The sequence below is a fragment of the Cynocephalus volans genome, chromosome 11, assembly GCF_027409185.1.
Source record: "Cynocephalus volans isolate mCynVol1 chromosome 11, mCynVol1.pri, whole genome shotgun sequence".
NCBI lineage: Eukaryota > Metazoa > Chordata > Mammalia > Dermoptera > Cynocephalidae > Cynocephalus > Cynocephalus volans.
In genome coordinates this window covers 126,663,534-126,807,712 of record NC_084470.1, presented here as the reverse complement: position 1 = coordinate 126,807,712, position 144,179 = coordinate 126,663,534, and positions in this window count along the sequence as shown.

The window sequence follows — 144,179 nt, the reverse complement described above, 5'->3', positions numbered from 1 at the left end:
TAAACCATGGCACTCTGTAACAAATTACAACACATTTAACAGCTTAAGAAACACAACATTTATTATCTCTCAGTGCCCATGGATCAGGAGTCCAGGCAAGGCTTAGCTGGATTCCTCGCTCAGTTCACAGGCTGCAATTAAAGTGTTGGCAGGGCTGTGTGTCTAGAGACCCTGCTAGAAAAGAATTTACTAACAAATTCATTCAGGTTGTTTACAGAATCCATTTCCTTGTAACCATGTGATTGAGAAACTGGATTTTAGCTGACTGTCAGCTGCAGGCCACCCTCACGTCCTAGAGGCTTCCCTCGGCTTTAGGGGCATCCCGCAGTTTCCTGCTATGTAGATTCCTTAACATGGCTGCTTACCTCCTCAACCCAGCAAGGAGAGTCTCTCACTCAAGACTAAGACTGAATCTTCTACAACATAGTATAATTACAAGGATGATAACCTATCACCTGGCTACTTTGATTCTATTTATTAGAAGCAAGTCATAGGTCCCTTTTACACTCAAGGGGAGGGGATTCATATGAAAAGCACAGATATGGGAGCCACTAGTGTCTCCTAGGGTCTGTCTGTACTTCATTTACTCACTGTTATCGTTTGTACTATGTCATTGGGAAACAAGTACTTTGGCACATAAGGCACAAGGAGAGAAATTAAAATCTGTCTCCTTTTTCTCTTGAAACCTCTGGAGAGGAAGCTGACATTACAAGAAAAACCTGTTTATTTTCTGAGGTTCAGCTGTCTATGTCGTTCCTGTGCCCCCTCACCACAGGTAAACTGAGTTGACTACATTCAATTTGAAGAAGTTTGCTAAAAGCCATCCCAGCTAGTATGTGCTGTGAGCCACGCCCTTTAAGATATTATTAGGACACTGTACATATCCTCCATAAAAAAGAGAAAATATCCTTATTGGCTAAGGATTTCAGTTTTCTATATTCATCACAAAAATTACCTGGACAGAAACAGACAGACTGTTAGAGTACAACTAGTGAATAGAGAGGTCCAGTCATGTTCCTAAAATGTGCAATTCAAAATGTCAATTAGAAATCAAGAAATTGGGTTGTGTTTCCTTGATCATCAATGATATTATAGAAATTAGCTCAATCTTTAAACATTTGTTTGAAAAGTCCAAGATCAGTCCCATTTTAGAGCTGTTCACGGCTTATAGAAGATAAAGTTTAAAGCATCAAGATGACAGGATAGCCTTGCAGGAACAGCTCCCTCTCTGCTGAGTGTACACGGTTGACTTCCTGCCTAGAACCTGATAGAGAGCAGACCACGGCCAGTGCATGTTAGCCCCCTCCCACTTCCTTCTCCCTTCCTTCATTTATGAAACATTTATTGAGCACATTTTATTCCTGGTGCTATCTAGTAAGAAGTTTCGCACAACGAATATCCTGAGTAAGTACTCTCAGCTGTCCCTCCCATGCCTTTGTGTACTAGTTTCTGTGCTACTCTAAGTTTTCTTATCATAAAAGTTTCATGTCACTAGCAGGTTCTTTACAGCATTTTATTGTTTTGAGATCTGGTTACCAAGTGGCTTTTGGCAGAAAGAAACACCTGCAATCCTAGCTTTCTAGTGGAACATTTGAAATCAAGGTTAACAGTTTTAAGTATGATTGCTGATTGATTAAACATATTCAACTATCTGGTGTAAGTTCAGATGACTTTGTTTGCCAAGCAGTTTTTTAGAGATTAGCACTGTTTATCTCAGTACAAAATTGTGACATGAACAGTGCGATTTCTTCCATTGTTTTATACCCTATAATGTTGTCTCTCTAAGAAGATAATAAAAGCCAGATGTCTATGTAGGTACCAGCCATGTCTTATTCTTATTAGGACAATGCTAGCCTTGTTGGGGCTCAGAAAACAATACCCCAAAGTATGGTGCTTTGGCATGTTGAGTACTTTGAGCTGAAGGAGATTGGAAGGACTCAGAAGCATCTTCAGAAGCAAGTAGTTTCTGACCTCCTTCTGCCCTCTGTCTCTTGCCCCACTTTCTTCCCTGAAGCAAGTCATAGAAATCAGAATTCCTTTTCCCCAAGGTGGTTCATTGAAACTAGAACCTCTTTTCTCCAAAGCAAGCCATAAAATTTAGAAATATTACTCTAACCTTCCCCCTCCTTTTGTGTAGAAGCTGATCATAAAGAAATTCTCTCACCTACATTGTCTGATATTAGGTCATAAGACCCTTGTTCCAAAGCGGTCCTGCCATATTCCTTGGAGGAAGGTATGCTATACAGAGAGGCCGAGAAGAAGTTGAACAGACAGGCCTTGCTGGGTTTCCCCCTCAGCCTGTCACCACTACATCGTACACTTTTGTCCAATCACATTTCTACACCACTGTCCGCTCTTCATAGAATCTAAGCCTAAAAACAGACAGTTTTCCATGAGTCTTCAGGTATCCACTTCTGAAGTTTCCCATGTCACATTAAACTTTGATTTAATAAATTTGTTGTAGGAGTATCAATGGTGATGGTCTTTTTATGATGAGCGAGAAGAGGGATCACAGCTTTCTACCCCTCCACCCCCAATAAATGCATTCATTGATAGAATGAATGTATAACATTTTAGTTCCATTTACTAGTCCCACTTATTTCTTTCTACTCTTAATTGTACAACTAAATCTACACTAACATTGTGAACTCTTTGAACTATATTACATATTTCATTTTATGACAAAGTGATCTCTTTACTGGTAAACTTCAAAGTAGAATAATGAATTACAGTACAAATCTCCTAATCTAGCCTTGCAATTACAGTCTATAATACAGTATTAACACTCCATCATTAGAAAATCCTCAGGCCATAATGTCTAAGGAAGGCATTTCCTGGCACCTAATGATTGGCATGGGGGAGCTTGCTCTTGACACAGAGCCAGCAGCTCCCAGCCCAGCTGGCTATTGCCTAAACCGGACATGCCAGGCCTCCCTCTGACGTCACTGTGCATTTATTTATAAACTGTTAGCATGGTTACAAGAAATGGAAAGATGAAGTAATGTTTTGGTGCTGCTCAGTTGAAAATAACTGTGGGTACATTGGGACATTTTGTGAGCTGTTGTAATTATACGGCCCAGGTTATTCTTCCTCTGTACTGGTGACAGTAGATATATTCAACATTTAGGACTTTGAACATTAAATGAGATCTGCTTTTGAAAGCGTACGGGTGGTATAAAGGAGACAACAATGACAACAATATAGCTGGCACTTACTGGGCATTTACAAGGTGTCAAGTTCTGTTTTAAGCACTTTACATGCATGAATTGATTTAATCCTCATAGTGGATCAACAAAGTAGGTACTGTTAGTGATGACCACCAGGCCGCCACCTGAAGCACACGAGGCTCACAAGCCTGGGGGTTGGGGGGTGGGGTGGGCAGTCAAAGACCTCAGCCACTCTCCCCCAACATCCACATCCAGCCCAGCAACGAATACCAAGCTGCCACCAAAGGCACCCTGGGCTCCCGGGATGGGGGGATGCTGAGGGCCTCAACCACGTTCCCTAGAAGTCCGCAAGCAGCCCAGCTAAGACCAAGCCATCACCAGAAAACCCCTGGTCTCTCCTGCCAGAATGAGGGGGGTGCCATGGCCCTTGATCACGCCCCCCTCCCCTCCCCCTCCCCCCCAACTGCCCTGTAACATCATCTTGGAATGTAAAAAATAATAATAATGATGAATAAATAATTTTCTAAAAAGAAATAAAGAAATAAACCTCCCCACCCTGCCCCACACAAAAAAGTAGGTACTGTTATTGCACAGGAAGAAACTGAAGTAGAGAGAGGAGGAAGCAACTTTCCCCAATTCCATAAGTAGGAAGCAGTAGAGCTCGGATTTAAGGCTGCGGAGTCCACCTCCAAAGCTCTTGATGCTGACTGCTACTTCCTGTTATTACAGCTCCAACAACAGCAAAACAAAGCAAAGATATTTAAGCCATTATTAACCAATTGTGAAAAACTAAAAATCTTCCATGCACTATACTATATTGATTATATATGATAGTCTCAAATTTTTCAATAGAAAAATATTCCGAAGTTATGAAATGTCCTTCAGTTACCTTAGATTACACTCAACAAACAAGACAAAATAAACCTATTTTAAAAAACAAAAACAGCAACAAAAAATTTTTAAAAGCAAATTGTCAGTGAGGCTATTTGCAGAGTCAATGAAAATTCTGAAATTTGTTTTCATTTCACTATGATAACATTGCTAGAAGCTTATAGTTAAAATTTTGTAAGAATGAATAAAGAGGACTGAGACTTAGTGGATAGAGAGGGAGTTTTCCTTTCCGGAATTATTTTTCTTACTGTCTGAAAACTTTCTTTGTCTTTTTTCTTATTACAACATTGTCTACTAATTGGCAATTTACTTGAGTTAAATTTTTATTATTGAAATGCACATGTCCTGGGAGAGTCAAAATAGCTTCATCATTAGTCACTAACAACATGGTAGAAATTATTTCAGTGAGCTTCTCTTAATATCTAGCTTAGTGTCTAGTTCTGGGGGTAATTTGAGTTGTAAAAGATAGTTGGAGTGGACAGTAGGAAGCTAAGTTATTTTAAAACATGAGTTTTAGTAACTATTCCACCACAGGGAATCCTCGAGCGAGATTTGGGAGGTAGATGAAAACCAAGAAACAGAGACTGGAGGGAAGATCTTATCGGATTTGCAAATGCAAACATTGTACCCTCCAAATACATTTAAAGACAAGGGCTTATAACTTCTGCTGACTCTAAAGACTGGTAAACAAGCGACAGCAGTGCCACTGCACTGAGGTCTCCTTCGACGTGGCCTGGTGTTGCTGGAGCAGAGCCGAAGCCCATGTCCATGTATGTTCTCTCCAGCCATTCCACAGTGCCCTCTGCCACCTGCCACCTGCTACAGCCCATCAGGTGTTCTCAGCCGAGCTGCTTCCAAGGTCCAAAGTAGTTGGCAGTTGAGTTCAGTGACTCAGGGACTGTGCTGTCTTTCCTCTGTGCCTGGGGCTTATTTTATTGCAGTTAAAAACAAATTCTTAACAGCTTTACATTGATTTAGAGCAGTCTACAACTATGGCACAGGGAATTTCTTTTTAAACGAATGGGGCATGGGGTATAATGCAAACATACTTGGGTCTCTTTGTTTACTTGTGCATTTTAACACAAAGAAAGGCAAGCCTCAATACATCAATGTTTTAGTTACAGGGTTACTCGTTGGTTCTCAGTCTTCACTCTGGTACCACAGACCTGATGGATGAAGGTCATGTGTACATCACTGTCTTATGGGCATACTGGATTTTAAAATAAACAAAGTGATATGATGTAATCTGACTTGTTTATTTTTGTTTTTTGTTGACTGTGCTTACGGTGCCACATTCAGAAAATTATTGCCAAGACCAAATGTCAAGAAGGTTTTTCCCTATGTTTTCTTCTAGTAGTTTTACCATTTCAAGTCTTATGTTTAAGTCTTTAATTCATTTTGAATTGTTTTTTGTGTATGGTTTGAGATAATGTTGCAATTGAACTTTGTTGCATGTGGATATCCAGATTTCCTGGCACCTCGTGTTGAAGAGACTATTCTTTTTCCAATGCATGTTCTTGGCACCCTTGTTGAACATCAGTTGACTGCAAATATGTAGATTTATTTCTGGGTTCTCTATTCTGTTCTCTTGGTCCATATGTCTGTTTAATGCCAGTACCAGACTGCTTTGAGTACTACGGCTTTGCAATTAATTTAGGATGTATGAAGCTTCCAGCTTTGTTCTTCTTGCTCAAGATTGCTTAGGCTATTTGAAGTCTTTTGTGGTTCCATATGAACTTTACAATTATTTTTTCTACTTTTGTAAAAAAAAAAAAAAATGCCATAGGGATTTTGATTTTTTTTTACAAAAAGCTTCTGCAGAGTAAAGGAAACAGTCAACAAAATGAAAAGGCAATCTATGGAATTGGAAAAAATATTTATATACCATATACCCAAGAAGAGGTTAATATCCAAAATATATAAGGAACAACTCAATACCAAAAATACAAGTAACCCAATAGAAAAATGGACAAAGGACCTAAATAGATACTTTCCAAAAGAAGAAATTCAGATGGCCAATGGCATACAAAAATGTGCTCAACATCTCTGATCATAAGTGAAATGCAGATCAAAACCACAATGAGATATTAACTCACATATGTTAGAATGGCTAGTAACAAAAAGACAAAAGATAACAAGTGTTGGCAAGGATGTGGAGAAAAGGGGGCCCTTTTACAATGTTGACAGGAATATAAATTAGTAGAGCCATTATATAAAGAAGTCTGGAGGTTCCTCAAAAAATTAAAAATAGAACTACGATATGAGCCAGCAATCTCTCTTCTGGGCATATATCTAAATGAATTGCAAACAGGATCACAAAGAAATATCTCCACTCCCAAGTTCATTGCAGCATTAGCCAAAATATGGATACAATCTAAATGTCCTTTGATGGATAAATAGATAAGGTAGTATATATAGACACAGCAAAATAATATTCAGTGTTAAAAGAGGAAGCCATGCCATTTGCAACAACATGGATGGAGCCAAAGAACATCATGCTGAACGAAATAAACAAGGCAAAAAGAGAAATACTGCATGCTGTCACTTATATGTGGAATCTAAAATAGTCAAACTCATAGAAGCAGAGGTAGGATGGTAGTGACCAGGGGCTGGGGAAGGGGGAATGAGATGATGACGGACAAAGGGGATAAAAGTTCAGTTATGCCGGATGGATAAATTCTGGAGATCTAATGTACAAATGTTGACAATAGCTTAAAAAACTGTATCGTATACTTGAAATTTCCTAGGAGGACAGATCTTAAATTAAATCTTCTCACCACACACATACACACATCAACAAATGGTAATGATGTAGAGGTGATATGCATTAATTAGCTAGAATTTGGTGATCATTTCACAAGGAATACAATATATATAATTTTTATACATCAATAAAGCTGTAAGAAATAAACTTTGTTTCTTTATAGTTATCCAGTTTCAGGTGTTCTGCTGTAAGGAACAGAAAACAGACTAATGCACCGACCCTACTGATACTTTGATCTCCGACTTTCAGCCTTCAGAACTGTGAGAAAATAAGTTTCTATTGTTTGCCACGTCTGCGGTACTTGGTTACGGCAGCCCTAGAAAACAGGTACTGTTGCTGAGTCTGAATGACTTACTGTTCCTTACTGTCAGATTTCTTCTCTAGATTCATCACAGCTTACTGGAAAAAAAAAAGTCTGGACTGAGAATCAAATAATGTATGTTTTTATTCATCGTTTTCTTATTGATTACTTTTGGCAAACTAAAAATTTATCTTGGCCTAAATCACTTTTTCCATAAAATTAGGAGCTTAACTAGATTTGGTCTCCCTTTCCTGCTTCAATAGAACAACTCTACTTTCATTAATATTCTGCCTCATGGTCTTATGTAGAATTTCATTTGGAAAAGATGACTTCAACTGCTAAAGACATTTTTCGAATACCACGCAAGTGAAGGAAGCTTATGATCACAGGCAAATTCTGCGATTCCACTTGCCAACCATCTGCTATAATTTCATTGTCATATGATAATAGCCAATAATTCTGAAACACAGAACATACAACTTGTGAGTCTATGATAGTGTTAGTTTAAAGTTATTACTTTAGCTACCTGAGCCCCTTATAGCCACTTAGGTCTTTATTGCTGAGTTGTTCAATAGGTATGCAATTAAACGGACCTTAAATTCTATGAAAATCCTTATCCTCATGACTAATTCAAGATAAACCTGTAGGGCTGCCTCTCTCTTATTACATGCTTTTTATGTTTAAAAAATAATGTGGGGAAGGCAAGCCTTATGGAGACACTTTACATTTATGGAAATTGTTTACTGTGTTGCTTTTCGGATTTAGCGTCCTCCAAGCAAAATACCAAAGTCTGCCCCTCATCCACGTCTCATCAATTTCCTAAAGCTGTAAGTAGTCATGAAATCTAAAAGATGTTGCTAACGGCCTTTGAATCTCATTCAGTAAGTTCAAGTGTAGCTAGCAAAGCTTTTTTTTTTTTTTAATTATTATTTAACACATTTACAGAGTGGTTCTGATGAAATCAGCATGCAGTTTGGCCTTGCGGAACCACTGCATTACACAAAGCGATGATGAGGTGCGGTGCAGAGGGGTCAGGTAGGCAAGATGAGTGAAGGGGCAGAAAATCACTTTATCTTGGGGTGGGGATGGGAACAGTGAGGTATGAAAAGGGAAGTGAGGAGTGAGCAAAATAATATTGGGCAGAAAAAAACCACTAATTATGCAACATCCCAATCTGAGTCATTTTGATTGGAACTATTATCTCAATGTCCTAAATTCCCCAAAGAACAATGAGAACCTAGATTCAAGAGAAAGTACAATGTAGAAATCCCTCCTTGAACACAACTTTCTTAAAATAAACTCCTCCAAAAGGAAGCTGATGTTTACAAGTTTTAAAAGAACTCTTTTGGCCCTGATTCCAGCCATCAAGAATTGCCAAGATGCAGGTATGAAGCATCCTATTAGGCACTCAAAAGATGTTTGTAATAATTAATGATTGCAGGTACAGGATAGGACCCTTCCTGTGTGGCATGGGTGACCTTCCCCCTGCCGTACAGATCAGCACAGTTACTCCTTAACATTCCCCCCACCACCCGTCACGTGGAGTACAAAGACATAAGTGAAAGGAAGGGATGAAGGATTCTTGCCTTCTCTCCACCAGGATTTCAAATCTGGATCCCTGTCAATCACCAGGATATCAAATCTGGATCCCTGTCAATCACAAACATTTCCATCTTCTTTCTTGCCTTTGTTCCTCTTCTTTCACACTTTTGTTTATATTTTTCTCATCCATAATCATAGTCTTCTGTAATCTGGTCTAGAAACCCAACTAATAAGTAAAGTTGCTTCTGGGGAATTCTGTGCTTTTGGATAAGCTCCTTGTTTTGCCTCAGGAGTTGTACCATAAAGCCCATGGTGTGTCCCCGACCACCCTTCTGTGACTCTGAAGAGAAGGGTGAGGATGCTGCTTTCCTCACCCCCAATCCCAAAGTGTGTCTGGTGTGTTCCAGCCCATAGCTTCTGGGTTGATATTAGACACTAAGTCCCTGGAGAGAGGGATCGGGTGCTCTGTGGGAAATTAGTACACAGAGGATCAAAAAATGATAACTCATAATAAATATTACAATATTGATAGCTAGGAAAAACTATTATTATATTCCCATGATGAAAAAGCTATTATTAAAAGAAATTTTTATTTTTTAAGAAAACAATTTTAAGCTTCAGGACAGTCATCTGATGGTTAGGTATACTACGTGCTGCTTCACCTAAATCATGTTGTTTTTACATATCACAGAAAATTCTTGTTAAGTCCTCTCTTTGTCATAAAGTGTTAAGAAGTGGTGCTCCTGCCAGACTCTCAAAGAACTGTGATTGTCTTAACTTGGAACCAGTAGAAATATGAATAGATTGCGATTCACTATTTTCTAGTCATCAGGTTTCATACTTCTTCTAGGTCAGACTCCAGTATCTGTTTGCTCTTTTTAGTTTGGTGTTTAGTCTAGTACTCTTCCTAATCCTGACTTACTGGAAGGTACATTGGGAAAAAAAAAATTGCAGTTGATTATATTATATCTCAGTCAGACCATTTGAAAAGTAATAGAAATCACCTCCAATAGAATACATCCACCATGTGTTTCTTGATAAAATTCTTTAATCACTTAATTCCCTTTTCAAAATAGAAAGCTTGAATTCTCAATTTGTAAAATGATAGCCTTTACAGTTTAATTACAAATTAAACCAATTACTCATTTGTATTTTATTTTATTTATTTATTACAAATATTCATGAGACACAAAGCTGATTGTCCCCGCTCCTGTCCATGATGTGGGGGCCAGATTCATACTGGGGGCATATCCATGACCAGAAATTACTTTTTTACCCATTATCCCCTCCCAATTATCCCTCAACCTCCCTCCCCTTCCCCCTCTCTCTTCAATTTGTAGCCCTAGGAATGTTCCCTCCTTCTGTTGGATTATGGCACTACTGTGGTCTTTCTTTCCTGCCTTCCTTTCTCTCTTAGCTCCCACATATGAGTGAGCACATGTGGTATTTATCCCTCTGTGCTTTGCTTGTTTCACTCAACATAAGTTTCTCCAGTTTCATCCATGTTGTTGCAAATGGGAGTATTTCATTCTTTTTTATGGCAGAGTAGTATTCCATAGTGTATATATACCACAGTTCCCTTATCCAATCATCTACTGATGGACATTTAGGTTTGTTCCATATCTTGGCTATTGTAAACAGAGCTGCAATAAACATGGGAGTGCAGGTATCTCTTCAACATGATGATTTCCATTCCTCTGGATACCCAGAAGAGGGATTGCTGGATCATATGGAAGATCTCTCTGCAGTTGTTTGAGAAACCTCCAAATTGTTTTCCAAAGTGGTTGTACTAATTTACAGTCCCATCAAGAGGGCAGTAGTGTTCCCTTCTCTCCACACCCTCACCAGCATTTGTTATTCACCATCTTTTTGATTATAGCCAGTCTAACTGGAGTGAGGTGGTATCTCAATGTGGTTTTAATTTGCATTTCCCTGATGACTAGTGATGTTGAGCATTTTTTTCTTGTAGCTGTTGGCCATTTGTATGTCTTCCTTTGAAAAATGTCTATTCAGCTCCTTTGCCTATTTTTTAATTGGGTCATTTATTTTTTACTGTATAATTGCTTGAGTTCTATGTATATTCTGGATATCCGTCCCTTGTTGGATGCGTAGTTGGCAAAAATTTTCTCGCACTCTGTAGGTTGTCTTTTCACTCTGTTGACTGCTTCTTTTGCTGTGCAGAAACTTTTTAGTTTGATATAGTCCCATTTGTTTATTTTTTCTTTTGCTGCTTGTGCTTTCAGACTCATGTTCATAAAGCCTGTTCCCAGACCTAAATGCTAAAGTGTTTCACCTATATTTTACAGTTTTGGGTCTTATATCAAGGTCTTTAATCCATTTTGAGTTGATTTTAGTGTATGGTGAGAGATGCATATCTAGATTCAGTCTTGTGCATATGGATATCCAGTTTTCCCGGCACCACTTGTTGAAGAAGCAATCTTTTCCACAATGTAGATTTTTGTTGCCTTTGTCTAATATCAGATGGCTATAAGCGTGAGGAGTGATTTCTGGGTTCTCAATTCTACTCCATTGGTCTAAATGTCTATTTTTATACCAGTACCATGCTGTTTTGGTTACAACAGTTTTGTAGTATAATTTTAAGTCAGGCAGAGTTGTGCCTCCAGCTTTGTTTTTTGTTGTTGTTTTGTTTTGTTTTTTGCTCAGGATTGCTTTGGCTATTCAGGGTCTTTTGGTTTCCATATGACAGGTAAGATTTTTTTTTTCCATTTCTGTGAAGAATGTCATTGGTATTTTGATGGGGCTTGCGTTGAATCTGTAGATCACTTTGGGTAGTATAGACATTTTCACACTGTTAATTCTTCCAATCCAAGAGCATGGAATATCTTTCTATCTTTTCATGTCTTCTTTAATTTCTTTCAGAAGTGGTTTGTAATTCTCATTGCAGAGGTCTTTCACCTCCTTGGTTAAACTGATCCCTAGGTATCATATTTTTTTGGTGACAATTGTAAATGGGCTTACCTTATTTCTCTTTCTGTTAATTCATTATTTGAGTATATACATGCTATGGATTTGGGAGCATTTATTTTGTATCCTGCAAACTATTTCCTTGAGTAGGTTTTCGATACCTTTTCCTTTCTCCTGCCCTTCAGGAATACCCACAATTCGGATGTTAGAGCACTTGAGGTTGTCTGCTATCTCTCATAGGTTTTCCTCATTATTTTTAATTCTTTTTTCCTTTTTTCTTCTGCCTGATTTATTTCAAAAAGACCCTCTTCAAGCTCTGAAATTCTTTTTTCTGCTTGCTCTACCCTGCTGCTCAAGCTCTCAGACATGGTTTTGTTTTTTTTTTTATTATTTCATTGAGAGAGTCTTTCAATTCTAGAAAATCTGCTACACTCTCTTTTATGGTATTAATCTCTTTGTAGATTTCCTCCTTCATATTACACTGAGGTTGGCTGTGGAGTGGCCTTGGTTGCTAATGTGGGGAATGAATTGTCTTTGCTTGACAGTAGGTGTGGTAGTAGTTATGTTAAACCACCTTGGTTCCCATTCTAGACTCTGTGGTCGTAGAATGAGCCCCTAGCATGTGGAGTTCTGGTGGGCCAAACTCAATGGGTCAGAACCATAGGCTAGTGCTTCCTCCTGGATCTCAGGTGGGATGAGGGGCTGCGTGGAGCTGCGTGGTTCTGCTGGCTAGTATAGCTGCCAGCGGCCCCTAGTGGGCCCACCTGTGTGGTGCCAATTCAGGGCACGGGGGTGGGGTCTGGAGCTCCCCCCCTGCCTGGGTCCAAGGCGGTGGGGTGAGGGAGCCATGTGGAGCCACCCAGTTCCACTGTCTCGTGCTGCTGCCAGCCGCTTCCAGTGGGCTCCCCTGCGCAGAGCCAATTCAGGGCGCTGGGGCAGGGCCTGGAGCTCCCCGCTGCCTGGGTTCAAGGCTGTGGGGTGAGGGAGCCATGTGGAGCTGCGGTTCCGCTGGCTGGCACCGGGGGGCTCACCTGTGTGATGCTGGTTCAGCTCATTTCTACTCATCCCCTACTAGACATTATTTACTGGCATATTTTAATCTCAAACTAATTTAGATTCCATTATTTTTTAAATTTATTGTTAGTATTACAACAAATTTAAAAGCTACAGAAGGGTATATTAAGGAAAGATGAGTTGTTCACCTCCCAAGTAGAAAATAAGTTATAAAACCATATATAGCCGTATTCTACCCTCTGTGTCTGTCAACCCATGCCCTAATTCAGTGTCAAAAGTGTTTAAGACACAATTATCTATAAACTCATTTTTCATATATTAATAAAGGCATCACTAACTCAGAACTGTGAACGTTAAAGATAATATATAAAGTATATATAATACTTATAATTTACATACTTATATACTTAAATATAATACTTATATATATTATATTGTACTTACATATGATAATATATTATCATATATATAAATTATATTATATGTTATATATTATATAAAGTATATATTATCTTACTGAATAAAATGTTGAAATTTTTTTTCAAAATTTAATTGTAAAAGTCACAACATGTAATTTGAAGTAATGTTTGCAACCAAAGATTCAATACCCTAAATATTCTCTAAATGTTTTTCTCATGATTTGTGTTGTGTCTTGAATAACATATAATATATATTTGGGAAACAGGAGTTTTAATAACTGATTTCAATTTGCTAGTACACATTTTGGAGTTTATGTTAAGATTATTTAATCTTCTTGTAAATAATAAAATATGCTTCAATAAATATATTCATTAATCCACCCTTATCCCCACAGTCTATTTTGCTAACCTTCTAAATCACTGTAATTTTGTTATAGTTATACTCCGAAAGACATTCACACTTTTACAATATAGTGAGCTTTGAGCTATAGCATTTTGTGTTAAAGTTAATCTTCCAAAAAACATCATGTAGTTTTTAAGCTCCAAAGTCTTTTTTTCTGCTTATTCATTTATCCATCCAACAAATATTTAATAAGTTTCCATTATGTACATTACTCTTTGCTAATTTCTGGAGGTATACACAGAAAAGAAATGGACAGCGATCTCACTCAATGTTCTTGCAATTTGGTAGGTTAGACATGTCCACACTTAACCATAAAATGACTCAGAAAATAACTGTTGTCAATAAAGTTCTGTATGAATTTAGATGAACTCCTAGGTAGCATCTGGGAAGAAAATGAAGAAAAGCTTACCAGAAGAGGTAGTATCTGAAGTGGGACTTCCAGTTTGCACAAGAAGTAGAGATAAGGAAACTGTTTAGGAAAGACTTTAGTGAAGTCAAAAAGAAAGAAAAGCTTGCATCATATAGAAAAAATAATATGTATTTGGCTGTAATTTGTGAAGAAGAAGCATGGAAAATATACATGGAAAGTCTGATCCAACTTAAGGCATTTGACTTTCATGGTTTGTGTGTGACCAGTGAAATAAGATAATAAGATAAACTCTATCCTTGGCTTTCAGTACACCGCAAGACATAGCCTTGATCAACTTTTGTAACAGTGCCTGTGAGTGCTCAATTAATGTCTGTTAATTTGCACTGAAAGCAAATCCTCAGCTGTGCATTCCCACGTTCTCTCCAGCCTAGAGAACTACTTAGCTTTTCCCACACAAAGCCTGAGATCTCTAGCTCTGTGGCTTTGCTCATACAGTTTACTCCATTTGTCTCTTCCTGTCCATTTTACTTCTTAGCATGCTTTATTCCTTCATCCTACAAGGTTCATTCTAGATTCCCCTACTAGACATAAATCCTATCTTCTTTGTACTCTCTTTCATTTTTACTTTTAACATTTGTCATATCCAGAAATACGGTATAGTAATTTGAATGCATTTTTAACTTTTCTATAAGACTATAAATCCTGAAAAAGGAGACGGTTTACAATACTTCCCACTGAATTTCAATGAAATTGCACCCAGAGGTATCAACTGAGCACCTGAGAATATGAGAAAGATTGGGATGTAGCTGATGTAAGATGAACAGAACATTGGTTGGAGCATGGTGTTACCACAACAAGATCGAGGGTTCAGACCCACGTACTGGCCAGCCACCAGAAAAATAAAAAAATAAAAATAATATGCCCAGGACAGAGACCCTGAGTTCCAGAGACTTGCAGTCTAGAGTGGAGAACAAACACCTCCACCCTCCAAATATCAGGCAGACTTGGTATGTGTACAGGGAAAGCTCTCTATTGTGTTATAAACCTTCAAGAGAAATTCAAAACTGCACTGTAAAAACATAAGAATATTATAAAAGAATCCCAAACAATTAGCTATCGCTCCTTCCAGGAGCAGCAAAAGTAATCAAATAAATAGAATGAACAAATTCTCCAATTCTCCAACTTAATCTGATCTAAAGTTGGTGAGTGAATAGTTACTTGCAAGTCTGCTCTATGAACTCCATCTTTCCCAAAATATTTTTCATTGCCTGTGCCAGGAAACTGGGAAAACGTTTAACTTACTACAATGATTGATCCAAAAGTGTGGCAGCGGTCCTGCTATCCAAAAATACCAGGTGAAATCGCAGATTGCCAGAAATGCACAGCTGGATATGTTTTCACCTCTTTTGGGCCATCCAAATTTACCACATGTCAGTTCAGCAATTTAGGGTGGATTGGAGATAATCCAATAGAAAGAAAGGGAAAGTTGTGTCGGTTGCAGTCTGCAGAAGTTCTTCTCCTTGTATTCTTAATTCATCTCTTTCTCAGATGTTTGTGGTTTGTTTGTCTTTTCAGCTGCGGCAGTGGTTAATACTGCTGATGAGAAAATAATTTGTCCAACCTGAGCAGATCTTTTAAAGTTGTAAGTTTACTGAATGTTAATCTGCAGGTGCCCAAATATTAGCTATTTGAAAATCTGCGCCATCATTGCACAAACTTTTAAGATTTGCAATCCATCAATGAGATTTGCCAGGTTTGGGTTTTTTTGTTTTTGTTTTTGTTTTTGTTTTTGTTTTTATCCTTTACTACCCACTCAAAGTGGCTAAATTTAGATGTGTTCCACTGTCTGCTCCACTCATTTAAATAACTGTAATTACACGTTGACCTACAAAATAAAAACTTCAGATATTTATTCAGATCACGCTATCTTAAACTTGTGTGAGAAATATGAGTATTCTAAAGGACTTAACAAGACAAGGGCAAGGCCAAATTTGAAGGACAAGGGGAAATTATTCTGTCTGCTACTGCCCGGGCCTGGATATTGCAAAGGAGGTACACTTGCTCACATTTCCTCTGCAATAATATTAATCTATTCCACTGAGTATTTAGTTTCTTTCTCTGATTGAAACTAACCATCATTTTTTTCCTCCATTACTTTTTAGCACTTACCCTCCCCGCTCAATCTTCTAACATAGCCTCTTTCTCTTCTCTCCATTAGAGTTCTAAGCATCAAATAGTAGTGCTTGTATTTAAACATGTAGCTGAAGACATAAAAGATATAGAAGAAGAGAATAGGGCTATAAAAGAACACTGGGCTAGAAATCTAGTTCTGTTGCTGCCTCGCCGTGAGCCAACTGTATAGACTTGAACAAAACATTTCACCTGCATAGGGTTAAAAAGCTGTCGGGTTGAACCGTTCCCCTCCATTATGCCTGATAACAGGGCTGGAGAGGTGCAGTCCTCTTCCATTTTTGAAGCTTTTGCGTATATAAAAAGTAAAGAAATATCCGAAGAGTTATGAAAATTGTAATGCATTTTGATGATTTTACTTAAATAAACAAAGCTAACACACATATAAAAATGTACTGACTCTTTATATAACTTCACATGGAAATAACACCAAAAGTCTAAAAATGTAGGCTTTTGTGCATGTGAGACTTGAGCATGTGACGACTGAGTCCACTCTTCAGTTTTGGCTTTGTCTCCCATGGTCCCCTTATCTTCCTCTGGGTAACTGACTGTGACTGTACGACCTGATTCTAGCCTTGTCTCCACTCTGGAGCCATCCTTGATGCTGACTCAAACACTGTAATATAAATGTGATTGACACTCCCCAGTTTTGGCCTTACAACTCAACCATGATAAACTACCTACTATCATCTTCAGAATATCTGCTTCTCTAATACATATACCGTTGATTCCTCTCTCTAGATTTTTTTTTCCATCAGATATCTCCTTCTGTTTGAGATTCAAGATATCAGAGGGCTACAGGACACCTTCTCTGACACACTATCCTTAGAAAGGCAAGGCATCTGTCCTCTAAAAGTGGTCCGAAATCACCCATGCACATATAGATCATTATACAGTCATCCCTCGGTATCCTCAGGCAATTGGTTTCAGGGGCCCCTGCACACGCCAAAATCCATGGAAACTCAAGTCCCGAAGTTGGACCTGTGGAACCAGTGTATAGAAAAAGTTAGCTCTCCCTAAATGTGGTTCCACATCCTGAGAATACTGTATTTTTGATCCGTAGTTGGTTAAAAAAAACCTTTGTATAAGTGGACCCATGCAGTTCAAATCTGTTGTTGTTCAAGGGTCAACTGTACTTATCCCCCTAAAGAGTGGTTGACTGGCCAGTTGCTCATCTTCACACTACACTGTAAACTCCTTTAGGAGAGGGATTCTGTCCTCAATCTTTCTAACTCTACAACTTTATTGTCTGTTATGAATGAGGTAATGAGTAAAAGTCTGTTAATGACTTACAGTGATTTTGAGATACCCCAAGAATGTAACTGACTCTCTCCTACTAGCCCTGAAACACCTTTGAGACAAAGAGAGGGATTTGGAAGGTCTCTAGTATAGGATGTAGTTACAGGATAAGTCACGAAATAACCATTTTATTCCTGTTTCTCCTTAGCCAAACCACAAGTCATCTACCATTTTTTATTACTGCGATTTACACTTTAAATGCTACACATAAAATTAAATCTCATTTGTACTTTATTATGTACATTCTATTTAAATCTCTTCTGAGAAAGAATAAAAGCTATCTGAAGACTGATTTTACATATCATCTACCCCACATAATTATGTGTTTCTAATTAGCATATATGTCTTATGTTCCAGAATAAAATGCCTTTGATAAATCTAGCTAGCTAATGATCTTACCAAATTTATATAAAAAAGGATGTGGAATTTCAGTAATCAATTTGCCTACATTTTACTATGTTTAAATCACAACCAATATGTTTTTAATTATTGACATCCGTTAAAATGATTTGGTAGCTTAGGAGAAAAATCGCATGAGATAGATAAACAACACTAGGAGAAAACAGGTGATTATTTATAAATTAAATTATATATCAACAGGAACCTTGCCGAGCCATCTCACTTGCCCAAGTGTGACTTCTTCCTTAACTATAGTAAAGTTCAAACACATCAGAAGCAGATCCTTTCTGAAGATCAGAAATGCATTTCAGGGGCAAGTGAATAAATGATCACAACGAATGTTGGGACAACAATTGTGAGTTCCTCATTTCACATTTCAGTAGGGCTCAATGTCTTAAGCTAAACTGAGTAATCCAGGACTAAAGCACAGCATTTTAAGAATTAAGTAAGCTAAGAAGGAAAAGTGTGTGTGTGTGTGTGTGTGTGTGTGTGTGTGTGTGTGTGTGTGTGTGTCTGCCATTCTCAGCAGCTTAAAATGATGTAATTATTTTTACTTGGCCTATCTGTGTGCAATGCTGGATAAAGGTGGGTTCTCTTCTGACAAACTAGAATTGAATCTCTTTGAGGACCTGGACTAAGTCTCATATTTCCCTTGAAATCTCCAGTGTTGGTTGGCATACAACAAACATCTAATAAAATGATAGCATTAATTAATTAATTAATTAATTAATTATCACTACCTACTGAAACAACATTGATCAGGAAAAAGGTTATATTCCTATGCATCAAAACTTTTTCCAAATTATGAACCTCATTTTTTTTTTTTCTTACACAGAGAAGACTCAAAGGCTGGAGACTGAACTACATGAATTCTCAAGATTTCTTTTTAACTTATCACTATAGCAATAAACTGAAGTAACCCACTGCTGTGATTTGACCATGACTCCCAGCATTGACTCATCTCAGGATCTTCACAAGCATTGCCGGTTTGCAGTGTCAGCAGATCCAGATCCAGTACATTTAATGTTCCCTCAATCAAACGCAGAAAGGATTGACTACCTTGAAGACCCAGGTTTTGATTCCAGCAGCCAAAAATTTCTTTCTGGCTCCACTTTCAAGGAATACCAAAAAGCTAAATTGAGAGAGAGGATGATAGAGATTATAAATATTTTTAAAATATTTATAAGCTATAAGATTGCACTTTGGCAGGACCAATTTTTCTTTTACAATAGTAGGAGATGTTTTGTAGCATTCCAAGTTGGCTGTGTAATGATATATTCTCAGTATTAATGTGTCATTTAGGAATGTCTCAGCTGATGTTTCCCACATTGGTTCTCATGTCATTTACCCATGCTTCCATGCCTGCAACACAGTCTAACATGCACAGGAAAACAGGCAACGGGAACAAAAGTTTCAGATACTATGACCAAAATGAAAGTCTCCTCAGTCTAGGGTAAAAAACAGAAGCAGCCTGGCACTTCTCTAGAATAACTCTGACAAGCACCAGAAGAGAGGGGGATGTTGTCAGTAACAGTAGCCAATAGGGTGCAAGAACTTGAGAGATGGAGGTAAATGCCAGGAAAAATACAAGCTCAGGATACTATTTTGTACTTTATGGAGTCATAAAAGCTTTATTCTGAAAAGTTCAAAGCCCTTGGCAGACATTTCATTAGTCCTCCCTCTTTCCTTTGAGGTACACAGGTGGCAAGTATAATTATTGTCATTTTTATGAATGGAAAAAAAATGAGGCATGGAAGGTTAAGTAACACATTCAAAGTTACATAAAATCACATACACAGAAGACTATACCAACCCCCTCCCTGACGCTTCCTTAAATGCCTTATGACCTTTTTCACTGTGCTGGTCTTAAATCACGCTTTTCCTAAAAGCAACTGCCTTAAAAGACATCTTCTACTCATTAGTATACGCTGTTTCTAAAATTTTTAAAAAGGGGTGGGAGGTTAAAAAAGTACACAGGATCTTGGCTTATCTTCAAACAACCAAATCATTCTTTCAGTGCTACTGATATAACCTCATATATCAAATGTAGTACATATTTAACAAAACTTAGAGTTGATTTTCTCAGTGCCATTACTTCATCTAAAAGCTTCCTCAAATACATATCACTCAGACACATCCTCTGATTCTAAAATCTATATGTTAAAATGAACTCTTGACAACACTGCTAAACATCTCCGAAAAGATGAGTCACGTGAGTGCTTTCAGGGCCAGGACAAGAGAATGGACTCCCCTTCTTCTTTACAACTGGCAGGGAACCACCGAGTGGCGATGTTGGAACCATGTACTGGCACGCCACCTCTATGTCCTGAAAAGACATCTTTGCTTGGCAGCTCTTCCAATTGAAACATAAGAAAAATAAATGGTAATAGCAACCAAATGGAAAAGGCTGGAAATTACTAGAGAAGGGGAAAATTTGAACTTCTAAGAAGATATTAGAAAGTGGAAACTTTACAAAAACTCTTTTTGTCAATGAGGTTGACCAAAAATCAATCAAATTTATTAGAGAATAGTAATAACCAAATTTGTGCATGGATCAGTGATAATGTAAAACTTCACCACATAAGCATTACTAAAGATTTTTTTTTCTATTTCATTCTCCTAGAAAGTAAAGGCTTTAGGACAAGGCTTTCCACTTTGTTTCATTATGTAGTGCCTTGTTGACGTGGTATATTACCTCAAATGTGAATGCAATACAGGTTAATTTTTTATAATGAGATTAAATGAAACATAGCACATTATTTCATGCCTCTTCTTATAAGCACGAGGTGCAATAAATAACCAGTTTGAGTATGGGAAGAGTGTTGAGTTTGAGTTTTAAAGATACCTTTAAAAAGATTATTTGTATCTACCATATGCAGTTTATTTAGGGAAGGAATATTGTGTAGCCAAACCCCTGTCTCTATTAGTGCTAAAATATTAGAGTTGTAAACTAAATACTTGGTTACCTCATGAGGATAATTCGATGGAGTTTACACTGACCAGTTATATGGAGTGCTTTTTCCCCTCTGCCTTTTTGAATGTACAAAATGAAAACCACTACATAAAAAAATTGCTTTAGCTTTATCCCATAGGTTACCAATTGCTCACATATAAATACACATTTTATGTATAAATGCCACATTTCCCCTTTGCCTTTTGGTATACTGAAATAAATTCATATTTTTAAACACTGACTTTGAAGCTGATCTTAAACTATTAGACTGGCTGTCAAATTTGATATTGATTTATTAATAACTCCCATATGGTAAAAAAAAAAAATCCTTTTCAGACCTTTAACATCTTACAACTATTGCAGCTAATTGTTGTGTTGAAATAATTTTCTTGATCATTCTTACCTAATTCCTCTGTATAAGATTGCATTTACCTACGTATTTTACTGCCTAGTAATTCACATTGCTTGGAGTTCAATTTTTTCTGCAAGCAAATACTTTATTCCTGTGGGAGGAAAGTGCATTACTTACATATAATGCAACTGTGAAACAAATGTAATACTGTGTGTTTTATTGTAAAAAGACCTTCTAAATTCTAATTTCCTGGGCTGATAGTGAACAATGCCTGTTTCTATGTTTGATAATCTTTCACAATAATTTCTTTTTTTCAGACAAAAATATCTATCAGTATTGACACATATTATGAAATGCTTAGCATATTATCAGTTTCCAGGACATGATTCATAGTTGTAATAACTTTTGTTGTATTTATATTACCACTGAAACTACTACTACTACTATTTATCATAAAAAAAGGTTTACTTTGTGAATGGCACAACTTAGAAATTTGACTTATAGGTGATTGACAGATAGAAACGCTTGACCATTTCTAACTCAAATACAACATTATGAAGGTAGCATTTTTTTCTTTCTTTCATGCTTCTTGTTTTTCTGACACTCCTAAATAGACAGCCTTGGAAGTCATTACTTTCCTGGCTCCCCAATAGTATCTCTCTTTAGAAGAGATACCATTTTTTATAAGAGCTCTCCTTCATTATATCAGAGGTTCTGTTCAGTTGCTTAACACTTCTCCTGAGTCCCACCCCCGTTATCATCACATTTTTTGTTCATTAGTTCTCAAAATGAATGTTTATCCAGAAATAAATTATCCAAAGGAAGGATGGCAAGTGCATTTTATTCTAACTGCATTTTATTGATGAAGCATCCCTATATAATTTTGTTCAGAAGAATTCTGAGATGATGCAGAAGGTCTGTGGAAAATCCACCATGGGTAGAGGAAAGGGAAGGACCAACTATTCATCACCCTAATCAAGATGTACCTACTTCTTGGTAAAGAAAAACTCTCAGATCTCTGTCCTCAGTGGGAGCTGGATATCAATATATGTTGAATTTCAACCAAATTCAACTTGCCAAGATAAAATTAGTGTCACATTAACATGCCTACTAAACAGTTAGAGTCTTTATATATTTCTGAGGTAAAACTTTAAGCTGCAAATAAGCCATAGAAAAAATATATTGATCACCTACTCTATATAAAGAAATACTAGGATAGAATTTTAATTCAGTTTCTAACCTTTAAATGTTCAGGAACATACATATTTTTGTACTTGATAATGAGTATGTGAAACATCAGCATAGATACTGAAATGTGGACATTTTCTATTATAACTCTAATAAAATACGACCAATTATCTGGTTTACTGGGAAAGAATTCGAAACCTAAAGCCCATCAACTATGATGTTCAAAGTATATTAAGCAGAATTCATTTTCTGACATTCTCTGATGTACTTCATGACTTCACAGAACTGTCTGGTCATTTTATGAACCCTGATTATAAAATATGGTCCTGAAAGTGGACAGAGGCAGTCATTAGGTACTAGAGCCAGACATCCTGTGTTGGTGTCCTTGCTACAACAGTTTTATCAGCTCTGTCCCTCAGCTTCCTCATCTGTAAAATGGGGATGATAATATTACCTACAGTTCTGACAATACACAGCAAGCATTCCATAGTGTCACCCTTAGTGTCATTGCTATGTTATAAAGTATAGACAATTGACCTGAAATGTTGTTTGTAACTGAAAGACAAACATTGAAGTTATGTATGTGCGTGTGTGTTGGCAGTGTAATGTAAGCATATGTATTTCTTTTATTTTGACAAATCCAGATTTTTGCCTGTTTTCTTAGTTTTTCTTATGGCTAAAAAATAGTGCTATCTGCACCAAATATAGATATTTATACTTCCTGATATTTGAGCTGTTCTGCGTCATTTACTGTTTATTTTGGTCTACCATATCTTCATTTGTACTTTCTGAAGGAGACGAATATTTATTAAGTAATGTCATGTCTTTAGCATAAACTCTCCACCATTAAAAAAAAAAAAAATGAGCAGGCAGTTTTGGAATGACATCCACTGATTTTTATAGCGAAAATTTTTTTTAAAATGTAAATCGATCTCCCTTCTTAAATTCTAAATGGCATACTATTTTCAGACCTTATCAAGTGAGGTATTGTTTTATATGTTTTACTTCAAGAGGGGAGAAGTTTTATTTAAAATTTCGTGGTTGAGCAATGACTATGTAAATTGAGTGGAATTTTTACCCTGCTCGGATGCTTTACTGAAGGGTGCTCGGTGCATGCCTAACGAGGAACAGATTTTGAGGTGAAAACAGAATTCTGTATTTGGATATCTTTGATCTAAGATTACTAAAAGGACTAATAATTGTGGTTATAGTCAAGTGTCGACTAGAGATGGGCAAATTAGAACTTAAAAAATAATCACTGACTCCAATATTTAACTTTTTTTTCTCCTGTCAGTGTTTTTTCTCATATCCATCAGTACTGAAAGCCTTAACATGCTATAAAAGTCTCCTTTGTCAGTCTCCAATACGACAGGAAAGAATTCAAGGGACCCTATCCTACTGGTACTAAATTTATAACACTAGATATAAAGGTTTTGATAAGCATTCAAACATTTTGTTGATTAACCACATCAGATCAAAGCTGTGAATTTAGCCTATCACTAATGATTCCAAGGAAACTGGGTGAGATCATTGTACGCAAATCTCCAAGGGTTTAGGGCTTAATCCAGGAATCTTGAAGGTAAAAGGCAACCGCCCCCTTTGGCTGGGACCTCCTTTTAATTTTGTGCAATTATCAAATAGGCCCTGGGAATCTATCCAACAGCCACCCAAAGAAGAGAAACGTATGCATTTCACTTACACTTAGCACTGCAGCTACCTTGGAAGAGAAGAAAGTCAGCAGGTTCATGTTTATGTAAAATGCCTTGAGTCTTTTAAGTCTGAGCCACTCCAATGACCTTTGGCACTGGGAATGTTGAAATGTAGAAGAGCACTCCACCTCCAAGTGCTGGTTTTGGGAATGGCAAAGGAAATTAGTTGATGAGGCAGTGAAGCTCTCAGAAGTGCTTCTCATGGATACTGCATTGATGGGAGAGGGAACTAAATATATCTGAGGGGTGGGAAATGTAGCTCTCCTGCTAGGACTGCTGTAACTCAGCTGCAAGCTATTAGGAGCCTTTCAAACTGAAGGTGCTCAGAATTCCACAATTCCAGGCAGCAGGGAGCTTATAAATGTGCACTCGTCATATGTGTCATGAGTACACACCTTTGTAATCAAGTAATAGGAAATGTTTGTAGGAAAAATAATGGATCATAAGTACAGAGTTCTAATTTGTACTTTAAATGTTTCATGGACAGAATATAAAGGTGGCTCCTCTTGATTTTTAATCCTATTAAAAGCCTGCAAAGATTGGATGGCTATGAATGCAAAGTGATCTCCTCAGGTGCAGAAATATCTGTGCACAGGAGGAAACAGGTCTCATGCTCATTATCCTCGCATTGTGTTTGAAACTGGCTATTAATATTATTCAGATATAATTTCTTAGGATGAACCTGCATTTGATGTGTTAATAAATTACTTTATAAAATATATTTTAAGTTTTTTTTCTGCCACAAATTAAGGAAGAAGTTGATATTTAAGAACTAAAGGTACATAATACAGATCAATGAAGTGATGTGTTAACTTAAAACATTTATGAAGAATTAGTTCTTAATGAATTAAAGATCAAGAACATGAGCGAAGCACATCTGTAGCTTCGTGACTTATTCTGAACCTCAGAAGAAAGGGCTAAAGAATGGCTTTTGTGGATCACAGATTTTCTTTAACCCAGCAGTTTTCAAAAATCCTGGTTTGCTTTAAATAAAGCAACACCCACTGTAAGAGCTTTTTATTCCTCAATTTTTGGAAAAACTTCCATGTTCTCCTACTAAGCAATCCCCAATTCTGAGTTTGCACTCTTCCTGCTAGGACATGAGATTTCTCCTAAAAATATCTGAAAGACATAAATGTTCGGAACTTTTTCAGCAGAAATAAATCCCTGACTGTCATAAAAACATCATGAGCTCAGCCAAACCAGGATCAATAGCAGCTGCCTGGGGGCACATAGATTAATCAAAACCACAAATCCTTCCTCCCACACCTCCAAGAAGTGAGTACCTTCCATTTCTGTATAATTTAAACAATTTGCCTATAACATTGAGGGTATGTGGATGGGATATTCTCAACATTTACAAAAATGGTGTATTTCGTTCCCTTCAAAGATAACCTTTGTTTTGCCCGTTTGCTTCAATATTATTTTAATTCACCTATTGCACTTCTTCGGTTCCATCCTTCAACTAAATTATTTAGTAAATGCATTACTCTGGGGCTTTGCTTGTGCTCTAATGCTTTTTGGATGGGTTTTCCCTCCACAGATGTCTTTTTAAAAGCTGTATTTTGTGTACCTCTTTTAGACAGCTCCCGATAGAACGAGATGCAGCTATTCACCATGTACGGAAAAGAACTCACTTCAGTATTAACTCCTTGCCTTCCCTGCCATTGACTTTAATACTTTAGGGACATGTGACAATGACAACGATGGTGATCCCACTGCTGCTTCTTTCCTTCAATCCTAGTTCCTTCTACTTGATTAATCTGACACAAAGTTGCTCAGGGCAAGACACATTCTATAGTAGTCTGGAGAATATGGGAGACAGCTTTGTATGGCTCTTTCAGCCTCCCAGAGAGTGATAAGGGCCATGATCTACTTCCAGCCATTGCTAGAGTTGTGGACGTGGACAATAACGTTTAAAAGATTAACAGTTATGAAGTAAAATTGGCTATTGTGGTCAAGCTCCTATTCATAGGATTGGGGTAGGTAGTATATCCTTTTCTGCATTTCCTGGTAGGCCAATCATGAACATATATATATATATTTTTTTTGTCTTTTTCGTGACCGGTAAGGGGATCGCCCTGCACCGTGCTCAGCCAGTGAGCGCACCGGCCATCCCTATATAGGATCTGAACCCACGGCGGGAGCACTGCTGCGCTCCCAGCGCCACACTCTCCTGAGTGAGCCATGGGGTCGGCCCTCCAATCAAGCTTTATTAAAGGAAGAAAATCTGCCAGGCTGTGCTCAAAATGGAGGGCAGCCAGGGGCTGCCCTAAAAATAAAGGAAAGCACCAGCTGTGGGGTGGGAGAGGTTATATAGGGTGCCAAGGGCTGCCTGATACAATCAAGGAGGGGCATTGTGCTAATGCAGAAGCTATGTGACCAGGGTGGAGAATTGTGCCCTTGGTTTCTGTTTCTGAGAAATCATGAGGTTCCTTACAAAGGGAGGGGCTGGTGATTATTTTGTGCTTATTGTGTGCAAAATGGTGCTGGTCACGTCCATAATCCATCATATCTAGGATCATTTCTAATGAGAGATCCTTCTGATTTATGTGACTAACTGAAACCCACAAACTATATTTACCCTGGACTTCCCACCTGTGTTTGCCTCTCCTCTGCATGAAGCTGAATGCATGTTTTCTGATTATGTCAACCTTCTCTCGTGTGTTCTTTCTGATTATTCACTTTATTTTTCTCCGGAGATCAGATCTAAAACCCATTCTATGTACATATTCCTTGATTTCAGAGTGCTCTGCTATTTTAATATCTCAACATGGTTCTAATTCTATTCACCTGTGCCCTGGAATCTTATTTTTCAGATTTACGTCTATATGGCTTCTTCCCCATTGATCTTTCCAGTGACTTCACGGCGGTATTTGCTTGCACACATGCCTCCTGCCAGTGTCATTTGGAGACTCACATTTTTAAGTCTCTGGCTACCCAGATTCTGTACCTCAGTGGACACAGATTTTTTTGTAGACAAGTGATAATGATATCACCTTAGAGCTTCCTCTCTAGGAAATCCAAAAAGCCACTTATACTCCGGGATATCCCAGAGTAAATACACTGTTTCCACTAGAACTATCCAAGCGTGTTTGGACAATGCAGTACACATGTCCTTGGCACATATATTACAGATAGGTCACCCAGAGTTATTAACAGCCCATAAGGTCATCCTTCTATGAAAATTATGGCATTTTGTTCTTCTGGGGATAAAGTTATAGCTCTAATGGTTTTCTTCTTTTGTTTGCACGTTGCTTTTACTCCTGCCCAAATCCCCCAAATCTCTGTTTTACAAATGTCTCTTTGCTTGGTAAATAACGACTGCTTTCTAGCTATTCAAAATAATGCTGCTCTAAGGTCTTTGGTATGTCTTTTTAGCCTTGATTTGGTCTTCGTTTTTCCCAGTTTAAGGGACACCTGTTTGCTTTTTAAGCCCTATGTGTATGTGCCTATTTACTCCAGCAGAGTTGAATTGTTGACAGTATTACAGCAAGGTTGGTGGACTGGCTGCATTCCAGGGCTTTGGTGTGGGTGGTTCTGTCTTGTCAATAGCTGTTAACATGACATTAAGATTATATTCTGAAAACTGCTGAAGAAGCAGTGAATGTTATCTACAGCAGATCCAAGTCTCAAGCACTATTTTGTGGAACATGAATTGGATGGCCAACTAATACTATTATCTAATTCCCTGCATACTGGTCCCTATGCTATGGTTTTCAAATTCTTTGTGTTTATTTATTAGTGTTCTTCTAAAGATGTGGATCTGTTACTTTTAGATTCTCCTGTGTGATTGTAGCTGTGAGTATAAGATACTTCTCATAAACTATGCTGTGTTTAAAGTAACACTGGTGTATAGTGTTTGACTATGGGGGAAAAAGAGGAAAGGGGAAGACAGACAATCTACAATTTGTTGTATATTGTCTCCTCTTTTCCTCCAGGGCATAGGAATTAGCATTTAATGGTTTTCCAGTCATGAGACCTTTACGTAACATTACATGCATGCAGAAACAAAAGTACTAAAGAGGCCTGAAGTTTATGGTAGACACATATTTCTGGATGCTCTGTGTTAGCTTAATCATGATTCTACAGAATAACTGAATAAATAAGTAATCATATGATTTTTAGACTCTTTTTCCATTATCCATTTATATGACACTGATTGAGATTTATCTCTAATCCAAGTGTGTGCCAGGTGATGGGAAAATGGAGGAGCTGGGCTGTGGTGGGATAGACTCACCATACTGGATATGAAAGTTTTCATGCACAAAAAGACAACTGAGCTAAATCTTAAAAAATGGGAGAATTGAGGGAGAGAGAGGTGAGGAAAGTAGAGGGACATCTAGTCACAAGAAACAAGTGTAAAAGCACAGAGATCTGATTCAGCATAAAATGTTTGAGGAAATACAAACAGCAACAGTGATTCCATTTATTTATTGCTTACTATATGACATTCTGCTATATTATATTGTCAATATTACTAATTAACTTAAAATTCTTTCTGAAATAAGGTAGACTATTGATTTTTAGAGAGATAGATAAACAGACATTGATAGATAGTGCATTTATATTTAACCCTTACAACATTGATACAATTGGAATGAAATTATCTTTATGTTATAGATAATAAACTAAGAATCAAAGATACTGAGAAACACATCTAGCACATGTTAAAACTGTCTTCAAAGTCCAGGTTCTTTTTCCTATCCCATGCTACACTTCTGTCAAATCATATTTATATGTCAAATCATATTCACAACTAAAGATAAAGCAATTTGTAATTTCTTCAAAGGCTGTAACTATGTCTTATAAACTCTTTCATTTTCATAATGAATACTACAGGACACATTTAATTATAATAATACCTTTGTAAAAAGTGCTTTTCAGCTCTAGGTCAAATACAACGACTTAAAAGTTCCAAGCAAACCTTTCAATTAGAAGTAGTTTTGTGAATCCAATTATCTCCTTCCCCACATACAATACATACACCAAAGTTTAGAGCTTTTGTAGACAGCTAAAATTTGGGAAACAAGGTTAAAAAAATTAGGGACACTAAAAATGCATATATTGGTAATAAATTTAAATATTGCTTCATGTAGTACATTGTAAATTTATAGGGAACAATTATTTCTCTTGAGAATTCATTCTAAAGATACCCCCCATAAAAAAATTAAAGTCCTCTTATTTGTATTAAAATATTATACATAAATCAAATGTTTAACAATGAGTGAACAATTAAACGATGGCTGACCCTCCCTTACAACTTGCCCCTCTTCTAGAGTTTGCTAACTCAGTTTTTACAAAAATAAAATATCTAAAACTTAATAATAAGACAAAGGAAGAGCATCTTGTCTTTTCAATGTCATGTTGAAGTATTATTGAATAGATTCACCCAAGGAGGGGCTTTTGTGCAACTCACATATATTACTTATTGAAGGCTCACATTTTGTTAAAGTACATGTTAACTTAAAGAGTTTTGTCTCACCAAGATGCACATTCAAACAGTGATAGTTCCATGGAGCTGGGGACCAGATACTCCTCACAACCAGGCACACCACCAGTGCCAAGGAGCATGCCAAAAACATCACCTCCATGTGAGTGGCCCACCACAGCCACCACCATAACCATGGCTGCTGTGAAAGCGGCTAGATGGCACAAAGACCATGCAGATGGTCCTCCAGCCACTGGAGTGCATTGACACAAGGAGAGTCACCAGCAGAGATAAAGAAAAGAAGAGGATGTCTCTCTCCACAAAGCCCATTTCAGAATGACAGAAGCATCTGCTCTATGACAATATTGGGGGACCTGAACACACCTCTCGGCATTAGACAGATCATTTAGGCAACAAATCGACAGAGTAACCATTATTCTTCCAGAAAGAGAGAAGAAATCTAGGGTAATTAGAGGAGGGAGGGGGGAGGGAGAGAGAGATGGGGAGAGATTGGACAAGGGGCATAAATAATAATTACGATTTGTAACAATATATATGCTAGTGATATTGATTTGATCAACATATCTCAATGTTGAAGCCAAAAAATATGTATAATCAATTTTGATTCAATAAAAATTAAAAAATAAAACAACCCAGTGATAGTTCTATTGAACCATACGATATTAGTTTGGTATCTAACTTAGCAATCCTATTCCAGCATTTTTTTCCTCAGTCCTACATAATTCGTATTCCTGTAATTCTCCTTTAAAATTTAAAATCCTTTATCCTCTGTGCTAGTTTTTTTCATTCATGGCATTTGTATGACAGTCATGTTTCCAATTTTTTGAAATGAATATTTTGTCATAATAAATGGCACCGATTGTTTAGGCCAAATGTCTTGAGGTCATCCTTAATCTTTTCTCTTTCTCTTATATCTTACAATTAACCCATTAATAAATCCTGTTGTCTTTTCTTTCCGAACTCACTATTTTTCTCTATCTAGCCTAGATTACTACAGTTGCTGACAAGGGCTCTTCCAACATCCCCTCTGGTCTCTGTCTCTATGGCTAACCGTCTACAAAGTACTCAACATGTAGGTTGGGTCTCAAACTTCCAAAGACTCCAACACACCAATAAATACAAAGTCCTTGTACTGTATCCCCAGGCCCAGTCCTATCAATTTGGTCTCTCGATGACACTGACCTCATTTCACACCTCTTTTTCATTGGATCAATACATTCCACTTGGGCTGGCTTGTGGGTTTCTGCAAACTTTAAGCATGATTACACCTCAGGGCTTTTGTACTTTCTTTTCTCTCCCCTTAATCTAATACTTTTCCCCAAGAGATTTTCATGATTCACCCACCCTCTTACATGACTCTCTTTTAATCTCTCCATCTCAGAGAGGTCTTTCTGACCATCTTATATAGAGCAACCTTCCACCCACTGGTTTTCTATACACTTTTCTTGATTCATTTTTTTCTTCTTCAAAACACTAATCATTTATCATCATCTTATCACATGTTTATTTATGTGATAAATAACATCCTCCCCCGCTAGAATGCAAGCTCCATGAGTACACAAGTTTGGACCGTGTATTCTCTGCTGTATGCCCTCTTCCTAGCACGGTGGCTAGGTGAGTACTTAGTAAGTATTTGTTGAATAACTGAATGGTGGGTTTAACCAGATAACAGAATATTATGCAGCCATTAGAACGTTTCAAGATAAGTGAAAATATGTATAATATTTATATCACCTTAAGTGAAAACTTACTAAAAATGTCTAAAGACTATATTGCAAGCAGTTTGAACATTCCATGCCTGCAAAAACAAAAACAAAGAAAAACAGAAAGATGAAAGTTGCTCTGTAAGAATAGCAGAAGTATAGTGATTTCCATTTTCTGATTTCTGAATATTCATTTTTATTATAGTGATTTTCTTTTGCTTCAATGCCTTCAGAAAATTATTATATAATGCCTTTAAAAGAATAAAATGTTTGTATTATAGCTTTGCATTCTTAAGGTTTATTTTGCCTATGTTTTCCTTCTGTTTCTTTGGTGTTGGATGCCTTAGGCTACCTGTGTCTAATACCTAGGAGTGCCCTTGGCAAAATTCCAAAGCAGGGTAAGAGTCTTTACCCTCTTTCTGTCTCTTTCCCAGTGTTAAGCCCCCTGTTTTGATCCTTCCCTGAAGATATTTATCTCTGCTCTTACTAAGGACAGCATTCTGATAATATAAAAAACTTATCATGTTTCCTCATGATATTTTTCCTTAATGGAAAATCCAAATCTTAAAGGTCTGACTTTTAAAAGGTGGCATTTGAGACTTTTTCCTTATCAATTAAAGAGAGAACTTGATCTTTGGATTGAACTTCAAGGATACTGCGCTGCTATCTGCACCCAGGTCCAAGTTTTCTCTGTAGCTGATAGTCAATCTCACCAAACATGTTTGGAATATAAGCATATAACCTACATTGCCTCTTTAGTTTCAAGTTCAGTTGAGAAGGGAGAAAGCCGAGCATTTTTAGTAGCCATGGCTCGTCTCCTATTTTGTGATCCACATGGGACCTACACTTCAGGCATGCAAACACGTCAAAATATTTTATTTTTGACAAGCAATGCTTTCCAGAGAGATGCCGAGTTCTAGCCAGTCAGTGTGGTCTTGAGCTGCAGTGTCATTTCTGGCAAGAACGTTCAAGCCTGCTTAATGTTAACATCAATTGCAATAATGCACTGTGACACTATTTGGGATTTCACACTAGGTAATCTAATCTCTCTCAAGTCAAACTTGAAGCATCCAAGAATACCTTCGAAACTGAAAAGTTCAAGTATAATCTTGAGTCTACTTGACCCATACTTTGACCCTATATATACTATAGTCAGTACAGTGAAAAAAACTTGTGGCTGGAATATTTTCAACCCACAATTTTTTTACTTATATACATATAGGAGAGAGAGAGAGTCATTTATTCCATTGTGTTGCATTTTATAAGTTCTCTTATGTTCTTTTTTGAAGCGAAGTGTTCTTGTTCAAAAGTTATGTATAAACAGTCTATGTGATCATACATATTTTTCTCAGTAAAACAGCTACTGGTTCTAAATACACCTCAAGACACTTACACGAGCAGATGAGATCACTGAAAAATGAAATTTACATGGAAGTTTCTCTTTCCAATGAGACAATTTTGGGAGGAGGAGGGGTGTTAAAATCAATCCGAATAGTTATTTGACTGATTTGCACACTTTCTTTTTATAAAAAATAAGGAAAATGTCCATTTTACTCCGTGTATAGACAGCCTAAAAGCAGCCTAAACAAGCTAATGTTTATTGTGCTAGCTACAACTCTACCTGAATGCAGGAAGACAAATGTTATGGCCTAGAGTTCTTTCCATCTCTATAGATAAATTCTAAAATAAAATGAATATTTTTTTTAGTTTTATTACATTCAACAAAATGGAATGGGACTCTTTTTTGAGAGACTGACTTCTAATATCCATCTTCAACATCTGAGTGAATAAAAACTGCCTCTACACATCTTCCACCCTCACTCCTCTCCCTCTATGCATCTCCCTTCCCACTCCTCTCAATAGAAGGTGGACAGTTTCTAAGCACATGTGTGTGTGGCTGACAGGATGGGGGGAGAAAAGAGTGGTGAGAAACTGCAGAACAACAACCCCAATGCCCACCTAATTTCTGATTGGTATTCAATATGATTCTGCTGAAACACATGGAATTATGTTTGAGATTTAGGGGCTAGTTTTACAGCCCCATCTGGCCTTAATTCTGCTTATACAATTGTACATCATGAATCGGTCTACAATTTTGGTTTATGTCCCTCTGTTCCTGTTTGATCCGAAAATGAAATTTTACTCTACACTAAATGAAGAAGTTGGCTATGAATAGTCTTTATATTATTTTAAAATGAAACAGATAAAATTTTATGTCTTTAAGATTATGTATGAAATAAAAAAAAGATTGCCTTTGGAAGCAATGAATCATATCTTCCAAAGTGTATCTACCACAGGATTTTTTTAAGATCAATTTTTCCTTTTCATTTATTATTAAACTAAGCAGTATTAATATTTATTAAACACCTGTGGGGTGCCAATAACAATTCAGAGCACATAAAAGAGGTGGTCCCTAATGTCAAAAATTTTCAAAAGCTGTTATATGCCATTGTGCCTAATCACATGCTGGCCAAAGAGGAAACATTTTTATCATTACCCGTCAGAGCTGTTGCTTTTGTTTTCTTTGATCAGGAATGTATGTGTGATTCTAGTTAAATTCCACAAAATCTGTAGTAAATGCTTTTGAGGGTACATAACTCCACCCCAACTTTTCTTTTCTTTCTTTTTTTTTTTTTTTTTTTTTGCAAAATTAAATTAAATTTGAAAAAAAGAAAAGGAAGAAAAAAGATGCAAACTCAATAACAACAGCTGGAAAGGACTGTATCACAGGATTGGTGGGACAGACCCTTCCTCCCATGGAAATGACACACAGAATCTAATTAAACTGCACAGAATCATCAGTGTACATAATGTAGGTCACCTTTTTTATATTCAGCGTACCTAGCACAAAGAGCCTTTAAGGAAAGTTAAAGGAAAATAAAGTCAGCACATACATAAGGAAGCACTTTTTCATCCTGCAAGTAATAAATGTTGGGTACGGGCTTCCAGGCAGGGTGTTTGAGGTGAAGGACACTGGGGTTAGTCAACAATTGAATGCCTTGCTGTAGTAAATTCTAATCTGCTACACAGTATTTTTTCTTATGTTGTTATGGCTGTACAGTCAAACAATAATTTTCAGGCCCTAATTAAAACCAAACCAATACAAATGGTGCTCACAAGAAATCATACGGGGCAAACGGCAGGAAATAAAGGGAATTGTAAACTCATGCCTGAAGTCAAACCTGTGTTCTTGAAGTCTCATTTATTCATTAATTTTAAATACCATTAGAGGAATTTCAACTACATTGCCTTTTTATCATTCAATCTATGTCTTTAATACACTTTTTAGATCTTGGTAACTTAGTAATCATACTGATACTAAGGAAATATAGATAGATAGTAGATAGATATCCTTATTAATTGAAACACGTATTTAAAATATACTAAATATATTATACGTACATATAGATAATCCAAATTAAAAACACCACCAAACAGTTTAAATGCCTGTGCCAAAGAAAAGTTAATGAAATAACAGAGTTAGAATAAGTCCACAGAAGTCTTGTTTGTTATTCAGTCCCCCCAACACACACACAGACACACACAGACACATCAGGACTATATTACACAACTTAAATAGTACTTAATTTTTGGTTAAAAATCAAAACAAAAAAGTTGTCATTTCCCATACCTCTGTGTCTTCAAGTTGTCATTGTATGTAATAGCATGTAATCTTTACCCACAGTGCCTTAATGATACATCTTAGCTTCATTTCGTTCTGGAAAGTTCTTCTAGGTCTAGGTAGACAGCTTTTATTTATTTATTCTTCCTTCTTTCCATGGATCCTTAATGAATATTACCAGACTAGACAGGAGATAAAGATGATCAAAACACTGTCATTGATAGTTTAGTTGGCAAGATACACAATAAAACAGTATAGAGAGATAAATAATGAGTGTTAGTACAGCCTGATAAACCTTAAAAGAGATCTACACATGTTGTCATGGGAGCACCAAGGAAGGGCACGTATATCACACTGGGGATTCAGCAAAGAATTGCTATAGCAAAGAAAATGCTTATGCTGAGTCTTGATGGACAAGTAGAAATTAACCGAACAGAGGCAGTCACAAAGGACATTTGAAATAGAGGGAGCAACATGTGAAAGAAATTGCCATGGTGTATTTGGCAAACCATCAGTCATTCAGAATAACAGGTGCAAAGAATCTGCCCAGAACACTGATAGGAGATTGGTCTAGAGAGATGCACAGAATCTAGCAATGAAGGGCATAAAGTGATCGTCTTTGGTCAACTTTTATCCTGGAGATTCAGAGAGTCATCAAAGGACATGCCCAGCTTTGAATTTGTCTGGGATACAGAGGACAGCTTGGCTGAATGTTAGCCTAAGTCAGGGAGGTTCTATCCACAAGCAATAGAGTGAGTTGCTCTGATAGTTTTCAAGGATATAAGTCCTGCTGGCAACAGAGAGGAGCAGATTGAATTGAGAGCTGTTTGAGAACTACAATCTATAAAACCTGGTGACTGACTGATTATGTAGATTACATGCGGGGAAGATCTGGTATCACCCCGAGGTTCCTACATGAGAAATACAGGAAAATGACAAGATTGGGAGAAAGAATTGCAAATTTCCCTTTCATTTAATATTTCTGTGGCATATCTAGAAAGAGATGACCAGTGAGCTAGATAAATGTGAAGCTTGCTAAATATTTGGGAGTCAGTAATAGTTAATACAATAACTTTGGAGAAGTGTTAAAGACTGTGTAAAACAAGATGAACCAAGGGCTGAGGACAGATGGCTATGTGTTAGGTAAAGTATCAGTATAATTAACTATTTCACAATAGTAATATAAATATTTCTACAGAAGTGCATGTCAAAACCAAAGATCACAGGCATGCTAATGTATTTTATAGATACACAGATTACAAGTGGATTCTTTTAGCCTACTCAGATCGACTGCACTGAAAAAGGTTTCTGAAATGTCTAAAATGAAAAAAAAAGTTGCCTGATTGAGGTAAGGTGCACTGAGTCTAACTGTGTTTCTCACTAGATGGAAACTACTCATGGAGCCCTTGGAAGGGGCGAACTTTAAGAGGCTTATACTTCTTAAGGATTAAGGATGCTCGCCAACAACAACTATTTTCTCCTTTTCATATTTCTATGGGATGTTCTAGATCCAGTGCAAGACTTCGGGAGGCCATATCTAGAATATCATTGAAACACCTGTGCTGTCTCTGTAGTAATGGTCTGTTTATGTATTCACTCATTCTACAAATATTTAATGAGCCTCACTAGTGCCAGGCACGGTTGCCAGTGCTGGTGATATAGCAACAGCAAAAACCAACACCGCCCCTGATCTCCTGCAGTTTACATTCTAGGCAAGGGTATGAAGAGAGATTGCAGATTTTTTGAGGGGTGGGGTAGCTTTTCTAGAGACAGTTGTTAAGGATGGTCTCTCCAGCAAGATGCCTTTCAAATTAAATACCTCTCAAATGGGACCGAAATGAAGTGAGAGGGAGAAGCACATGAATACCTGGAGCAAGGGAACAGCAAGTACAGTGGCTCTGAGAAGAGCATTCGTGGTGTGTTTGAGAAATATCAAGAAAGCCAGTGAGACAAAACCAGTGGTCAATGAGGAAGGTGGCAAGAATTCAAACCATGTAGGTCTTCAGGAGACAAGGGGAAGATCTTGGACTTACCAAGCAGGGGGGAGGTCTTTGGAGGGCAGAGTTTAGGAAAACTCTTATGTCGTTATAAACATTTATGTCATTCTGACTGCTGTGTGCAGAATAGACTGCAAGTTGCCAAGAATGGAAGCAAGAAAAATAGTGTGAAATCAATTGTAGTAGTCCAGACGAGAAATAAAACATCCTGAACTTTGGTAGAAGCAGGTGCCATTAGCAAGAAGCAGTGGGGTTCAGGATATATTTTGATGACAGAAGTGACTTTCTAGCTGATGAGTTGGCTATGGGGTGTGAGACAGTGAGTCCAAAAAGATATAAATAGAATTAATTAATTTAAAAATTAAAAATTATGTTGGAGCCTAGAGGAAAAGAGGTGGGTCATGGTATAAAATAAGTCACTAGCATAGCAGACATAAACAATGACCAGTAGTGAGCAAAGGAGGTCAAGGAAAGCAAACACTAGTAATATGGAAATTACTTCCCGAAGAAGCAACTAGAAAAAATTTAAAATATCTGTCTATTGCAAACAGGAGAAGGTAGTAGGGAGATGGAAGAGGGAATAAGGGTTGTAAAGTTTTTCTTTATAAGTCTTTTAGTGCTAGCTCATTTTAAAAATTCATGTATGTATATTTATTTGATGAGAGAAGAGATTATATGCATATAGAATGGGTATAATATATTTATATAAAATGAATACATGATCAGTAGAGGAAGCAGGACTGGAGCTAACATTTTAAGTTTGATAGTGATAAGAAGGAGAAAGATTGGAGGACAATGACATGAAGAAGCCAGGGTGAGCAGAATAGGTGTGTTTGCAATAAATATGAAGTGCTGGGGTTGTAAGAGGGAATAATCATACCCCGTCCTCTTCTGAATTTAGAATGAGCTAATAAATTAACAAAAAATAAAATAGAGTGATGGAGTTCAAACCATCCATGTTATCATTGGTTAAAGCTGGATTAGAAAATGTGTATCAGCCACAATGAGGCCTTTATTGACACTCCACTCATGCCTAAACCTTGAGAAAACGCACCCACTGCCGTGCATCTGCTCGGCTCCATGGAGGAGGTGGGAGGATAGGGCCCTAGACCTGCCTTCAGGAGGAAAGCTTCAGCCCTGATTCTGGCCGGCTTACCATCTGGAAAATGGAGCAGAGGCAAACCCACTGTTTCTGTGGACAGGCCGGCAAGACAATAGCAAACTTAGAAATAGTGAGGGTGGGCATCGTTGTATTCCTTTCCCAATCTTAAGCAACTGTGTGAACAAAGCATCCGAGAGAAGGGCGAAACCTATTTCCAAGAAAGGAAAGAACAAATACAATTCTCTACATAAGGAAATCCCAAGAAAATTTGAAGGAAATTAGATCCCAAAGAGGTGAAGGTAAAGAGAAGAACACTTGAAAATATGATCCTGGAGGATTTTCAAAGTAATCGAATTCAGCATACCATAAAAAGGGTTGCTTTGAGAGAAGAGACGCTTTTCTGCCTGGAGTTTGGAGAAAGGATCAATACAAGAATACGAAAGTGCTGAGATAAAGCCCTGTTAACAACATTTTTTTTCTTTCTCATCATTATTTTCACATTTAGACAAGTGTGAGATAAAAACATAGAAAAAAAGAAAACAAAACCAACAAAACAAGACCAGCAATTTTTGTTTACAAAAATTAAAAAAAAATTACAGAGTAAGGTGAATAATTTTGTGCATTAAGTCAGTTGTTATGGGAATTTGACAGTTCACAAATATTTAAGAAAAATCAAATGTTGAAAGTGCTATTACCTATGCAATTCACTTATTTTTCTAAATTGATGATACAGGAAGTCTACTTTCTTTCCTATATAGGAATTCTACAGCAACTGCCATGTAATCTGTTTATTTCACATGTATTTTAAATTGAAATTTTTTTAATTTACCTTTTCTTTGCATGGCATTTTTTTTTTGCATGGAAATCTAGCCAATAATTATAATAATTACATTTATAAACACATAAAAAGCTTATGTCTATATATAAAAATAAAATAAAAATATTAGCTAAATTATAAGATCTTCTATGATAACAAAGGTTTGACAGGTGGCTTTTTTTAAATGCACCAATGCGTTCGTCAATTAGTCACTTTGCCTTCCCTGTCAGTCCTTATTAATCACAGTTGTTGATTTCTAATTTGAAATCAAAAGAAATGACTTCAGTTCACTTTGCAGGGATTTACATGTGTGAAAACTTGTCCAATTTTTTTTTAAAAAAAAAACATAAGTGATTATACATATTTGTGGGGTACAGAGTTGAATATCAATACCTGTGTACAATACATGATGATCAAATCAGGATAATTAGCATACTCATCTTTACAAAACATAGTCATTCTTGGTGACTCTTAACCAATTTCTTGCTAACCAACCCCTCTTCCCCCCTCTAATAACCACAGTTCTGTTCTCCACTTTTGAAAGTTCACTGTATTACTGTGATTTTTTCCTTTCTTTCTTTTTCTTTCTTCCTTCCATTCTTTCTTCCTTTCTTCCTTCCCTCCTTTTTCTTCCTTTCTTCCTTTCTTTCATTTATTTATTTTTTAGCTCCCCCTGAGGATGTGGTATTTCTCTTTCTATGCCTGGCTTATTTTACTTAACATAATTTTCTCCAAGTTCTCACACGTTGCTGTGAATGGCAGAATTTCATTCTTTTTTATGGCTAAGTAATATTCCATTGTGTATATATACCACATTTTCTTTATCTACTAGTCCATAAATGGGCATTTAGAATGATTCCAGAACTTGACTATTGTTAATAGAGCTGTGGTAAACATGGGAGGGCAGGTATCCCTTTGACATGATGATTTCCATTCCTTTGCGTATCTGTCCAGCAGTGGGATTGCTGGATCATATGGCAGTGCTATCTGTAGTTGTTTGGGGAAGCTTCATACTGTTTTCCATAATGGCTGCACTAATTTACAGTCCCACACCATGTAGGAGGGTCCCCCTTTCTCTGCATCCTCCCCAGTATTTGTTATTCTTCTTTTTGATAATAGCCAGTCTAAATGGGGTGAGATGATATCTTAATGTAGTTGTGATTTACATTTCCCTAATGCTTAGTGATGTTGAGCACTTTTTTCATGTATCTGTTGGGCATTTGTTCTCACATTTCTCTCTAGCTTAGTGTGGAAGGTTTGATGAGGATGGAAGAGAGAGGTTTTAGAGAGACATGTATTTATGAAACATTGCAAACAAGATGTAAATCAATTAGTTTTCTCATTGAATAAAAAATGATGGTGACACATTTTTGCAAAAAAGTATGGATCATAAGACACAACGAAAATTACATACACATCTGAGAAACCATTTAACATTCCCTATGAAAATGAGTATGCCTCTGTGCATATCTTCTCTACCTAATTCTCTCACATGAACCAGGCAAGACAGCTGTTCATACAGAAAAATCAGTTCTCAAAATACATGCATGTTTATGAATAGCTTACATTTCTAAAACATGCCATATGATCCTTTCTAGCTCAGTGAGTGGGCTCATGAGCTTTATAAGGCTTGAAGATTGAATGGCCACATTGCCCCCCCCCGACTCTGTTGTTTAACAAACCTCATTGCCATAAGAATATGAAGGCTATCCTATTTTCTCAGCAGTTGGCTCCATTAGTCCTTTAGAACTGTCTGTACTGATTATGTTAGCTGTGTCCTATGAGCATTATTTTAAATAAAAGAAACTCTTTGCATTTAACTAATTTCACATCATCCAAGTGCTCATTAGAGCTTACTGAGCTAAACATTTATAGGTATAAATTGACCTCAAAGGGAAGCTCTGAAATGTCTTCTCAAAAAGTCCAGGATTTGTGTAATTTCTTTGATATGGAGCTTTGGTTTACTATACAATTAGCTAACGTGTGCTATTATGATAAACATATTAACTAGGTTACACGTTTAGTTGATTAAATAGGTCAAGGAAAATGTGCTGGTTGATGTGCACACACACACCACACACACACACACACACACACCACACACACAAAGGGATCTAAGCAATCAAGATAAGGGATCAACTGGAATAGAACAAATTAGGCAGGGAAGTTTTTCCAGAGACAGAGAATGCTGAGTATTGAAAGAGGACAGAACTGTACTGTCAGCAAGAAAGGAGGAGGGCTGGAAAGTCAGGTAGCAAACTGTGGAAGCTATTCACGTGTGTGTGAATTGCAGACCCATTTATAGTTTGATATAAGAACTGAAATTACTTTCAGAAAAATACATATAATCATCTATATGTAAAAGTTTGCAGGTAGCTCATAATAAGAAATTAGGAATGTCTTATCTAGAACAATGCCTAAAGTATGCATTTTATAGACAAAGCATGGGCCAAAGTTTGTGGGAAACAGAGTAGTGTTTTAAAGGGCATATTCAAGGATGCAGAGATTAAGGGGTGTGTGTGTGTGTGTGTGTGTGTGTGTGTGTGTGTGTGTGTGTGTGTGTGTGTGTGTGTTTTGTTTTGTTTTAACACAAGGGCAAAAGGTAATGAAAAGCACATAGTTTTACTTCCTGAAGAAAAACAAACCTGAATATGATGCTTCTGGACAAGTGCCTACAGGCTAGACAGACTTCCCACCATTTCTAGAAATTGAACAGGTTATTTGGAAAGCTCTGCCAAACCCAATCGCATTTACTTCGCTTTCTCCGCTGCTGCACAGAAGTTCCCTGAGGTAGTAAGAGTCCTGTGGAGGAGCAAGCCTGGTGGAAAGATGTCGCGTGGATGCTTCTAGGCAACTTGAGCAATTTAGGATTTCTACCTAAGTGTGAGTATAAACCCAGAATTACCTATTCCTGGGTTAATGGACAAGCAGGCATAATCAGATAAACACAAGAAATGATCATTTTTATTTTTCAACTGTAAATTTAAGAGCGTTTTATGGTGTTAAACACCTAAGCATTTATAATCTACTTTTTCTTGTGACTCAACATCTTCTATGTAGGATCTAGTAGAAATCGTACTCAATTTATAAAGTCACTCCTCAGTAAATTTATGGGCAACTCGTAAGAAAATCGCATTTTGACTTTTACAGCAAGCTGTAGAACGCTGAGGTAAAGGCAGTCTGTTCAGAAGGCTGGTTGTCAAGGAAACTGCACCTTCAGCCAGTAAAAAACTAAAGGGATCTTCCAAAAACATCTTGGGGAGGAAATATTTAAGCATTTACTGCCCCCATTCATGTTTTCCTCTCATCTATTGATGGTGATATATTAGTGTTTTAATTAGTTACTTCCTACATCAGTAAAAAATGCTTTTCTCCATTTAATCATAAAAAGGAGACAAAATTGAAAGGGGTTACAGGTATGAACACTCACTTCACATTTCATGGACTCTTTAAGAGCAGGGTTACAAGAATTAAACATAAAAAGGATCTAAATCTCTTTTATCTTCCATAGCAAGCATTATGACTATTTGATTTTCTAACCGTTAAAATATAAAACCACAGCACGCTGTTCCCCTACTTTCTTTTCATCTTGACTAGCTCACATAGTTCTGACATGTACAGAGACCAGATGATAGAAGCAACATGGAGTGAAACAATTCTAGAGGAATCCAGAATTAAGTTCCTGAGACAACATTTATTAGCTAGCCCTTCATGTGTCTAAGCCTCCTTCTTCTCATCTGTAAAAGGAAAATAATGAATATTTCATCCAGGTAATTGCAGAAAATCAAGCAAGAGGGCATAATGTGATAGTGTTTCATAGACGATTGGAGACAAAAGGCAATTATGGTGGGAGGTGCATGCAGGGAATGTTACAAGTGGTTCAGAGGGTGTATACAGGAGCCAGAAAGACCTGTGTTATAACCCCGAGTCATCCACTTCTTGACTGTGTAGCCTTAGGAAAATGTTTCTCTATGCCTCAGTGATTTTATCTGTAAAATGGGTATATTCTTGTGTGCAGGTACTTCATAGGAGTGTTGTGACATCTTAAGGAGAAACCATATGTAAACCCATTAACAGTGTCTAAAGGGTCTATTACTATCAGGAAATGAAAGAATACTTAACTTCTTAGATCTAAATAGGTGAAATACCTCTGTGCTTCTAGAAAAAACAATGGCACATCTCGTGAGTAGCAATGAGAAGTGAGTTGGTTCATTTTGAGAGAGGTTGATTCATTTTGAGAGAAAAACCTGAGTCTAAGAAGTGAAAGTTGTTCAAATAGCAGCTTACACCTTGATGGAAAGTATGGTTTTTCCTTATTATTTGGTAGTTTGGAAAAGGCTTTTGGCTTCTTCTCAGCAACAACTACAACATGAAGATATTGCTAAGAGCTATATATGAATTTTAAAAGATAATTTGTGTATTACACTTTTTTTGCATTTTTCTCTGCCACCTCCCAATTTCAAATGCTCCTTATTTTATTTCAGGATTACTGCATTATCTACCTTGTTAGTCTCTCCCTATTAATCGATCCTGCAAATGGTGACAACATTAATATTATTAAAAAGACACTTTTTAATCATAGGATTCCCTGGGAAAGAGAGAGGGTTCCACTATGTGTCCCTTTATAATCGAGAGCCACTACAATCACACCTACACCTGTCTGTATAGCCCTGTCTCCTACTTCATGCAACAAGAACCTCCTACTTCATGCAGGTTCTCAGACCAACCTGACATCAGCATTCTTTGGCGCTCTTAACCTTTTTCCTCATTTATTCAAGTACAACCCATTTTTTTAAATCCCTGCTCAAATTTTACCTTTTGTTAAGTATTTCCCTAACCTCTCTAGCGCTTTCACAATCTCTCTTTCCTCTGACTTCCCATAGCACTTAATATCTCCCTTTTCATCTGGCACTTGATCAGATATATATATATATGTTTTTTTTGGTTTACCTTTTATAATTTTGCCTAATCTGTTCAACTAGAGACGATAAACATTTATTAAATTTTAAAAAATCCTCTCTGCTAGCACAATGCCTGGCACATGATGTGTATTCAAAATATATTTTCAGATATATACAAGGTTTGAAAGCATAATCTTGGCATTGTTTGCTTTCCATCTATAGTGCATTTGCCAGTAAATAGAACTCTCTGTCCACCCACATTAAAATTAACTGATGTATTCTAAATAAGTGTCTGAAGAACAGACACCATGCTTTCAGACTCAGCTGTCAACTCTTATTTTTGAGTAGCTAAATGAGAGATGATCTAACATTTCTACAATTTTGGTACATATCCTACTTTCCCTAGCACAAGGAAGGGTCTGTTAACCTAAAATCCCTCGCTGTGAAATTCCCCTCTTTGCCTATCAGCTCAAGTTTTCCTTAAATGAAATGTTATCTCTCACACATTTAACCTAAGAATAAAATAGCAACATAGAAGCAAGACAAAGAAATAGTATTTTTATTGATGTGGGCAAAAGGTGAACTTAAGATCTATTGCAGGAAGCATGTCTCCTACTTCCGTAGAATCATAGAATTAGAAATTCTTAGTTCTTAAAATAGATCTTGTTTGATCAGTATCTTCTTTCATTTTTTCACATGTAAAATGTTTGCAAACATGATCTTAAATACTATTCCAGTTCCCATTTTTCCCTACTTCTATCAGGTGAATTCTAGCAGGAATAATTATGGGGCTTTCTTTTTACACCCTCTAGAAGATTAGATTTAAAATCAACATTTATTCAGTTTCTATATTGTTCTCTGAGATTTCCGACACAGTATAAAATGTGGGCCTTCAAAGACCTGTCAACTGAAAGGGACACAGATTCAATGAGATTAGGGAATATGTTGGGCTAAAGAGAAAGAAAAATCAAGTTTGTGTGAACCAACACTCTCCTAATATTAGTCTCATATAACATGGGCCTAAAACTTGTGATTTACAGAGCAATTTTATATTTCACATTTTGATCATCATAAAGACCTTGTGAGGTAACCATGGCTGTATTTATATTGTCCCCTCCCCCCAACTCTTTATTTTAAGCATCTGAGGAAAATTGTGGTACAAAAAGGTAAGATTTTCTAGAATCATGGTGTTATTAGTAACTGAGGCAGGACTCCAGCTCTTCAATGGTGATCATTGCTTTTCCCATAACTCGAGTACTTCTCCAGACATAGTTATAGAATCAGACTGACCAAAACCTCTGATACTGTGCCCTCCCAACGTCACTGTCCCTCCTCCAAGAATTTACTGATTAAAAAAGGCCTGATTTATATACAAAGGGCAGATGCCCTCTCACTTTGAACTTCCCAGATGTGGGGAGAAAAACAATCTTCAACATCCTTTCTATGAATTCAATAAAATGTTATGTTCATGTCTAGATAGTTCTAGAAGTTTTATACAACAAGGTTATGATTCTAGAGCAAAAATCCTAGCAATAAGAGAGGTGATGGTGAGATTGGAAGAGTCTTTTTACAGATCTAGTCCCCAGACAGAGAAGAACGTCCTTCTCTCCTCTTTTGACTTCCCTTCCTTATGCTGACAGTGCAGCAGTAGCATAAAAGGTTGCTGGCAACCAACAGTGCCCAAATAAAGAGACTTTACATTCAGAAGAGGAGGAGGATGTCTGAAGAGCATAGAACCTTCAGGGACTTGATGAAACTAAGTCAACTATTGAAAGGTTTGCGTGGCTGCCTTTTAGTAGCATCCAAGAATTAGGTTGCTGGCCTTTGTTTCTGGGTGGAATTGATTTGCATTGCTGGTGAAATTTAGAAGCTTCTCATTTTTTAAAGATTGACACCCCTAAAAAATTCCTCTGCAAGAATGTGAAACTTGCTAAATCAGCATAGCAATGGGAAGGTGATGTTTTAAAGAAGGATATATGTATGGAAGGATAGGAAGGGAAGGATATATATGTTCTTTGCAGGGGGAATTCAGCTGTAGCCACCATGAGCAAGTGATCAACAGCAAACACTGAATCGGGAGCATATCCATGCCCCAGGTGCAGCTCTAATGCAAGTCTTTCTCAGGTGTTAAGTCATCATGTTGTAGTTGCTGCTGAGAAGAAGCAGCCGATAGTCATTTCCAAGAACAGAAGCAGTAAGTAGCAGAGCCAGAATTCAAATCCAGGCAGTTTTTCTCCAAAGACCACGCTTCCTAATCCTGATCGTGTCTTTCATCAGCTAGACTTTAATAGTACCCCTCTCTCTCTCTCTGAAAGTTTTGTTGAGATAGTAGGAGGCTGAGGCAGATAAGAAAAAATAGAACATCTAGTAATAACAATCTCCCATGGATGATTACAGCCTATTTCTGCAATACATACTAAAGACTGGGAAAACGGAGAGGAATTGAACTGATGACTTGGAAAACCAGCTCAGATTAGGAACTGTCAGGTCAATGGGACTTGCTGAAGCATTGGAAATGAAAGCAAATAGGATTCTCCCACACCCCCTTTCATTTTTATTTTTTGTTTTATAAAATGAAAAGAAGGAAAAAATGATGATCTTCAATTTTGTGTAATAAGCCATGCTTTCCTGTATATCGTACAAGTCCTACTCACTCATGTACTCTGCATTGTCTATGCAAAAACTGCAATCCTTACAGAAAGGAAATAAATAGCAAGAAACTCTGAGACTGCAGCTAGTATTTGGCAAAAATATTTGTAACACAGGCACATCAGAGTCACTAATTCATATTTCACTATGCTATGAACCTGAAAATTCTCATTAAAAATAGCATTTCCTGAAATGCCACCAAGATATATTGACTGTCAATGTGGCACTTCCTGATTGTCTACTGAAGCTCAAGAAAAGTATTCGTTATGCTGTTACATTCAAGCCTTTTTTTTTTTTCCTCACAGTATCATGAAAATGCATTTGTCTGCAGTAGCAGCCTTGATTTTTTCCATTATATTTGTTCGTATAATCACTAATCTGCCAAATTTAATAGTTTGCTAGTCACTACAATAATGTATTCTGAATTTAAGTTAGAATAGGGATAAATTGGTTATACATGCTTCAGGAAAATGAATAGATATGGGTATGTGTGCTTATTTCAAGAAGGATTTTGTGATGTTTATGTGTTTTTGCAATTTATTGTGAGAACTTGCTATTTCCAGTATAATATGATATAAAATAACAATAGCTAACTCTTGTCGAGCACTTTCTACATGCCAGTCACTGTTCTAAGTGTTTTATATGTGTTAACTCATTCAGTTCTCTCTCTACCCCTGTGCAGTCAATACTATTGCAACTACCATTTTACAGACATGAGCTGAAGGTGACCCAGTGAGTAAGTGGCCCGTCTAAGATTCAAACACAAGCAGTCTGGCTCTAATTATTAACATTTTGGAACAGATAATTCTTTATTGTGGGGGGCTGTCCTGTACAACGTAGGTTGTTTAGCAGCATCTCTGGACTCTACCCTCTAGTTGCCAGTAGCTCCCTCCTCCTCCTTCCTGCAGCTGTGACAATCAAAAGTGCCTTTAGACATTGTCAGATTTCCCCTGGGGGATAAAAATGCCCCCAGTTGAGAACCATTGCTCTAGAGCATGCATTCTCAAAGAAGGCAATGTTGCCCTCAAGAGGCAAAATTTGGTTCTGGGGGGTGCAAAAAAATCCTACTCTTTAACTGTGAAGCACAGATATATAAGCAGTGCAAAAATAGATATACTACATATTTGTAGTAATAAAATTTCATTGGGGGAGGTTAGGGAAAAGCATCTTAAAAGGCTCCTTCAGAAACAATTTTTTTTAAAAATGTTTGAGAAACATTGGGTTAGAGCTCGTACTCAGTCTCTGTGCCAGATTGCACAGGCCAGATGTGCAAGGCTGAGCTCTGGGATGCACCCTTATTTGATTGACTCCCCAAGATTGATCAAGGAAATATTTTCTCTGACTTCCTCTTGGAATGAAACCATTACCTTCCCCCTCCTGTGGGTGTCTCATCATTGCCTTAGCCCTATGGGTTGGAAAGCTCGGTACTTTGAGGTTCGGGTTCAACAAAACACTTTAAACTATCAAACATCTTCATTCCAGCAAAAACTACAAAACTATATTTGCCAAGAGCAATTTTTCTTAAACTTCTTCATCCTGGGTGTATTTCAAAGAAAACGTATCCATATAGTTCTCATTCATTTACTCTTAATTCATCAAGATGGTGCTTTGTAAAAGCGAGTTGACAAGCAAGGAGCTATATACATTGTCTTTTTAACTTGAACCATGAAGTTGGGCTTTGCTTCAGCTAAATAGAATTTAAAACCCTTTAAATTTTTCAGTACTTGTCTAAATGTAATTTTCTCTCTTTACTAAATTTTAATTTGGAGTCTACCTTTTTGATGTAAAATGTTTTATGGTAGAAGTAGCAAGAGAATGAAAAAATACACTTCACTTAGAGAAAGACATTAAAACCTGAAATATAAAAACAAGGATGTGGCCAGAAAATTGTATGTTTTGCAGAATACATTGCTTCTGTAATCTGACTTACACTAGGTTGTACTTAGTAGTATAAGAATTACATGCTTCTTTTAGAAGGTGGGATTGTAATTGTCAAGTATTTCTCCGTTTGGGATAATACTGTGTATTTATAGGAGACTTGCTGTAAGTTTCTTCCACTTCTTTCTCCATCCCCACCTCCTCCCCAACAATCTGTTATCTTTACAGCACCCTTCCTTCTCTTTGAACATAGCCCCATCATATTCACTGAAAATAAATAGTGTGCTTCATTAAAGCTAAATATGTATGAAAGAAACAGAATAGAAATCAAACATGCATCTTTAAAAGGTGCTTCATACTTTGCATGGAATAAATTCTTCATCTTTCTGACTCTAAAGGTACATTCTAAACTTTGAGACATTTTATAAAAAAAAAAAATTGTTTGGAAAAAATCCTTCAAAACTGAATAACTAAACTCTCTCAGTAACCCTTTTCTGAAGAGAAATGCATTATTATTTCTATATGACAGGAGACAATGAGATCATTTTCCCTTTAGTATTTCCATCACTAATCTAGCTTCTGTGTGTTAGGCAAATGCATTAAAAATAAGTAAAAATAATAAATTTAAGGAATAAATCATAATACATTTATTATATTGTTAATGCGATAGAAAGATGTAGAATTGTACCACTGTAAGATTGGCTTAGAGATATTTATTTCCAAACCATTTTGTCACATACACATTTCTAAGTCAAAAAATAGGTACTCCAAATCTACTGAGTCAAATCTCAATGACAGGGTCCCAGGAATCTGCATTTTATAAGCTTCCAACTAATGTTCATGCACAGTAACATTTGTGAATCACTGATTTAGATCATAGTAATAACTGATCGTTGGGCTAACACAGAAGATTAAATTATCAAATCAGACTTACTTTAGACAGAGATCTTACCCAGTATCAAGCTTTACTAAATCGTTCCAAGGATGCAGACTTTAAAAAAAAAAAAAAAAAACTTAAAAGGACTAGAGAGAGGTCTGAATATTGAGAGTAGCTCCCAGGTCCTTCCTTCTCACGTTGGACATGCCCCTCTGGTCCAGAATAGATGAGGTCTGTAAGCGAAGTCTGGCGGGTTTCTCATACAGTGGGAGCATTTCAACTATAAAACAACTCTGCCTATTGGTCTGTTCTAAAATCCAAAAGACTATGAACGATAAATGCTGGCGAGGCTGCGGAGAAAAAGGAACTCTCATACATTGTTGGTGGGACTGCAAAATGGTGCAGCCTCTATGGAAAATGGTATGGAGGTTCCTCAAACAATTGCAGATAGATCTACCATACAACCCAGCTATCCCACTGTTGGGAATATACCCAGAGGAATGGAAATCATCAAGTCGAAGGTAAGCTTCCCTGGTGGTCTAGTGGTTAGGATTCGGCTCTCTCTCATCAAGTCGAAGGTATACCTGTTCCCCAATGTTCATCGCAGCACTCTTTACAATAGCCAAGAGTTGGAACCAGCCCAAATGCCCATCATCGGATGAGTGGATACGGAAAATGTGGTACATCTACACAATGGAATACTACTCAGCTATAAAAACGAATGAAATACTGCCATTTGCAACAACATGGATGGACCTTGAGAGAATTATATTAAGTGAAACAAGTCAGGCACAGAAAGAGAAATACCACATGTTCTCACTTATTGGAGGGAGCTAAAAATTAATATATAAATTCACACACTCACACTCACACTCACACACACACACACACACACACACACACACACAAACCGGGGGGGTGGAAGAAGATATAACAACCACAATTATTTGAAGTTGATACGACAAGCAAACAGAAAGGACATTGTTGGGGGGGAGGGGGGGAGGGAGAAGGGAGGGAGGTTTTGGTGATGGGGAGCAATAATCAGCCACAATGTATATCGACAAAATAAAATTAAAAAAAAAAAAAAAAAAACTCTGCCTCCAGAGACCTGCAGAGATTACGTGCCATTCTCCAGGAGCCATGACTGGGTGCTGCTTACTCTTTGTAATTCTTAGCCTGGGACATTTCTCTAAGGGCATTTCAGAGACAAGGTCTCATTCTCCTAACAAATATTGTTAGTCTAGTCGCCAAGAGTCCAGTTGAAAAGACTTGGGGGCGTCCCCTGCTAAAAGAAGTGAGTGGATCACAAGCTGGTTGCTTTAACTCCCACCTCACAAATATAAATGTAATGAACATTGCACAGACCTGTGTAATCTGGCTTTACTAATACAGAGACATGGGAACAGACCCACAGAACTCATATGCCAGTTATATTCTGTGATGGGTACTTTCTCCGGATCCTGGGATCGGACCTTCTCTATTATCTTCTCTACCTAGTTTCCATCACCAACACTTATCCAAAGTTTTGTGGACCTACAACTTATGATGTAACTGAGCTCTTCCTCTGATATTATTTCTTTTCTCTTTTTCTTTATCTTTTTTTATTTTACTTTTCAAAACACATTGCAGTTGATTTTCATGCCCCTTTACCTGTTCCGCTCCACCCCCTTCCCTCCCCTCCACCACATCGTATCTGTTCACTTGACTTAAATAGTTCAAGGAATTTTTGGAATTTTTGTGGTTATTGTCTTCTACACCCCCCCCTTTATTTGTGTGTTTATTTATTTATTTATTTATTTTTATCTCCCACAAATAAGTGAGAACATGTGGAATTTCTCTTTCTGTGCCTGACTTGTTTCACTTACTATAATTTTCTCTAAGTCCATCCATGTTGTTGCAAATGGTAGCATTTTGTTCTTTTTTACAGCAGAGTAGTATTCCATCATGTAGATGTACCACAGTTTCCTTATCCATTCATCTGATGATGGACATTTGGGCTGATTCCAGCTCCTGACTATTGTAAATAGAACTGCAATAAATACTGGAGTACAGGTATCCCTTTGGCATGGAGCTTTCCATTCCTCTGGGTATATTCCCAACAGTGGGATAGCTGGGTCATATGGTACATGTATCTGCAATTGTTTGAGGAACCTCCGTACCATTTTCCATAAAGGCTTCACCATTTTGCAGCCCCACCAACAATGTATGAGAGTTTCTTTTTCTGTGCAACCTCTCCAGCACTTTTCATTCACAGTCTTTTGGATTTTAGCCATCCTAACTGGAGTGAGATGGTATCTCAGTGTGGTTTGGACTTGCGTTTCCCAGATGCTGAGTGAGGCTGGGCATTTTTTCATGTGTCTGTTGGCCATTCGTATATCTTCGTTTCAGAAATGCCTATTCAGCTCCTTTGCCCTTTTTTTAATTGGTTTTTTTGTTTGTTTGTTTTTTTGTTTGTTTTGCTGTAAAGTTGTTTGAATTCCTTGTATATTCTGGATATTAATCTTTTGTCAGATGTATATTTTGTAAATATTTTCTCCCACTCTTGGTTTTTTTTTTTTTTTTTTTTTTTTTTTTTTTTTTACTCTGTTGATTGTTTCTTTTGCTATGCAGAAGCTTTTTAGTTTGATATAATCCCATTTGTTTATTTTACCTTTAGTTGCCTGTGCTTTTTGTGTCCTATTCATGAATTCTGTACTCATTCCTACTTCCTTGAGTGTTTCCCCTCTGTTTTCTTTAAGGAGTTTTATTGTTTCAGGATGTATGTTTAATTCTTTAATCCATTTTGAGTTGATTTTGGTATATGGTGAAAGGTACGGGTCTAGTTTCATTCTCCTACATATGAGTCTCCAGTTTTCCCAGCACCACTTGTTGTAAAGGAAGTCTCTTCCCCAGTATGTAGATTTGCTGCCTTCATTAAAGATCAGATGGCTGTAAGTGTATGGATTGATTTCTGGGTTCTCTATTCTATTCCATTGATCTGTATGTCTATTTTTTATGCCAGTAATATGCTGTTTTGGTTATTATAGCTTTGTAATACAGTTTAAAGTCAGTTAGTGTTATGCCTCCTGCTTTATTTTATTTATTTTTTTTTTTTTGCTTAGGATTGTTTTGGCTATACATGGTCTTTTGCTATTCCATATAAATGTCCGGATAGCTTTTTCCATCTCAGAGAAAAATGTCATTTGAATTTTGATGGGGATTGCATTGAATTTGTATATCACTTTGGGTAGTATGGACATTTTCACTATGTTGATTCTTCCAATCCAAGAGCATGGGATATCTTTCCATCTTCTTGTATCCTCTCTAATTTCTCTCAGTAGTGGTTTGTAGTTCTCATTATAGAGATTTTTCACCTCCTTGGTTAACTCAATTCCTAAGTATTTTATTTTTTTTGGTGGCTATTGTAAATGGGCAGGCTTTCTTGATTTCTTTTTCTGCATGTTCACTGTTGGAGTATATAAGTGCTGCTGATGTTTGTGTGTTGATTTTGTATCCTGCTACTTTGCTGAAATCAGTTATCAACTCTAGGAGTTTTTATATAGAAGCTTTAGGCTCTTCAATATATAGGATCATATCATCCACAAAAAGGGAAGCTTGACTTCACCCTTTCCAATCTGGATGCCCTTTATTTCCTTCTCTTCTCTGATTGCTCTGGCTAGTACTTCCAGAACTATGTTGAATACGGGTGGTGAGAGTGGGCATCCTTGTCTAGTTCCTGTTTTTAAGGGAAAAGCTTTTAGCTTTTCCCCATTCAGGATGATATTGGCAGTGGGTTTGGCATATATGGCTTTAATTATGTTGCGATACTTTCTTTTTTTTTTTTTCTTTCTTAATTTTATTTTGTCTATATACAATGTGGTTGATTATTGTGGCCCATTACCGAAACCTCCCTCCCTCCTCCCTCTCCTCCCTCCCACGCAACAATGTCCTTTCTGTTTGCTTGTCATATCAACTTCAAGGAATTGTAGTTGTTATGTCTCCCTCCTGCCCGGTTTTGTGTGTGTGTGTGTGTGTGTGTGTGTGTGTGTGTGTGTGTGTGTGTGTGTGTGTGTGTGTGTGTGTGTGTGTGTGTGAATTTATATATTAATTTTTAGCTCCCACCAATAAGTGAGAACATGTGGTATTTCTCTTTCTGTGCCTGACTTGTTTCACTTAATATAATTCTCTCAAGGTCCATCCATGTTGTTGCAAATGGCAGTATTTCATTCGTTTTTATAGCTGAGTAGTATTCTGTTGTGTAGATATACCACATTTTCCATATCCATTCATCCGATGATGGACATTTGGGCTGGTTCCAACTCTTGGCTATTGTAAAGAGTGCTGCGATGAACATTGGGGAACAGGTATACCTTCGACTTGATGATTTCCATTCCTCTGGGTATATTCCCAACAGTGGGATAGCTGGGTCGTATGGTAGATCTATCTGCAATTGTTTGAGGAACCTCCATTCCATTTTCCATAGAGGCTGCACCATTTTGCAGTCCCACCAACAATGTATGAGAGTTCCTTTTTCTCCGCAACCTCGCCAGCATTTATCATTCAGAGTCTTTTGGATTTTAGCCATCCTAACTGGGGTGAGATGGTATCTCAGTGTGGTTTTGATTTGCATTTCCCTGATGCTGAGTGATGTTGAGCATTTTTTCATATATCTGTTGGCCATTTGTACATCTTCCTTAGAGAAATGTCTATTTAGCTCTTTTGCCCATTTTTTAATTGGGTTGCTTGTTTTTTTCTAGTAAAGTTGTTTGAGTTCCTTATATATTCTGGATATTAATCCTTTGTCAGATGTATATTTTGCAAATATTTTCTCCCACTCTGTTGGTTGTCTTTCAACTCTGTTAATTGTTTCTTTTGCAGTGCAGAAGCTTTTTAGTTTGATATAATCCCATTTGTTTATTTTTCCTTTGGTTGCCCGTGCTTTTGGGGTTGTGTTCATGAAGTCTGTGTCCAGTCCTATTTCCTGAAGTGTTTCTCCTATGTTTTCTTTAAGAAGTTTTATTGTTTCAGGGTGTATATTTAAATCCTTAATCCATTTTGAGTTGATTTCAGTATATGGTGAGAGGTATGGGTCTAGTTTCATTCTCCTGCATATGGATATCCAGTTATCCCAGCACCATTTGCTGAAGAGGCAGTCCCTTCCCCAGTGAATAGGCTTGGTGCCTTTGTCAAAGATCAGATGGAAGTAAGTGTGTGGGTTGATTTCTGGATTCTGTATTCTATTCCATTGATCAGTGTGTCTGTTTTTACATTGAGATACTTTACATCTATGCCTAACTTGGAGAGAGTCTTTATCATGAAAGGATGCTGAATTTTGTCAAATGCTTTATCAGCATCAATAGAGATGATCATGTGGTATTTGTCTTTGCTTTTATTAATATGGTGTATCACATTTATTGATTTGTGTCTGTTAAACCAATCTTGCATCCGTGGGATGAATCCCACTTGATCATGGTGTATAATTTTGTGTATGTGTTCCTGTATTCTGTTAGCTAGTATTTTATTGAGAATTTTTGCATCTATATTCATCAAGGATATTGGCCTGTAGTTTTCTATTTTTGTTGCATCTTTGTCTGGTTTTGGTATCAGGGTGATGTTTGTCTCATAGAATGAGTTTGGGAGAATGGCCTCTGTTTCAATGTTTTGGAACAGTTTGTAGAGAATTGGTATCAGTTCCTCTTTGAGGATTTGGTAGAACTCTGCAGTGAACCTGTCCAGTCCTGGGCTTTTCTTTGTTGGGAGCCTTCTGATAACAGCTTCAAACCCTTTTATTGTTATGGGTCTGTTCAGATATTCTATATCTTCCTGGCTCAGTTTTGGTAATTTGTAGGCATCCAGAAATTTATCCATTTTCTCCAGATTTTCAAATTTGTTGGCCTATAGATGTTTATAGTAAGTAGTCTCCAATGATTCCTTGTATTTCTGAGGTATCAGTTGTAATATCACCTTTTTCCTTTCTAATTTTTGTTATTTGGGTCTTCTCTCTTCTTTTCTTAATCTTTCTAAAGGTTTGTCAATTTTATTTATCTTTTCAAAAAACCAACTTTTTGTTTTACTGATCTTTTGTATTGCTTTTCATGTTTCTATTTCATTTAGTTCTGCTCTGATCTTAATTATTTCTTTCATTAAATTTAGGTTTACATTGTTCTTGATTTTCTAGATCTTTCAGGTGAAGCATTAGGTTATTTATTTGTCATCTTTTCATTCTTCCAAAGTAAGCATTTAATGTGATAAATTTCCCCCTTAATACTGCTTTTGCAGTGTCCCACAAGTTTTGGTATTATGTGTCATTATTTTTATTAGTTTCAAGAAATATTTTTATTTCCTGTTTAATTTCTTCTTGGACCCACATGTCATTATGTAGAATGTTGTTTAATTTCCATGTGTTTGTATAGTTTTCAGAGTTTCATTTATTATTGATTTCTAATTTTAATCCACTGTGATCAGAAAAAAATACATGGAATAATTAAATTTTTAAAAATTTGTTAAGACTTGCTTTGGGACCTAACATGTGGTCTATCCTGGAGAATATTCCATGTGCTGATGAGAAGAATGAATATTCTGAGGATGTTGGATGGAATGTTCTGTAGATATCTGCCAAATCCAATCGGTCTAAAGTATCATTTAGATCTTGTGTTTCTCTGTTGATTTTTTGCCTAGATGATCCATCCAATGATGAGAGTGGGGTGTTCAGGTCCCCTGCTATTATGGTGTTAGTGTCTATCTCTTTCTTTAGATCTAATAGTGTTTGCTTTGTAAATCTCACTGCTCTGATATTAGGTGTATATATATTTAAGATTGTTATGTCCTCTTGATGGATAGATACTTTTATCATTATATAGTGGCCTTCTTTATCTCTTTTTACAGTTTTTGCTTTAAAGTCTATTTTATCTGATATAAGAATAGCTACTCCAGCTCATTTTTCATTTCTATTTGCATGATATATCTTTTTCCATCCTTTCACTCTTGGTCTATGTGTGTCTTTACAGGTCAATTGAGTCTCTTGAAAACAGCATACTGTTGGGTCCATCTTTTTAATCCAGTCAGTCAGTCTGTGTCTTTTGAATGGGGAATTTAATCCCTTTACATGTAGAGTTATTATTGAAAGGTGTTGATTTATTACCTGCATTTTACTGATTTTTGTTTAGATGTCTTAAGTATCTTTTGTTCCTTTCTTTCTAACTTTCTGTTTGTCTTCTGTATTTGTTGGTTTCTTGTGGTGATTTCTTTTGTTAGCATTTTTGTTTTGCTGGTAGGTATTGTTCCTTCTTGCATATTCATGGCAGTGATGGCTGTTTTTGTGGTATCAAACCCAGTACTTCCTTGAGAATTTCTTGTAGGCATGGTCGTGTGGTAGTGAACTCCCGCAGTTTTTCTTTGTCTGAGAAATATACTATTTGTCCTGCATTTCAGAAGGATAGCCTTGCTGGGTAAAGTATTCTTGGCTGGAAATTTTTGTCCTTTTCTGTTTTTAATATATCATCCCATTCTTTTCTGGCTTTTAGTGTTTCTGATGAAAAGTCTGATGCTATTCTGATTGGGGCTCCCTTATAGGTGACTTGCCACTTTTCTCTTACATCTTTTAAGATTCTCTCTTTGTCTTTGAGTTTTGTCAGTTTGATTATCACAGGTCTTGGAGAGGACTTTTTGGGGTTGAATGTGTTTGTTGATCTTTGGACTTCCTGAATCTGGAAAACTGTGACTTTCCTTATACCTGGGAAGTTTTCTGCTATTATTTCATTGAATATGTTTTCAATGCCATTTCCTTTTTCCTCCCCTTCTGGAAAACCCATGATATCGATATATGAGTGCTTAAGGTTGTCAGTAGTTTCTCCTAGATTTTCTTCAATTTTTTTGATTCTTTTTTCTTTTTCTGGTTTGCCTGTATTAATTCAAACAGCCTGTCTTCAAGGTCAGAAATTCTCTCTTCTGCTTGTTCAAGTCTGTTGGATAAACTCTCTGTTGTGTTTTTTATTTCATTGAATAAATCCTTCAGCTCCACAAGCTCAGCTACATTCTTTTTCAAGGCATTGATTTCTTTGTACATTTCTTCTTTCAGATTATTTTTTTCTCATTTCATTGTGTTGTTTAACTGAGTTTTCTTGTATCTCATTTAGTTTCCTTAGAATAGTTACTCTAAATTCCTTGTCTGTCATTTCAAAGACTTCCTGTTCTACAGGATCTAGTGCTTGAGAGTTATTAATTTCCTTTGGTGGTGATGTAATTTCTTGATTTTTCATATTTCTGGTATCTTTCCTTTGGTGTTTTGTCATTGTGGCTGGGGGTATCACAGTTCACCCATTTCACCCTGATGTCTGGCTTGGATTCTGAAGGGACTGCTAATTCTAGGCAGCAGAAACTAGCCTGGGCCAGAAGTCCCACCCTGCCTGCCTTCTCCAGTGGGGCTGGCTCATGGTGTGGGAGCCCTGAGGCTGTTATGTCTCTCCCAGTGGCAGGGACTGGCCTGAGCCGGAAGTCCTGCCCTACCTGCCTTCTCCGTCCCAGGAGGCTTAGGGCATGTGGGACCAGAAGCTCTAAAGTCTCTCTACAGAGGGGGGAGCAACCTGAACTGGGGTCCTGTGGTGGGCAGCTCCCATCTGCTCCAGTGCAGATCTTGGGTCCTCCATCACTGCTCCTCAATAGCTGCAAAGTGGTCGCTCCATGGGAGAGAGTGACACTAGGAACCAACTACTCTGCCATCTTGAGCAGAACCCTCTATCCTCTGATATTATTTCTAATATTTAATTAATGGTTAATTTCTCTTGCCTGAAAGCTAATTGGTTCTGATCAATAACTGCTTTCATTTTTTATATAATATCCAAGTTGATAGAAATAGAAATACATAAGAATTAAATCAATCATCTTTTAAGATTTGATGATAAAATGTAAATATTTTTGCTCTTTCCAGCATTTAAATTAATTCTAGACATGATAGAAGTCCTAGTATGTTTGTAAGATAATTAAATGTAAATAAAAATTTTAAGTAATTTAGATGGAAATGACAGTAATTTAGTCTTGAAATGACGGTAACACCCTTTCCTTTCACCAAAAGCATAAAATTAGATTAATATGGTATTATTCCAAATTGTCCATTATAAAGAATTTTATTTTTCAAACTAAAAAGAAAACGTTACACTACTAATTTATTATATTTTTTAAAGTTCAGAATGGCAAAACTCATTGGTTTCAAGGCTGATAAAATAGACCTATGGCCAAGGTACCCACAAGGAAATTGTTGCAAATCATCATAATGATTCTAATCAATTTTGCAGTGGCAAGCACTAACCCTGCATATTTACTATGTAGGAAAACATCTGGGGATCCTCTGCCAATGCAAGTGGCATGTGCACTATCCAGCTGTTTAGAGCAGCAGCAGCAGCAACCACTTAGAAAAGTATTTGGCCATGGCATAGGGTCAGTCTGTCAATGCAGGCTTCCACTAAGCAATTACTGTGTAAATCCTTGAATGGCTTAGTTATTAATGTCATATAGAAAGCTCACAGCATATAGTTTCTCCAATCATACATTACATAATAGTTTGGTAACACTTAAAGTAACATTTACCAAAAGATAATATGTTAAAGCACAAAATTTTATGGTAAAGACTTGCTATCGCAGGTAGGAGAAGGGTGAATTCAGGAGAATTGAAGAACTGGGGAAAGCTCATGAAGAAGGTAAGGCAGTGTGAGTTTAGTCCTTTTGGACTCACTGCCACAAATAAGGATGAAGCAGGGGCATGGCTGAAATTTTAATACATATCTCTGCAAAAGGAATATGTAGACAAATGAAATGAAAATGGAGAAGTTTAGGTCACACTAAGTCAATCACACATTCTGTTGTTTTTTTTTTTCCATATATAAATACATTTTTCTTGTAGCCTCAGGATATAAAAAATTTTTATTTTTGTATGTCTAATCAAATGTCTTTTGATTTTTTTTGCTTAAATGTTCACTGCTGTGATTTGAATGTCCTCCAAGCTCATTTTGGAACTTAACCCCGAGTATGGTGGTGGAAGGTGAGGTCTTTAAGAGGTGATTGGATCTTGAATAGGTTGATCCATTCATGGAGTAATGGGTTGATGGTTTAATGGGTGGTCATGGGCATGGTTCTGATGGCTTTAAAAAGAGAGCAAGTGGGAAGGTTAGCTCTTTTGCTTATGCCATTCTCACCATGTGATTGCCTGTGTCACCACGGGACCCTGTAGAGAGTTCCCATCCAGAAGGCAGCCCTCACCAGAAATGCCCCCTCGACTTCCAGCCTCCAAAACTGTAAGAAATAAAATTTTCATTTCTTTATAAATTACCCAGTTTCTGCTATTCTGTTATAAGCAACAGAAACAAACTAATAAATTCGCGATATGGACTTTTTACTAGAGAAATGCACAGTCCTGTTCAGATCAGGTTTCTGAACGTAGTGACTCATATAACCTTAAGCTTCCTGTCAGAGATGTTGCAAGTACATAAGGGAACAATTGGCTGCAAACTTCTGGCTTCTATGAGACCTAGCAAAGGAAGTTTTAAAAACAGTATTGAGATTGACGAAGAATTGTTTTCAGTTTTTAATCTCAAAAACATTAACTAATAGGAAGACTTGTAATCAAGGAAAAGAAATTAAAGATGTTTACTACTCCTGATAAAGTTACATGACTAAACTATCTTAATGCTGCTTCTACAAAGTTAGAGTTATGTCTCACTCATAGAGCAGAGATGAAATATGATTTCTCAGCTCTTCTTCTGGATCTTTGTCTTTCTATCAGAGAAAAATAGGAACTGAGATATAACTCATCCTTATTTCTGTAAAGGAAATCACGCAAGGACTTTTATTCCAAGTGAATCCAAAGATGAGTTTTGAATAAAACTGAACATATCTGATACTGAATTAAATAGAAAAAAAATCTTAATGGTTTTCTTCTTTACAACTGTAAAGGCATGAAAGGGAAAAAGTAAGAATATTTGAAGCATAGGGAGAAAATGTGTTTTCTCTAGATGTTTTTCTTTAAATATTTCTTCTATGTGTACCCAAATATAGCGAGAGCAACTCATTGGGAAGCTCTTGCAGTAATCCAGGTAAAAAAGAGTGGTGGCTTGAACCAGGCTGGTAGCAATGGAGCTGGTAAAAATGATTGGTCAAACTCCGTATGTATTTTGCTTTCATTTCTACTCCCTACAGTCTCCTCTCAAAACAGCAGTCTAAGTTAGCCTGTTAAAACCTGTCAAATCATCTTACCCCCATGTTCCTTCCATTTTATCTAAGCAAAAGCCCAAGTCACTACAAAAAGTAGGGTGACTAAATATTTTATTATCCAAATCAGAGCCCTCCTGAGTGTGAAAGGCTGACTGTTATTAATTGCACAGGGACAATGAGGTTAAACTTGGGCTATTTCAGACAAAATGGTAAGACCATGTATAACCTGGCCTTTCCCTGACTCTCTAGCCTGAATCTACTACTTTCTCCCTTGACAATCAGCAAAAGCCATTCTGATCTCTTGGATTTGGTCTCTGCTTGGGATGCCCTTCCTCCACAGATCCAAATGTCTCCCCACTCCTTTCAAAGTCAGCTTCTGGGTGAAGACCTTCCCAAGTTTTTCTCTGTTTCTTAATTCCTTATTTCTCCTTATGGTACTTTCCACTGTCTAACGTTCTATATATTTTAACTGATTTTTTCTTTCATTTATCTCTTCTACTAGAACATAAGGGCTAGATGAGCAGGAATTTTGTTTATTTTGTTCATTTAAGTAATCCCCATAGGCTAGGAAAATATGAAAGTCCTTCAAAAAGCTCACAAAATATTTGTATCATTTTCTAATTCTATTTTCCCATGAACTATTTGAAGTACCCCCTTAGATGACCCATAAAAGACAATAAATATTTGTTACGTGAGTGAATGAATGAATGAGTGGGAAAATTTGCTTTTCTCTCCCTGTGAAGTATGCATTTCTTTGAAGACTGGATGACCAATTGTAGGGCCATGAGGATTGGATTTCTATATTTCAGCAGTAAAATGCTGTTTATTAACACATTCTACATTCTACTCTTTGGCAAGTATAGATAATTGACAAAAACAAACTACACAGAAAAGAGAAGAAACTGCTTTATAGAAGCCACACATGCCCACTAATACATTTTGAAAGATTCCCTTGGGGGTAAGGGGCATTTCCCTCCATGGAGACTAACATAGATAACAGGATGATAATAACATCACCAGCTAAAATCTCTAGGATTAGAAATTAAATGGTCATAGAATCTTTGCACTTTAAATTTGCAGTGGTTGATTTGGTTCAACGCACTATTTTCTTCTATCTGATACATGCATTTAAGTTTCTAAATTTCCCTTTAGATATCACATTAGATGCATTCTACAAATTTGAATATGTATTCTTTTAGCTGTTCGATTTTAATATGTCTTCACAATATTTACATTATTCATTATTTCAGTTTTTCATTTTTTATTTTTCAGACATTTACTTTTGGCTATATTTTGGTTATCAGTTTTCCATTTTATTGCTTTCTGTAATATAAAACTGTCTATGTGTATTGATTAATTTCATAATTGAGGCTTTTTTGTGGCCTATGGCCAATTTTTGAAAATATTCCATACGGATTAGAAAGAATTCATATGGAATTTGTAAACATCTATTACTTCAAACTTGTGAAATTTATTGTTATGTAGTTGATTTAATTGACTTTATTTGAGCTATCAATTTATGTCACAGTTGTGTAAGAAAAAACCCCATGATTTATTGATATAAGAATATCTTCTTGTCTGTCAATATTTATTTTAAATTTTTAAGTTTTCTGATTAGGTACTGTGCCCATTATTAACCTTTTGCCTTTCAACTCCAAATCCACTCTTCATTATCTGCTTGTGATTGTGGAACATTTCTCCCTTGCCAGCTGCATGATTTCAAGCTTGGTTGGTCATTAGAGGGTACTGATAAATACCCTGTTCCCTTGTGCTTTGCTTATTTTTGCCCCTGTGGCACTGGGCTGGTGTACAGGACACTTAGTGAAGCTTAGTACCCACTACTGGTGAGTTCAGTTCCACTACCACTGGTAGATTAACAGAAGCAAGTGGCATTCCTCCGGGCAGTTTCCAGAAAGTTTCATGGGTGCCCAGGCAAGTTTCTAGCAGTATTCCAGTGACAGTTTCCAGGTTCTCTGCCCATTTGCTATGGTTCTCTGACTTTGGATCAGCTCAGGGACAACCCAGTGAACTTCTCCAACATCCAGTGTGTTGCAAGCATACCCTCTCTAGTGAGGTCTAAATGTCAGTCTTGGGAGGATTCATCCATCTCCCCCACCTTCCAAGATTGTTTCTTCCTTGAGTATTCTCACTGAGTCCCAGAGTATTCTATAAAGAGAATTATTTCTTATTACTTCTTAGTTAATTCCCTGTAAGTAGATAGTAAGTTTCTATAATGAATCTCCCCTGTTAAAAGTCTATGGGATTTCTTGCTCCTTATTAGACCCTGAATGATTTAGATATATACATATTAAGATGGAGATAAAGAGACTGTAAGAGTTTATTACTCACTAGAAGTCCCTTACAAGAATTGTTAAAGGTAGTCCTTCAAGATGAAACAAAAGAATACTAGACAGTTACACCAACACATATGACAACGTAAAGATCTCTGTAAAGATAAACATATAGACAAATACAGAATCCTGTGATGCTGTAATGGTGGTACATAAATCATTTTTAATTCAGACATAGAATTTAAAAGATAAAAGCACAAAAATAACTACAACTATAAAACAATGTTAATTGGTAAAAAATATTAAAAGGTGCAATTTGTGACATTAACCATGTAAAGGGGGGATATGTAGAGGAGCAGAGTGTTTCTATATAACTGAAATGAAGTTGTTATCAGTTTAAAATATATTGCTACAACTATAACTATAAAATGTTTTATGCAATCCCAATAATTACCACAAAAATATATATATACCTATAGAAGATACACAAAAGAAAATGAGAGGAATCAAATCATGTCACTACAAAAAACAAATCAACGAAACACAAAGAAAGGCAGCAAGAGAGGAAAAGAGGGACAAATATAAGATATAAAGAAAATAACTAACGAAATGGCAATAATAAGCCCTTTCCTATCAGTAATCACTCTAAATGTAAATGGATTAAACTTCCCAATTAAAAAACAAAGTGGCTGACTGGATTAAAAACACAAAATTCAACTATCTTCAAGAGACTCACTTTGGATCTAAAGCATAAACAGGCTGAAAGTAAAAGGATGGAAAAGGATACTCCATGCAAATGATAAAAAAATAGAGCAGGGGTGGGCAATTTATATCAGACAAAATAGACTTTTAGTCAAATGCTGTCAAAAGAGACAAAGAAGGACATTATATAATGATAAAAGGATTAATTCACCAGGAAGACATAACAATTATAAATATGCACCTAATAGCACAGCACCCAAATGTATTATGTAAACTGACAGAATTGAATGTAAAATTAGACATTAACAAAATAGTAATAGGGAATTTTAATACCACACCTTCAGTAAGGAAAAAATCAGATAGATGATAGTAAGAAAACAAAGGACTTTAATAACACTATAGACCAATTGAATCTCACAAGGATATGCATAACACTCCACCCAACAGCAAAATACACATTTTTCTCCAGCACACACAAAACAATCTCCAAGATAGATCACATGTTAGGCCGTAAAACTAGTCTTAACAAATTTAAAAAGACTGAAATTATACCAAGCATTTTTCCAACCACAATGGAATGAAACTAGAAATTAACAGTAAAAGGAAAACTAGAAATTCTGAAAATATGTGGAAATTAAACAACACTCTCTTGAACAACCAATGGGCCAAAAACAAATCACAAGTCAAATTAAAATATATTTTGAGAATTAAAATTAAAATTAAATTAACATACCAAAACATATATGATGCAGCAAAAGCAATACTAAGAGAAAAATTTATAGTGGTAAAGCCTACATAATAAAAGAAGAAAAATCTAAAACCAGCAACCTGACTTTACACCCCAATGAATTATGAAAAGAACAAACTAAACCCAAAGTTAGCAGAAGGAAGGAAATAATAAATATGATAGAGGAAATAAACAAAATATAGAACAGAAAAAAAATCAACAAAATTAATAGTTGGTTCTTTGAAAAAATCAACAACCAATAAATCCTTAGCTAGATTAAGAAAAATAGTCTCAATAACAAAATTCAGAAATAAAAGAGAAGACAGTACAACTGATGCTGTGGAAATAAAAAGGTTCATAGGAGACTACTTTGGACAATTACATGCCAATAAATTATCTGGAAGAAATGGATAAATACCTAGAAATATACGACCTAACAATAATGACTCATGAAGAAATAGAAAATCTGCATAGACTAATAAAGACTAAGAGAATTGAATCAGTGATCAAAAACCTCCCAAAAAAGAAAATCCCAGAATCAGATGGCATCACTGGAAAATTCCACCACACATTCAAAGGACGATTAACACCAAACATTCTCAAACTATTCCAAAAAATTGAAAAAGAGAAAACATTTCCAAACTCATTCTAAGAAGGCAGTGCTACGCTTATACAAAAATCAGACAAAGATACTACAAGAAAAGCACACACCAATTTCCCTGATATTTATGAAAATATTCTCAACAAAATACTAGCAAACTAAATTCAACACATCAAAAGGATTATATATCATGACCAAGTATCCTTTATTCCTGGAATTCAAGGATGGATGAACATATAAAAAAATCATTCAATGTTATACACTGAATTAACATTATCAAGGATAACACCATATGATCATCTTAATGGATTCAGAAAAGGCATCTTAAAATTTAATACCATTTCAAGATAAAAGTACTCAACAAACTAAGAATAGAAGAAAATTACCTCAACATAATAAAGACCATATACAAAAAGATCACAGCCAACATTATATTCAATGGTGAAAAACTGAAAGCTTCCTCTCTAAGAAGAGGAAGCTGTCAAGAATACTAACTCTCAGCACTTATATTCAACATAGTACTGCAAATGGTAGTCAGAGCAGTCAGGCAAGAAAAATAAATACAAGGAATCCAAACTGGAAAGAAAAAGTAAAATTATCTCTGCTTGCAAATGACACAACCTTATATGTAGAAAACTCTAAAGATTCCACACACACACACAAAAAAAACTGTTAGAAGAAATAAATCAGTTCAGTAAAGCTGCACAATGTAAAATCAACATACAAAAATCAGTTGCATTTATATTTACTATTAATGAGCAATTTGAAAGAGAACTAAGAAAGCAATCTCAATACAATAGCACAAAAAATAATGAAATACTTAAAAATAAACTTAGCTAAAGAGGTAAAGTCTTGTATCCTACAAGGTAAAGAATAGGGAAAGGTCTTATATACTACAAAACATTGATAAAAGAAATTAAAAGAAACACAAAAAAATAAAAATATCTTGTGTTCATAGATTTAAATATTTAATATTGGTAAAATGTTTATATTACCCAAAGTTCTCTACAGATTCAATGCAATCCCTATCAAAATTTCAATGGGATTTTGGGGGTTTTTTTTGCAGAAATATAATAAAACCACCCTAAAATTCCTGTGTAATCTAAAAGTACCCCCAACAGCAAAATCAATCATTGGATTTAAAAAAAAAAAAAAAAACAGCAACAATAGCAACAAAAAACAAGGCTGGAGGCCTTATGCTTCCTAATTTTAAAACATTACAAAGCTATAGAAATCAAAACAGTATGGTACTGGCATAAGGACAGACATATAGACTAATAGAACAGTATAGAAAGCCCAGAAATAAACCCTCACATATATGGTCAAATAAACTTTGACAGCAGTGCCAAAGCTACACAATGGAGAAAGGACAATCTCTTCAACAAATGGTCTTGGGAAAACAGTATCCATATGCAGAAGAACAAAATCGGACACTTACCTTACACCATACAGAAAAATTAACTCAAAATGGATTAAAGACTTTAATTAAGACCTGAAATCATAAAACTCCTAGAAGAAAAGGTATGGGGGAATTTCCTTGACATTGACCTTGGCAGTGTTTTTTGGCTATGACATCCAAAGCTCAGGCAACAAAAGTGAAATTAAAAAGTGTGACTATGTCAAACTAAAAAGCCTCTGCACAACAAAGAAAATAACAAAATGAAAAGGCAACCAACATATTGGGAGAAAATATTTGCAAACCATATATCTGATAAGGGGTTAGTATCCAAAATACATAAAGAACTTCTATATATCAATGACAAACAAGACAATCTAATTAAAGGACTTGAATAGAGGATGTTGAGAAATTGGAATAGTTGTGCACTTTTGGTGGGATTGTAAAATGCTGCAGCTGCTTTGGAAAACAGTATAAAGGTCCAAAGAGAATTAAAAATAAGATTAGTTTTATTTCTAAATTAAATTAAGTAGAAATTTAATTACTTTTATTTTTATTAAAAATAAAAAAAATTTTGATTCGGCAATCCCACTTCTGAGTATATATGCAAAAGAATTGAAAACAGGGTCTCAAAAAATATTTGCATATGCATGTTCATTGCACCATGATTCACAACAGCCAAGAGATGGAAGCAACATAAATGCCCATCAATAAATGGATAAAGAAAATGTAATATATACATGTGATGGAATATTATTCAACCTAAAAAAGGAAAAAATACTGTCATATGCTACAACACAGATGGACCTTGAGAACCTAATGCTAAGTGAAATAATCCAGTCACAAAAAGACAAATACAGCATGATTCCACTTATATGAGGTATCTAAAATAGTCAAACTTGTAGAAGTGGAAAGCAGAATGGTGGTTGCCAGGGGATGGGGTTAGGAAGAAAACGGGAGTTGTTCAAGGATGATAGTTTCAGCATTGCAAGATGAAAAAGTTCTAAAGATCTGGGGCACAACAATGTGCATATAAACACTGCTGTAGTGCATATGTAAAAATGGTTCAGATGGTAAATTTTATGTTATGTGGTTTTGACCGCAATAAAAAATAATGATATTAAAACATATTAATGCATATTACCAGTGGGTACTCACTAGAATGTATCTAACTCAGAAGACATTGTACTTTAATCTGAAGACTTATGTCTTTCTCCAAGTACAAATAATTCTTTGCTATTATTCCTTCAAATATTGCCTTCTCCAGAATCTTTTCATTTTCTCTTTCTGAAACTCTTATTAGGAAACCATTACTTCTCTTTTTCTCTGTCATCTCTATTAGTGTTTCATTCAAACTTTTGTGACCTTTATCTTTTTGTGCTGAATTCTGGGTAGTTCTTTTGCAGATTTCAATTCAGTAATATTTTAAGCTGTGTTTAATCTACTCTTAAACACACCCAGTATGCTTTAAATTTTAATAACTCTATACTTCCTTTGTGAAAACTTTATTTTTCTTTCTTATTTTCATGCTGCCCTTTTTTGCAGTTATGTTTTCAGGCCCTTGTTTGATCTCTTTAATCACTGTAAACATTATAATTTTATTTTATAATATCTCTACATTTGTTCCATTATCCCAAGTTCCTCCTATCCTAATGAATCTGCTGACCTTCCCGTATGGGTATTTTATTTCCATATATAAAGTTTTAAATTCTTTCATGTATACTCATATTCAATTTGGTTTTTTTGTTGTTGTTGTCTGTTTGTTTCATTTAATTTTGCTTTTTTGGTTGACATTTCTCATGTTATAGGTTTCACATATGTCTCTGCCCTTACCTAGTGTTGTTAAAAGCCTGAATGAGTTTTTATTAATGTTAATTTAAAGTTCCTATGTGACTTCTGGTCAAGAGGGCAGAATAGATGGTCCCCAGTGTTACTCTCTCCCACAAATCAACAAGTTTCAACTATTAAAAAGTAACAACAGCCAAGCTGTAGCCGCTAGAGCTCAGAGGAAGAGGAGGAGAGACCTGCAGAGTTCATGAAAGCAAGAGAAGCCACGATGATAGAAAGAAAGGACCACTCCTACTCTTTCGAACCCCAGCAGCTTCAAGGCTAGAGCTGGTGAGTGCACAGAGCAGGAGCTGGCAAAAGCCCCAGCTGTGCCCTTCCTATGAAGTTGCTTGGAGGTGGCAGGGGAGAAGAGGCCCTTAGGCCAGCAAGACCTCTAACAGGGTTCCTGTGGATCCACATAGGAGCAAGGAGCCACTGACAACTGAAAAAAGGAGTCACTCAGAGGCCGGTGAGTCATTGCAAGGAACCTACACATAGCCTGTCTTATGGGAAGTGTTTGGAGTATGGACAGTGTGGGAGACAGGCCCACTGGAGAAACACTGGGGCACAGCAAGGACAGCTGATCTGCCCTCCAGTCAGCACAGGCCCACTCAGTGGAGATTGGTCAGGAATATAGAACTGCAGGGGGTGCAGTTTGCTGAAAAGACTCAGGCCCAGACCAGAGTTTCCACACAGCCCAGGTGGACCAGATCTCACAAGACCTGGAAATACCTACAAAGACAACCATTAAAACCCGAGCTGCACAAAAAGCCTTCCCCAGGAAATCAGCAGCAAAGCAGCAGTTTAGCTCAACTACAGCTCAAGTGCTGGTCCCCACAGGAAGTTTCTCCATTTTAGAAGTAAGCAAAGGACCATAAATTCGTGCAGAATTTAAGTAGTGGGAACAATGAATAATCCAACACAAAACTGAAAGAAAAAACAAAATGCCCACAGACCAGAGACAAAGTTTGATAATAACAAGTAAAGGTCTCACTTCACCAAAGAACACCTGTAAAACCTAGAAGGACCAGAAGTCCCCTGGGCCCCCAAGCCAGGGAAGGGGGAAGGCCAGGAGCCTGAGCCATGTGCCCCAACACACACAACCAGCTCAGCAATGACCACCGAGCCACCACAGGCACCCTGGGCTCCCAAGCTGGGGCAGTGGGGAGCTGAGGGCTTTGGCCACACCCCCCAGACATCTGCATTCAGCCCAGCAATGACCAAGGCACCACTGGAAGCCCCCTGGTCTCCCCTGCAGGAATGAGGGGGGTGCCACAGGCCTCAACCACACTCCCCTCCTTCCTCCGTCTCCCACCCTATTTCCTATCCCTTTCCCTCTCCCGCTCCCACCCAACTGCTCTGCAACAACATATCAGAATGTTAAATCAGATGGAGCCAGGGACCAGTCCCTCCTCCCCACAACCAGGCAAGGAGCATGCCAAAAACACCAAATCCATATGGATGGCCCACCACAGCCACCGCAACAGCCATGGCTGTCACAAAAGCAGCTAGACTCCACAGCCAGCATGCAGATGGCCCGCCAGCCACTCAAGTACATTGACACAAGGAGAGTCACCAATGGAGACCAAAGGAAAGAAGCGGATGTCTCTCTCCACAAAGCCCATTCCAGAGTGATAGAAGAATATCTACTCCGCAATAATAGTGGGGAACTGAGCACACCTCTCTCAGCACTGAACAGACCATCTGGGCAACAAATCAACAGAGTAACCATTATTCTTTCAGAAGGAGAGAAATCTAAGGTTATCAGAGGTAGGAGCGGGGAAGGAGAGGGGGATAGAGAGAGAGTGGATAAGGGGCATAAAAAATAAGTACAATTTTTAATAATATATATGCTAACAATATTGATTTGATCAACGTACGTCAACATTGAAACCCCAAAATACGTATAATCAATTATGATTCAATAAAAAATTTTTACTTTAAAAAAATAAAAAGAGATTCATAAAAAAAAAAGTTCCTATACTCAAGGAACAGTGTGCCACAAAGGAAGAGTATATTTAGAAACCACATTCACGCAGTTCCAACACTGATTTTTTTCACAGGTGACTATTTTTTCTCCCACCTGTGATATAAGCAGATTCTCCCTTGCTGCTCCCCTGGCAGAAGAGAAAACTTTCCTTGTTTGTCATTTTTTTTTTTTTTTGAAGGTTAGTCAACACTTGATTTCAACTTTATGCAGGGGCACCAGCTAGCAGATTTCCACCAGCCTAGCCTCAAATCCATTTCTCCCAGGCTCAGCTCCCAGCCCAGACAGCCTAAATCTCTATTTAAATATTCATGGGTAACTATGATATCAGTTTCCATTTACCATCATTCTGGCTTTGAGCTACTTTGAATTCAACTGGGAATTTTGCTTTCTGTTAAGTGTAATATATGTAAATATGCAGATATATGAGTATATGTACATATACATATACCTAGCTAGATACTCTAAAATTTCTGTGTGTATGGAGTAGAGAATTCTTTATCCATACACTTCATCTTCCAGGTTTTTGAAAGTAAGCCCAACGCAACTATCTGCAGTTGTGAAAACTGAGACACACAATTATTAAGTGACTTGTCCACAGTTAGTGGCAAAATTTGATTTTTAAATACCACTCTCAACACTTAATAGAGTTCCTCTTTGCTTTTCCTATGTAATGGTGACTGAGATATACTTCTTAAAATATACCAAGAAAAAGTAAATACAATCATGTTCATAAATTTTTCTTAATTTGGGATATATGGACTACAGAATGTACATAAAAATAAGACAGGAAATATTTCCCTGAGAATCCAAATTTTTGTTTTTAATAACCAAAAATTTTTATTAATAGGTATATTATCACAAAGGAGAAAAACTAGTCTTTTCAACACCCATTCAGCTTTGGTTCCTGGTGCAGAAAAGGGGGCAAGATTTGGTCTGACCCTAGTGTTCTTGTTACATCTACTTGACAGCTCAAAAGAAAAATCTATGTTTTTTCACCCTCACATGTGTTTCCCCTAAGCTATTGGAATTTCTGAAAATTTGAGTGACCTTAAAAATAACTCCAGATATCTAAGCAATAACATTTAAGTTTTTTCAGTCTCTGCTAACATTTATATTTGTCTTCCTCATTTGAAAGTGTTTAACTCACAGGACTACATGGTTTCACAATGTTATTTTTATTAAGCCAAATTCTGGGAATTATGGATGCTATTACTTGAGAGTGAGAGAAAAGCTTTGGGAGGTAATGTGAGTTTTGTGGCCATCCTCACTTGTCCTTATGAACGACCAGGGGGAAGTTTGTGCAATGAAAAAATATTTCTCATTGTACAGTACATGAAATAATATTAACTGTAAAATCTAATACTTCCATTACATTCCTCAGTCATCAAAATTATAATCAGGTATAGAAGTTTAAGGTCTAGAGTACTATATAAGAATAACATTAGAATGAGTATGTACTGGTAATTATTAAATGCATACACAGACACACACATATACCCCTAATTTTTTTCCAGTAAAAGATTTTAAGCTAGTAGTTTATCTTATCACCGTTTATTGAGTTCATACTGTTTGTCAAGAAGTTTACCTTCTTACAATGCGTATTTTATCTTCTTACTGTATGTCAGGTACTTTTTAAAACTTCCATAACTCTATAAGCCTGCATGATCACTTTCTTTGACATTATAGATGAGGAAATTATTAGAAAAAAAAAAATGGTTAGGAGCTCGTTGAAGCCCACGTAGAATTAGGATTTGAACCTAGACAGTTTGACTTTAAAGCCTAATAATGAAACATGATATTAAGTGATCAGATAAACTAAGTATCCATATCTTATGATTTCATTAAAATATCTGATATAATATTTTATGAAAAATCTATAAACTCCATTGAGTCGGTAGTACAACTAGGCAGAGTTAAAGTTTTGCAAGCCATCATAACCATGGTGCCCTCATTTGAGTCACAGTTATTGTGCATCTATCATATCCCAGACACTGTGTTATGGGCTGGGAACACAGCAGAGAACACAGAAGAAAAATTGATCCCTATACTGATGGAGATGTTTAGAGGAGAAACACAGATAACACAAAAAAGCAATAGGTAAACTACAGAGTATGTAACAAGGTGATAAGTGCTATGAAAAAAAAAAATTAAAGAATAAAAAGGGCACCACGCATTGAGGAATGGCAGGTTGTTGTCTTAAAAAGTATGCTCAAGGAAGGTTCTGCTGAAAAGGTGACTTCTGAAGAAAGGCCTGAAGACAGTGAGGGAAAGAGCCATATGCATGGAGGCAATTTTGAGGGTGAAATCAATAATTTGGATGAAAACACTGACAATCTGCTGCCCACTACACATCCAATGTTAAAATGCAAGAGATTCCTAGTATATTATTTGACAGAATTAGGATATAAAGTATTTCAGTATTCCAATTATGAACCAGACTTGACTCAATAAACTTTAGAATAAATAAACATACAGCTCTTGACTTGAGTAAAAAAGCTAATAATTCTGTATGCATAGAAACACAGTTTAACAGTAGCAAATTTAGAAAATACAAGTACTTAATAACTGCAGTTTATTCTAAGTTGACACTGGGGCATGACTGCCAAAAACATCAATAACCACAGTCATATCCAGTAGTATCAGATCGCATTTGCATTTCTTGGAATCGTGCTTTAAAAGACACACAAACTGTAGGATAGTCATTCACAGGAAATGACAAAGAAGTTATCTCTACATTTAGGATCCCACTGGGCTACGTTCTAGGAGCAGAAACTCCCTCCAGAGAATATACTGGGTTAGTAATAACGAAAGTACTGGCTTTACAGAGTTTAGAATTATTTAGGATTATAGATACCAGTTGATTGATTCAATCCCAAACTGACAAACCTAGTTTGGAGAAGCAACAATAGAAGCGTTCCAACCTGATTTTTGGTAGGCAAGTTTTCTTCAGGCTTTCTAGATCACGATAACTGCAGAGGGCCCAGTGCAGACCAGCCGTCACAACAAAAGAACCACAAAGGTAACTTCAGGGGGGAAAACTAACTGTTGAATCAGTAAATGGAATTAAATGCAGCAAGAGAAGACCTGGAGATTATTTGGACAGTAATAACAATGTCAGCCGAAGTTGATTGCCTGTTAGGATCGTCAATTAGCTGAATTTTACTCATGAGAGAGGCCTTTCATGACAATAAGCCTTCGTTAGGGAGGGTTAGGAACTGAGAGAGGACGACACTATTAAATTGGGGGAAATATATACTGTGATCTACAATCCAGTTATCTTAGGAAGATGGCTAAAAACATTCAGAAAACTGTTTATTTTTCAAGGTCTGAAACATATAGTCAGAAAAGAGAACCATTTCATAAGCAATTTCAGCATTCTGAACAGTTCTGAACTGTTTTTAAAGATCTGTTTATAAGTGGCTGTTGTTAGAGTTAGTTAATTTTTTACTAAAATCCTATTACATTAAATTCACAACTAGTCAACTTCTTGGTCCACATAAGAATAAAGACTTGGGGTAACCTACATACAATAAGGACTCTCCTATAACTGCTGGCAGGTTTTATCTGACTCCAAAAACCATCTTTTCTCCCACTCTGCCAAAATGGCAGATCTAAAAATGGTTACTGCAGCATCAAGTAGAAGAAACCTACGCATCTAATATCTCCTACTTAGAATGTGGGAAATTCTGCAATCCTGCCGTCATACCAATTTGCTTCTTACCACATTAACCATAAAATAATAACTAAGACAATAAAAAGTAAAAGAATAGAATAAGATAATAAACTAGATTAAAATGAAAACATAATTAAAATAAAATAGAAAACAGAGTACTATAAATCTCATGCCCTGCCCTTCCTAGCTCTGAAATCTTGTGCAAGGTATGTAACCTCTCTTTATCTCAATTTTTTCATCTGAGTAATAAAAATAATAATAGCTACCTCAAATGACTATTGTAGGACTGTTGAGATAATCTTCATGAAATCCTTAGACCTTGCAAATAGAAAGCAATTAGTAAATATTAGTAAGCATTTCCACTATTATAGCTTCAAAATATTTTTTTAAATGCCAGAGGTTTGTGAAGAACAATTGAAATACAATAAACAGGTAAATAAAATAATAAGGCAATTAAAGCCAAAGAAAGAAAAGATTTCTAAAACACTAGAAAAAAATGAATATTAAGATAAAAGCAAAAATGAAGCAAGCTAAGAAAAATTGAAACAGAAGCTAAAAGATTTAGTCTTGAGCTAAAATTATGGAAAACCACTTTTTAAATGTGAAAAATGTAAGACTAAAACTGCAATGAGCTAAAAACAGACTGAAATAAGCAGGAGCACTATTCCAGTGTTTTAAATACTTCTTCAGAACTCTTTGAGCTGGGATGTTCCCACCACTTGAGGTCCCTCTTTTAAATGATAACAATGGGTTGACTTCATATGTTTGAAAATCTTTCAGAGAAAAATAATGGTAATAATAATAATAATAATAATAATAGCAGCTAGCACTTAAGTTCTTACTATATGACAAGCAGTATTCTAAATCTGTTATCTCACCTCATTCTTACCATAACACTGTGAAGTATGTATTATTAATCTCTGTTTTACAGACATGGAAACTGAGGAAGCTAGGAAACTTGCCCAAGGTTAGACCTCTAGTAGAGGACAGAAACAGGATTTCAATAGCCAAGTTAGGATAAAAGAAAAAGAGACATGGGGATAAATGGGTTCTGAAAACTGAAACTTAGAAACAGGTATTTTTAAAAAAAATTGAAATCTATGATTTATCAGCTAAATACGCTTATCATCACTCTAAGAAACCTACCATATGTAGGTTTCAATGCCAGTTTTCAAGGGCTTAGTATCAGATTTGCATTTGGGTTTGATTTGATATGGTTTGGGAATGAATGAAAATGTTCAGATTGGTCTTAAAATAACAGCAGGATGCTCCACAAGACCTATAACATGGGGTCACACAAAGATTAATGAAGGTTGTCAAAGAATAAGCACATATTAAAACCAAAATGTTTGCACATATTTTCCACTCCTTCTTTCTTAATTAATTTCTATTTTGGGGTGAATAAAATTATGCAAGTAAACATGATGTGTTTTATGATTTCATAAATAATTTACAGGAAATCCTTTTGCTATGTGTTAAGCTCCCAAAAAAGAGAAAAAGGTCAAGGAGAGGAGAAGTTGCAGAATTTATTTCTTTCCTTTCTGGAATGAATCTTGGGCAGAAGTTGCAAAGATAGGTGGAGAGTCTTATCAAAGCATTCTTCTATATTTTCAACCTCCCTGCCACATTTTGCATAACAGTTAAGAACAGTGACAACATGAACAACAACAATTGACTTCACATTTGGTAAACAAGTGTAAAAGTGATTTTCAAATTATAATGTAAGGTATTTCCTTCTAGGAAAAAGTCGTTCATTCTTTAATTAAGTAAGCTTTGTTATCATCATGGAGTCAGAATGTTTTTGGTAGAGTAAGTTGTATCCTTAGACAAGATTATATTTTCTACTTTGTCAAGAGGTAATTTTTAGAAAGCAAAGCAATTTGCTTTACCTTAATCAATATAGTGTCATGCAATTAATTAGTTAGAGAGAGAGAGAGAGAGAGAGAGAGAATCAGTGCTTCCTTAAGTTCTTCTTCATAATTATTTCTATTTTTTGAAGTTAGCATTTGAAAGACAAAATGAAAAGAAAGATAATAAAAACATCTGATTCTTGGATCTGTCACGTACACGAAACTTTTCCAAGTTTGCAAAATAATGTCTATTATTGTAAAAAGCTAATTCAGAAAACAACATCAAACTTAACCTTTTTCTGAACTAAACTGAGCCTTTTGGGGTTCATAGGAATTCAGTTCACTTCCTCTTGAAGCCTTGAAAAAATGTGCTGTTTTCAATTATAATGACTATCAGAAATAGTTCATTGTCATCTTTTCATTTTAACCAGGCATGTGTCAGATTAGCACAGTTCATTGCAGTATTTCATACTTCTTGCCTTTTGACCTGGATCACTTTCCTCATGCTTAGAGTCTTTTAGTGATTAACTGATACAACAATAGGATTGATGGATATAAATAGCAACAATAAGATATAAAAGGTTAGGAACTTAAAGAAATCTTTTAACTTTAAGGAAAAAATGAGTTCATACAACCAAAAAGAGGCCAAGATTCCTCTAAATATTTGATATGCTTCTTCATCCCCCAGGGTACTTGGGTGGGTGGAGGCATGCTCGCTGCATGCCTGTTCATTTTTGACTGTGTGATGCTAAGAGCTTTTATTTCCATTTTGGAATTTTACTCCAAAGGGCCATATTCTGATTTTTTTTTAAATGCAAAATAATACCACTTCTGAAATCTTCCCCATGACTTTAACTTCTTCCTATTTACTTTTTTCATGTCCTCTCTCATATAAAAATTGGTCTTTACTCCCACCTAATCTCCAGTTGCTCAACTTGTCTAGTTTACTGATAATGATGACTTTTGCTAAGAATTTTATATACAGGTCCTCATTTAATATTCACAGGTAGGCATTTTGTCCATTGGGGAAATAAAGAAACTTTGGCTTAGAGGCGTAATTTAAATTTCTCATCAATGCACTTCTGTATCTTAAGTCTAACTATGTAAAAGGCTCGTATTTTTAATCACCACAAAATGCCCTCTGTGTTCTTTACTTTCTTTCCTATCCATCCTAGACAGGACAATTAAACACTTCAGCAACCCAATCTATATCTTAAAATTTCTCTTTTTCTTGACTTTGTAAAGGACCAATATTTTATTATTCTCAAATCCTAGATTAATACATTTGTTTTCTCTTCTGCTCCTTGCTTCTAAGAAATTTTAGAGAAAATGCACTATGGTCAAAATTTATATTATTAAAAATGTTATTACAAACTTCAGTTAGATCCTTAAATATGCACAGCAACATTTTCACTCATTTCAAATTACCTCCCTTTACCGTACTTTACTCCTGCTTTACAAAATCCATACAAGTCTTTTAAGGCCTCCAATTCTGACTCAACTTTTCTCACTCTTAGGAGAATTTTGGTCATTCACATTTTAAAAGAGAAAGACATGTAGACCCAGACTCTAGACCCACCCAAACACCAGGGTGACCCCTATAGACCCAGGCTGCAGGTTCATTTTTGTGGATCCAGGCTCCTGGCTTGCCCCAGTGGACCACAGTGCCAGGCCAGCCCACATGGACTTAGGAGCCCGGCTTGCCCCAATGCTAGGCCAGCCCCCATGAACCCAGACTCCAAGCATGCTCATGTAGGTTCTTTACGCCCACACCCACAGATCTAGACATCAGGCAAGTTTTTATCAAACATCAATGCCAGGGCTACCACTGTGCACACAGACACAAGACTTGCTTCCTGTGGACCTTGGTGCTATGCCTTCCTATCAATGAACCCCTGCAGCAGGCCTGCCTACAGCCCCTCCCACCTGCTCACCCACCATGGATCTCTGGCCAATGTGACTGGCAAAAGGCTTTCTTTGCTGAAGCTAGCCTGTAAAGACTGAATCAAGTGACTATTCTATAAAGACAGGATAAAGTCGTGCATACATAAGCAGACACCAATGCAAGGATACAAAGGTCACAAAGAATGACAGAAACACACACCTCCAAAGGAACAATATGAGCCACGAACTAAAAGAAATAAAATAAAATAAAAAAATTTTAAAAAATTAAAAAGTGGAGATTCATGAGTTGTCTGACAAATAATTCAAAATAAGCATCTAAAAGATTCTTATTGAACTATAAGAGAACACAGATAAACAATTAAACAAAATCAGAAAACCAATGTTATAACAAAATAAGAAGTTCGGTGAAGTGATAGAAACCATTAAAAAGAGCCAGACAGAAATTCTGGAGTTAATAACACAATGACAGTACTAAAATATTCACAGAGAGCTTCAACAGCAGATTTACTCAAGCAGAAGAATCAGTGAGCTTCAAGACAGATCACTTCAAATTACTCAGTCACAGGAATGAAAAGAAAAATGAATGAAAAGGAGTGAAGAAAGCCTACAGGATTATCAGACAACATTAAGCAAACCAACGTACTCATTATGGGGGTTGCAGAAAGAGGAAGAAGGTCTATATTTTTAAAAAATAACAAAAAAAAAACCTTCCCAAATCTAGGTAGTGAAAGGAACACCCAGATCCATAAAGCAGAAAAAACTCCAGATAGATTAGAGATTTTAAAATTAAAAAAAGTCTTCTCAGAGACATAGTATAATCAAATTGTCAAAGTTTAAAAAGGAAAACAGAATTTTGAAAAAAGCACTAGAAAAGCCACTCATTACATACAAGGGAATGCCAAAAAGATGAGTGTATTTCTCAGCAGAAACCTTTCAGGCCAGGAGACAATGGAATGATGTCTTCAAAGTGATTTTAAGAAACTTATCAATCAAGGATACTTTACCGAGAAAAACTACCCTTCAGAAATAAAGGAGAGATAAAGGCTTTCCCAGACAAACAAAAGTTGAGGGAGTTTATCACAATTAGACTTGCCTTACAAGATAAAAGAAATTCTTCAACTTGAAACATGCTGATGCTAATTAGTAACATAAAACATATGAAAGTATAAAACTCACAGTAAAGATAGAGTGAGTCAAATTCAGAACACCCTAACACAATAATGATGGTGTGTAAATCACTTGTAACTCTAGTATAAAAGTTAAAAGACAAAAAAACTAAAAATAACTGATAAAATATCTTTTAATGAATATACAGTATAAAAAGATGAAAGTTGTGACATCAATAATTTAAAATGTGGATGGAGACAAAAACAAAGTGTAGAGTTCCTGTCTGTAAAGCTAAGTTGTTATCAGCTCAAAATAGACTATTATATCCATAGACTGTTTTATATAAGCCTCATGGTAATCACAAATAAAAAACCTGTAGTAGATAAACAAAAGATAAAGAAAGATGTCAAAGCATACCTCTACAAGAAAATAGTCAAATCATAATGGAAGACAGCAATATAGAAAAAAGGGACTACAAAACACCAAGAAAACAAATAACAAAGTGGCAATAGTAAGTCCTTCCCTATCAATAATAATTTTAAATGTAAGTAGATTAAATTATCCAATCAAAAGATGTAAAATGGTTGTATGGATTTAAAAATCCATCTGCATGCTACCTACAAAAGGTTTACTTTAGCTTTGAGAACAAAAATAGGCTGAAAATGAAGGGATGGAAAGAGATATTCCAAGAAAATAGGAACCAAAAGAGAGCATGAATGGCTATACTTAGACAAAATAGACTCTTAGTGAAGCACTGTCAAAGAGACAAAGAAGGTCATTATAGTAATAAAAAGGGGGCAATATATCAAGAGGATATGAATATAACTATTGTAAATATATATGCACTCAACACAAGAGCACCTAAATATATAAAGCAAATGCTAACAAAACTAAAGAGAGAAATAGACAGCAATAAAATAATAGTAGGGAAATGTGAAAAGGATAGATTATCCAGCAAAAATAATAGATGGCAGACTTACAGCACTTTAGGTCAATGGACTTAACAGACATATACAGAACATGCCATCTGACAATAGCAGAATACATTTTTTTCACATGCACATAGACCATTCTCCATGATAAATCTATGTTAGGCCACAAAACATGTCTTAACAAATTTAACCAAATGAAGATTTTATCAAGTATCTTTTCTAACCAAAATGGTATGAAATTAGAAGTCAATAACAGGAAGAAAATTGGAAAATTTACAAATATATGAAAATTAAGCAACACAGTCCTGAACAACCACTGGGTCAAAGCAGAAGTCAAAAGGAAAATAATATCTTGAGACAAATAAAAAGAAAACAAAAATATCTCAGATAAACACAGATGAGAATGCAACAAACTTATGGGATGCAGCAAAAAAAGTTCTAGGAAAAAAACTTATGGTAATAAAAGAACTTATTTAAAAAAAAAGATCTCAAATAAACAGCCTAAATTTTCAACAAAACCAAGCATTAGTTTTGTTTTGTTTTGAATAGATAAACAAAATTGACAATCTATTCAGTAGACTAAGGAAGAAAAAAGAGCAGACTCAAATAAATAAAATCCTTAATGAGAAAAGGATATTATAACCAATACCACAGAAATTCAAAAAAAATATATATATATGAGACTAGCAAATTGAATTACCCAGAGGATGAATGAATTCCTAGGAACATACAACCTACCAAGGATGAATCAAAAAGGAATAGAAAATCTGAACAGACCAATAATGAGTAAGGAGATTAAATTAATAATCAGAAACCTCCCAACAAAGAAAATCCCAGGATCAAATGTCTTCACTGGAGGGTTTTAAAAATTGGCAGAAGAATTAACACCAATTATTTTTAAATGCCTTCAAAACAACTGAAGAGAGAATATGAGTGAGTCTAAACTAATTTTACAAGGTCAGCATTACCCTGATACCAAAGCCATACAAGAACACTATAAGAAGAGAAAATCCTTCTCTTCTCTGATTGCTCTGGCTAGTACTTCCAACACTATGTTGAATAGGAGTGGTGAGAGTGGGCATCCCTGTCTAGTGCCTGTTCTTAAAGGAAAAGCTTTCAGCTTTTCCCCATTCAGGATGATACTGGCAGTGGGTTTGTCATATATGGCTTTAATTATGTTGAGATACTTTCCCTCTATACCTAACTTATAGAGGGTCTTTGTCATGAATGAGTGCTGAACTTTATCAAATGCTTTTTCAGCATCTATAGAGATGATCATATGGTCCTTGTGTTTGAGTTTATTAATATGGTGTATCACATTTATTGATTTGCGTATGTTGAACCAACCTTGCATCCCTGGGATGAATCCCACTTGATCGTGATGAATAATTTTTCGTATGTGTTGCTGTATTCTGTTTGCTAGTATTTTAGTGAGGATTTTTGCATCTATATTCATCAAGGATATCGGCCTGTAGTTTTCTTTTTTGGTTATATCTTTACCTGGTTTTGGTATCAGGATGATGTTTGCTTCATAGAATGAGTTTGGGAGATTTGCGTCCGTTTCAATCTTTTGGAATAGTTTGTAAAGAATCGGTGTCAATTCCTCTTTGAATGTTTGGTAAAATTCTGCTGTGAATCCATCTGGTCCTGGGCTTTTCTTTGTTGGGAGCCTTCTGATAACAGCTTCAATCTCCTTTATTGTTATTGGTCTGTTCAAATTTTCTACGTCTTCACGGTTCAGTTTTGGGAGCTAATCTCTATAATGAGAACTACAAACCACTGCTGAGAGAAATTAGAGAGGATACAAGAAGATGGAAAGATATCCCATGCTTTTGGATTGGAAGAATCAACATAGTGAAAATGTCCATACTACCCAAAGTGATATACAAATTCAATGCAATCCCCATCAAAATTCCAAAGACATTTTTCTCAGAAATGGAAAAAACTATTCAGACATTTATATGGAACAATAAAAGACCACGAATAGCCAAAGCAATGCTCAGCAAAAAAAATAAAGCTGGAGGCATAACACTACCTGACTTTAAGCTATACTACAAAGCTATAATAACCAAAACAGTATGGTACTGGCATAAAAACAGACACACTGACCAATGGAATAGAATAGAGAATCCAGAAATCAACCCACACACTTACTGCCATCTGATCTTCGACAAAGGCACCAAGCCTATTCACTGGGGAAGGGACTGCCTCTTCAGCAAGTGGTGCTGGGATAACTGGATATCGATATGCAGGAGAATGAAACTAGATCCATACCTCTCACCGTATACTAAAATCAACTCAAAATGGATTAAGGATTTAAATATACACCCTGAGACAATAAAACTTCTTAAAGAAAACATAGGAGAAACACTTCAGGAAATAGGACTGGGCACAGACTTCATGAATACGACCCCAAAAGCACGGGCAACCAAAGGAAAAATAAACAAATGGGATTATATCAAACTAAAAAGCTTCTGCACAGCAAAAGAAACAATTAAAAGAGTTAAAAGACAACCAACAGAGTGGGAGAAAATATTTGCAAAATATACATCTGACAAAGGATTAATATCCAGAATATATAAGGAACTCAAACAACTTTACAAGAAGAAAACAAGCAACCCAATTAAAAAATGGGCAAAAGAGCTAAGTAGGCATTTCTCTAAGGAAGATATCCAAATGGCCAACAGACATATGAAAAAATGCTCAACATCACTCAGCATCCGGGAAATGCAAATCAAAACCACATTGAGATACCATCTAACCCCAGTTAGGATGGCTAAAATCCAAAAGACTATGAATGATAAATGCTGGCGAGGTTGCGGAGAAAAAGGAACTCTCATACATTGTTGGTGGGACTGCAAAATGGTGCAGCCTCTATGGAAAATGGTATGGAGGTTCCTTAAACAATTGCAAATAGATCTACCATACGACCCAGCCATCCCACTGTTGGGAATATACCCAGAGGAATGGAAATCATCAAGTCGAAGGTATACCTGTTCCCCAATGTTCATCGCAGCACTCTTTACAATAGCCAAGAGTTGGAACCAGCCCAAATGCCCATCATCAGATGAGTGGATACGGAAAATGTGGTACATCTACACAATGGAATACTACTCAGCTATAAAAACGAATGAAATACTGCCATTTGCAACAACATGGATGGACCTTGAGAGAATTATATTAAGTGAAACAAGTCAGGCACAGAAAGAGAAATACCACATGTTCTCACTTATTGGAGGGAGCTAAAAATTAATATATAAATTCACACACACACATACACACACACACACACAAACCGGGGGGGGGGGGGAAGAAGATATAACAACCACAATTATTTGAAGTTGATACAACAAGCAAACAGAAAGGACATTTTTGGTGGGGAGGGGGGGAGGGAGAAGGGAGGGAGGTTTTGGTGATGGGGAGCAATAATCAGCTACAATGTATATCGACAAAATAAAATTAAAAAAAAAAAAAATACAAAAAAAAAAAAAAATCTGAGGAAAAAAAAAAAAAAAAATAAGAAGAGAAAATCACAGGCCACTATTTCTGATAAGCACACGTGAAAAATCCTCAAGAAAATACAAACAAACTGAATTCAATGACACATGAAAAAGATTATACACCATGATTAAGAGGGATTTTTCCCTGGGATAAAAATGGGATGCAAGAGTGGTAAAACATATTCAAATCAATAAACATAATATATTACTTTAAGAGAATGAAGGATAAAAATTACATGATTGGGCTTTAAAGCAAGGTCACCTAAATAATGAATGAACTACCACACCTATGGGAATGCCTGAAAAGGTATGTTGAAAAGCACCAGGGGAGCAGCAAAACCCCTCTGGAGTTTGGAAATCCAGGATACCAACATACAAAGGGGAGCAAACCACCCTTTCTTTGCCACACTATCTCCCCCACCAGGATCAGCTCAGAGTCAGGGGAATATTCTTCTTAAAAAAAAAAAAAGGTAAGTTGGAGATCCCCAATAGCTCCCACAGCCACTACAGACACCAGTAGTCCTTTCCACAAAAGAGTCCCCCAGTCCCCTCAAGAGTTGTTTAAAACTCTGCTGGGAGTTCGTATGGCTGTAGGAGCCATGTAGTGCACCCCTAACACTTGTGTACAAAGTAGCAGGAGCAGGATGCCATCTTGAAACCAAACCCACTGTTGGAGTATGTCAAAACCTGGGGACTGATGGCCACTGCCTCTCCCCATCCTTGACGACCCACCATTGTTTCACCTCACTCACTGGGGTGCCTACAGCACCACCACCCCAACTACACAGAGCTTGGGTCCCAAACAGGGACCAGGACCCAGGAGAAACTGCCACAGACCAGGCAAGCCCTCTCCCCAGGCACACATCCACACCTGCCCTGCCAGCCACTTTAGAGGTGGCCCACACTTCAGGATTCACCACTGCATATAGCAGGTAGACCCCAGAGTCTGTGTGCATACAAGCCAGGGCCTGCCAGCTGCACTGGAGGTGGCCCCACCCTTCAGGGTTCACTGCCTTAAAGCAGGTGAGCCTGCAACATCTATGTGTACCCAAGCCTGGCCATGCCAGCCACTCTGAAGGTAGCCCTGCCCATCAGGATCCACCTACATATAAAAGGTCTTCCTCCAATATCAGTGTGTACCCACACCTGCCCCTGTCAGTCACTCTGGAGGTGGCTCTTCCTTCAGGATTTACCACTATATAGCAGACAGGATGCCAGCAACTGTGCACACCCATGACTAGCCCTGTGTGCTACCTGGGAGGTGGCCCTGCCCTATGAAATTTACCACCAAGTAGGTGGTTGGCTCTCAATGCCTGTGTACACCCACTCCCAGTCCAGTTGGCTGCTCTGGAGGGGATGCCACTAATCAGAAACCACCACCATATAGAAGGCTAACCAGCCACACCCAGAGGTGCCAATGCTTGGCACTGTCAGCAGCTCCAGCAGCAGCCCGACCCTTCAGGAGCCACCACCACATAGCAGGTGGCCCTTCATGCCTTCCTGTGCCTATGCTTGCCCCTGAAAGCCTCCCCAGCCACAGACTTGCCCCCATGACAAAGCAGGACAGCTCACACCAGGTCCTGACAGCTGCATCAGTGGTGGCCACATAGAAGTATAAAACTCACTGGTAGAGCAGATACAAAATTTACAAAAAGAAAGGAATAAAACCATATTAATATGGAAAATCACCAACATGAAAAGATAAAAGAGAGGAAGAAAAAACAATGTATATAGAAAACAACCACCAAAATGACCAGAGAAAGTTCTACCTCACATATCAATAATAGCCTTGAATGTAAATGGATTAAATTCCCCTAATTAAAAGAGATAGACAAGCTGAATGGAATTTTTTAAATGACCCATCTATATGCTGCCTGTAAGAAATTCAATTTATATACACACATGGACTGAAAGTGAAGGGGTGTAAAATGATATCTCACGTGAACTGAAACCAAAAGTGTGTAGGATTAGCTATATTTCTATCAGCTAAAATGGACATTAAATCAAAATCTGTACAGAAAGATGAAAAAGGGCATTATGTAATGACAAAGGGATCTATACAGAGAGAGGATATAACAGTTATACATATGTATGCACCCAACACTGGAGCAGCCAAACATTTAAAGCAAATATTATTAGATCAAAAAGGAGAAATGGACACAAACACAATAATAGTTGGGGATTTCAACACCCCACTTTGATCATTAGGCAGATCATCTACAGAGAAAGTCAACAAAGAAACACTGGATTTAAATGGCACCATAGACCAGGTGAACCCAACAGGCATTTACAGAGCAATTCATCCAACATTAGCAGAATATGCATTCTTTTTATCAGCACATGGAACATTCTCCAGAACTGATCATATATTAGACCACAAAACAGGTGTTAATAAGTTCAAAAAAATCAAAATCATGACAAGTATATTTTCCGAACATAATGGAATACAACTAGAAATCAATAAGAGGCTCTTTCAAAACTTAATACATGAAAATTAATACATGGAAATTGAACAACATGCTCCTGATTGACTAATGGGTTCAGGAAGGGGTTAAAAATAAAATTTTTTAATTCCTGAAACAAATGAAGATAGAAACCCAAAATATCAAAACATCAGATACAGCCAAGGTGGTATTAAAAGGAAAGTTCATAGCAAATAAATGCCTACATCAAAAAAATAGAAAGATTTCAGATAACAACCTAATGATGCACCTCAAGAAACTGGAAAAACCAAAACCAAAATAAGTAGAAGAAATAAATAAAAAATAAATGCAGAAATAAATAAAATTGAGACTAAAAACACAATACAGACTTCTGGTCAAGATGGCAGAATAGACGGTCCCTAGCATCACTCTCTCCCACAAATCAACTAATTTACAACTATTAAAAAGCAACAATAGCCAAGCTGGGGCCACTAGAGCTCAGAGAAAGAGGAGGAGAGACCTATGGAGTGCATAAAGGTGGGAGAAACCATGATTAGAGAAAGACAGACCTGCTCAGACCGTTTAGAGCCCCACCTGCTCCAGGGCTGGAGCTGGTGAGCACATGGAGCAGAAGCTGGCAAAAGATGCAGCTCTGCCCTTCAGATGAAGTTGCTTAGAGACTGCAGGGGAGAAGAGGGCCTTGGTGGCCCCCAGGACAGCAAGACTACTAACAGGGTTCCTGGGGACCCACATAGGAGCAAGGAGCCACAACAACTGGAAAAGGAGCCACTCAGAGGCCAATGAGTAATCACAAGGGGTTGGCACCTGGCCTGTCCCATGGGAAGTGTTTGGAGCATGGGCAGTGGGAGAGACAGGCCCATGGGAAGAACACTGGGGCACAGCAAGAACAGCTGATCTGCCTCCCAATTAATGTACGACCACTCAGTGGAGACTGGTCAGGAGTATAGAACTGCAGGGGGTGCAGTTTGCTGAAAAGATAAAGGCCCAGACCAGAGTTCCTACACAACCCAGGTGTGCCAGATCTCATGAAACCTAGAAGTACCTATAAAGTAAACCATTAAAATCTGAGCTGCACAAAAAGACTTCCCCAGGGAATTAGCAGCAAAGCAGCAATTCAGCTCAAACATAGAGCTGAAGTACTGGTTCCCACAGGAATTTCCCCCATTTTAGAAGTAAGCAAAGGACAACAAATTAGTTCCAGTGCAGAGCTTAACTGATGGGAACAGCAAATAATCCAACACAGAACTGAAAGAAAAAACAAACTACCCACAGATCAGAGAAAAAATTTGATATTAACTAGTAAAGTTCTCACATCAATAAAGAACACCTATAAAACCTAGAAGACCAGAAGTCCCCTGGGCTACCAAACCAGGGAGGAGGGAGGGCTGGGGGCCTCAGCCATGCCCCTCTATGCCTGCAACCAGTTCTGAGGTTGGGGGGCCAAGAGCCTTAGCCCCACCCCACACACACAACTAGCCCAGTGATGACCACTGCTTCACTGCAGGAAATGCTCTGGGCTCTCCTAAGTTTGGGTGATGGGGGGATGAGGGTCTCAGCCATGCCCCCCTGACACCAGCAACCAGCCTAGCAATGACCACTGAGCTGCTGCAGGAAGTGCCCTCGGCTCCCTAGCTGGGGTCGTGGGGGGCGAGGGCTTCAGCCACATGCTCCAGACATCTGCACCCAGCCCTGCAATGACTGAGCCACTGCTGGAAGCCCCCTGGTCTCCCCTGCAGAAATGGGGGGAGTGCCATAGGCCTCAACCCCACCCCTCCTCCTTCCTCCTTCTCCCACCTTATTTCCTTCCCCTTTCCTCTCCCCCTTCCCCCCAACTGCTCTGTAACAACATCATAGAATGTAAAAAGTAATAATAATACTAGTAAATAAATAAACTCAAAAAAATAAACTAAAATTAAAATAAAAACTGAAATAAAAGAAAAAAAAAGGCCACAGACAGAACAGCCTTCCCAAGTCTTCTAATAACCATATTATTATCACTAATGAAACACAAATTACTAAATAAAGTAATGATAAATTTGAAAAAATGCAATAGAAAAGATCAATCAAATAAAAAGTTGTTTTTTTGAAAACATAAACAAAATTGACAAGTCATCAGTTAGACCAATCAAAAAATTAAAAGACAGAGAGAACAGACTCAAACAAATAAAATAAGAAATGCTAAAGGAGACACTACAACTCATACCAAAGAAGTACAAAAGATCATCAGAGACTATTATGAACAACTATATAGCAACATATTTAAAAACCAAGAGGAAATTGATAAATTCCTGGACGTATATGATCAACCAAAATTGAACTCAGAATAAATAGTAGACCTAAACAGACCAGTAACAATTAATGAGATTGAAATAGTAATAAAAAGTCCCCCAAGAAAGAAAAGCCCAAGACCAGATGGCTTTACTGCCAAATTCTACCAAACTTTTATAGACGAACTAAGGTGAATACTTCTCAGACTATTTCAAAAAATTAAAGTGGAGGATATTTTTCGAACTCACCCTATGAGACCAATTACCCTGATACCATAGCCAGACAAGGACACAACAACAATAAAAAGAAAACTAAAGACCAATATCCCTGATGAATAGAGGTGAAAAAATCCTCAACAAAATGATAACAAGCATAATCCAACAGCACATCAAAAACATACACGATTATCAAGTGGGATTTATCCCAGGGATGCAATGATGGTTCAACATATGCAAATAAGTAAACATGATAAATCACATAAACAGAATGAAAGAAAATAACCACACGATCATCTCTATAGATGCAGAAAAATAATTTGATAAAATTTGACATTGCTTTATGATTAAAAACTCTAAACAAATTAGGTATAGAAGGAAAGTATCTCAACACAATTAAGGCCAAACATGACAAACTCACAGTTAACATCATACTGAAACAGTACAAGGGTGCCCACTGTAACCACTCTTACTGAACATAGTAGTAGAAATCATAGCCAGAACAATTAAGCAAAAGAAAGAAATAAAGGGCATCCAAACTGGAAAGGATGAAGTTGAATTGTCCCTGTTTGCAAATGACATCATTTTATATGGAGAGAAACCTAAAGATAGCATATTTAAAAAACTTAGGTCTGATAAAAAAAAATCTAGCAAAGTTGCAGAATACAAAATCAGCATACGAAAATCAGTAGTATTGCTATACACCAACAATGAACTAGCAGGAAAAAAAATCATAATAGCAATAATAGTAACATAAAAAATGAAATATCTAGGAGTAAATTTAACCAGGAGGTGAAGAGCACTACAATAAAAAATATAAAAACTGATTAAAGAAATTAAAGAAGAAACACACAAAATGGAAAGAGATACCATGTTCATGGATTGGAAGAATCAATGTTGTTAAAAATACCATACTATTCAAAGCAATGTACAGATTCAGTGCAATCCCTATCAAAGTACCAATGACATACTTCACAGAAAAAGGAAGAACAATCCTGAAATTTATATGAAACAGCAAAAGATCCTGAATAGCCAAAGCAATACTGAACAAAAAGAATAAAGCCGAGGAATTACACTACTTGACTTCCAAATATACTAGAAAGGTATAGTAATCAAAAAAGTGTGAACCTGGCATAAAAACAGACACATAGACCAATGAAATGTAATAGAGAAACTAGAAATAAATTCACATACCTACCACTAACTGATTTTTGACAAAATCTTTAAGAACATACATTAGAGACGACAGTATCTTCATAAATGGTGCTGAAAAAAACTGAATATTCACATGCAGAAGAATGAAACTAGACCCTCATTCTCTCACCATATACAAATATCAACTCAAAGTAAAGACCCAAAACAATAAAACAACTAGGAAAAAAACACTGAAAAAACACTTTAGGACAATAGACTGGACATGAGTAAGACCTTAAAAGCACAGGTAACAGAAGCAGAAATAGACAAATGGGATATTATCAAACTAAAAAGCTTTCACACAGCAAAGAAAAAAATCAGTGGAGCAAAGACACAACCTACAGAATGAGAGAAAATATCTGCAAACTTCATCTGACAATGGACTAACATCCAGAATATAAAAGGAACACAAACTCAATAGCAAAATAACCAAATAATTTGATTAAAAAGTGGGCAAATGATCTGAACAGACATTTCTGAAAAGAAGATATACACATGTGCAACATGAAAAAATGTTCAACATCACTAATCATCAGGAAAATACAAATCAAAGCCACAAGAAGATATTATCTCACCCCAGCTAGAATGGCTATTACTAAAAAAGACAGAAAATAAATGCTGAAGAGGATGAAGAGAAAGGGGAACTCTTAGTCATTGCTCATGGGAATGTAAATTAGTACAGCCATCATGGAAAACAATATTAATTTTTCTAAAAAAAACTACAAATAGAAATACCATACAATCCAGCAATTCCATTACTCAGTATACATAGAAAGGAAATGAAATAACCATATTGAAAGGAAGTCAACCTGCACTTTCATGCTTATTGCAGATCTATTCACAATAGCCAAGATGTGGAACCAACCTAACCATCCATCAATGAATGATTAGATAAAGAAAGTCTGGGATACACACACACACACACACACACACACACACACACACACACACACGCAATGTAAGACTATTCAGCCACTAAAACAATTAAAATTCTGCCATTTGCAACAACATATATGATCTTGGAGAAAATTATGTTAAGTGAAAGAAACCAGGCAGAGAAAGAGAAATACCACATATCCCCACTCATATGTGGAAGGTAAAACAGTTGATCTCATAAAAGTAGAGAGTAGAATAGTGGTTACTAGAGATTGGCAAGGGCAGGAGGGAGAGGGAATAAGGAGAGGAGAGTCAATGGATCCAAACCTCAGCTAGATAGGAAGAATAATAAGAATATAGCACTGTAGGGAGACTACAGTTAACAACAACTTATTGTATAATTTCAAATAGCTAGTAGAGAGGATTTTGAATAGTCCCAACACAAAGAAATGACAAATGTTTGAGGTGATGAATATGCTAATTACTCTGATTTTATTATTGCACATTGCATACATGTACACAAATATGATGATGTATCCCCAAAACATATACAGTTCTGTGTCAATAAAAAAATAAATTTAATAAAAAATTACATGATCATCTCAGTACATGCAGAAAAATCATTTGACAAAATTCAATATACTTTCATAATAAAAACTCTCAACAAATCAAATATAGAAGAAATGTATATCAACATTATAAGAGCCATATATGACAGCTATCATCATACTCAAGAATGAAAAGCTGAAAACTTTTCCTGTAAGATCAGGAATAAGGCAAGGATACTCACTCTTTCCACTTATATATTCAGCATAGAACTTAAAATTCTAGCTAGAGCAATCAGACAAGAAAAACAAATAAAAGGCATCCAAATAAGAAAGGAAGAAATAAAATTATATCCATTCACAAATGACAAAATCTAATATGTAGAAAACCCTAAAGACTCCACACAAAAAAATAACATTTTAGAAATAATTTAAAAATTCAGTAAAGATGCAGGATACAAAATCAATACAGAAAAATCATTTGTATTTCCATACAACAAACAATCTAAAAATGAAATTTTAAAAAACTATCCCATTTACAATAGAATAAAAAAAATAAAATACTGAGTGTTTTAGTCCATTTCTGTTGCTTATAACAGAATACCTGAAACTGAGTAATGTATAAAAAGATGTAATATTTATTGCTTACAGTTTTGGAGGCTGAGAAGTCCAAAGTTCATGAAACATATCTGGTGAGGACCTTGTTCTTATTGGTGGCTCTACAGTGACACAGGGAATCACATGGTGAATATGCAGAAGCAGAGAGAGAGCTAACTCTTCACTTGCTCTCCTTTTAAAGCCATCAGAATCATGTCCATGGCCACCATTAAACCATCAATGAATTAACCCATTCACTAGGTCATGGTCCTCTCAATCTAATCACTTCTTCAAGGCCCCCCTCTTTCAATTACCGTAATAGGATTTTCCACCCTCTTAACACCGTCACAGTGGGAACCAAATTTCTAATACATGGAACTTTGGGGGGACACAATTCAATCTACAGAATTCTGCCCCTGGCCACCAAAGTTCATGTCCTTCTCACAGGTAAATGCATTCATTCCATCTCCAAAGTCTTAATTTGTTTCAGCTCAAAAATCCAAAGTCTTAAGGTCCCATATGTGAAATCAAAACTAGTTATCTACCTCCAATAGACAATAGTGGGACAAACATTGGGTACATATTCCCATTCAAAAAGAGAGAAATAGGGCCGAGCCCGTGGTGCACTTGGGAGAGTGCGGCGCTGGGAGCACGGCGACGCTCCCGCCGCGGGTTCGGATCCTATATGGGAATGGCTGCTGCACTCACTGGCTGAGTGCCGGTCACGAAAAAGACAAAAAAAAAAAAAAGAGAGAGAAATAGGTCAATAAAGGGAGTAACAGTTCCTAAGGAAGTCTGAAGCCCAGCAGGGAAGGCATTAAATCTTAAAGCTAGCAAATGATGTACCTTAACTCTCTGTTTTGCATCCTCTGCGTGCTGGTGCAGGGGTTAGGCATCTGTCCTCCAGCAGCTCCACTCTCATGGCTTTCCAGATCTCAGGCCATGCTTCCTCTCTTGCAAGCTGGCTTTGTACACTGCTAGCTCCATAATTCTGGAGTCTCCATGGTGGTCTCACTCTCATGGCTCCACTAGGCATGACCCTGGTGGGGATTAACTGTTGCAACTCCAACCCCACATTTCTGCTGGGCATTACTCTAGTGAAGGTTGTATGCAGTGACTCTGCCCCTGTGACAGATCTTTTCCCAGGCTCCCAGGCTTTTCCATATATCCTTTGAAATCTGGGTTGTACACCTCTGGCATTCTAGAAGCCTGCAGACTCAGCACCACATGGATGCTGCCAACTTTTCCAGCTTATAGCATCTGAAGCTGGGGGTCCAGCCATTCTGGGCCCAATTTAGCCACAGCAGTGGCGGCCAAGAGCAACTGTGGTGCTGGTGGTGGGGAGCAGCATCTCGAGGTAGCCCTGGGCAGTGAGCCCATAGGGGATGTCTCAGGCCTGTTCCCTGAAACCATTCTGTTTCCCTGGGCCTCTGGGCCTGTGATTGGAAGGGCATCCTCAAAGGTCTCTGAAATGCCTTCAAAGTCATTTTTCTATTCTTCTGATAGTCCCTTTCTTCTATATTAATCTCCTTAGCAAATGGTCACTGGGATACACCCTTGGTTTTCTCTCTCACACAGAATTTCTCACTCTTTATATGGCCAGGCTGAGAGCCTTCCATTTTTTTTTTTTTTTTTTTTTTTACCCTTTGCTTACTTTTTATTTATAAATTTTGTCCTTATATCGTGCTTTTTTTTTTTTTTTTGCCATAACTCAGAGCAGGCTGTTGCAAGTAGCCATGCAGCTTCCTGAATACTTGGAATGAATCAATTAATCCATTCACTGGGGCATGGTCCTCACAATCTAATCACTTCTTCAAGGCCCCATGTTTCAATTACCATAATAGGATTTCCCATGCTCAACACTTTCTCACTGGGAACCAAGTTTTTAATACACAGAATTTTGAGAGACACTGCTTAATCCATAGCACTGAGAAATAAACCTAACTAAGATGAAAGACTTGTACACTTAAAATTATAAAACATTGTTGAAAAAAGATAAAGAAGATAAAAATAAATGGAAAGCCACCCATGTTCATGCATGGATTGAAAGAATTAATATTGTTAAAATGTCTATACCCCCAAAGTGATCTACAGATTCAGTGCAACTCTCATCAAAATTCCAGTAGCATTTTTCACAGAAATAGAAAAAAAAGCAACTCTAAAATTTATATAAAATCAGAAAAGATCACAAATATTCAAAGAGATCTTGAGCAAAGCTGGAGGCATTACACTTTATTGTTTCAAATTATATTACAAAGCTATTGTAATCAACAGTATAGTCCTGGCATAAACACAAATACATAAACAAATGAAACAAAATAAAGAGCTCAGCAATAAACCCATCTTATAAATTAAACTAATTTTCAACAAGAACACCAAGAATATAAAATGAGGAAAGGATAGTTTCTTCAATAAATGGTGTTGGGAAAACTGGATATCTACATATAATAAAATAAAATTGGAGCCATATCTTACACCATACACAAAAATAAACTCAAAATGGATTAAAGACTTAAAAATATGGCCTGAAATTGCAGAATTCCCAGAAAGAAAAACATAGGAGAAAAGCTCTTTCACAATGGTCTTGGCTATAATTTTGTGGGTATGCTACCAAAAGCAGGGACAATAAAAGCAAGATAAACAGGTGGGATTATATCAGACTGAAAAGCTTCTTTGCAACAAAGGAAACAATCAAAGTGAAAAGGCAACCTACAAATAAAAGGAAATATTTGTAAACCACATATTTGATAAGGAGTTAATATTCAGAAAATATAAGGAACTGACAGCCTTCAACAGCAAAAACTAAATAATTTGATTGAAAGATTGGCAAAGGATCTGAATAGACATTTCTTCAAGGAAGACATCCAGATGGACAACATGTACATGAAAAGGTGCTCAACACCACTAATCATGGAAATGCACATCAAAACTATAAGGAGATATCACCTCACACCTGTTAGAATGGCTATTACTAAAAATAATAATAATAAGTGTTGGAGAGAATGTGGAGAAAAGGTAACCCTGGTATATTGTTGGTGGGAATGTAAACTTGTACAGTCATTATGGAAAACAGTCTTAAGAGTCCTCAGAAAATTAAAAACAGAGCTACCATATGATTCAGCAGTCCCACTTCTGGTTATTTATCTGGAGGGGTTGAAATCAGGATCTCAAAAAGATGTCTACATGCCCATATTTATTGCAGCATTACTCATAATAGCCAAACTATGAAAACAACATAAATGTCTATTTATAGATGAATTTATAAAAAATATGGTATGTACATACAGTGGAATATTATTTAGCCTTAAAAAGGAAAAGATGGACCTGGAGGATATTATGCTAAGTGAAATAAGTCAAACGCTGAAAAACAAATATTGTACAATCTCACTAATATGTGAAATGTAAAAATAGCCAGATTCACATCAATAGAGAGTAGAATGATAATTTCCAGGAGGCTGGGGATGGAGAAGTGGGGAGGTGATGGCCAAAAGTGCAGTTTTAGTTATTTTAGATAATTTCATTTATTTAGATAAATAAATTCCAGAGATCTACTATGCAGCACTAGCTACAGCATAGTGCCAATGGCTAACAATACTGTATAGTATGCTTAAAATTTCCTGAGAGAGTAAACTATATATTAAGTGTTCTTACCATACACCCACAGAAATAGAAAATAATAATAACAAAGGGGACAGGCAAAAACTTTGGCAAGTGATCTATGTGTCTATGTCCTTTACTGTGATAATGGTTTATGGGTGTACACTTATCCCCAAACTCATCAAGTTGTATACAATAATCAAGTACAGCTTTTTGCATGTCAATCACACCTTAATAAAGTGCTTAATAAAAAAAAAGAAACACAGTTAAAGAATTTTATAAGTACTTACTAAGTCCATAAACTTTCTTTCTTCCTCTAAACCTCAAAATAAGGAATATCAAGAAATCTTAATCCAGCTTCAGGGACTTCCTGAACTTACCAAGTTGTAATAAAAAATTGGGGTTTATGTTCATTTTTTTTGTTTTTTAGAGAATAGGACAATAACATTTATTACATTCCTCAAAGGAGTCTGTCATCCAAAAAATGTTATAATAATTCTAAATTTGGAAGAAGTTCATGTGCTCCTGAGACAAGAGAGAAGGAGGTTAAGAATAGGGACAATTTGGGTAATTTTGTATATCTTCCTGGTAAATTTAAACTATTATCATTAGAAAAAGCTTATTTTTAACTTTAGTAATGCTTGTCTGTTTGATATAATGCAGGTATACCAGCTTTCTTCTGGTTAGTGTTTAAATGGTACAACATTTTCCCTTCTATTATATTCAACTTACATTTAAAGTTTGTCACTTGTAAGTAGCATAGAATAGAGTTTTTAATCTTTGACAATCTCACAATCTTTTTCTTTGTCTGGAATACTAAACATGATTTATAAAATACCTAGGCTTAAATCTGCCACTTACTTTTTCTGTTTGTCCTATCTCTCCCCCTCCCCTTCTTGCCTTCTTTAGGAGTGTATCTTTTTATTCTAATTTTCTTCTCTATTAGTTTGTTACACTTGCTTTTGTAATTATTTTTAGGTTGTCATGGAACTTTTAGTATGCATTCTTTACTTACTGAAGTCAAATATAAGTTAGTACTTTTCCACTTCTCAGACAATGCAAGTACCTTAGAATAATGATTTCTCTTTCTTCCCACTTACATACTATTGTTCTCTTCTCTGGAAGCTCCCCAGAAATTATATTTTTATATTCATTTAGATTTAGCCACCTATTTACTATTTTCAATGTTCTTTTGTCCTTTCTAAATCTCCGAGCATTTTTCTGGGACCATTTTCTTCTACCTGAACACGTCTTTAAGTATTTCTATATTTCAGGCCTGCTGATGCAAATTTTCTCAGTTTTTGCTCTCTGAAATACCTTTTTTTCACATTCCTTTTTGAGGTATGTTTTTACTTAGAATTCTACGTTAACAGTTCTTTGAAGACAATTATGTTTTTGTCAGCCCTTTAAAATTATCATTCCATTGTTCACTGGCTTCCATTGTTACTGTTGGGAAGTCAGCCATTACTATTTGAAGATAATATGTCTTTTTCTCTCTCTGTGTCAGCTTTTAACCTTTCTTCTTTGTCTTTTGTTTTCAACAATTTTACCATGAAGTTTCAGTTTTCCAAAACTGATGAAAGACATCAAGCCATAGATTCAAAAAGTACTATGACCCCATCTGGTGTAAATACAAAGAACATCACTTTATCACTTGAGCTGTTTATTTAGCTTGTTTTCAGAAGGAGGTTTCTTCTGAAGTTCTAGATTGCCATTTCCAAGCGTACTAAAAACTTTTCCAACATTAACACTGTCTTCTATATGTCTCATTCATTCATGATTCTAATATTTTTCTCTACTTCATCTTCTACTCAGGCTCTAATCATACTCAAGTATTTCCCACAGGAAAAAAAAATTCTAAAATCCTATCTTATGTACAAATTTGTGTCTCTCCACTAATTTCTCCTTCACTACAATTATTCTACACTAAAATAGCTTCATTTCAAAAAATACATCAATCCCCACTGCTACCACTTTTTCTTTTTATCTCCCATTCATTTTGTATGCTATAGTAATTTGGCTTCCTTCTTACATGACTACTCTCTAAGGTCACCAAAATCTTCATAATTACTGATCTAGTGGTCTTATTTCAGCCTATAATCAAGAGGACTTATCTGCATGAGTTGGGGCTACCGATCCATCTCTCATTTGTTAAACTCATTCATCCCTTCGTTTTTTTGACTGATCTTATTTCTCTGCTTACCTCTCTAATTCCCTTCCTAAATATGGTTTGTCATCTCCTCTTCATATACCCATCTCTAAAAGGTTTTTTTTTTTTTTTCTTTATGGCTCTTTCCTTATTCACCTTGACTTCTTACTACATACCTCTTTCCTAAACAGCTACATCTTCACATGTAACTTTTGAGTGAATAAATTTTTATCCGCTGTTCATTTTCTTCTAAGTTACAAGTCACAAATTTCAACTAATTCATTAAAGTTTCTTTTATCATTAACTACCTCAGTCTTAAAAGTCTTAAATAGGACATACATTCCTCTGTTCCCTCCACTAAACTAATACTTATCGTGCCTGAAATATTCTCATACTAATCATCTCTGAAATATCCCATATTTCAATTCACTGTGTAAAATATCAAGTCCCAAATTTAAATTCATCTTCAATGTCGCTGTTTTTTTCCTGTCAGATCCTGTTTCTGCCCACTACTGAACTCTTAAAATACTATCGTGACATTCCTTTCTACTTTTATATCCCTAATGAATAAAAAAAGGGGGGCTTACATTTAGTGAATTCTTATAGAGTTGCAAGCACACTATAACTACATCTCATTTAATCCTAACAAACAAACAAGATAGATATTTTCATTTGCACATTAGAGATGGATAAATTGAGATTAACAGAGACTAAGTAACCTGCCAAGTCCACATAGTTAAAAAATTGTGTAGTTAGGTTTCGAATACAGGGAGTTTTGTCTGTTAGAAACCATGCATATTGCCCATGCTTTCTGATTTGATTACTATAATAGCTTCATAAAGTTTTTCTATCTCCACACAACCCTTGCCAATAAAACCTCCAGATTCTCACTAGAGTTATCTTCCTGAAGATAAATCTGGTTGTATCCTGCCCTTGCTTGAAACTTGCTCTCAGGATAAAATGACATTCTAATACCATCAAATCTTGCCCAGTTTAACTCTTTTTTCTGCTGCCAATTGTTCTCCTGCTAATCCACACTATAATCATCCACATCAATCCCCTTTCTTCCTCCTAATCTAAACTTCCATTTATCCTTTATCACCTGTACCCTTACCCCTTTTCTCTGCCTATCTCATAATTCTGTGCCTTTGGTCAAATTTTTGACTCTTCAGTGATCTTCTCCTATTTCCTTTATGTTTCTGAAAATATTATTAATGCAGCATCACCATGTATTGTAGTTAGTTGTACATACATGCCTGTTAAATGCCACCTCCAGACAATACTACTTTATGGTAACACTACTTCTTTTACATTTACAATGTAAGAAGCAATGAACATATGCCAATGAGAATTCAGAATAGACTTTTTGACTCTCTGGGCCAGTGAGCTTCACTAGACCACACTGCAAATGCAGTACTCTACCCCACCATGGTTGAGTGTGTTCTGCACCTTGTCCATTTTATTGCACTGGGGTCTCTATCCACTTACATGTATTCTTATGGAGAGTTTTGATCCACCATGGTTGACAAAAGCTGTGCAATTAATAATACTGCACCTGACAAAAGAAAAAAAAAGGAGAGTTTTGTGTTAAATATTAAAAGAAAACTTCTGCAGAAGTTGTGTTTTCTTCAAAGAAATAAATAGTCAAAGAAAGGTAGCATAACTAACAGCAGCACCTAGGTAGCAGTGGAAGTCTTTCACATCATAAATATAGCTTCATCCTGAGGTAATACAAGAATAATTATATGAATAGTAATCAAAGTAAATAATGAATAGAGATATGTTAAGACTTTAGAATCTTGAAGATAATTTTTTAAATGACTGACAATTCTTATTGTCAAGGATGCATCTCCACATGGGCAAGAAGATAATGACTTACAGAGTTAGGTAAGAAATCATGCTTTGTTCATATTTATTTTTTCAACATTTAACACAGTATCTGGCACTGTGTCTTTGTATGCACTGTGAACAAATAGTTTTAAAATAACTTGAATTGGCTCCGTTGCTATGCGAGGGGATAAAATCACCTAGGGAGTGCATGAGAAGGAAAGAGGGCAGGGCAGCATAGTGGTTTAGCACGTGGTTTCTAAATTCAGACTACCTGGTTCATCTCCCAGCTCATTACAAGCCCTGTGACCTTTCCTATATTTTCTTCCCTTCAGTATCCTCTTTCAGACATTAAACAACTCATAGTAACAACAGTACCTATTTATAGGGTGATTGTGACAACTGAATGACAATACATGTATAAGTGCTTAGAATAGTTTCTGACACAAAATAAGCACTCATTAAATTTTGTTTTCTTCTACTATTATTAAGACATATACAGAAAGAAATGAATACTTAAAAGAGAGGTAAATGGGGGGGATGTGAAAGTGGGGAGAGAAGCCTACAAAAGGAACTGAAGAAAAACTGGCTAGAGAGGTGGGAGAGCACACCTACACACACACCGACATACACACACACACAGTAGCACACAGTCATCCGACTCAAGGAAAGAGTGTTTCCAGCAGGAAGTGAACCAATAGTACTGAATATGGCATAGAGTCAAAAAAGACAAGCAATAAAAATTGACCCCTGGACTTAGGAAAAAGGAGGTTTTTGCGGACTTTGAAATCAGTAGTACAAAGGGACCTGAAAAAGTTCACGGAAAGATTTGTATTATCTTCTAATTCTATTTTTCCATGAACTTTTTGAAGTATCCTCCCACATAAGAGCAATTGCAGTGAACTGAGAAATAAGCAGAAGGGGAAGAAGTGAAAATAAGAATAACAGATAATTTTTTCAAAAAGTCTGAGTCTGAAAGAGGAGAAATCAAATGACAGCTGAAGGAGCAGGGTGAGCAAACTGAGGATTTTGTTTTGTTTTGTAAATGGGAGAGACTATTAATAAATGGAACTTTTTCATAAAGTGATTTGTTTAACATAATTGCTCTGTAAATATAATAAGATATTTCTGTCTATTTACACACACACACATCAGAACAAATCAGGACATGTTATTAAATATATATATAACAAATGCCTAGTAAGGCATTGAGACACAATCAAGAGGTACTACAATGATGCATCATGAAATTTCTAATCTAGAAGAGAAAAATAGGAACTGTAGGTATATAGGAAATTTATATTAATAACTTTAATTCGAAGTAGCAAGTAACAAGTACACAGTAAATGCTACTGAGCTTGGAGAAGGAAAGAGCTACGGTAGTCGGAGAAGCCTTCCTAAAAGTGATCTCTACATTTGGAACTGATGAATAACTAGGATTTGAAAATACAGATAGTTGATTTGTTTCATCCCAAGTAGAAAGGAAAAGCTTCATAAAACACAAGAAATGGAAAGGGCTATAGAAGAAGAAAATGGAAAAAATTCTAAGAACATATATTTTCATATTTCACAATATTTCCATAAAAAAAAAGGTATTTCGAGTGGGAGTTGGTTGCACATAAAAAAGGAACTGCACTAAATAAGAACAAGTGGGCCGATGGCCAATGTATGGATGGTGAAATTTGCTCTCATGCTTATTTTACGTTCCTTTTTTGCAGCTTTGGGAAGCAATGGAAACCAGGAGCAACAACATTCTAAGGAAACCAAAAGCCTCTAAGAGTAAGAAAGGTTCTATCCACAACTTCAAAAATCATGGCAAGAAGTTCTACGGACTAATATCAATAGTAATAGTGAATATTAATATCAAAAAATGTTAATATTATTTTAATATTAGCACTGGTAGCATTAGTGTTAACACTATCAATATTGGTAGAATTAATAATAGTAAATTCTCGCCTGGCAGCAGGTGCACCCTGTCCTCTGAGGATGTGCAGCTGGAGCTGGTGCAGTGGGCACAGAGTGTGGGAGGTGAGGGCAGCTGGCAAACCAGATATGTTTTACAATGTAACAAGCCTAGACTAGACAGCATCTCAAGACCTTTCAAGTCCTTTATGTATCCAAAGGCTCACTCGGTGGAAGTCTTACCCAATCCAACTTGTGTAAACCAATTGGACTGATGAAGGTAGAGTGGGCAGCAAGCACAAGGGAAGTCTTCATAAGAATATTTAGTAGAGAAAATTCTCCCCCGTCTGCTTATCCCTCTTTCTATGCATGTTCAGTGATAGAAAGTACAAGTGCTTCTTACAATACTGAATCCAGAATTCATCTAATTCTTTAGCCATGAATAGAGCTAATGATACATTCAAAATATGAAGGGGAATGTTTAAACTGCTTTTCCTGAATTAATTCACAAATGTTTGTTGGGACATTCGGGAGAAAATAGAAGCTGTAGGTTTGCCGGGTTTTGCAGAGGTACATAAGTTTTGGAGTACATTCTGCTGCTGTGTTCAGGGTGAGTCACGATGGCTGACCCATGATAAAACTTATTCCCACCTCCCTCCGTGCAAGGTTTACTGGAGAAAAGCTTAAATCAGAGAGAAGCAAGAAGGTGGGGGTGGGCAGAGTAGAGGTGACGGGAGAGCTCGCCCAGCTGTGGGTCATTAACAATAATCACAGCCCGCCAGCGTAAAAGGAAGCAGAGCGTGAGGAGCCCCTTTTTCCCTTTCCCTGTAAGAAGCCATCTGGACAAGGCAGTTTGGAATAAACGCTAGTAAGGGAATTTGACGCAGTTCGACTTTATTTAAAGTCCTAGTGTAGACCATGCTTTTTGCTTTTGCTTTGAAATTTGGGACTGAGAAGCCCCCAAATAAAAGCACACCTCTGGATTTGTAGCACCACAAAGTTGTCCTAAATGAAAGTTCACAGCAGAGAGGGAGCTTCTTCCCCCCACTGCACAATGGAGGGACAGAGACTCACTGCAGTGGCCCGGGGCTCATTGCCAAGCTGCATTCTGTTTGGGGTTGACGGGCCAGCACTATCTCTGCTGTCTGGTAGAAATGTTAATGTGCTTATAATTACCTCTTTACTTAAAAACCCAGCCCTAATATTTATTTAGGAATAAAAGAAATTGAAGGAAATATTTTTAAGGGAAAATAACAGAGAGACACAAACTCCCAAATTTCTTTTGGAGGGTAGAATCTACTTATGGCTTTACTTTTCTCTTTTGTCTCCAAAGCTTTATTTTATTCACCAAGATCATTTTATCTGAAACTTTAAATTAAAAAAATCCAAACCATTGTAATTACTCACTTAATGGATGGAGCGGAACTCTACTACTTTTAATTCATTTACCATCTTTGTAATTTTGATTGCACTTTAAAGATACTATAGATATATATTCAGTTACAACAATCTGTTTGAAAACACTGATTCCAATGGGTCAATTTTATTTCTTCTTACAGAGAAGCGATGTATTCCTCTTTGAAAGTCAAAGAAAATAATAGTCTGTAATGAAATCACATGAGTTTCTGTGACCGATCATTAGGAATTGAGTTGCTCTGTTACTATTATATTTTAGAGCAGAATTTTTCTATTGTGAGTTTGTGCCTGCTAGACAATATTGAGAACCTAGTGATGTGTTAAAGATTATTTAAATAATATAAGGATAAGTGTGCACACTCAAGAGTTAGTCCCTCAACTTCTCGTAAGTTACGCATTGGCTCAAAGTTGGCCATGAAGCAGCATCTTTGGGCCAGTGGGTAAAGAACAGGATTCTATATTGCAGCATGTAAGATACCCACAAATTGTTAAACATGGGAAGCCCAGCTGGAAAATATTGCATAAGATTAGCCAAAACTTAGTCATTCTCACCCAAAAGGAATCATTTTAGTCCCCAGAGAAACTCCATCTGTCTTTTTGTTGAGTATATAATATATAATTGGGATTAGAGTGGTGGTATTGCAGATGAGTAAGGATTGTGACATTAAGAGAGAAAGATGACATTTTATGCATTTTACTCAGGAAACAGATTCTTTGCAGCAGCTTCAGCTTTATAATATTCTATAGCAGGTTTAATGTACAATATAACATTTTTAAATAGCTTAAGTTTGCTAGAGAGACAGATACATTTAATAGAGAAAAAAATTAAGCAAATATAATTTTATGCTTGATTATTTTTAGATGTTACTTAAGAGAGAAAAATAGTTTTGTTGTTTGGGTTTTAGTAATAAAGAACACATGGAATTTTATTTTCTCTACTCTTATTTGATGTATTTATAAAGTTATATATTTAGCCCTGTTTAAATTGATCAATCAAGACTTGAGGCTAGAAAGCTGCTAACACTGCCTTGATGTTAAAAACCCTCTTGTGTGAAGGCTGACTCAGAATTATGTCAGTTAGATTTTTTTCCTCAAGATCTAACTGGAGTTTGGTTTACAGAACTCAAAATGAATCCAACAAAAATAAGCCGAAAAAAGACTAGCTGTCCTCATTTGTCCTGCTGTCCTCTTTTCAAGCTATTTTTTTCCTCTGGTGGTAAGGTTTTTACTTTGGGGTTTCTAAAATGCCGTAGCTAGCTGTATTTACATTTTGAATACCTAGTCATGTGGAAGATTTAATTCTCTATTGACACAGCTTTGAATGTCATATTTCTTTGAGAATGGTCCAAATAGAATGTTCTGGATTTGTAAACAGCTGATGCTACCCCTTATGCATAAAATGGAAGAAAAAGCAAAGCCTTCCTGGTAACAGAGTGGTTCTGTGCTGGAATAATTTGTACATCTAAAATAAGAGAATCATTTTAAAGACAATGTTATTAGAATCATTTACTCAGTTCCTGTTGTAGTAAATACGCTACCAGAAGGAGAACCCTGACTGAAATAAAATGTCATTATCAAGAGAAGATGCAGCAACATGACAGAATAAAAGGAAAAGGAAATCACCTTAGAATCACCTTGGGAAGCTTTCCTTGGAAGGAAAGGCTACCTTGAGACCATCTAGTTGAAAGGGTAAATATAGAACTAGAAGCTCTGTCCAGGAAAGCAAAACAGCATCTGGGAGTCGGGAGTCACCAGTAAGTTTAAAGGGGTGGCATGTGTGCCTCTATGATGTATGTGGAACCAGACTAGCCTTTGTTACTGCTTCTTGAGCCAATTCCCAACCTAAGTAATAGCTGTATCCAAACTGAAATAACTAATTGCTGTAGCTGAAAAACTTTCTGCTCAAGCCTGTGTTAATCCCAAGGCTGGGGATTTACTTTTCTGTGAAAAACTTCCGTGAAACAGGTTCAGTCCCCACTCTGACTCCGTGCCTAACCTTCGGGGACATCCTTACCTGCTCTGCCCTCCACCCCTGTGGAATGAAACTCACACCCTTCCCACTGTTTCTGTGGTTTCCATCAGAAAGACCCAGAAACCCAGCTTCCATATTTTGAACACATAATATTTGTCTACCTAAAATCTTTTTTTGGATGTTTAAAAGTCATTTCAAAATATCCAAAATGGAGATTTTGAATTTTTCATGAACTCTTCCTATCCTAATTTTTCCCATTTCAATAAATGTCACCTCCAGCCCTCTAATGTCATCTCAAGGAAGCATCCTTGATTATTATCTTTCTCTGATGCCTTACATCCACTTCATCACTAATTTATGTTACCTCTACTCCCAGAATATATCTTCAGTCCAACCATTTCCTCTGCTAATTCTTCAGCTAAGCCCATCACCATGGACAAATGTAATACGATCCCTGCTGTTCTCTCTGCTTCCCCTCCTGCCCCTCTACAAGCCATTTATCAAACAGAATCCAGGGTGATTATTTTAAAATATGCGTCATATAGTCACCCTTTTTTGCTGAAAAACCCTCATTGTCCCCTCTGCTCTTGGAATAAATCCAGCCTCTTCACAGCAGCCTACAGGACTCTACATGAAATGTCTCTGAACTCATCTCTTCTGCTTCATTCTGCCCTGTTCTCCCTGTCGCTCATCTTGTTACAGCCACACTGGTCTTCTCCTCTTTCTACAACATGCCAGATGTGTCACTTCCTTAGAACTTATTCATTTATAAGAATTGAAAACAACTAGTCCATGAGACCAAACAGTACATGTGCAGCTACCACACTTTTATCCTTTCTTGACTAACCTCTGAGTATTCTGTTCTGTCCTTTCTGCATTTTTATCCTCCTTTGGCCTTGCTGAAGCAATGCACATTCCTACAAACTTCCATTCATTAGAAATTGTATCCATGGGTTTTGGGGGAATGTGATTTCTATGGACATCAGAGGAAACTTAACCATATTAAGAACTGTGCTGCAAGGGCTGCTGAGTTTTATTTCTAGTTCTGGCTCCTGTTAAACATATGACCCCGAGAAAGGTATTTAAACACTCTAAGACTTAATTCTCTCAACTATAAAATGAATCAATTACTTGGTGTAACATACCCAAGGTGCTTAGCACAATACCTGGCATAGAGTGAATACTAAATAAATGTAACTTGTAATTATTACGTGGTTCAATAGGCAACTTTTTAAAAAAGTACCATTGTGTGTGATCACAAGAAATCCTGAAATTATTATTAGCCATTTTGCTTTATTGTTTGTATCTCTGCACTTGAGCTCTGAGTTGAGTACAACTTGCTCTCAAAATAATGACTTAAACTAGTGGAGGCCAAAAAGCCAAATTTTCCCCAGGCTATCGTTGTGATAATTTAAAATGTGTCCTAAGAGAATGATACATAGACCCAAATTCACTGAAGTATTTCAAATTATGCTGTTGTTTATTACTATGACAGTATTTTGACCACAGGATTGATATTAGAAAGAAACAGAGATTTTGTTAATTTGCTGTAAATTTAAAAAGCATGTGGGTTGCACTTTGAACAAACCATGCAGCTCTAATAACAGTAGGATCATTTTTTAAAAGCCCCAAGAAATACGAGAGTGATTCAAAAAGTTCATGGAAACATAGAATTGAAAGATCATATAAATCTTTCCATGAACTTTTTGAAGTATCTTTGTTCTTGGGTAGACAATTATTTTTATTTAAAAGTTATCTTATAACTGGATAAAAATGTTTTGTTTTTGTTTTTGTTTCTTCATAATGAAAAGAAACAGGGTTAACTATTCAGAGGCTGAGATAAACTGTATACCTTCAAGGCTTCCAGAAACCCTAGGAGAATGGCAAATGGCCCCCAGAAAGCAGATGACAGAACATTGGTGCATCGAAAGGATTGGAAAGATTCAAAGAGAGAAAGTAAAAAAGGTGCCAGTGCTTAAAAACTACCTTGTTGATGGTTTTCTTGGAGCATTTACCTCTTGGAATGCAAGGGTGGCATCTCTCAGGAGTTTGACCCTAAAACTTGGGGGGGGAACTGTTTCAATAATTTTGCTTGAGGCTCTTAGAAGATAGGAGGGGAAATGTACTCATAGGCCATTTTACTATCCACAAAAGGATGGGGAGTGCCAGCTGAGGCTCAGCAAGGATTAAAAGTCACTAGTATTCAGAGAGAAACCTTCCCTAACACACCTTTGCTCTATAAAGTGGCCAAGCTGATGCTTGCATTAGCACGTTATTGTTGTCCAGAGTTTCATCCTTGAATCTAGGACTGAGCCTTCCATTCAAATTTCATTACATATGCAAAACCAACAAACCAAACCCTGCCTAGCTTAAAATGGTAACATAAACACAGCTTTCTAGCATTCTCCTATTTTTCCCTTTGTTACTTCTTTCCTCCCACAAGGTCTTTGATGGAGTTTGGATGTGTTGTCCCCTCCAAAACTCGTGGAAATTTGATCCCCAATGTGGCAGTGTTGGAAACTGATTGAGTCATGGGGGCGGATCCCTCATGAATGGATTAATGCTCTCCCTGGGGGAGGAAGGGGAGTGAGTGAGATCTCACTCTATTAGTTCCCATGAGAGCTGATTGTTTAAAAGACCCTGGCACCTTCTCTCTCTCTCTCTCTCTCTCGCTTCCTCTCGCCATGTGATCTGCTTGTACCCACTGGCTGCCTGCCACTTTTCCGCCAGGAGTAGAAGCAGCCTGAGGCACATGCCAGATACAGCTGTCCCAGCATTGTAAGCCAAATAAACCTCTTTCCTTTGTAAATTACCCAGTCTCAGGTATTTCTGTTATAGCAACACAAAATGGACTAAAACAGTCTTGTTCTCAGCCACAAATAATATTTCACAAGTTCTAGAGAAGTGTTTTTCAAGGTGGGATCCAATCATCAATGACATAAGAATCACCATAGGAGCTGGCTAAATATGCACATTTTTAGTCACCACCCTGGACCTACTGATCCAGGTAAGTCCCCTCTTCTATTTGAGAACTATAGGGGTTTTTTTAAAAAAGATTATTAAAGACCTGAAATCTCAGGACGACAGGATCTGTGTCTTGTTCATTTTTAATCCCTCAAATGCTGAGCAGAATACAGCAACCAGTAAATGTTTTTTTAAGTAAAATGAATGAACTATAGTTGAATTTCAGGCACCGGCACTGATCACACGGTTTTCCCTGTGTCCCACAAATACTCTCCAGCCAATCTTTCTGCCAAACAGTATTAGGAACGTGGACGTCTACAAGTGGGAATAGCTACTTTACAGAAATGCTCCAGGGTCCCAGTTAGGTAATGAGAATGGGGCCGTACTTTCTTTTAACTTGCAACATGAATGGCACAGTAACCCCCATAAACATAGTTCTACAGAAAGGAAAAGAACTGCTTGCAAGGGGAAGTCTATTCAATTCCAGATTTGAACAGTTGATTAGGGAGTTCTTATTTAATCTCAGAGGAATTACAGCTAAGTACTTGGTTGTACATTTTTGTCAACTGCTGCTTCTCAGGGGAGGATTTCTGTACAGCCTATATTTTTAATAATTTTCACCTAAGGAATTTGGTCAGTTACTTTTTGCTCCCAGACATAAGCAGTTTAAACAGCCAGAATAGTATTCCCTTATAAAAAAGCGTTTTAATCTGTGACTGATTTACTAATAGAAATGATAGTGCAAACCCAGTGGCTAATCTTACATTTGTGTGGCACCTTCTAGATTTTTCAAGCATGCTCATAAATAGATAGGATAGTTACCATTTTAATGTAGAGTCACTGCAGAGCAGTCAGTGCAGTTGGTCTTAGGGATACACCTGGCCCCTTTTGTCTTCCTTTTCTATCTTCCATTTTAATTTCCTTTGCCCTCAGCTATCGTCTCAACTGGTCTCAGTGGTTTACCTGGTGGTATGACCCCGTTCCTCACTGTTCATGTCATCTTGTTCAGATTGATAGTCCTCCGTATGCGTTTTCTGTACCAAAAGAGATTGACCAGACACTGTGCATTTTTGTTTTGTTTTCTTTTGTTTGTGGTGGGCAATCACAACATAACAATTTGTCTTACATCAGAGATCTGTGACCAACACACTCTAACTACTGAATCTCCAGAAACTAACAGTTGTGGCATGCCCCAGAATCTCCATAGGGTGTGTCTTCTACTCTCTGGAGCACATGTAACTTACCAAAGGCCTCCAGCATACCAGCCGCCTCTAACTCCTCCAGCCAGATCAACATAATGTCATTGATTTAATGGATCAAAATGATGTTCATTGGATGTCCAGATGGTCCAGGTCTCTTCAGACTATATCTGGATAGAAAACAAGAAAAAAACTGCATGTACATTTTTGTCTGTTCCATGTGAATGCAAACTATTTCTGATACTCTTTCCTAACTAAGATAGAAAAAAAGCACATTTGTTCAATCAGTGTGTGCCTACTACATACTGGAGGCCATATTAATCTACTCTAGTAAAGATACTCCCTTGGGCATGACAGACTTTTACCAACATATATACCCACTTACAAGAACTGTCTTTCATCATCACCAATCTACCAAAACTTCTGTTTACAAGGTCACCAATCTCCAAACTAGGTCCAGTAGTCAGATTTCTAGATCCAATGGTCAGATTTCGGTCCTAATTTGAATTGGCCTAACTAATCATCTGACAAAAATGATCACTCTCTCTTTCCTAATATATGCTGTGGGTTGAAGTGTGTCTCCCAAAGTTTCATGTATTAAACCACAGGTAACAGTGTTGAGGGTGGGAAACCCTTTTATGATCATTGAAAGGTAGGTGCTTGGAGATGTGATTAGATAGTGAGGACTATGCCCTTGTGAATGGATAGATCCATTCATGGAGTAATGGGTGTGGTTATGATGGTTTTAAAAAGACAGCAAGGAGTTACTCTGTCTTGGTGATGCCATTTTGCCATGTGATACCCTGCGTTGCTGTAGAGCCACCACCACCAAGGCCCTCACCAGATAAGCTCCTTGGACATTGAACTTCCCAGTCTCCAAAACTGTAAGAAATAAATCCTATTTCTTTATAAATTACCCATTTTCTGGTATTCTGTTGTAAGCAACAGAATTGGTCTAATGCAATATATTAATTCACCACTTTATTTAGTTTTCTTCCTACCCACTGGTTGTTCTTTCTCAGTCTTTTTCTAGTTCTTTCTCTTCTCCATGGACTTTGGGCTTCTCCTTTTCTCTGCATGTACTTAGACTCACCACTCTCCTCATTCATTCCTCTCCAAACTTCTTTGCTCTTCTGCAATACTTTAGGTGGGGTCCCATCACAGGACATTTGCCTCGGATGTTGACTGTGCCCGGAATACTCTTCCTTCATCTCCTGCAAGTATTTGCTCATATGTTCTCTCTCGATTAGGTCTATTCTGACAATCCTATTTAAATTGAAATCCATGGCCTTTGGCCCATTATTTCTGCAATCCTGATCTCCATTAATCTGCTTTAGTATTACATGTTCCCTTAGCACTTACTGTCATTTTGCATCCTATGTAAATTATTTATATATTATACACTTAATTTTATCTGATTAGAATGTATGCTCCATTTTCTCAGTGATAGCCAAACTCTTAGAACAATGCCTGGTCTCAAAAATATTTGATAAATGAATACATAAACTTTATTGAAGTTAACAAAACAAGATCTAAATAAATAGGCAAACCATGAAAAGGTAGAATATCATAACAATATTAATTCTCTCCAAACTTACAAAAACTTAGTCCAAAAGAATTGATTTTAAATTATAAAATCTAAAATTAAATCAAGAATATCCCAACAACGATGAACACGAAGAATAAGGTTGGGAGTGGAATTGCCACTGGGCTAGGCACACAGTCAATGGAATCAAATAAAAAAGTCATAGTATGTAGCAATTTGGAACATCACAGCAATGGCCTTGAAGATCACTAGTAAAATAAGTGAGACATGAGAAATTCATGTCATATAAAAAATAAAATTATATTGTCATTTCACAAAAAATAATGCTAGGTTGCTGAGATGTCTAAATATGAAAACAAAACCTTAAATATCTAGAAGAAATATAGGACACTATTTTTATGATGTTGGTATAGGAAAACATTTCTTAAGGAAGACTTCAATGAGACAAATCACAAAAAAAGTTTGATAAATGTGACTCCACTATGAGAAAACACATACAAAGTATCACATATTTAGAGACAATATTGGCAAAATATTTAATAAATAAAAGGTTAGTATTTATAATATATATTTTAAAAGTTTGCAAATCTATAAGAAAAAGAGAAACCTCACAAAGAAAAATATGAGCATTAATTTTGCAGAAGGATAAATGACCCATACAAATGTGGAAGGATGAAAATTACAATGTCATATTTTTTTTTTCAAAAATGACCAGTAAGGGGATCTTAACCCTTGGCTTGGTGTTGGCAGCACCACGCTCAACCAGTGAGCCAACCGGCCATCCCTATATAGGATCCAAACCCGTGGTCTTGGTGTTATCAGCACCACACTCTCCCGAGTGAGCCACAGGCCAGCCCTACAATGACATATTTTTTACAGTCATCCAAGGGATAAATATTAAGAAGCCTGACAATATTATGAGATAGCAGAAGTCTAAATTGGTACTATTTTGGAGAACAATGTGAAAAATCCAATAAGAGTGAAAAGTGCATACCTTGTGACTGAGCAACTCCACTAGGCTTATCCCCTTGAGGAACCATTATCCCCGTGCTCAAGAAATATACAAGGATATCCCTTGTGGAATTGTTACAAATAGCAGTTGAAAACAAAAAATTTACAAGAAATGTGTAATTGAAGATAAATTCATAATCTGAGATGTTTAAACTGAGCCATTTGAGACCTGATAAAAAAAAATGTGTTAGATGGTAAGAGTAGATTTTATAAGAATGAAAGGAAAATCAAGGAATAGTAAAATCTGGATGTTAAGGGTATCCTTAGTGAGGCTAGAAACAGAAGATGCTGTAGAGGAAAAGGCTATGACAGTTATTGGAGTTATTAAGAAATACAGAGAGTTTCCTTTTGGAAAGGAAGATATTAAAAGAATATCATATAAGAGGGAGATGTACTTCAAAAGAAAAGCCCTATTTTCTTTGCAAAACAATAACATGGAAATTGCTCTTGTGAGTCAGGGGAAGCAGGAAAAGACTGTCATACAGAGATCTTAAAGAAATGTGGGATGACAAAAAATAAATCCAATTTAAGTTAATGGAGCAAGAAGAAATGTACCTATGCATGTCACTTATATGCAACTCTCCATTTGTCACATTTTTCTTTATTTTCAGTTGTAAAGATTAAGACTTTATACTGTTAAAGACATCCAGAATCATATTTCCAACCTTTCCCAATTCTTTCATTAGAAGTCTTCATGCTATCAAGAGTAATTACCAGAGAAAATACGAGGTCTAACAGTTAGGTAGTGATGGATCTTGGGTGTGACTGGCGCCATTTTACACACACTGAGCACAAAATGGCCACCAGCTTTTCCTTTACTAGAAACCTCATGGTTTCTGAGAAATAGAAACTCCTCTACCTCCACATGGTACCACTTTCCACCTGATTGCATCAGCCAGCCTTATCTTCCACACCAGCACCAAACCCATCCCTGATTACATCAGCCTTCCTTACAGCCTATATAACCCCTCCCGCCCCGATGCTGGCTGCTGCTCTCCATTTTTAGTGGAGCCCAGCAGGTTTCATTTCTTTAATAATGCTTGGTTGGTACCCAGTGTTTTGGCTCACTTTCTTTCATTTTGGTGCCAAAACCCAGGAAGGATTCTGGCTGGGACCTTCAGAGGATCCCCTCTCTTGTGTTGATTGGCCCCCAGCTGCCCTTCCTGGACCTGCTGAACCAGGTACCTCCAGGACTTTCTCCTCTTGCTGCTTCAAGACCAACACATCCAACATCAGCCTCAATTCAGCATGAGTCAGTGCATCTGTTCTACTTCTATGGGTTCCCCTGACTACTTTCTATGACTACTGTCTACTTCCCAAAGACCAGGTGCCTGGCTAAGTGTACCCCTCTCATGCCCCCCCAGCTATTGGTGGATGCTCCTCTAGCCAGTTGGTGGCTCCTCTCACCATTGCAATTGCAAAAGAAGGTGTACAACAAGGAGGATGCTCCTTGTTGGCACTCTTCTTCTACTAGGACTGCCCATTTCCTTTCTCACCCTTCACATGGGATCCTCACAATCCAAACTTCCATGCTCTATGCCTCTGGGCTGTCTCCTGGCCAATTTCCTCTAAACTACAGGCTTTGGCCATCTAAGCTACAGGCTTTGGCCTTGACTAAGGACTTTGGTCCTCTCCTACGAAATATGTGTGTTTCATTTCTATTTCATTAAAAACTTTTACAACCTCTTGGCCTCCAGGGAGATATTAAACACAAATGCCTCATTTTCTACTATAATCAGTTTGCCTAAATACAAACTAGACAATGGATCCCAGTGGCCAGGAAATGGCACTTTTGATTTGGATACTCTCAGAGACCTAGACAACTTTTGTCACTGAAGCATCAAAGCTGGAGAGATGCCTTATGTTCAAGCCTTCTTCAATCTCTGATCACATCCTTCTGTCTGTCAAAACTGTCCTACATCTCAAATTCTCCTAGCTCATGCCCAAACTCCCCTTCCAGACTTGGATCACTCTTTTGATCCTTCAGACCACTCTGCTCCCTGACCACCTCCTTACACTCCAGATCCTCCACCAGCCCCTTTGCCTTTCCCCTCTCTTCCCCACACCTGGTCTCAAAATGCTCATCCTCAGCCACCAAACCCCTCTCCTTCTTCCCCTTCATCAGGTGACACTTCAGCTCTGGCTCCTTTATAGCCCCTCCATGAAGTGGCAGGGACAGAGTGAGTTTCTCTTTCTGATCTCTCCCAAATCAAAAAATGGCTGGGATCTTTCCAGTCTGACCTGAACACATACCTTAAGGAATTCAGATATCTCACTCAGTCTTATGATCTCACCTGGCATGATATTTTTATGATTCTCACTAATACTTTGTCCCCAAGGACAGGAAGCAGGTCTGGATAATGGCCCAACAACAGGCAGATGAGGTACATGCTCAAAATAACATGTAGCCTGTGGGAGCTATTGCTGTCCCTCACACAGACCCAAATTGGGACTACCAGGCTGGCCACAGGGACCAGGATCTGGCTACTTCATGGCCTCCAAAAGGCTACTCACAGATGGTCAATTATGACAAGCTTAGAGAAATCACACAGAGAACCACCAAAAATCCCAGCAAGTTCCTAACCTACTTCTCTGAGTCTTTACATAAATACACACGTATAGACCCAAACTCTCCTGCAGGCATGGCTCTCTTACACTCTCATTTCATTACCCAATCATCCCCTGACATTCGAAAAAAACTAAAAAACTTGAGGATGGTCCAAATACGACCCAACAAGAACTCCTCAATGCAACTTTCAAGGTTTTTGACAATAGGGAGGATGAGGAGAAGAAAGATCGATACAAAAGAGATCAGGCTAAATATAAGCTCCTGGCTAATGCTATCCAGGGATCACACACTCCAAAGGAGGCTGCCTCTAGGGACAAGCCACCTGGGAACTGCTTCAAATGTGGTCAACCCGGCCACTGGGTATGGGCCTGTCCTAACCCCAAGCTGCCTCCTGGGCCTTGTCCTCACTGCAAACAGCCAGGTCACTGGGGTTTGACTATTCCACTCACCAGAGAGGGAGTGGCCCAGTCCCTAACCCATTTAGCTCCATAGCCATCCCTACCAGAGCATCTTGGCTTTGCTCAGGAGGAGGACTGACGATGCCCAGGGCCTGAGGCCCATAGGGAGATCACCATGCATGAGTCTAGGGTAACTCTGCTCATAGCAGGTAAGTTGATCTCTTTTGTCATCGATAAAGGGGCCACTTACTCTATCCTTCCTGAATATGCAGGACCAACAACCCCATCCTCTATCACAATAGTAGGGGTCATGGGATCAGAATACCACCCACAGATCACTGAACTTCTTTCCTGCACCCTACATCACACCCAATTCACACACAAATTTTTAATAATGCCTCAATGCCCCATCCCCTTATTGGGGCAGGACATCCTTTCCAAATTCAAAGCTACTCTTACCCTAAACACATTAACTCCAGCTACAATACTCCTACTACAGGCCACCCCAGACCTGGGCCCTGAAACCTCTACCCTCCCCTTTCCCCCTGACAAGGTTAATCTTATGGTATGGGGTACTGCCTCACCTTCCATTGCTACTCATCACCCTCCCATCCTCATGAGATTGCAGGATCCTTCTTCTTTCCTTAATGTCCCACAATACTCCATCACTAAAAAATACCTAATATGATTAAAGCCCCTTATACACAAATTCCTTTCTTCTCACCTTCTACGACACACACATTCACCATGTAATACACCCATCCTTCTGGTTATAAAGCCTAATGGCTCATACCATTTAGTTCAAGACCTCAGGGCCATTAATGTGGCCATTTTACCATAACCCCAATCGTTTCTAACCTCTATACTCTTCTATCCACAATCCCAACAACAACCCATTTCTTCTCCATACTTGACCTCAAAGATGCCTGTTTTTCTAACCCCTTACACCCTTCCTGTCAAAACCTGTTCACTTTCACTTGGACTAATCTTGATACACATCATTCCCAACAACTCACCTGGACAGTACTACCCCAGGGGTTTCAGGATAGCCACCACTTCTTTGGCCAGACCTTAGCTCAAGACTTATCCAAACTTCCTCCAACCTCTAGCACTTTAATACAAAATGTGGACGACCTCTTCCTTTGTAGCCCCTCCTATGAGCATTCACAGGCCCACACTGTTCCTCTTCTTAATTTCCTGGCCTCCAGGGGATATAAAGTGTCCCCAAGCAAGGCCCGAATTTTTTCTACTTCAGTCACCTACTTGGGAATCCACCTCACCCCCAACACCAGGGAAATATTGGTCGATTGCAAAAGTCTAGTTACTGAACTTCCTACTCCTACCACAGAGTGAAATCCTGTCCTTCCTGGGGCTTGCAGGGCATCTTCATCTATGGATTCCTAACTCTGGCGTGCTAGCAAAGCCACTTTATGGGGCAGCCAAAGGGAATCCTGCCATTCCCTTAGACCCCACAAAGCCCATTCATTCTCCCTTCTAGTGATTAAAAAGCTACTCTCCTTGCAGCCCCAGCTCTATCCCTCCCAAACCTATCTCATCCTTTTATCCTATACGTCACCAAAACCCAAGGATTAGAGGTCAGGGTATTGGGACAAGAGACAGGAGATATGTTCTCCCCAGTTGCATACCTCTCTAAACAACTAGACACCACAGCTCGAGAATGGGCCCCATGTTTATGGGCCTTGGTGGCAGCCACCCTTTTAGCACAAGAAAGCTCTAAACTAACTTTTGGACACCAAACAGTCATTTGTTCCTCCCATCATCTTCAAGATCTTCTCAGCCATAAGGCCATGTTAATTCTTTTGCCTTTCCACATACAACTTATCCACCTTACCTTCATTGAAAACTCCCAGTTCTCCTTTAAACCTTACCCTCCTTTTAAATACAGCCACTCTCATGCCCAAACACTCACAACCCTTAGAACATAATTGCATGGATGCTTCAGACCTCTTTCTCAATCCCTTTCCAGACATCTCTCCAATTCCCATTACACAGCCCCAACATACCTGGTTCATAGATGGGAGCACCACCTCCACATCTGCCCCCCTGTGCAGGTTATGCCATAGTAAATCTAACACAAAACTATTGAGGCTGACCTCTTCCCCCTAACACCACTTCCCAACAGGCAGAACTCATTGCCCTCACCCACGCTCTCACTATGGCAAGTAACAAATGAGTGAATACATACACTGACTCTAAGTGTGCTCACCACATCCTACATTCCTGCACAGCCATATGGAAGGAGAGAGGATACATGACCACTCAGGGAGGGCCCATCTTGAACATCTTATCAAGATATCTTGAGGCTACACAACTCCCGAAGGAAGTTGGGGTTATACAGGACACCAAACCCCCGACAACCCAGTAGCTCAGGGGGACAAACTGGCAGATCTGCAAAACATGTTCTTCAACCACCAGGCCCCACTCTTCCTCTCCCACTCAGGTCCTTCTTATGGTCCCTACACCCTTACCCCAATACACACCCCATGCAATACAACACCTCCAACAGTTGGGAGCACAGAGGAAGGACAACTGGTATACTCTTTCCAGTCGCTATGTCCTCCCTACCACATAAACTGAGCAAATCCTTTCAGATTTCCATAATTCAGTTCATATAGGCTATGAACCCTTACTACGCCTTCTTTAGCCCTTATATTACTCTCCCCATATGGCTAAGTTACTTAAACAAATCACTCAAAATTGTCTTTTGTGTTCTCATTGCTCCAATCAAGGTGGCCTCCAAGTTCAATCCTTTCCCACCCACCAGGCGAGAGGATACACTCCTGGCCAGGATTTGAAAATTGACTTTACTCACATGCCTCCCCATAAAAGGGCATGCTATCTTCTAACCTTAGTAGATACCTTTTCAGGTTGAGTTGAGGCTTTTCCCTGCACTTCAGAGGATGCTACAGCAGTAACGCATGCTCTCACCTAAGAAATCATCCCTCATTTTGGCTTGCCCACCAACCTCCAGTCTGATAACAGCCTGGCATTCATTTCCCAGATTACACAACTCACAGCACAGGCATTACATATCAAACAGGACTTACATATACCATATCAGCCTCAGTCATCAGGAAAAGTAGAAAAAGACAATCACCTCATAAAAACACACCTCACCAAGCTGTCCATGACACCTCCCTTAGACCCAACTTCTCCCTCTAGCACTCACTCACTTATGAGCTGCCCCCAACAAACCCACTGGTCTCAGCCCCTTCGAACTTATATATGGTAGACCCTTCACCCTCACACCTCTTCCTTCCAGCTCATCGCCTTTAGTCCAGTATCTCCCTACTCTTTCACTCATTAGGGGTCTTCTTCAGTAACAGGCCAACCTTCTATTACCTCATCCTTTCCCCACCACCCCCTCAGATTTTAAACTGAGCCTATGACAGCAAGTGTATATTAAAACTCGAATCCCAAAGCCCCTCTCACCATGTTGGGAAGGGCCTTATACAGTGCTTCTCACCACCCCCATGGCAGAAAAGTACTAAGAAAGGCCCCTTGGTATCACTTATCCTTGGTAAAACACCTGAGACTTTACCCAAAGAATCTGTTAACACCAAGTCAGAGGGGTCCCTCTGTTCAACCCCCAACCCAACATCTCCTTACACTTTGTCCTTTTTAAGACCCACAAAGTTGAAAATCTCCAGGACCTCCACTCTTCCCCCAATCCCAGAAGAATTTCCCCTGGTGATTATCCTCTCATTCTTGCACGCCTGCTTCATGTCTTTCACACAGGAGCTGCTCCAAGACTGGTCATGACCTGCCACCTCCAGTGTTGAAGACATCCTTGAGTGGGTAACTGCATTAGCCTGGCAGGGTGCCCTCTGCAATTGCACCCCCAACAAGGTTACCCTCTACTCCTTGTTCCTACTATGCACCCTCTCAACCTCTCAGACCCTGAACGCTTGCCTTTTCTTTTCCTCTTGCTTCTTTTCCTAACAGAGACATATGCCACACCCTGCTCACAATGTATAACCAAGGTCTTGGGGGGGTGGAAGGACACTTTCCAACCTCCTGGGTCTGCCACCCAGAATCTTTGGGGGAACCCTACAAGACACATTCACATCCCTGACATACGTTCCCACAACATGCTATGACCAGAGAACTGCCACATCATGTTCTTATGGGGGTAAAAACTACTGGGTAGCTCTTTCCAAAGGGGATTCTGCTGGAGTCCAGAGTCCCCCATGACAAAAACATTTCTGCTTCACCCAAACCACTCACCGAGGCTATAGCAATGGGGGAGGACTTCAGGACAAAACACGTCAGACCCCTGACCATGATGGGATTTATCCTTCTTCTTGGTTCCTGCCTCTTTTGATGTTTCTCTAGTTTCTTACAGGAGTGTATGCAGGCTTTCACCAACCAAAATGTCACTGAATTGTTCCTGGGAAGAGGATATCAGCCCCTGAGAACCATCAACCCATCCCCAGAAGAGTACAGCCTCACCACACGAAACCAATACCCCGCCACCTAATTGTTTTACCCACCAACATAAATCTTTTATTTTTTTTTTCATATCTTCGCCCATCTCCAGCAGGAAGTAACTTCAGAAGAATGAGACCTCCGTCCCTTTTTCCTTCTCCCTATATTTAAAAGGTGGGAATGATGGATCTTGGATGTGACTGGCGCCATTTTACATACACTGAGCACAAAATGGCCACCAGCCTTTCCCTCATGAGAAACCTTATGGTTGCTGAGAAACAGAAACTCCACTTCCGCCTGGGTGCAGCCTTCCACCTGATTGCATCAGCCCGCCTTATCTTCCACACCAGCACCAAACCCCTCCCCGATCACATCAGCCTTCCTTACAGCCTGTTTAAGCCCTCCCACCCTGATGCTGGCTGCTGCTCTCCATTTTGAGTGCAGCCCGGCAGGTTTCATTTCTTTAATAAAGCTTGATCAGTGCCTGGTGTTTTGGCTCACTTTCTTTCAAGCAGGTGTGTAGGCATTTTATCATCACATATTTTATTCTGAATAGGAAGATGTAACTTGATTGATCATTTTTGGTTGAATTTGTAGGTGCTGTAAAATAACCTAGAGCCATGGAAGAAGCAATAACCAAAGTTCATTTATTTTCTTTTCAGTTTGTAATTTGCTATCCTTGTTGGATATCAGATCTGAAAAACAAATTCAAGTTAATTCAGTTGGAATGCTGGAAAGGCTAGAAAGGAGGAAGGAAGGAAGGAGGGGAAAAAAAGAAGGAAGGAAAGAAGAAAGGGTTTCCATAAGTCTATTAATCTATACACTGAGATTACCATATAAAAGGGTTCCAGTCTTTCAAATGAACCCATGGTAAAAGAGTAGCATTAACTACCAAAGGGTCACATTAAACACAGGGAAAAGAAATACATTGAGTAGAAAGACCAGTAAGGGCTGTTTTTTAAGAATCTCTTCTGGTATGTCACTCCTCATCCAGGCTATCTGTCTTCTAAACTGTTGTATACTAAATACATACCTCTCCTGTTTTTTCCTACAGCAATCATTTTTTACATTAAATCTTATGTAATGAAAAATACTAAGCTGATTAAATATATTGACTTTAAATATATTTACTTAATATGCTGACAACAAACATATCAAATTAAAGCCTCTTGAGATATTGTGAATAGTTGGTTTGATTTACATGATTGAAGAGTTTCAAGGAAGAATTTTTGAGCTCAGATGCCTAGTAGACAGCAAGTGGGCTATGGACTCATTACTACCTTATATGGAATTGACCACACTCTTCCATACACAGGAGTGGGCCTCAGGACATCCACACCCTGACCACAAGATCCCCTCCCCTGGCCACAGTCGATTGGGTGTAGGGTGGCCACTTTATTCAAGCAGAGCCAGAATCCCTTTAACCAGAATTTGGGATTGGGACTGGGGGAGGAATTTAGTTCATCTTCAGGAAGGAATTTAGAAATATCCCCTTTGAAGATGTGAGAAGCAGAGGAAGTCAATGTGTAGAGAAAAAGAACAAAGTATGAGTGTAGGGAGGAAGAGAAAGGCTCAGAGAGGAGTAGAGAGTCGAGGTGAGGAGAGAACCTTGACCCAGTCGGTACCCCTGGGTTCAAGGGCCCGGCCGCATCTTAACTGTTAAGTTCTACGCAATAGTTCAGTCCACCTGTAATTAGCTCTTCTTTCTCCTCAGGCTGGCTTGCATGGGTTTTCTTTTTTTTCTTTTTTGTGACCGGTGAGGGGATTGCAACCTTTGGCTTGGTGTCGCCTGCACCGCGCTCAGCCAGTGAGTGCATTGGCTATCCCTATATGGGATCTGAACCTGCGGTGGGAGCACCGCTGCGCTCCCAGTGCTGTACTGTCCCGAGTGAGCCATGGGATCGGCCCTTGCATGGGTTTTCTGTTACTTGAACACAAGAGCCCTAGCTATTTAACCACTTTCTGGTAATTACTGATCATGCAATTACTAATCCTTGTTCCTAGTCAGGTTTTTCATATTATAAACTCCTCCAGTATAAATCTAGTTTAGAATCATGTTAATGTTCCTGCCTCATCAACCTTCTCTCTGTGCTTCACCCCAAAGCATTACTCTTTTCAATACAGTGATTGAACCTCCAAGAAATATCTATTGAATAAATGGACTCATTGAGGGGTAGAGACCTCAATGTTTAAAGGCTCATAAATGTGCAACATTCTTTTTTCCCCTCCCCTCACAATGCACGTGCACCTCTCCATAGTACTATACAGTTTCAATATGGGAGAAAGACTGCGAGTTGATACAAGACATGCTCGAAATTCCAAATGGTAACTTCAGTCTCCTGAAGCTCAGAATTATTTATGCCCATCTGGAATAAAGGAACTGTTAGCTAACATATAACTACTTCCTCAAAGCCAACAGAGTACATTCATCTTAACAAAATCGATATAGGAATTGTCTTCAGAATTTGAGTCTCTGTAGCCGTGCTAATTATTCTCCATCTTCGTATTCAATCTTTTTGTATATTTGCTCTTCTCTGTGGCACAGGAAGCTGACCAGTATGGACTACCTCAGCAGTTTTCTTTATAAACTGGCTTCCAGCTGGGTACAAATACTGAGAAATACTGGCAAGAAACTAAAGGTCAGAAACAGAAAGAAGCCAGGATATTTCCCTTCTGATCTTTCTCTGTTTTACCATAGTGTCTAAGAGAATAGCTACTTTCCTTCAGGACTACAGCTCCTACAGAAAAGTTTCCTAAATAGTTGGAGCTCTCACTGGGTCCCTGTAAAACCAATTTCTCTTCTTGCTCTTTTGGCCCTAAATTACTCTTATGCCTAAGTGAGGATGATAACTTCTGATTATTGCTGGTCTGTGCTTGTCTTGGTATCCATGCTTTTCTCTCTTATCTTTCCTCATACCTTTGTTAAGAACCACTATTAACTGTCTATTTATTTGAACCATTTAAAATAACTTTTTAAGTGCCAGGACCATGACTGATACAGTGGCTACCATCACAGGCATAAAAAGTATACTATAGTACAAATGACAAGCTATCATCTAGAGTAATCTAAGTCTATATCTGCTGAACCAGTACAAATGTAATACATTTAGTTGTATGCTCTAGTTCTTCATTATCTGGAAAAAAAGTAGTACAGAACCCTGAGGTCAGATGCCTTGGGTTATGTCCTGGACGTGCAACTGAAAAGTTGGCGGTTTGTTTGTTTCTTGTGGTCTGAAACAAATTGACTAACATGTTAGTTCTTAACTTTATCATATGAAAAGTAAGGAAGTTGAATGAACTACTAGACGACCTCCAAGATGTCTTCTAAGTTTTAACATTCTTTGATCAAATTCCAACAGATAGGACAACCACTGCAAGGCACTACTTGCTTTTAATGGCAACTAAATGGGATGTGTATAACTGTAAAGAGTTGTTTCCTCTCCACAGATGAACAGCTTTCTCTTGGCTTTTTAAATATGCTTCACCCAGCACATACTATATTCTTAATTAATTTTTTTTTCTTTTTACAAAGTTTTTAATTTTTTTCAGGAATGGTTTTAATCCTAATAAATGAGGTACATGGAATCCTAAAATTTTATTTATAAGTTTTTTTGTACGTCAAATTACACTTTTCTCACAATGATTATAATCTGAAAATAAATTTCATAAATGTCTTAAATGTCCCTAAGAAACAGAAATAAAACAAGTTGAGTCCTAAACTTTCTCCAGCTTACTGAGTTGAGAGAGTTTCCAAACTATGGCACAGGGAGAGGAAGCACAGATGGAGCCCAGTGGTTATCCTAAATTGAGGAGACAGAGTTGAAAGTGAAGGAGACTAAGGCAAGTGGAGTTTTAGGGCAGAATACTGGAAGGAAGAGAGTCACACAGAAACAAGATTCTGGAAGTTTTCAGAGCACTCTCCACTTTAAGTCTTCTCTTGATTACTGATCAGAACATACATGCAACGAAAATACCTGAAACCAAACAAAAAACCACCTCAATAGACCAAGCAGAATGGTCCCCAAAGCTCATGTAGAACTTATAATCATTGGTATTCCCACCAACCAGAGTTGGAAAAATCTTGTTATATGTAAGGAATTGAGTTGACTACTCAGAGGGTATTTTGCCTCAACTATGGAACAAAATGTATTTTTAAGACAAGCATATCCGGCGCCCAGCAAGGTCATATTCACTATGTCTGGCATCTTATCAAACATTATCAAGCACTGAAAGAAGCAGAAAAATACAATCCATGATGAGGAGAAAAAGCTATCAATCAAAATCGACCAAGATATGCAGATAATAGAATTACTAAAACAAGAACTGTATAAGGATATGCTCAAGAAGGTAGAAGAAAACAAAAACATGTTCAAAAGAGACTAGAAGATTTTTTTAAGCCTCAATCAATCTTCCAGGGGTGAAAAACAGAAGTTCTGAAATTGAAAGTAAATGGATAGAATTAACAACACTTTAGAAGAAAAGATTAAAGAATATGAAGAAACAGAAATAGAAAGTATCCAATAGAAAACAGGAAAGAGAAAAATAAGACTAAAAATAAAATAAATAAATAGCAATTGTAAATGTTTAGTGACTACAAGCAGCCTAACATACATGTAATTGGAAGACTTGAAGGATGGGAGAGACAGGTGCATAAAAAATATTTGAGGAAATAGCCTAACTTTTTCCAAATTTGATAAAATTTTAAACCTGCAGATCAAAGAAGCTCAGTGATGCACAAGTGAAAAATTATTAGGGAAACTACACAAAGGCACACTATAATTTGCTTAAAACCAGTTATAAACAGAAATATTAAAAGCAGAATAAAAAAAGACTGACTTATACAAAGGAACAAAGATAAAAATAAAGTACCTCTTACCAAAATAAAAGATGGTTAAGCACATCTTTAAAGAATTGAAAGAAACATTTCTCAGCCTAGAATTCTCTGCTATGAAAAAAAATATCTACCAGAAAGGAAGGTGAAATAAAGACTATTTTTCAGACATACAAAGTCTAAAAAGGTTCTTCACCAGCATGTAAGAAATGCTAAGAACAATTCTTCAGGAATTGGGAAAATAATACCTTATGAAAATCTGTAGCTATACAAAAGAGTGAAAAACACCAGACATGAAAAAAAATGTGAAAAATTTTAATGAAGTTTTTCTTATATCTTAAACAACTTTAAAGGATAATTGATTACTTAGCTTATTAATTTTTGACAAAGGTGTGAAAGCATTCATTGGGGAAAGAATTTTCTGTTCAACAAATTGTGCTGAAACAATTGGATACCCATATGCAAAGATACCCATGCCTCACATCATCCACAAAAATTGACTAATAGTGGATCATAAACTAAAATGGAGGAGGAAAAACGATAACACTTTTGGAATGAAGCAGAGGAGGAAATCTTTAAAAGCTTGGGTGAGGCAAAGAGTTTTTAGTTATTGCAACAAAAGAACACTCTACAAAGAAAAAGTAAATTGGACCTCATTAAAATTCAAAACTTTTATACTTTAAAAGACTCCATGAAGAAAAAAGAAAGATGCCATTGAGAAAAATTAACAGACTGAAAGAAAATATTTGCAAAACACATATCCAGCAAAGAACATGTATTCACAATTTGCAAATAACTCTTACAACTCAATAATAAGATTTGTTTTAAATTTTTTTAAATGGATGAATATAAACAGATATTTCACAAAAGAAAATACATGAATGATAAATATGCTTAACATTATTAATCCTTAAGTAAATGCAAATTAAAACTGCAATAAAATACCATTTTACACACAATAGGATGGGTATAAGATATAAGATAGACATTAACAAATATCGATCAAGACGTGGAGAAAATGGAACCCTCAGTTACTGCTGGTAGAAATGTAAAATGGTGCAGTCATTTTGGAAAACAGTTCGGCAGCTTCTTAAAAAGTTAAACATATAATTATTATAAAATCCAACCATCTCACTCTTAGGTATCTACCCAAGATAAATGAAAACATATGTCCGCACAAAAACATCTATATGAATATTCATACCAACGTCATTTAGAATAGCCAAAAAACTGAAAACAACCTAAATGGCCAAAAACTGATGAATAGATAAAATGAGTATATCCATCCTATGGAATGCCATTCGGCAATAAAAGGAAACAAACTATGTCACAGATGAACATCAAAAATATTATGCTAAGTGAAAGAAGTCAGAAAAGGCAAATTTATACAGATAGAAAGTAGATTAGCAGTTTCCTGGAGCTGTTTTTTGTTTGTTTGTTTGTTTGTTTTTTATTTTATTATCATATTTAATTGAATTCAAAATCCACACAATTGTTAAAAAAATAAGTGCAAGACTTTAAAAAATTATCTATGAGGTAAATACAATTTATGCTCCTTTCTCATTAGGAATATTTGTTTGTTTTTCCAAATTTTATTTTATTTTGTCAATATACAATGTGGTTGATTATTGTGGCCCATTACCGAAACCTCCCTCCCTGCTCCTCTCCCCCCTTCCTCCAAACAACCTCATATCTGCTCACTTGTCATATCAACTTCAAGGAATTGTAATTGTTGTGTCTTCTTCCCTCCCCCACCCCTGGTTTTCTTGTGTATTTATTTATTTTTTAGCTCCCACAAATAAGTGAGAGCATGTGATATTTCTCTTTCTGTGCCTGACACGTTTCATTTAATATAATTCTCTCTAGGTCCAGCCACATTGTTGCAAATGGCAGTATTTCATTCTTTTTTATAGCAGAGTAGTATTCCATTGTGTAGATGTACCACGTTTTCCATATCCACTCATCTGATGATAGACATTTGGGCTGGTTCCAACTCTTGGCTATTGTAAATAGCACTGCAAAGAACATTGGGGAACAGGTATATCTCCGACTTGATGATTTCCATTCCTCTGGGTATATTCCCAGCAGTGGGATAGCTGGGTCATAAGGTAGATCTATCTGCAATTGTTTGAGGAACCTCCATACCATTTTCCATACAGGCTGTACCATTTTGCAGTCCCACCAACAATGTATGAGAGTTCCTTTTTCTCCACAACCTCATGAGCATTTATTGTTCACAGTCTTTTGGATTTTAGCCATCCTAACTGGGGTGAGATGGTATCTCAGTGTGGTTTCGATTTGCATTTCCTAAATGCTGAATGATGTTGAGCATTTTTTCATGTGTCTGTTGGCCATTCGTATATCTTCCTTTGAGAAATGCCTATTTAGCCATTTTGCCCATTTTTTAATTGGTTTGCTTGTTTTTTTCTTGTAAAGTTGTTTCAGTTCCTTGTACATTCTGGATATTAATCCTTTGTCAGATGTATATTTTGCAAATATTTTCTTCCACTCTGTTGGTTGTCTTTTAACTCTGTTAATTGTTTCTTTTGCTGTACAGAAGCTTTTTAGTTTGATGTAATCCCATTTGTTTATTTTTCCCTGGTTGCCCATGCTTTGGGGGACATATTCATGAAATCTGGTCTCAGTCCTACTACCTGAAGTGTTTCTCTTATGTTTTCTTTAAGAAGAGTTATTGTCTCAGGGTATATATTTAATTCTTTAATCCATTTTGTGTTGATTTTAGTATATGGTGAGAGGGATGGGTCAACTTTCATTCTTCTGCGTATTGATATCCAGTTATCTCAGCACCATTTGCTGAAGAGACAGTCTCTTCCCAGTGTATAGGCTTGGTGCCTTTGTCAAAGATCAGATGGCTGTGGGTGTGTGGGTTGATTTCTGGATTCTCTATTCTATTTCATTGATCAGTTTGTCTGTTTTTTATGCCAGTACCATGCTGTTTCAGTTATTATAACTTTGTAGTATAGTTTAAAGTCAGGTAGTGTTATGCCTCCAGCTTTATTTTATTATTTTTTATTAATTAATTAATTAATTAATTAATTAATTTTTGCTCAGAATTGCTTTGGCTATGTGTGGTCTTTTGTTATTCCATATAAGTGTCTGGATAGTTTTTTTTTCCATTTCTGAGAAAAATGTCATTGAAATTTTGATGGGGATTGCATTGAATTTGTATATCACTTTGGGTAGTATGGACATTTTTACAATGTTAATTCTTCCAATCCAAGAACATGGGTTATTTTTCCATCTTCTTGTGTCCTCTTTAATTTCTCTCAGCAGTGGTTTGTAGTTCTCATTATACAGATTTCTCACATCCTTGGTTAAGTCTATTCCTAAGTATTTTACTTTTGGGGGGTCTATTGTAAATGGGCAACCTTTCTGGATTTCTCTTTCTGCATGTTCACTATTGAAGAATAGAAATGCTACTGATTTTTTGTGTTGATTTTGGATCCTGCTACTTTGCTGAAATCATTTATCAACTCCAAGAGTTTTTTTGTAGAGGCTTTAGGCTGCTATATATATAGGATCATGTCATCTGCAAACAGAGACAGTTTGACTTCATCTTTTCCAATCTGGATGCCCTTTATTTCCTTCTCTTCTCTGACTGCTCTGGCTAGTACTTCCAACACTATGTTGAATACCAGTGGTGAGAGTGGGCATCCTTGTCTAGTTCCTGTTCTTAAAGGAAAAGCTTTCAGCTTTTCCCCATTCAAGGTGATATTGGAATTGGATTTATCATATATGGTTTTAATTATGTTGAGATACTTTCCATCTATACCTAACGTATAGACAGTCTTCATCATGAATGAGTGTTGAATTTTATCAAATGCTTTTTCAGCATCTATAGAGATGATCATATGGTCCTTCTGTTTGATTTTATTGGTATGGTGTATCACATTTATTGATTTGCATATGTTGAACCAACCTTGCATCCCTGGGATGCATCCCACTTGATCATGGTGTATAATTTTGCATATGTGTTGCTGTATTCTGTTAGCTAGTATTTTAGTGAGGAGTTTTGCATGTATATTCATCAAAGATATTGGCCTGTAGTTTTCTTTTTTAGTTGTATTTTTACCTGGTTTTGGTATCAGGGTGATATTTGCTTCACAGGAGGAGTTTGGGAGAATTGCCTCTGTTTCAATATCTTGGAATAGTTTGTAAGGAATTGGTGTTAATTCCTCTTTGAATGTTTGATAGAATTCTGCTATGATTCCATCTGGTCCTGGGCTTTTCTTTGTTGGGACCCTTCTGATAACAGCTTCAATCTCTTTTATTGTTACTGGTCTGTTCAGATTTTCTACATTTTCTTGGCTCAGTTTTGGTAGTTTGTGTGTGCCCAGCAATTTATCCATTTCCTCCAGATTTTCAAATTTGTGTGCATATAGTTGTTTATAGTAGTCTGGAATGATCCTTGTATTTCAGACATATCAGTTGTAATATCACCTTTTTCATTTCTAATTTTGTTATTTGGGTCTTCTCTCTTCTTTTTTTAGTTAGCTGTACTAATCATTTGTCAATTTTATTTATCTTTTCAAAAAACCAACTTTTTGATCTTTTGTATCATTTTGGGGGTTTCAATTTCATTAAGTTCTGCTGTTATCTTGATGATTTCTTTCCATCTGCTAAGTTTGGTTTTGGATTGTTCTTGTTTTTCTTGTCCATTAAGGTGAGGTATTAGGTTGTTCACTTGCCATCTTTCCATTCTTCTGAAGTAAGCAATTAATATGAGAAATTTCCCCCTTAGTACTGCTTTTGCCGTATCCCACAGGTTTCGGGATGATGTATCATTGTTTGCCCTTCATTTTGGAAGGATAGCCTTGCAGGGTAGTGTATTCTTGGCTGGCAATGTCTGTCTTTTATTATTTTGAATATATCATCCCATTCCTTTCTGGCTTTTAGGGTTTGTGATGAAAAGTCTGATGTTAGCCTAGTTGGGGCTCCCTTATAGGTGATTTGATGCTTCTGTCTTGCAGCTTTTAAGATCCTCTCTTTGTCTTTGAGTTTTGCCAATTTGACTATAACATGTCTTGGAGAAGACCTTTTTGGGTTGAATATGTTTGGGGATCGTTGAGCTTCCTGAATCTGAAGATCTGTGTCTTTTCCAATAACTGGGAAGTTTTCTGCCACTATTTTGTTGAATATGTTTTCAATGCAATCTCCTTTTTCCTCCCCTTCTGGAATACCAATGACTTGGATGTTTGAGTCCTTAAAGTTGTCTGATATCTCTCTCTTAGATTTTCTTCAATGCTTTTAATTCTTTTTTCCTCTCTTTCTTTCTTTATTTTTTTTATTTTTTATTTTTGTCTGCCTCTGTTATTTCAAACAGCCCATCTTCAAAGTCAGAAGTTCTCTCTTCTACTTCTGCAAGCCTGGTTAAACTCTCTGTTGTGTTTTTTATTTTGTTGAATGAATTCTTCAGTTCGGCAAGCTCTACTACATTCTCTTTCAGGGCATTGATTTCTTCATACATTTCTTCTTTCAGATCCTGTATACTTTTCCTCATTTCATCATGTTGTCTAGCTGAGTTTTTTTTTGTATCTCATTCAGTTTCCTTGGAATTATCATTCAAAATTCCTTGTCAGACATTTCAAGGGCTTCTTAATCTATAGGATCTATGGCTTGAGAGTTATTACCCTTTGGTGGTGTACTTTCTTGATTTTTCATATTTCTGGTATCCTTCCTTTGATGTTTAGTCATTGTGGCTGGGGGATTCACAGTCCACTCGTTTGACACTATTGTCTGGCTAAGATCCTGCTGGGGCTGCCAATATGGTATGGCTACCTCAGTGTCTGCTCAGTTGGCCTCTAGTGCCTTGTGTGTGTGGTTGCCTCCAGTCTTGGGCCTCTCTGGGGAGCTGCCTCTCAGGTCAGCATACATTCAGCCGGGCTGGGGATGGAGTCAGATGGCAGCGGTAAGGCCTACCTGCTGGGTCATACACCGGCACCGCAGGGCATGTGGTCTCTGTAGACTTCCACGTCCCCTGCTGGACATCTCCCTGCTCCACACACACTCGGCCAGGCTGGGGATGGAGTCGGGTGGTGGTGGTGAGGCCTACCTGCTGCATCACGTGCCAGCACCACAGGGCATGTGATTTCTGTGGAGCTTCCACCTCCCCTGCTGGACGTCCCTCTACTTTGTGTGCACTGGGCCAGGCTGGGGAGGGAGTCAGGTGGTGGCAGTGAGGTCTACCTGTTGGGTCTCATGCCGGCACTGCAGGGCGTGTGGTCTCTGAAGAGCTTCTGCCTCCCCTGCTGGACATCTCCCTGCTCCGTGCACATTGGCTGGAGCTGTTGATGAAACAGCAATTAACTGCAAATTGGCACAAACAATATTATTGAAGAAATGAAAGTATTCTAAAATTGATTTATTTTGATGATTGTACCATTTGCTAAGTTACAAAAAATCCTTGATTTGAACATTTGAAATGGGTGGATTATATGATATGTAAAATGTATGTCAATTTTTGTTTAAAAGGTTAATTAAATAAACTAAAAAAATTTTTTTTCACTGTAGGATTTAGGACAGGTATAGAAGTAAAATATATAACAGTAGTCCAAACACTTGTACAGGGAAAATGAAAGAATATTCTTCTAAAGTTCTTACACTATATATGGTGTGATATAATATTACATGAAGGTCGACTATGACAAATTAAGGATGTACGTTACAAATCCTAAAACAACCACTAAACACCCAAACAAAATGTTACATATTATAAGCTAACAATAAAGATACAAATTAATTTTAAAAATAGCTAGTTCAAAAGAAGGCAAAGCGGGAACAAAGGAACAAAGAAGAAATGGGACATATTAAAAACAAATAATAAATGGTAGATTTAAACGATAATGAAAATCACTTTCTCTAAATACCTCAGTTAAAAGCTAGAGATTGTCAGGTATATGAAAAAGCAAGATTCAAATGCATACTCTGCCTACAAGAATCTTCTTAAAATCTAAACATTTATATAGACTACAAGCAAAAGAATAGAAAAATATATACTATGCTAATACTAATTAAAAGAAACTGGGAGTGTCTCTATTAAAATCAGAAAAAGATGCTTTCAGAGCAGAGAAAATTGCCAGAAATAAAGAAGGTCATTTTCATAAAGAGATCAATTCATGAAAAGGACAAAACAATTCTAAGTGCTTATGTACTCAGTAACAGATCTTCAGAAAATATGAAGAAAATACATGATGAAATATATTATAGAACTAAGAAGATATAGACAACAATTATAGCCAAAGATTTCAATATTCCTGTGGAGGAAGGAACATCCTTCCTCCAGAGGCTTAATAATTCATAGGACAAAGAGACATAAAATCAGTTAAGGCACAGAAGACTTGAACAACACTACCAATCAACTTGACATTTATAAAACACTTTACACAAGAATAGCAGAATGCAGACCCATGTCCAATGTACACAAAACATTTACTAAGGAAGACTATATTATGGCCCATAAAAAATCAATACATTTAAAAGAACATAAATCATACAAATTAATTATCTGACCACAGTTAAATTAAGTTAGAAATCAATACCAGAAAGATAACTAGAAAATCCCTAAGTATTTGGAAAATAATTAACACACTTCTAAATAACCCACAGATCAAAGAAGAAAGCAAAAAGAAAACTGAGTGAAATGAATTTGTGTGATTAAAGTAGTGCTTAGATGGACATTTATGGTACTATACACCTATATTAGAAAATAAAGGTCTAAAATCAATGACCTAAGTTTCCACCTAGAGATATTAAAAGAAAAGAGCATCTCAAATCCAAAATAAGCAGAAATATGAAAATAACTAAGATAATTATAATTATTATATATTGAATTTATTATATTTTATATAATTATATATAGAGATAATTATATAATAATTCACAGAAAAAAATTCAGTAATATAGTAAACATAATGTTCTCCATTATTTAAAGAGAAAAACAGTGAAAATAAAACTAATTGGTTATATTTTGAGAAGATCAATAACATTAATAAACCAATAGCAAATTTGTCCAATAATATGAAGAAAAAGCCACAAAATACCAATATCAGGAATGAAATAGTGATCATGACTACAAAGCCCACAATTATAACTTTTAAAATAATTGAATTTGTATTTTAAAGCATCCAAAATGGAAACCCCAGGCCTGTATGTTTTCACCAGTGAATTCCACCAAATATCTAAGGAATAAATAATACCAATTTTATACAAACTCTTCCATAAATTTAAGTGAAAGTAATACTTTTTATGTCATTCACTAAGGAAAGAGTTAACTGGATATCAAAATGATGCATAGATAATACAGTAAATAAAATTACTGATCATTATTCCTCATGAAGATAGTTATGAAAATTCCAAACTAAACTTTAGAAAATTGCAAAAGCAATATTTTCAAATTTCAGCAATATTTCAAAAAGGTAATATGTCTTGACCAACTGGGGTTTATCTTGGGAATATAAGACTGATCCAACATCAGTCGTGTTCAACGTAATTCACCACATCAACAGTTTAAGGATAAAAAAACACATTCAATTCAACAGAAGTGAAAAAAGCATTTGACGAAATTCAACGTCTACTCATAATAAAAAACATTCAACAAAAAATGGGCTTCCTCATCTTGGTAACGAGCATGTACAAAAAACCTATGGCTAATATCATGCTTAATGGTGAAAGACTGAATCATTTCCTAATAAGATTTAAACACACACACACACACACACACACACACACACACACACACACACACACACACAATATCCTACTTCATCACTCCTGTTGAGCATTGTACTAGAAATACAATACTAGGCTGTACAATCAAGCAAAAAAAGAAATCAAAAGCATACAGATTAAAAAGAAATACAAAATTCTCTATTTGAAGAGTAATAATTGTCTACACAAAAGTTTTTTAAAAATTACAAAATGCTACCAGAACTAATAAGTGAGTTTGACAAATTTGCAAACAACAAAGTAAAGGAAAAAGTCAGTAGTATTTCTATGTACCAGCAATGAATAACTTGAAGTTGAAATTAAACTGTGCCATTTACAAAAGTAGAAAAATATATGACATACTTAGGAATAAATCTAACAAATTATGTACAAAATGTGTATGCTAGAAACTACAAAATGCTAATAAAAACATTAAAATAATAGAATAAATGAATAAATAGAGAGAGAAAACCCAATATATCAACATGCCAGTTTTTCCCATGGTGATCTACAGATTCAATGGAAACCAATCAAATCCCCAGGAGTTGGTTGTTTTTTTTTTTTTTTATGGTAAAAATCGATGAGCATTCAAATATTTATATAATAAGGCAAAGGAACAATAATAGCCAAAATAATTTTGAAGAAGTAAAAAGTTGGAGAACTCACACTACCTAATTTCAGGATTGATTATAAAATTGTGATAAACAAGACAGTATGGTATTGGTGAACGAAAAGATTTATAGATCAATGAAATATAGTAGAGCCCAGAAATATTTCCACACATAAACGATAAATTGATTTCCAACAAAGTTGCAAAGGCAATTTAATGAAAAAAGAATAGTCTTTTTAATAAATTGTGCCATCTCAATTGGAAATTTGCAAGTAAAAAAAAAAGTGAACTTCATTCCATACCTTCTATCATGCACAAACATTAACTCAAAATGGATCATAGATCTAAACTGAAAATAAAAAACCATAAACCTACCAGAAAGAAAAATACAGGAGAAGATATTTGAGACCTTCAGTTAGTCAAAGTTTCCTTACATATCACAGAAAAAGCACAAGCCATCAAAAAAAATTGATCAAAATTCAAAACTTCTGTTCTTCAAGAGACACTATTGGGCGGGCTGGTTAGCTCACTTGGTTAGAATGTGGTGCTGATAACAACAAGGTGAAGGGTTTGGATCCCCTTACCTTGACCAAAAAAAAAAAAAGAAGAAACAAACAAAAGATTCTATTAAAAGAATTAAGCCATGCACAGGGAGGAGATATTTGCAATTCACCTATCTAATAAAGGATTTGTATACAGAATATATAAATAACTCTAAATTCAATAATAAGATAATAAATGATTCAATTTAAAAATAGAACAATGATATGTCTGAACAATTCATGAAAGAAGACATATTAATGGCAAACAAGCACATGAAAAGATGCTCAATCTCAATAGCCATTAGAGAAATGTAAGTTGAAGCCATAGTGAGAAACAACATCCCTTAGAACGGCAATATTAACAAACACACAAAAGCTGGCAATAACAAGTGTCGACAAGGATGTTTAGAGCAACTGGAACTCGTCGTACATTGCTGGTAGAAAAACAAAATGGTACAGGCTCTTTGAAAAACAGTTTGCCAGTTTCTAATAAAATGAATATACACTGTCACATGATTCAACAATCCTACTTTTAAGTATTTACCCTAGAAAATTGAAAACATATATTCACACCATCTGCACATTAATGTTCATAGCAGCATTATCCATAATCTCCCAGAACTGGAAACAACTAAAATTTCCTTCAAATGTGAAGAATAGATAAAAAAAAATTGTGGCCACCTATATAGTGAAATACTACAAAGCAAAAAGAAAGAGCAAACTACTGATACAAAAATATGGATGAATCTCAAGCACATTAGGCTAAGTGAAAGAAGGCAGACTCCAAGGGCTTCATAATGTATGATTCCATTCTTATGACATTCTGGAAAGGACAAGGCTAGGGACAGAAATCAAATCAGTTGCCAGAGAGTGGAGTTGGGGGAGAGGGTGATTACAAAGAAGCACGCTGGAATTTTTAAGGTACGGTACCTGTTCTACATCTTGATTTTTCTGTTGGTTACATGACTGTAGGTTTGTCAAAACTTACAAACTACACTCTATAAAAGGTAAAATATTATATCTAATACCATAAAAAATCCAGCTTCATATTTCAAATATGAATACAAAGTCATTTCTATGAAAAGTCTGATAAATCTAGTGAAAAGTTATAAGTATGACATACTCGGTATAACAGTGTGGGAGATGGTGTTATTATTCCCAAATGTTAAAAGTTCCACACTGAGGGAGGACTATTTAAGGCTGATTCTTATTATTAGCAGATTCTGTATCTGTGAATTTGCCTACTCACTAAAATTATTCGTAACCTCAAAATAAATATTCATGGCACTTTCATGGTCACTTGTGGACATGTTCAGTGTGGTGAAAAATTGAGCCATGTAATGCATACATTCACACCTGAGGTCAAACACGGTGATGCTCTGCCTTCTCATTTCAGCTGTTAACCAGTGTCCTTTACCCAGTCTATTTAGTGACACATTTTTCACATGTTTTTGTCTTTTTTTTTTCTTTTTTGGTAATTTTTCTGTTTTAAATGACTCCCAAGTATAGTTCTTATTTTTTTTATGCTTTGTTATGCATTTTTTTTCTCTTTTTTCTTTTTCTTTTCTTTTCTTTTCTAATTTTTATTTTTTTTTAATTTTCTTTTGTCGATATACATTGTGGCTGATTATTGCTCCCCATCACCAAAACCTCCCTCCCTTCTCCCTCCCCCCTCCCCCCCAACAATGTCCTTTCTGTTTGCTTCTCGTATCAACTTCAAGTAATTGTGGATGTTATATCTTCTCCCTCCCTCCCCGGTTTTGTGTGTGTGTGTGTTTCTGTGTGTGTGTGTGTGTGTGTGTGTGTGTGTGTGTGTGTGTGTGTGTGTGTGTGTGTGTGTGTGTGTGAATTTATATATTATTAATTTTTAGCTCCCACCAATAAGTGAGAACATGTGGTATTTCTCTTTCTGTGCCTGACTTGTTTGACTTAATATAATTCTCTCAAGGTCCATCCATGTTGTTGCAAATGGCAGTATTTCATTCGTTTTTTTTTTTTTTATTAATATGAAATATTTATTGAGAACTTACTATTTCCAGACAGTGTTTTAAATGCTTTGAATGGAGCTTCTCATTTTATTCTTTTTTTTTTTTTTTTTAATTTTATTTTGTCGATATACATTGTAGCTGATTAATGCTCCCCATCACCAAAACCTCCCTCCCTTCTCCCTCCCCCCCTCCCCCCCAACAATGTCCTTTCTGTTTGCTTGTTGTATCAACTTCAAATAATTGTGGTTGTTATATCTTCTTCCCTCCCCCCCCGATTTGTGTGTGTGTGTGTGTATGTGTGTGTGTGAATTTATATATTAATGTTTAGCTCCCTCCAATAAGTGAGAACATGTGGTATTTCTCTTTCTGTGCCTGACTTGTTTCACTTAATATAATTCTCTCAAGGTCCATCCATGTTGTTGCAAATGGCAGTATTTCATTCGTTTTTATAGCTGAGTAGTATTCCATTGTGTAGATGTACCACATTTTCCGTATCCACTCATCAGATGATGGGCATTTGGGCTGGTTCCAACTCTTGGCTATTGTAAAGAGTGCTGCGATGAACATTGGGGAACAGGTATACCTTCGACTTGATGATTTCCATTCCTCTGGGTATATTCCCAACAGTGGGATGGCTGGGTCGTATGGTAGATCTATTTGCAATTGTTTAAGGAACCTCCATACCATTTTCCATAGAGGCTGCACCATTTTGCAGTCCCACCAACAATGTATGAGAGTTCCTTTTTCTCCGCAGCCTCGCCAGCATTTATCGTTCATAGTCTTTTGGATTTTAGCCATCCTAACTGGGGTTAGATGGTATCTCAATGTGGTTTTGATTTGCATTTCCCGGATGCTGAGTGATGTTGAGCATTTTTTCATATGTCTGTTGGCCATTTGGATATCTTCCTTAGAGAAATGCCTACTTAGCTCTTTTGCCCATTTTTTAATTGGGTTGCTTGTTTTCTTCTTCTAAAGTTGTTTGAGTTCCTTATATATTCTGGATATTAATCCTTTGTCAGATGTATATTTTGCAAATATTTTCTCCCACTCTGTTGGTTGTCTTTTAACTCTTTTAATTGTTTCTTTTGCTGTGCAGAAGCTTTTTAGTTTGATATAATCCCATTTGTTTATTTTTCCTTTGGTTGCCCGTGCTTTTGGGGTCGTATTCATGAAGTCTGTGCCCAGTCCTATTTCCTGAAGTGTTTCCCCTATGTTTTCTTTAAGAAGTTTTATTGTCTCAGGGTGTATATTTAAATCCTTAATCCATTTTGAGTTGATTTTAGTATACGGTGAGAGGTATGGATCTAGTTTCATTCTCCTGCATATCGATATCCAGTTATCCCAACACCACTTGCTGAAGAGGCAGTCCCTTCCCCAGTGAATAGGCTTGGTGCCTTTGTCAAAGATCAGATGGCAGTAAGTGTGTGGGTTGATTTCTGGATTCTCTATTCTATTCCATTGGTCAGTGTGTCTGTTTTTATGCCAGTACCATACTGTTTTGGTTATTATAGCTTTGTAGTATAGCTTAAAGTCAGGTAGTGTTATGCCTCCAGCTTTATTTTTTTTGCTGAGCATTGCTTTGGCTATTCGTGGTCTTTTATTGTTCCATATAAATGTCTGAATAGTTTTTTCCATTTCTGAGAAAAATGTCTTTGGAATTTTGATGGGGATTGCATTGAATTTGTATATCACTTTGGGTAGTATGGACATTTTCACTATGTTGATTCTTCCAATCCAAGAGCATGGAATATCTTTCCATCTTCTTGTATCCTCTCTAATTTCTCTCAGCAGTGGTTTGTAGTTCTCATTATAGAGATTTTTCACCTCCTTGGTTAACTCAATTCCTAAGTATTTTATTTTTTTGGTGGCTATTGTAAATGGGCAGGCTTTCTTGATTTCTCATTCTGCCTGTTCACTATTGGAGAAAAGAAATGCTACTGATTTTTGTGTGTTGATTTTGTATCCTGCTACTGTGCTGAAATCATTTATCAATTCCAACAGTTTTTTTGTAGAGGTTTTAGGCTGTTCGATATATAGGATCATGTCATCTGCAAACAGGGACAGTTTGACTTCATCTTTTCCAATCTGAATGCCCTTTATTTCCTTCTCTTCTCTGATTGCTCTGGCTAGTACTTCCAACACTATGTTGAATAGGAGTGGTGAGAGTGGGCATCCTTGTCTAGTTCCTGTTCTTAAAGGAAAAGCTTTCAGCTTTTCCCCATTCAGGATGATATTGGCAGTGGGTTTGTCATATATGGCTTTAATTATGTTGAGATACTTTCCCTCTATACCTAACTTATAGAGGGTCTTTGTCATGAATGAGTGCTGAACTTTATCAAATGCTTTTTCAGCATCTATAGAGATGATCATATGGTCCTTGTGTTTGAGTTTATTAATATGGTGTATCACATTTATTGATTTGCGTATGTTGAACCAACCTTGCATCCCTGGGATGAATCCCACTTGATCGTGATGAATAATTTTTCGTATGTGTTGCTGTATTCTGTTTGCTAGTATTTTAGTGAGGATTTTTGCATCTATATTCATCAAGGATATCAGCCTGTAGTTTTCTTTTTTGGTTATATCTTTACCTGGTTTTGGTATCAGGATGATGTTTGCTTCATAGAATGAGTTTGGGAGATTTGCGTCCGTTTCAATCTTTTGGAATAGTTTGTAAAGAATCGGTGTCAATTCCTCTTTGAATGTTTGGTAAAATTCTGCTGTGAATCCATCTGGTCCTGGGCTTTTCTTTGTTGGGAGCTTTCTGATAACAGCTTCAATCTCCTTTATTGTTATTGGTCTGTTCAAATTTTCTACGTCTTCACAGTTCAGTTTTGGGAGCTTGTGTATGTCCAGAAATTTATCCATTTCCTCCAGATTTTCAAATTTGTTGGTGTATAGTTGTTTATAGTAGTCTCGAATGATTCCTTGTATTTCAGATGAATCAGTTGTAATATCGCCTTTTTCATTTCTAATTTTTGTTATTTGAGTCTTCTCTCTTCTTTTTTTTGTTAGCCATGCTAATGGTTTGTCAATTTTATTTATCTTTTCAAAAAACCAACTTTTTGATTCGTTAATCTTTTGAATTGTTTTTTGGTTTTCAATTTCATTCAGTTCTGCTCTGATCTTAATGATTTCTTTCCGTCTGCTAACTTTAGGATTGGATTGTTCTTGTTTTTCTAGTTCTTTAAGGTGAAGTGTTAGGTTGTTCACTTGCCATCTTTCCATTCTTCTGAAGTGAGCATTTAATGCAATAAATTTTCCCCTAAATACTGCTTTTGCAGTATCCCACAGGTTTTGGTATGATGTATCATTGTTTTCATTAGTTTCAATAAACTTTTTGATTTCCTGCTTGATTTCTTCTTGGACCCATATGTCATTAAGTAGAATGCTGTTTAATTTCCATGTGTTTGTATAGTTTCCAGAGTTTTGTTTGTTATTAATTTCTAGTTTTAATCCATTGTGGTCTGAGAAGATACATGGGATAATTCCAATTTTTTTGAATTTATTGAGACTTGATTTGTGACCTAATATGTGATCTATCTTGGAGAATGATCCATGTGCTGATGAGAAGAATGAATATTCTGAGGTTGTTGGGTGGAATGTTCTGTAGATATCTGCCAATTCCAATTGGTCTAGAGTCTTGTTTAGATCTTGTGTTTCTCTACTGATTCTTTGCCTAGATGATCTGTCTAATATTGAGAGTGGAGTGTTCAGGTCCCCTGCTATTATGGTATTAGTGTCTATTTCCTTCTTTAGGTCTAATAGAGTTTGTTTTATAAATCTGGCTGCTGCAACATTGGGTGCGTACATATTTATGATTGTTATGTCTTCTTGATGGATCAGTCCTTTTATCATTAAGTAGTGTCCCTCATTGTCTCTTTTTATGGTTTTTAGTTTAAAGTCTATTTTGTCAGATATAAGAATAGCCACTCCAGCTCGTTTTTCTTTTCTGTTTGCATGGTAAATCTTTTTCCATCCTTTCACTCTTAGTCTGTGTGAATCTTTATGGGTGAGGTGGGTCTCTTGTAGGCAGCATATAGTTGGGTCCTGCTTTGTGATCCAGTCAGCCAGTCTGTGTCTTTTAATTGGGGAATTTAAGCCTTTAACATTAAGAGTTGTTATTGAAAGGTGTTGATTTATTCCTAGCATTTTATTGGTTGTTTGGTTGTCTTAGGTGTCTTTTGTTCCTTGCTTTCTGATTTACTGTTTGGTTTCTTTGTTTGTTGGTTCCTTAGGTTGTAGATAGTGTTTTTGTTAGCTTGTTTTCTCTTCATGAATGCCATTTTTATTGTACTAGCGGGTTTAGATTTTTCTTAGGTTTTTATGGCAGTGGTAGTTATTTTTCAGGAACCAAACCCAGTACTCCCTTGAGGATTTCTTGTAACGGTGGTCTTGTGGTAGTGAACTCCCGCAGTTTTTGTTTGTCTGAGAAATATACTATTTGCCCCTCATTTCGGAAGGATAGCCTTGCAGGGTAGAGTATTCTTGGCTGGCAATCTTTGTCTTTTAGTATTTTGAAAATATCATCCCATTCCTTTCTAGCTTTTAGGGTTTGTGATGAGAAGTCTGATGTTAACCTGATTGGGGCTCCCTTATAGGTGATTTGACGCTTCTCTCTTGCAGCTTTTAAGATTCTCTCTTTGTCTCTGAGTTTTGCCAATTTGACTATGACATGTCTTGGAGAAGGCCTTTTTGGGTTGAATACGTTTGGAGATCGTTGAGCTTCCTGGATCTGAAGATTTGTGATTTTTCCTATACCTGGGAAGTTTTCTGCCACTATTTTGTTGAATATGTTTTCAATGGAATCTCCATTTTCCTCCCCTTCTGGAATACCCATGACTCGGATATTTGAGCGCTTGAGGTTGTCTGATATCTCTCTCAGATTTTCTTCCATGTCCTTGATTCTTTTTTCTTTCTTTTTGTCTGCTTGTGTTATTTCAAACAGCCCATCTTCAAGTTCAGAGGTTCTCTCTTCAACTTCGACAAGCCTGCTGGTTAAACTCTCCGTTGTGTTTTTTATTTCGTTGAATAACTTCTTCAGTTCAGCAAGTTCTGCTACAGTTTTTTTCAGGACATTGATTTCCTTGTATATTTCCTCTTTCAGATCCTGTATACTTTTCCTCATTTCATCATGATGTCTAGCTGAGTTTTCTTGTATCTCATTCAGTTTCCTTAGAATTATCACTCGAAATTCCTTGTCAGTTATTTCAAGGGCTTCTTGTTCTATAGGATCTAGAGTATGAGATTTATTAACTTTTGGTGGTGTACTTTCTTGATTTTTTGTATTTCTGGTGTCTTTTTTTTGGTGTTTATTCATTGTGGCAGGGGGTTTCACAGTCCACCGGTTTGAGACTAATGACTAACTAGGATGTTGCTGTGGTTGCCAATTTGGTATGGCTCCCGCCGTGACTGCTCAGGTGGCCTCTAGTGTCTTGTGTGTGTGGTTGCCTCAGGTCTTGGGCTTCTCCGGGGATCCACCTTTCTGGTCAGCTTGTACTCTGCTGGGCTGGTGGATCACGTACCACAGGGTGTGTGATCTCTGTTGAGCTTTCACTTCCTGTACAGGACTTCTCCCCGTTCCGTGTGCTCTGGCCCAGGCTGTTAGATCGTGCAGTGGCGACCCCACCGGGTGTGTGGTTTCTGTCGAGTCTCCGCCTCCCTGGCCGCACGTCTCCCCCCTCTGTGCACACTGTGCTGGGCTGGGGAGTGTCTTCTTCACCCCTCGTCTATCAGCTGGGCCTTCAAGACCCTGCTCAGCACTGCCTCGCCCAGGAAGTCTACCAGGTTTCTGCTAGGCACAGACGACCGGTCTCTCTGTGTGCCTTTGTAGCACTGTGTACATCTTTCTCGGGTCTTGTTCACCTTTGTTTCCCTCCGGTATAAACCGAGTCTAGTGCCCGCCTGCAGCCTGCTCTCCGGCAGGTTCAAGCGGACCTGGGAACTCTCCTACCACACTATTCCCAACCAGAAATTCGTTAGGCTTTTTTCCAAACTGGTGGTCGCAGAGATGTTATCTGCCTCCCAGTAACAGGAAGTTTACCGGGGCCGGAGTCCAGGGTGTGGTGGAGTGACAGTCGGCCCGCCCGTACTTCCTAGCCCTCCCAACACTGGTCGGGACGCCCCACACCCCCAGCCCCGCCAGAGAACCGCGGAGGGAGTGGGAGAGGAGGCCGGCCACAGGGTCCGGAAAGCCCCGCGCCAGGCCAAGCAAATGGGCTCAGTGATGGCCGAGCAGGGCGGAGCTGCCCGCATCTGGGAAAATGGAGGCAGCACTGGGGCACTGAGTGGCCTGGTGGTGCAGGCAGGAGCCGCATGGGCATCCACCCCCCGAACAGAGCTGTGCCAGGGATCACTCACAGTGCTGTGCCAGGTCGGGCGCTCGCTCTGTCTCTGGTTTGTTGCCTTCCGTGTTCTTGGCGCTGCCGCCTCGGGCTGTTCAGTCGCGGCGCCGCTTGGGCGCTCCCAGGAATCTTCTTTAATGCCGGCCTGAAACCTCGAATCCTGAATAGGGCAGCTGGCCGCCTTCAGTGCGGCCCCAGCCTCCGGGATCCTGGCTGCATCCACAGCAGCCCTGGCGCCGTGTTCCCTGTTTCAAGACTCGCTTTTGCAGCTAAGAATCAGCTCTTTTCCTGCTCCACACTTCAAAGCTGTTGCCTGTAAATGAGGCAGCCTCTCCTGCCGGGGGCAAAGTGGCGTTGAGCCCCCACGACCGGCCAGCAGCAGCAGTCCTCCCTTAAGAGATGGCCAGAGGAAGGTCCACAAGTATCCCGGCTGCCTGAGGCCCAGTGGCCACCTTTTCCACCTCAGCTACTCCGCGCCAGCCGCCGCAGCCGCCGCCATCTTGAAACTCATTTCATTCGTTTTTATAGCTGAGTAGTATTCCATTGTGTAGATGTACGACATTTTCCATATCCGCTCATCCGATGATGGACATTTGGGCTGGTTCCAACTCTTGGCTATTGTAAAGAGTGCTGCGATGAACATTGGGGAACAGGTATACCTTCGACTTGATGATTTCCATTCCTCTGGGTATATTCCCAGCAGTGGGATAGCTGGGTCATATGGTAGATCTATCTGCAATTGTTTGAGGAACCTCCATACCATTTTCCATAGAGGCTGCACCATTTTGCAGTCCCACCAACAATGTGTGAGAGTTCCTTTTTTCTCCACAACCTCGCCAGCATTTATCGTTCAGGGTCTTTTGGATTTTAGCCATCCTAACTGGGGTGAGATGGTATCTCAGTGTGGTTTTGATTTTCATTTCCCGGATGCTGAGTGATGTTGAGCATTTTTTCATATGTCTGTTGGCCATTTGTATATCTTCCTTACAGAAATGCCTACTTAGCTCTTTTGCCCATTTTTTAATTGGGTTGCTTGTTTTCTTCTTCTAAAGTTGTTTGAGTTCCTTACATATTCTGGATATTAATCCTTTGTCAGATGTATATTTTGCAAATATTTTCTCCCACTCTGTTGGTTGTCTTTTAACTCTGTTAATTGTTTCTTTTGCTGTGCAGAAGCTTTTTAGTTTGATATAATCCCATTTGTTTATTTTTCCTTTGGTTGCCCGTGCTTTTGGGGTCGTATTCATGAAGTCTGTGCCCAGTCCTATTTCCTGAAGTGTTTCTCCTATGTTTTCTTTAAGAAGTTTTATTGTTTCAGGGTGTATATTTAAATCCTTAATCCATTTTGAGTTGATTTTAGTATACAGTGAGAGGTATGGATCTAGTTTCATTCTCCTGCATATGGATATCCAGTTATCCCAGCACCATTTGCTGAAGAGGCAGTCCCTTCCCCAGTGAATAGGCTTGGTGCCTTTGTCAAAGATCAGATGGAAGTAAGTGTGTGGGTTGATTTCTGGATTTTCTATTCTATTCCATTGGTCAGTGTGTCTGTATTTATGCCAGTACCATACTGTTTTTCTCATTATAGCTTTGTAGTATAGCTTAAAGTCAGGTAGTGTTATGCCTCCAGCTTTTTTTTTTTTTTGCTCAGCATTGCTTTGGCTATGCGTGGTCTTTTATTGTTCCATATAAATGTATGGATAGTTTTTTCCTTTTCTGAGAAAAATGTCTTTGGAATTTTGATGGGGATTGCATTGAATTTGTATATCACTTTGGGTAGTATGGACATTTTCACTGTGTTGATTCTTCCAATCCAAGAGCATGGGATATCTTTCCATCTTCTTGTATCCTGTCTAATTTATCCAGCAGTGGTTTGTAGTTCTCATTGTAGTGATTTTTCTCCTCCTTGGTTAACTCAATTCCTAAGTATTTTATTTTTTTGGTGGCTATTGTAAATGGGCAGGCTTTCTTGATTTCTCATTCTGCATGTTCACTATTGGAGAAAAGAAATGCTACTGATTTTTGTGTGTTGATTTTGTATCCTGCTACTGTGCTGAACTCATTTATCAATTCCAGCAGTTTTTCTGTAGAGGTTTTAGGCTGTTCGATATATAGGATCATGTCATCTGCAAACAGGGACAGTTTGATTTCATCTTTTCCAATCTGGATGCCCTTTATTTCCTTCTCTTCTCTGATTGCTCTGGCTAGTACTTCCAATACTATGTTGAATAGGAGTGGTGAGAGTGGGCATCCTTGTCTAGTTCCTGTTCTTAAAGGAAAAGTTTTCAGCTTTTCCCCATTCAGGATGATATTGGCAATGGGTTTGGCATATATGGCTTTAATTTTGTTGAGATACTTTCCCTCTATACGTAACTTATAGAGGGTCTTTGTCATGAATGAGTGCTGAACTTTATCAAATGCTTTTTCAGCATCTATAGAGATGATCATATGGTCCTTGTGTTTGAGTTTATTAATATGGTGTATCACATTTATTGATTTGCATATTTTGAACCAACCTTGCGTCCCTGAGATGAATCCCACTTGATCGTGGTTAATAATTTTACGTATGTGTTGCTGTATTCTGTTTGCTAGTATTTTAGTGAGGATTTTTGCATCTATATTCATCAAGGATATCGGCCTGTAGTTTTCTTTTTTGGTTATATCTTTACCTGGTTTTGGTATCAGGATGATGTTTGCTTCATAGAATGAGTTTGGGAGATTTGCGTCCGTTTCAATCTTTTGGAATAGTTTGTAAAGAATCGGTGTCAATTCCTCTTTGAATGTTTGGTAAAATTCTGCTGTGAATCCATCTGGTCCTGGGCTTTTCTTTGTTGGGAGCCTTCTGATAACAGCTTCAATCTCCTTTATTGTTTTTGGTCTGTTCAAATTTTCTACGTCTTCATGGTTCAGTTTTGGGAGTTTGTGTGTGTCCAGAAATTTATCCATTTCCTCCAGATTTTCAAATTTGTTGGCATATAGTTGTTTATAGTAGTCTCGAATGATTCCTTGTATTTCCGATGAATCAGTTGTAATATCGCCTTTTTCATTTCTTATTTTTGTTATTTGAGTCTTCTCTCTTCTTTTTTTTCTTAGCCATGCTAATGGTTTGTCAATTTTATTTATCTTTTCAAAAAACCAACTTTTTGATTCATTGATCTTTTGAATTGTTTTTTGGTTTTCAATTTCATTCAGTTCTGCTCTGATCTTAATAATTTCTTTCCGTCTGCGAACTTTAGGTTTGGATTGTTCTTGTTTTTCTAGTTCTTTAAGGTAAAGTGTTAGGTTATTCACTTGCCATCTTTCCATTCTTCTGAAGTGAGCGTTTAATGTAATAAATTATCCCCTCAATACTGCTTTTGCAGTATCCCACAGGTTTTGGTATGATGTATCATTGTTTTCTTTAGTTTCAAGAAATTTTTTGATTTCCTGCTTGATT